This window comes from Struthio camelus, chromosome 3, assembly GCF_040807025.1.
Source record: "Struthio camelus isolate bStrCam1 chromosome 3, bStrCam1.hap1, whole genome shotgun sequence".
Lineage (NCBI taxonomy): Eukaryota > Metazoa > Chordata > Aves > Struthioniformes > Struthionidae > Struthio > Struthio camelus.
The window spans coordinates 106,601,947-106,746,125 of record NC_090944.1 but is presented as its reverse complement, the minus strand read 5'-3'; positions in this window follow the sequence as shown (position 1 = coordinate 106,746,125).

The following is a 144,179-nucleotide window of genomic DNA, read 5'->3' as shown; positions in this document are numbered from 1 at the left end:
TATATGACCAGATGAAATAGCAGTATTCAGATTCCACATGCTTTTGACATTTTTGAGGTAGTATTTCTTATTGGAAGATTACTCAGTTTTGAACTGGGAAGGTTCAATTTGAACCCAAAGGAACAGCCAATAATGGAGTAGAAACAACACTCTAACAATAAGGTACTTGACCAATCACATAATGTGTGAGTCAAAAAAACAGTCAACAAACGCACCACCTGTGGGCTACAAATGGTTCATTCGGATTAGATAATGCAAAGTTGCAAATTAAAATCATGATGGAAAAAATGTACATTAGCTCATGAATGATGTATCAACCCAGACACTAGCACAATTCATATCAAATAGTTTGGCAAGTACTACTCTTCACTTTCAGAGACTGCATGATCTCAAATAGACGATGAACCTGTGCTGAAAACTCAGGTGCAGAACATTGCAGGGATCAAATGGCATTATTATGCTACCAAGAATGGAAAAGAAAAGGGAGGGGAAGGAACCTGGAAAAACTGTTTAAAAAAACAACAAATAACAGGATTTCTTAACTGCAATTCAATAAAACTAATTTTATAGCAAAGACAAAGTAATGACCACGTTTCTGAGATTTGTAATACATTACAGGAGCCTGGCCCAAGGGCAGTGCATACTTATTACCGGCAGTGTGTATACTCCTTCAATACACATAGAATATTACGAAACTTGATCTGACACAGTCTGCAGACAGTCTGCACATTATGTTCTTACAATGAGTCTAATTTCAGGTACAGCTCAGAGCCAGAAGTAAATAAATAAAATGAGGAAATAAATGAAATAGGAAATAAATAAAACAACTAGCTTTGCACAAAAAAGGAGGGAAAAGCCAGTGTGGCTGTCTACAAAGCCAGCTGTATTTCTTCAATACATCTCCATCTCTGAAGATCATCCCACCTGGCAGTTCTCAACTGTTGTAAACCATCAAAATTAGGAAATAAACAAGGTGGGGAGATATTGAAATGTCTGTGGTCATCAGCAGCCATGGAAAAGAGTAACTGAAATGTGGTACTCTTCTGCAAAGGTCATCGGGGTAGGGGCTAACAACTGCTAACAATTTAGGAGGGCAGGCTCTTGAGCTTTATATATAATAGGGCACAAGCTACTGTTAATAACATTGATACTCTGCAGAACATCCTGAAATGAGCTCCTACAGCTATCCTCAGCCATCCTTGGTCTAAAACAAACCTATTTCTCATATAGATTAATAAAGGTCAGTTTTGATAGGGATACTACGCTTCTGTGAGGTGCACTGGAGTGCACATTGCTTCTTAATTAGCTCTTTATCGGCTGTGAGACAATGGCAAGGGATCAAGAACCTGTTTTTTTAGAGAGATTGAAGGCAGCTCAGTCTTCCATGCATCTGTAATCTTCTGAGTATCAGTGAGAGGGACTGTGATTTGCTGGGTCCTGCCACATTAAGAGGAAGGGCTTATCATCTGGTCACCCTGAAAAACTCATGGCACTTCAGTTTTCCCCTGAGATTACTAGGCAAAGGAATGAGATGACTGATCTCCTATTTAAAATGATTTTGGCTCTTACAAGAGGCACAACCTTCCTTTCTAAACCATGCCAGAATCACATTGGAACTGGAAGGAAAGAAGCAGAGCTGCCTAATTTGGGGGTCTTCTGAAATGTTGGCAACTGAGAAAAATTTAGAAATTAGATTTAGATTATTCTATAGTGTGCATGGCCTAGCCTCCAAGTCAATTAGAATTTTATAAAAGGGGTAAGATTGGGCTAAGAAGTATAGCTTGTGCCTCCAAAGCCTGAATTCTGAAGCCTTCTATCTTTGCCCATCTAATTTTAAATGATCGTGTTGGGACAGATGCCTGGAGTTGATAACGAGCAAAGGTATGAAATAGTCGCTATAGGATTCGACTTATGAAGAACAGAGGAAGACAATCTAATCAATACCAATCTCAACACTGTTTTATGGAAAAAATATAATTAGGTACTCTCTTTATATGTTTGTAATAGATCTGATTTGATATCATGCAACATTTTGGTTAAGAAACTAGACTGAGAGTAGAAACATCAATGTGCATCTTAAGAACACTGGCAGTTGCTGAAATGTAACTTTAAGTTAGGAATTACCATCACATGAGTTAATTTCACTGCAAGATTCTGCAGGAAACCATTTTTTTGACTTACACTAGATACCAGTTTTACTTGTGACCTGGAAGAACACAGCAATCATTAAATGAGGAAGTTTGCAGATAACACAAATATTAATTACTGAAAAATAATAAAGAGGATACAGTGCAGTTCACCATGTAAATCCCCAGTAAACTGGCACAGGTAGGCACAGAGCTAGGAGCACAGCTTTCTTCACTGATTGGATGGGTGCATTATCCCAGAAACAAATGAAGAGAACTTAGAGGCCGCATCACATAATTCATCACAAGTAGTTTTTAACATGATGTCACAGAAAAAAGTGCCTTAGGTTCAGGAATATTAAAAACTGCAGTAGGATCAAAGAGTAATATTATCCTTGTATTTGATGCCGGTCAGACTGATTTTAGAACATTGATGTCCTAGTGTCCAAACTTCAAGAAAAAATTATTATTAGGAAAAAGGAGGCAGGAATTCACAGAGGACCTGCAGGCATGCCTGAAGACCAGGAATCCATGGCTGGCAGCAAGACACCCAGAACTCAATTTATTTAGCTCATTAAAGAGAATATACTGGATGATTTGATCACAGACACTTTGCAACTAACTAATAAGTAGAAATTTTATATGCAATCTTCCACCTGGCCAGCAAGATTGCAAGTAGAATTGATGGCTGAATACTGATGTTAATTAAATACAACTCAATTTAAAAATTAATGCCCAGTTTTTGCCACGAGAATATTTAACCTTTCGAATCATTTCACAAAATCACAGAATCACTAAACAGGTGAGGTGGGAAGGGACCTCTGGAGATCTTCTAGTCTGACCCCCCTGCTCAGGCAGGGTCATCTAGAGCATATTTCCCAGGATCACATCCAGGTGGGTTTTGAATATCTCTAGCGAAGGAGACTCCATAACCTCTCTGGGCAACCTGTTCCAATGCTCTGTCACCCTCACAGTCAAGAAGTTTTTGCTCAGGTTCAGACAGAACGTCCTGTGTATCAGGAAGTGCCCGTTGCCTCTTGTCCTATGGCTGGGCACCACTAAGAAGAGTCTGACGCCCTCCTCTTGACACCCTCCCTTCACATACTTGTACGCAATGATAAGATCCCCCCCTCAGTCTGGGGTGGATTCTCTATCAAGGGATACATCTAAATCAATTTTTCTGGGGGAGTGCCTTGTTTGGGCTTGGTCTTGTTGGAAATGTCTGCTCTAGTTCAAAGAATACTTATTTTAGTGAATTTTTATATCTCTTTTGCACAAAAAGGCAAAGTAGATGATCGAGATAGTTTATTCACACTTTATAATTTAGGTAATACTGACAAGCAAGTCCAGCTGTCTCCTCACAGAGTGACACTCTAAAGCCTTTCACACTACGCTGTTCTGGCCATTTTTAGCAGTATCACAAATGCCTTAAACAAGAAAAAGCAAAACCAGTAGTATTTCACTCCTGAATATATATCTTCAGTTTTAGAGAATGTTTCTGAAAATTTGGATGTCAGACAAGCTGATTGAAGCAATTGTAGTAGGGTACCCAAAAGTCCTGAAGAAATATCCAGACCCTCTTTTACTATCCAGACAAAATGTGGCCATCAGAGAAAATCTCGACATGTTAGATTTTCTGAAGGAATTGAAATATATGAAACCAAAATGAGTTAGAATTTTCTGAGGTCCAATTATACTTGTTAGGCTGCCTCGAGTACCTCCCCTAAAACTTAAGGCTGAATTGACTTCCTCAGACCTAAAGAGTCTGTGGAGTGTGCTGTTCATGCTTAGGCTCTTCTTGCACCTTTGGACAAGTTTCACACATTTAGAGGTTCCACGGGAGCCAAGCACATTCTTGTGGTCTCTGGACAGGAAGGGAGTTTGAGTTTCTTAATTCAGTCATTCTTTGGAGAAACTGAACCCTTTTAAACCAAAATGCAGACTTTACCGAAACTAAACTTAGTTTGGAATTGTCATTTAATCATAAAGGAGTGCAAGCAAAATGTAGATCAGAAACAAAAGACTAAGAGAAAAATACATGAATAGAGGTGGATGAAAAAACTTCTTCCAAAACCAGCTGGGCTGGTACTAACCGAAGTGGCAGAAGCTGGATGAATGATCCAATGGAGAATTTGTAATTGACCTTAGTGACAACAAATATTAACTTCCCTGCTGTTCAACTTAACCACTTTTTAGGTAAGTACTCTACTGGGAAAAAATATTCAGAGGCTACAAAGAGACATTGATTTCTCTCAGCTCATTCAGTCTGCCTTGGGAAATACAAATGGCAAAGGTGTTGAATGGACAAATGTAAAAGGAGCACACAGACTAATGCATAGAGCTACAACGGCTCCCCACAAGAGGATATTCTTTTTCAGTTTTATCAGTGGCCAAGATGAAGGATGTAAGCTGAAATTCAGAAATTACCCACCTATCAGTCACATGGTTTTAGGACTTGGAAAAGACCGACACAGCAGGCAGAAGAAAATTACTGAGGCGTTTTCAAAGTCTAAGTCTAAGGCAGTTTTAATGTAGGCTGCAAAGTGCTCAAATTCCCCACTGTCCCAGTAAATATGAAGAGGTAGGATGTTTATAGACAGTGAGTGCTGGCTGGGGATAAGACAAGCAATTGTTCCTCACCTTGTATCTTGCCCTCCAAAACCTATCATCTCATAGTACTACAAGGCTCTGAGCTCCATCATGCCTAAATTGCTGTATACTGCTACATCCTAGCACTGTTTGAGGTGGTTTGCTACAGTTATACTCCTGCCTGGCAGGTATAAGGAAATAAATGATACATTTTGATACAAGGCTATTTTGCTGAACCGGATGGCTTAAGGATTTGGTAATAAATTTCTTTTTTCACTTCTAGGTGACTAGTGCAAATGCAGTCTGGCTCAATAGTGACCAGAAGTTATTGCCACCTGGCAACAAACGTCAACCTATGTGAAACTGATTGGCAGTTCTTAGCCCAGCTCCTAATGACTTGATCATAACATTATCAGCACTACTGACACAGATTGGCCCTGATGAAGCCGTATTAGCCTAGCACTCAAGGACAGAACGGACAAGTAAGGTGAAACATTCTCTCTGCTTTTTATGTGCCAAGAAGAATTCAGTCACATTTTTCATTTTAAAAGCTTTCTTCATACAAAAGGCAGTGTTGTCAAGACCGAGACTTTTTGAAGGGAAACATGAAATTCAGCACAAAAATTGATCTTTCTATGAAAAATGTCAAGCTAAATTATTTTTCGTTTTATCTTAGAATGTTATTGTGCTTTGGATTTTCTGTTTTTTAAAAAAAGGGGGGGAAAAAATGACATGTTGCAATGAGTGTTTAAGATGACAGCTAGGGTGGGATTCATTTTACCTAACTTTAGACACCCATAGCGTAGGCGTCAACGGTAGAGCTAGTCACCCCGGGATTCCTTTATAGTCAATGGAGAGAAATAGGCACATTTTAGGTGTGATTCATCTGACCTATTTCAAATATCTACTTTAAGCAAAGATGAATAACGATCCTGAAATGACTGTTTCTCTTCGCTGACTTCAGTGTGAGTCTACAGAGACTACCTCAGAAGGAGATCTAGCTGGGACATCTACTGCTGGTCAGATGAATCCTTTCCCTGATGTCTAGTTCTTTCTATAGATACCATTTTCTTTTAGCTTTTAACATTCAAAACCTGAAATAATATGATATTTTCATTTGAAATAAACTGAAAGCTCTATTTTGTTTCAGAATTTTCATTTGGAGAATAAACTCCTTTTTTAAGCCACTTCAAACTTTTCAGTGGAAACACCTCTTGCTCCAGTATTTTCAAATGATTTTTCCTAATGAAGACCTAAATACGTAGGAATAGCTGCTCTGGATCATACCAATGGCCAATCACATATTTTACCTTTAAAATCAAATGTCTAGAGAAAGTTTGAAAAATGGAGCATGCTTATGATAACAATTCTCTGGAAAAGAAGGAATCTTCCAGATTTCTGTAGTTTGTAACCCAAAGACATCATAATTCAAAAGTATTTAATGAGCCCGGCTGGACTTTTCTCCCATTAAATGTATCCACTTGCCTTTTAGAACCAATTCAAGCGTCAGCAGCCACAACGTCTGATGGCAAGGGGTTCATGGTCTACCAATACAGCCTGATGAATGCTTGTGTCTGTCCTGAGCCTACCACCTTCTAATTTAATTTGGTCACTGGCCACAGCAAGAAGAGCTATGATTGCTCCTTCCCTGTCCATCCTCATGATTCATCCTACGGCAATGCCCAGTTTCAGTGTCCTTCAGTTGCTTGTCTACAAGAGCCACGCTGCCGTGAAACTGAAGGTGTAAAAAGGAACATTTTAGTAGCTAAAAAGGTTGAAAAGTCATCAGTTCTGTGAATCCTACACCTAGCACCTCATCAAATTGCTTTCACTTTCTGTTACTGAAGTCAACAGAAAAACTCCAAGGAATTGTTGAGGGATGGGGAATTCAGCAATTTTACTCACCTCTCAAAGCTGCAGTGGAGGAAAGGGAAAGGCAAAAGAGAGCTAGGACAACAATGGGGAGAGATGGGGCAGAGGGGAGAGGTCAGGGGAAACAGGCAGTGGTTAGAGAGTACATGAAAAGAAGGATGATGTAAAGTGCTGCTGAAAGGGAGAAGGAGCATCTGTGAAGGCAGGGACAGTGTCTGAAAGGAAAGCATATATAAGAAAGGACAGGGAATAGGCAGCAAAATAAAAGGAGGTGTATAAATAAAAAGGAAAGTAGAATATTAGCATTTTGCTTAAAGATAAAGAAATCCAAAATATGGATCCATATTTTCTCACAGTTCAGATCATTAAGTTTCTGCCAAGCCTACATCATACACAGAAAAGAACTGTGGTTCCCGCACTTTGCTCTATATTTGGCATATCCTCATTCAGCTTCAGAGCTGTTTGCTGCCCTCCTTCCTCCCTCTCAGGTGATACCTCCATAGATCCAAACCTTTATGTTGCAGACCTTCGGTTGTATTGCTCTCAGTCCAACAGCCACACTGCTGGGAATATAGCTCATTTTCTTCAGTAGAGCCAAGGATATTGATAAAAACAAATTTACATTGATTGCCTCTGTGCCTAATGCATAGACTTTCTCCACCCCTCTGCCTAACAAAGCTGTGAAGGAGATTTTTTGACTTGCCAATAAGCTCACAAACAAATTAGCTTGATTTTAACTCCATTACTCTGGCTAATCTCTCTTGGATTTCATAGCATTTACACAGGAAATGGCTCATTCATTATAAATGGTGTGTACACTTAGCTTTTGTAATTCAAGGAGTGTGTTAGGTGGTTTGTGATGACATTTCTCTTAATCATGTGGGCAGCACTGGAATGTCTTTCTCTGACTGCAGTTTGCTTGGTGGATGCATGTTATTTAGATTTAGAGCTAGAGACTCTCATGGGAGGTTTGTAGGTACAAGAGAAAGTGTCTGCTGGAAAGGTTAAAAATAAAATTGAACTGTGCCTTTGTCTAGAACGGAATCCCAGACTGATAGCAGGGTTTCGTGAAATTGCCTTTTAGCATTTATCAGTTGCCTTAATTCACTCCCCCCTCCCCTTTATTGCAGCTAGGAGGAGAAATGAAAATATTGGAGGCTGTTTGGTGTTTTGAAGTCAGGTTGGGAACACGTAGGAACTTTAGGCTTGACTTTAACACTGACTCACCCTGCTGTTTCATCCTAATACGTATCCTTTCTGCTTCTGTGGAACAAGTCTCCTAGGGAATGTCAAATTAAGTGCACTTCTGATTCTGCACTCAAAACTAGATACTGCTACCATCACATTATAACCATGCAAATCTGCTCTACAAGGAGCCTCAGCCCAGAGTCCTAGCCTTGGAAATGAGCTAAAGCTCCTTTGTTCACACAGTCAAAGCACTTCAGCTACTGGCAAATCAGGCAGACTTCAGGCATCCCAGGCAGCCTCCTTCCTACGTGTTTACCCCACTGACCTTCAAAGAGGCTATGCGGATAAAAAGTGTTCGCATCCTGAGCCACAGTGTCGTTTTGAACTCTATCACTCCTTCCCTTGCCCTGCAGATGCACTTGTCTCCCAGATCCACAGAGGGGTGATATTAATATTTAAGTACAATAGTCAGTATTTACGATGTTGTAGCTTTTATGACTTGGCCATTACTTCCTTTTCTGAACACAGAGGATAACAGTAAGATCTCTGGCACTAACTGCCTTTCTCTTCACTTCTGTCATTCCCACGCCAGAGTTTTTCAACTCTTTGTTGTCCACTCAGGAATTTAGCTGCACATTGCACAGGAAGGATAAGGCACACGCTAAAGTTCACCTAGGAAAGAAGCATGTTTAACTCTAGTGATGAAATAAAAACAGATCAGATCCTTGAACTGGAAGCTGTGATAGGTAACGTGACAAGAAGAACGTTCTGGGACATAAATGACCTTTCCCATAAATCTATCAGCTTTTTGTAAAGTGCGGTTTGTGCTCTTTAGTGAGGAAAAAGGTAAAAGCTTGAGGAGCATTGTGTTAGCAGAGAGGTCTAAGCAAAGATAGCTTGATGATATAAGAAAGTTTTGCTAATCACTCCCTTCTGTTCTAAAGTGCCAAGAGAGAATATTTTCCAATCCTACATGTTTCCCAAAATAAGCCATAAATAAGGTTTTATCACTCCAGTACAGAATCATATCACTTATGAAAACATTTAGATGTCTGTGCTGTGAAAGATGGCTCATACTTATGTGATTTGCCACATAGATCTGCTGAGCAGGAGATAACCATATTGCAAAGGTTCTTTGTTCAGTTTAAAAACCAAGGATAAAGGAATGCAGGAGCATCAGGAAGACAGTACCTGGGGTAGCTTACTTGCATGTAATTTTATTCTCTCAGCAACTCAGAAGGTCTTATGTTCGGTGCACCCAAATTCCTAGTAAGGCATACTTTTTCTTTATTTATTTAGGTATGTGCTTCTCATCATGACGTCTGAGCTTTCTCCATTCTTTTTCTCTGTGTCTCTAATCTTACTTCCATCTTCTCTCTTCTCCCCTCTCCCATCTCATATTTGGTAAAAAGACCAGCTCCAGAAAAATAGACAAACTTAAGAGTTTTTGAAGAGCTTCAGCTCCATCGCTTGCTAAAATACCATCCATTTCCCTCAGGCTAAAACTATGTCCAGAACTGCAAGCTCCAATTGGAAGCACTGTTAGTGCTCAGAAAAGCACAGCTGCTAACTGATTTTCAGCAGAACCTCATATTGTTGCACTAATAGTGTAATCTCCTCATTCCTGACCAGGTCATTCTCCTCCAGCTCTTTCTACCCCCACTTTTTTCCTGACTGATAACTGTGCATATACTCCCTTATTTCCCCGGGTTGCTAGTTGCAGGAGTGGTAGTTTCACCGGTAATAGCCATATTATTGTTACATTTCCTCAGAAAAGCTTTGAACAGAGATTTCAAAATAGGCTTAAGTATGCATCTCTTTTCTGAATTTAAGAGCTACCTCATGTGACTTGCATGCCCATTGGATGTTACTAGCATGTACTAGGCATTACCCCAGCTATAGGTGGTGCCCTACTACCACCCTGAGGCCTTAATATTTCTGATCTGTTACTAGGCACCATTTCAATTCTTGCTGGCCTGGCAAGAACGCTCTTCCTGCTCACTTTTATCTCATAGCAAGCATATTCTCATAAAAAGCCTTGCATGTTCAAGGCAGTGTTCCCATCTCTGTGAAATCAGAGCTCAGCACAACTGACTTTTAACTGCAAACGGCTGCAGGGACCCTCAATAAGCACCAAGCATAGCTCTACAGAAACAAGATATGTCTGACCAAGTATTCACAAACATATACTGACCACAACTAAAGGCTCAAAATTCAACATTCAGCATGGACAAACCTAAATAAAATGCCATGTTCTAGGACCAACACCAAATTAACAGACCGTTGTGTGTTTTTGCAAAAGAAAAGGTGGGGGAGAAGAGAAAGAAGTTTCTAGTTACTGCAAAACCTACTAGGAGAGAAATTCCTTTTCAAAATCTTATGACAGCCTTCTTTCAAAGCCTCAATAGATAATATAGAGGTTCAACATGAATTAGGTTTAACGTGTAAAGAGATGATGGCACTAATGTCAACGAAGATTACAGGAGGGAAGTGCTGAGAGCGCGTCCCAAAGAACCCTGACAACGCTCCCCATTTCTGAGCTGTGGCGTTCATTACCACGCAGCTTCTGGCCTGTTTTCCACGATAACTTTGTCTTGATTTGTCTCTGTTGCCACTGTTAAAAATTCAGGTAAACACAGAAATTTAGATTAAAAAAATAACCCCCTGTTTGTAGTGATCCTACCTAGAAGACCATTGTACATCCAGGAGTGAGTGATCCGCATAACAGCTAGCCTGAGTGGGAACAGGCCTGCACTGTGCTGTGCTATGCTGTGCTATCCTGCACGTATATCTTTGCCTTCAGTCATGTGCTGTGCTGCACATTTTGCTTGGCCACACAATAAACTTAGCCAACTAACCGTAAAGAAGGGGGCCTGTAGGCACCTCCCACTTGGCAGTAGCAATTACTCTACCTGCATGTCCTTGTCTTTTTCTAAAAGTGCAGCAACAACTTCTCATGTGAATGTCCTCTTTGTTTGACGTTAGAAATGATGAATAGAACTGTTTTCTTCCAAGAAAATCCTATGAGAGCTCAAGAGACCAAAAAGTAGTGTAGCCTGTCCACAGACATCTCCACAGCATGCAATGGAAGCTCATTCAGATGCTGCACAGTTCCAGGTTCCCAGCACCAGAAGGGATGCAAGATTATCTATATTAAACCTTTTTTCCTTACAATGTTAGCTCCAATAAATGGCATTTTAAGTGATACTTTACAGACTGTGAGTACATTTCTTACCGGGATCATAATGAACCTGCACCTCCTGGTGCAAAACACCACAGAAAAAAAAAAAAAAAGGAAAAAAGAAAAAGAAAAGCCAGCAACAAAAGCAACACAAAAGCAACAGATAGGAAACTGTTTCAGAGAACCCCAGACCTGCTCAAATTCAGTTTAAGATCTGGTCAGAACTTTACCCCAGCCAGGTATCTTTACCCCAGTTTCCTTATCTTTACACAAAACAGTCTCTCCAAAGAGACAGTTTAGGTGGGAATCATCTGACTAAATGCAGGAGTTTCCCATGCAGGTATCTATATATATGTAAGCTATCTATATATATATCTATATATAAGCTAGTCAGCTATGCTCTTCTTGTAGTCAGCACAAAGAAACCTGGCACATTTGCTACGAATTCCTTCCTGAATTCTTCATCTAAAGTAGGTCAGATTAACCACTCAGAGTATTCTCACAAGTGGACTTCTACTTTTTCAGATGTTTAAAACTAGAAAAATCCAGCTCTGCATGTTTGCTCCAGAATCCAGTGGGGCAGATTCATAGTAGCTTATAATAACACACCTGTTTAAAATTACTTTAGCTGCCTTAAGTAATAGTAGTCAGGAAGATAAATCTGCACAAGTTATAACACAGACTGTAACCAGAAGCCACCCCCAGAGCATTCAAATGATGCATGTTGACACATGCTGAAGCCCATATTGCTGGATCTTTGCAGATATCTTTACTTATTTTGCTAAATCACAACATCAGAGATGCATTATTAGGTTTATACTACCCTCTTTTTTGCTGGGCAGATATATCTCCCATGTCATTCTCAGAGGAAAACAAGATTTTTTTTTCTTCAATAGGTTCAGAGGGCAGCCTATGTTCTCTTTTAGCTGGTATAGCTAGCAGTGACTTATTTTGCATGAAAATGCAAAGAGAAAATAAGCAGGAAATTTTGTGGTTTCCGTCTCCACAGTCAGGCTTTGAAAGCCACTAGAGTGCTCCTGTCCCTTTATCAGCCAACATGGATTCTGACCACTTCCCAAAACAACGAGCATCACCTTCGTTCCCGGGAAACCTATCGAGGTTCCAAACCTTCAATCGCAGCATCAGGGAAAAAAGCAAAACAAAACAAAGCAAAAAACTTCCAATAGAACTAATTAGGAGTTTGGAACACAATCTCCACTTGAGAATCAAGTAAAGGATCCAGTCACACATCACTGTGAAAATCCATTGTCCTCTGTTTCCCTCTCCTGGAAACAGAACTGCCCTACCATATGCCACATCTCCTACAGTTAACACCACTCACCTCTTCTGCAGCCATGGCCATAAAAAGAATATGTATAGGATACTAAACAGCCCTGATGAGTTACCTGATGGGTCTAGAAACTGGGACTGTGAATGTAGCTATTTATTCAGCTTAATGTTTGTCATTTCTATAACCTCTTCTTGTTTTCTCTCTCCTTTCACTCTTTTTCCACATTAATTTTTTTCTGGAAGACATGCAGATTTGCTTAAATATAATCGTTCGATGCAAAGCGCGCCATTGTGAGAAACATTCTGAAACAGAAGAAAATGGAAATGTTCGTTTTATCTGAATTGTTCGTTTTATCTGAATTGCAATTTTACTTCCAAAGGTCATTCATTCATTTACAAATCCATTCTAACTGCCCAGCAGATTTCACTTCCTTTCACAATCATGCTAAATCAAACATTACTCAGAGTTAAATAAAATTACTTCATTGTGAATTTTTAATAAAAAACGCACTTCTCTGCTCTTTCTATTTCCGTTGTCTGTCTTCTGCATAGCCCACCAAAAATAGGAGCTGAGTGCCTTCTAACCCAAGACATCAATTGGCTTTTCTTTGGTTGTGTGATACTATGCCTTTGCACTGCCTTAGGTATTCACCACCACAAAATGATAACATGTATTCATGAGAAATTATACCTCAAATCAGCCTAGGTTCTGCAATACAGAGAGCGGTAACATACCATCAAGAGAGGCAGCACTCCTCACTGGGTAGAGCATTGGAATTTAAAGGCATGAGTTGTGCCACAAACTCATAATGCTGTTTTAGGCAAGGTACTTATCTACCTCTCAGTTTCCTCATCTGTGAATTGGATTTGCTGGTATTTTATTTTCTTCTTAAAATATTTTGTGTTTTTACAATTCAAAGTGCCAAACATAGCAAAAAAAACCCAGTAATCCTAATAAGGACAATAATACTTTCCTATTGCCATGAGTTTTACTGCTGCTGGACATTTCAAACAAACAGGATGGTCACCTATAGAAGAAATACCAATACAGACTTTAAAGAAAGGTAGTGTCAATAGACCAAGGGTAGGTAATATTGGAAATTAGGTAGTATGTTAAATTCGAGGAATGAGTAAAATTAATTATGTTTCTGAGCTTGAGAGATGGTGCATAGAGAAGTATCCCAATGGCCAATATTGGAGTTAGTGTTTTTTAATGCATTCCTAAGCCAGCAAAAGAAGAAAACAGGAAGTTATGCAATCTGATAGAAGGCTAAGTTATTTCAGCTAATAATAGCCTGTGGGGGATTGTGAAATCCTTTATCTGTATTTAAAATCATTGAAAAGCTGATGGGAGATTAAATTAATCTTGGATAAGCAGGAAATATGTACATTGACACAATACAAAAATCAAAGTCACTGATCGTCTCTAAACCCAGCAGCCAGCTTCTCTCATGGAGAAAGAACTGGAGGAGCCAGCATAAGTGGTTCAGAGGCTATATGAGGAGCACAGTAAAAATTATCTAGATTAGAGATGGCAGAGTAAACAGTGTGTTGGCATCTTAAACCAGGGAGAGAGAGCAACCAAGAACATGCTTTTGGTTTGCTTAGTATAATATAATACATAGCTCACTCCAGCATTTTAACAAAACTGATGGTTCAACTCTAAGGAATGTTTAACAGAGATGAGGCTTCACAAATGAAAGGAGGGATTAGGGCCTCACTAGGTTCACTGGTGATGAAGATTATTTATGCTAGAAGGGAGTTGCTTAGGGTATTTGACTTAAAAGGAACATTTAAAATTTTGAACGGTTCACTGAAGAATAAATTACTTCCTCCTTAATATGAGCAGCTAAGAGAATGAAGAAAATGTTAAATATGAGCAAGCACAAAGTTTGCAGCATGAGGAAGAAGTGTGGAAATACCACTGAAGCTAAAGTAATTAATGAGATTTGTTTCAGATAGGAACCTAACAAATTGCTAACCAATAACTACAGTTGTAGTTAGGTAGTAAATATAATTGATTCCTACTTTTCACAATGTCAGATAAACCAACCAATTTCCTATTCAATGAGTATTCAGCGAGAAAGAGGCAAATTTGGTACTTTCTGTGCATTCTGATTTTATTCCCTCCCATAGGCCTTGCAGACTGTTCTCTGAAAGTTTGGCCAATTTGCTCTAAAAAAATCTTAGCAAAAAACTTTGCTGCTTTCCCCTCTCTGTATCTATGGAAGTCTGACATCTCTCAGCTAGGAGTGGTTTCTGATATGCAATCTGTATATTTCTTTCCATAGTAGCTGCCTTTCATGCATCATTCTACTCTTCTGTATGATTCAACTGAAAAAGTTACCTCCTTCTAGAGGGTTCAGTTCTTCTTCTTTGATTCCCATGGTGTATTATTTTATTCCATAAGTTGCTCAATGAAATCAATGGCAATCATCACAGAAAGTTATTCTGTAAGGAAATAGAAGTGACAGGAGTGAATATGAAGAAATTATCACAGCTTTTACCCTTCAGAGGACAAAAAAAAAAATAGTTCTGATATAAAAGCACACTAAAATCTACCCACATCAGAAATACATAGAAGAATTTGCTTTACTGTTCCTTTTGTCTTAGGATAGCGATGGTTATCCCATTTTTATATTTCTCCGGGAGATCTGTAAAATAAAACCAGTACTGGGCTCCAGAATTTCTGCTCAGAACATCATTTACTCCTAGAAGAGAAGCCAATAGCACAACAGAGTTTAAGCTTTGGTGTTTTTCTGAATGGAGGGGGCCTGCTGAGTCTTGGCCTTGTATTAGGCATTTAACCATTTGGCTAGTACAAAAAAATACAAAAAATACAACAACAACAACAACAAATCAGATAACTGCTGGTAAAACAAGTTCCTTGAATCATTTAAGGAAAAGCAGCAGTAGCATTCCCTATTGTGCTTCACAACAGGAGCTTCTCTTATCTAGTTTTGCTTTATTTAATTCTTCAGATCAGAAAGAGAAGGGAAAAAAAACAGCTTACTTTTTTTCTCAAGTTGACTGAGCTTCTGAGAATATCAGGTCTGGTCTCTCTTACTTTCCTTACCATTGCCCAGATGGCTCCTTTGAAATGGATGTGTCTAATTTTAGAGACAGAAAGAGAAGAAAAAACTACAGAATCTTAGGCAAGGTAACTTTTTTCATAGGCTTTGATGTGGTAAAATTCTATGGCAACATTTTTCTCTGTCTCCTTTTGCTTCATTCTCACTCTCTTTTTCCCACAGAGATACACGTGCCTTAACTTAAAATTAATGATTGAAATTCCCTGATGAATGGAGAACGTGCTGTGGTTGGTTCAGCTGGAATGCTTTTAGCATGTAAAGAACACGTTTGCTTTATTGGTTTTCTGTGGCCAGGCTAGGAAAAAAGATATGTTAGAACTGCTGTAATATCTTATTAAAATGGAGTCATGGGGCAACGTGGGGCATGAATTTCAGGCCACTGAGGAGGCAGCCCACGGAAGTATGATGAAATATATGGGGTTTTTTTTCATTAGAGTTAGGTGAATTTTTTCAGGTGAATTGTGTACTTGCTAAATACACGTTCATTTTATAAATACTGAAGATTATGATGTGTCCAAATGATTCTCCAACTCACATCGACTTCAATGAATTGTCTGGACAGAGAAAAGTTTTCTGAAGCCCAAATATCTTAATGTTTTTGTTAAAATGTCATTCTTATTTTGTGATTTTTCCAAACAAATTGTATGTTTCCTTTCGACAGATTTAAAAGTTTTGTTCAAGTTAAAACTGAGAGAGATGGACAAGCAGACATATTGACAGACAGGTAGATAAATAGACCCATGTAAGTAGGCTGAGAAACAGGATTTTATTCTCATTGAATGAATAAGTATTTCTAGATTAAAACTAATCACTGTAGTTTTACTATGTAACTCAGCCTTCCTCTGTTTAATACAACACAAAGTGGTATATGCAAAGAAAATAATGAAGCACTTTAAAAGTAAGAAGCCACATAGTTAGGGTTAAAGAGCTGAAATTACTGCAGACAAAGGATATAGACTTCAAGTGAGCTTGAGATGAATCTTTAACATCTTTGACCTTCTTAGCTTGCCATAGAATAGCTGGCAATGGTGCTTTGCAGTTGCACACACAGTGCTTTAGATAATTTATTGTTCAGTTTGTGCAGTCCTTTGTAATAAAACTTTAGCCTTCAAAAGCAGGACCTATTGTGTTGGATAGGCAAGAGCCTTATAGAAAAATAGGAGATTGGGTACATGATGGGAAAGTAAATCAGTTGTTTTATATTTATCTATCATGTCTGTCATCCAAAGAGTAAGATCTTCACAAGATCTTCTAAGGTCTTCTAAATTTTTAGATGATGAAATATTTAGCAAAATTATTCAAGTAAGAAACAAAACAATAGTTTTATTGGAAAAATTGCTTAGATTGTGTCCATTCCTATAGACTGGCCCATTGGAGAAGTTCTACAAGGACTGAAAGGAGCTCAGGCAGCATCTCATTCACTGAGATAAGTTAGAGGACCAGAAGTTTATTCTGTTAAATGAAAGAAAACTTAGTACCACCTAAAATTTCTCTATACTGTCTTCCGTCCTCTGGCAAGTTAATAGTCTGAAGTCTTCTCCATTTGAGCAAAGGTATGTTAGGAACATTTTTCTCCATGTTGCTTTGAAAGATAAGGTACAATAGGTCTGGTGGAATAGTCTACTAGAATTTGCTGAGTCTTACTAGCTCTGGCCTTACTGTTATAAAAGGGGAGCTGAAGCCTGGGCTTGAGGCCAGATTCATTATCACTTCATCCCTGCCTTCAAGAACATCCTTTCATTGCATTCTTGTGCTCTTTCTTTCCTGGAGCTGGAAATAAGGGTCCATGTTCTTTTCAAGGCATGGTTGCAAAGATCTTTCGCAAAAGTTTTTGAACCACGACGATATATATTTTAAAGCAGCTTTTGACAAAAGTATATTTCAGAAACATTTCTTTGCTATGTATTTGCCATATATTCTGTTGAATGGATGATCCATTTAGAATAACAAGAGATGGAGAGATGTACTCTTCACTGTTAATGATTGTGACCTTGGACAGGGAGAGCAAGTGAAGGCCCTGCTCTCAATCTCTAATTTCAGTGGTAAAGACAAACACTTTGCTTTCTGCTACTTCCATTAGGGAATTCAGTAAGTGCTTCTTTTGTCTAATTGTCTCTGTATAGAAGATATATGTCCTGGAATAAAGATTTACACAGAACTATTATCTAGTTATGCTTCTGGAGAGCAAGCTATTTTCAATAAACTGAAGCTGCGATGACACTTGGGAAAATATTACAGAGAGGCTCCCTTACAAGAATGACCGGAATGACATGTCCCTGGCTTTTTAATGTATTCTTGAAGATAATTGCAGCTGCAGTACAACTGCTGTTAAATAAAGTGAGTATGGAATTTTCATTTTCCGTTTTTTCTAGTTTCTCCATGAGAGGTTCTTTCTATTTCACATGCTAGCTATGATTGTCCCAGACCTCTCTACTATACACCTATTGCAAACTGAATTTCCCCATCCCAGGTCTCATATTTAGAAGGCACATAAAATAAACTGAAGAAAGCTTCCTATTGGGGAAGGTGGAAAAATAGGCAAATAAAGAGTGATTGTCACAGCAGGAGACATTAATGAACACAGAAGCTAGCACAAAAGAGCCTAGAAGCTGAGCTGAGGCTACAATGCAACAGCGTTGTGAGGAAGTCTTCTCTATATCCATCTCCTAAACAAAACAAGGCTCTGAATTCAGCCAGCTTCCCTGTAAGAAGCAAAACAAGAGACAGAGTTCCCAAGTTCTCAGAACTCCTCAGTTTCTATTTTTGTGTTGAGGAATAGTTTTTCCAAGGAATAGTGTAGCCTTTAGCAGTATAGCCTTTGGTATCTGGACTGAAATGTAGCAGGGCAAATGACTATTCTCACCTCTGCCATCTCTTCTCTTCCATCTTCCTAGCCCAGGACTAGAAGCCCCCAGCCTACAGTCCTAAGGCAATTATCAGCCTGCACATTCGCCTGGGACATCCCTCTCTGAAGCCTTCAGTCCCTAACAGACCCGCAGAGCTTCTGACAATCTAGGTGCCAAAGACCTGTGCAGAGCCCATTTAAAAAGTCTGGCCCTTCTGTTCTTACTGGTGAAGGCCAATATGTTAGGACACTTCTGTAAGAAGGTACGAATCTGCCAGAATATTTTCTTCTTATACCAGATGTTATCTGTACAGTGTTTTTCTACTAATAATGTATACATGTGAACATGAAAGAGAATAACTGGGGAAATAGCTTTTGAAGAACAGATTTTATTGAAACAACTCAGACTTTGGACAGTACACTTTATTTGATGGCAGCTTGTCATTTATTTGCATTCCTCTGAGCACTAATAGTGTTGCATCTCTCCTCCAGTCTGAAACTGAGTTCTACTCTCATTCACACCAGTAAAATCCCACAAAACTCAGTGGAACTGCACCAGCAAAAGACCTTGGACTTGAGTGATTTATTTTTATGAAGAACTGCATGAGAGATAAAATGCAGAAAATACAGCCCTCCAAGATTAAGAATAACAGCACTGCGGTGTTACATGTTAGTGTCTTGTCTTGGAGATTATGGGCTGCTAGTGGTCTGTGAGACACAGTCGTTTGAAAGTGGTCCATGAGATGACCACAGAGGAGAAATTAAAAAACAGAGACATTTTCATCCACAGTCACATAAGTGAGTTTAAAAAAAAATTGAGGGAAATAAATGGAATAAAAGAGTAAAGTTCAGCCTAGATTGTATTCAGCTGTAAACGAAAACCACTGTGTCGCGTGGCAAAATGACACAAAATGGTCCACAGATCTTCCTCAGACAGGAAAGCATCTACAGAATTTTTTTAAGGGCTGAATAGCCTTTTGACTAAAAAAAAGAGAGAAATATTATTATAGATAAATCGGGATCAATCAGCCGCATCTGCGTTTTTTGTGATTAAGGCCATAATTATTGCAGTTCAGAATGAAGACGTACTGCAAAGATTGATGCAGGACAAGTATAAGGAGACAGAGAGGTTATGTTCACAGAGGCAGTTCCTCATCTATTTGTGACAGGAACAATCCTAGCAAGTTCTGCTTTAGAAATCAGGGACTAGATTTGCAGCTGACATTAATCACTATTGCTTCACTGATAGAAACGGAATTACATTGATTTACTGATCGAGATCCTGCCTCTTACTTTGGAAGTGACTGCTGTGCTTTGGATTTGCACAAGTGTGAAAGTCTTCCATTCAAAAAACATATACTTTTAGCTTCTCCTGCATTGTAGTATGTTAATCAGACATTTCTTGCTTGCTAGAAAAGGTCAGTTCTGAAGAGTTTTAATTTTTTTTAAAAATAGTGAAAATACAACTGTGAAATTACGTGAAATTTTGTGAAGTACGCCACTGAATGTTCCTTTATGCTTTAACATTTAGATAAATTCCTTGTGACAAGTAGGTAAAACAAACGAATACAAGAGTTTGTCCTGATTTCCAGTTCACATATATTTACCTTAATTCAGGACAGGAAAAAATGAAAATGTCTTGAAAATTGCCTTGGAACAGATAATCTATAATCAGATTCCTCTCAGCTTCAAATTTATCCACTGTTACCCCATCACAAACACACTACCTCCCACTCCTCTATTGCCACACAAGGTGGCAATATAGAAGAATTAATTGTATCAGCCCCTCCCCTTTCCATCACTCCATTAATTGCTCTGTGTTCATCACAAGGGTTAAGAAAGAAACATTATCACGAACTTGTCAAAGGACTTTTCTGAAAACTTAATTTGCAGCAAGCTATTTAAAGACAAAGTCTGTTCATCAGAGGATAAGCTCAGAAATGTGTGGGTTTGCAAAGTGGCAGGTAACCAGCTCTCCCTTAGCTGAAAACTGCAGAGAATTACTTTCATGCATACCTCCCACATGCAGGAGCTTTTGCCTGGATTTATCTGTGCAGCTTCTCATGGCAAGGCATTTCAGGCCATTTGAACTTCATTGAAAGTTTCTTTCAAACATACACTTAAAGAGGAATGCCGAGCCAAGTATGCAGGCTTTCAGTAGAACTGAGAAATGGCTTTGTGCTGTCGAAGGTGACAAGGGGTTTTTCTGGGGGCTTGTACTCACTCTTTCCAGGCTCAAGAGTGTTAGAGGTTTCTGGTAGGGGAGCCATGACATCCCTGCAATCATTCCTGTTGTCCTTCTTCAAACGTTTCCTAGATTTACTGCTTATCCTTTCAAGACGGGAGGACCAGAACTGAATACAGTTTTTCATGATCCTGGAGTACAAGGGATTTACACGTCTGACTTAATTTATAATTTAATAAATAAATAATAAGGTGGATTAATGGTGGTACATGAATATATTTTTACTCTGGGATGAAATTCTGAGATTAGCTCCTCTGTTTTTACCCAAACGTAAACTGAGGGCATGATTCTACTGTTATTAACACCAGATTTTTGCACCTCTGGATCACTAAGGGTACAGATTAGAGGCGGTTCAAGTAGGGGGAGATTTTCTCACTTTGCATGGGCACTGCCAAATTAATCTGACTATGCGGGAAGAATTTTCTCCACACGTGCCAATGGTACGCTGGCTTCCATTTCAGATTACATTGCAGTTTTCCAGCCATTTGCTTTGGAAGCCACCTTGTTGAACTGTGGGAGCATTTTGAAAAGCTTCCCAGGAAGGAGAGGGAAAAGGGAGCAGAGGAAACCTTATTTCCAAGGCCAGTCAGAACCTGAGAAAACTACCCCTCTGAGGGAGTTGTGAGCAACTGAGAGTCACAACTCTTCCACTATTTACCCTTGTCTTTTTTATTTTCACGAAGGACAGTCCTTGTAGCAGAAGCAGCAGCCACATGGGTTTAGGCTTGCCCAAGCCCTACAAAAGCTCTACTGAGATTACCTGCAGAAGCAATGAGCTTTCTTATTCACTGTGAACCACACAGCTGGAAGCAGTACATTTGAAGATGGAGTCTGACCCACGTCTCTCCTTTTTTCTTCTTTTTCGGTGCAACCAGTAATAGCTTTCTTTTTCATGTGAGGAAGGAGCAGTTGCTAGGACTGATCCCCCCCCCCCCCACACACCTTCCTGTGAGCCTAATATTTCTATTTGCACCTTTTTTGCTTGCAATGAATAAAAATTATGAAGGATGTTAGTGGAAATTCTGATGAGGTGGTACTTTGCAATCACCCATATCCTGAGAAGTGTTCAGGACCAGCTAACCAGAGGATGAGGACAGCATAACTTTGTGTTCTCCCTGTCTCAGCTTTGAGCTGCGTTAGCCTTGTCCTTTCTCATTGAAAATTATTCCTGATCTTCACAATGTCAGGATGAGGTTGGCAGCCCACAGGAAAAACACTCTGCACAACAGTTATGTTTGATTCCTTGCTTCATAGTTTTCCCTCGGTAAGCTTGGCTAGAATCTCTGCTTCCTAAAGCAGCAACAGACAGATCTGATCATTGAATTGAGGACAGATGAATAATAACTAATAATAAGCTCTGCAACACAGCAAGGGGCCTGAAAGAGGAAAGCTCTACATCAGCGGAACTGGAAAGGCAAACTTTGTTAATGAAAAAGTGGTTTGGAATTTATGTTTGTCTGTGGAAACAGCTAGGCTTGCTGGAAGCAAAGAGGATGCAGCTACTTTATTAGTTAGACCTTTTCCACTCCTCTCTTATTTTAATTAAATGAAGACATTGGATATTAAAACCTTTCGACATCTCTCCTAATCACCCGTAGATATGGGTAGGATGCTCATCCTGTACTTAGTGCTGGCAGTTACTCGGGGCTGGTTTTTCCTCCAGTCAGCAGCAATATGTGTCATAAATTCAAGCAGTATTTTGTTCTGATAACTGTATTCACAACCACAAGAAACTGCACAGAAATTAGAGAGCATGGCAATGAATTTGCTTCTTTCTGACCCAGTCTCCACTCTCAGAACATGCCAATACATTAGAGTAGGTGAGCAAGGTATAATATGCTAGAGGAAAAAGAACACAAACAAAATATGTACTTATACAACATTTGCATTACGTATAGATGAGTGTATGTATAAATGCATTGCATACAAACATAGACAAAATGCACAAAAGAAGTATATATACATACATACACATATATACAGAGAGGACTTCTGTTGGCCTTTACCTTCAAGTACCTGTTCAATATACACTTTTACAAATCTTTGCAGTATTGATCCCAGAATTCTTGCACTTCTCGTTCACTCCAGTGCAGTAAGTAGAATTTTTGTTTGGTAGCAAATCTGGCGAAGACTCATGAGCCTGGCTGCTTTTTACTTCTACGTACTAAATTAACTCCTAGGTCTTCAATACAGTACTTCTACTTTTACTGTGTTTAGTCAGAGACTAAAATCAGAGTGATTTGCCTAATTGTCTCTAGAACACAGAACTGGCATGTGATAATAATGTTCTTTTGAGTTTTTAAGTGTTTGTGTGACATCCTAGCTCTGCCAGAGTGTCTAATAGGAAATAATAGGCTCAATTGAGCTCTGTGTAGCTGCTCTGAATTTAAATTGAGCAACCCCAAGGATAAATTAGGTTGTTAATTACGATTATTACTGTGTCTTATTATTTTCTCTTCATAATATCATGGTGATTTTCAAACATAATCAATAGACGCTTGTCTGGAATCCTCAAGCAGTACAACACAACTAATGGCAAGTACAAAAGGGATAGGAATTCCATTCGTACAGCAAGGCACCAATCCAGCAAAGCACATAAATCTACACTGAATTCGAAGCATGTGTTTATATTCTATTACTTGTGTTGGGACTTAGAGGATGTGTCCGGGTGCTTTTTACTCAAGTTCTAATAAACTGAATCAGCATTGTCAGCACTGTCATAGACAATGAGGTATGGAAACATCCTATCACCCCCAACCTGTGAGGGCTTCTGGTTTCTACTCTAAACTAGGAAAAGCACAATTGCTATAAGAAGGATTCTACCATTGGTTGACTTAGAAACTAAATGGGAAAAATTGGGTCTTATTGAACATTCAGTTCAGGGCTTTTTCAGATATGGCATTTTCAGATAAGTGTTATGTACCTGGTACTCGTGCAATATACAGCAGAGCACCTTAAGATAGGGTAAGTGAAATGAGAACATGACATTCTTACTCTAGGTAAATAATTGGGATCTCCACATACAAATTTCTCTTCATATTATTGAAATGACTCTTTATTTTATGCTAGGTTTATGAAAGTGTAGAATCAGACCTCGCAAATGCAGGGTATTTATCCAGAAGTAAATCTGAGCTTATTCTGTGGTGATTCTATTCTTATCCATGTACCTATTGATATGATACTGGTATTAGATCATGCTAAGTTACAAAGCACCAGCCATTAAAGTTCTGAAGTTGTGCAGCCCCATCTGTGTCACTGATATGGTTCATTACCTGCTCTGGGCCACACCTTGGTAGGGGGTCATACGTGTTTTTCACAAAACCAGTTCAATTCACTGGCAACTGAGATTACTTTTGTAACAGCTGGGAGCATTTTTCATTTAGCAGAAAATGTCAGCATTTCATGCAGATAATGAAACAGTTGAGGAAATAGGTCATAAATAATCAGGTGGTCATCTAATTATGACATTGCATAGGCAGCCTAAGAGAGCAGCCGGTAAGCATTTTTCAGGAAAGTACTTCTTGAACCATGTTCCACAGGCCAATGGTTATATGTAAAACAGTACTTAGTTAATTGTTTGGCTTCTCTGCATATTAAGAGAAAATCTTCTTCATTCTAGATGCATATTCTAGCAGTGGAGAGTTAGTGGTGAAAAGATCCATAAGCTTAGGAGCTTCTAACAGAACTTGAACACTGTGTTGCTAGTGGTGATCTGATATCTGAATAATGTAAAATATGAGACTATTTTACCACTGATTCACAAATTAAAAATGGGAGTGTGGGCTAAATGCATTAGATGGAAGTATTCATAATGCATAATTCAAGGACTTGAAAGACAATATTTCTGCCACTTTCAAAAGATTGGTCACCTGTATCTCAGTTGCCCTTGTCGCGCACGCTCGCTTTCTCGCTCTCTCTCACACCCTCTCTCGTGTTCTCTCTTTGCCTTCTGTTATGAACCCTGCTCTCATCTCTCAGCCTTGGAGATATAATAGCTTCCAGTTCTGAAGAAATAACAATACATTGTATATTAACAACCTTTGGTCAACAGATTGATTTAACATTTAATGGTATCCACACCCTTAATTTCTGACTGCAGGGAAACTGAGCTAGAATACCTTAAAAATCCTCTGATACAGTTTCTGTGTGCAGAACCTTCTTTTTATTAGCACTTCTCTTCTTCAGTGGGAAAATTATTTTATGATATTTTATGAGCGCTGATACGGACAATCCCCATATTCTCTGTGGGGCATTTCATACTGTTTCTTCTCATAGTGCTAAGAAAAATGACTGCAAAAACTCAGCTGACTGCTCCATTTTATCTAGACCTCCTACGAACCAGACTTCTAGCTTTCAACTATGCCAGCAACAAACATGAACAGCCTACTATTAGCTATGCACAGAGAACGCATGTGAAAAATGAAGATGCGTGTCAGCAAGGCTTGTGCACATGGAAATAACTCCTTTGTGCTTCATATATGAGCATGTAGATCACGCCTAATTTCTTACTCAGTGATTTGTCCAGTCATTGCCATAATTAAGAAGATGAGAAGTACCAAATCAGACTCAAATCTTCTGCCTAACAGGATTCTGTGGAAGCTATGCAAGAAATTCTCCATACGCCAATGTGCGATACCTCTTCTATTAAGCCTCAGTTTACTCTCCACTGGTTACAGACAAACTTAAAGTTTAATATCATTTTCAAAGGGTGTTAGCATTTGGAACACAATTGTTACAGCTGTGGCTGCAGGTCAAGGTATTATTTACGAACCTGCATCATAGCCATGCTTCACCATGTCCTGAAACAATATGAAATTTAGATGAGAAATATTTCCAAGGTAGCGATGTCATTTTCTTAAAATCAACCACTTTCAAGGCTACCTTTTAATTTTCAAGGATTTCTTCCCACAATTAAATAAATGTCTTTCAGTGTATCGTTTCCTTTTCCTTTCTCTCCACCCTCCTCCCTCCCCCAGCACTCAAAAGGATATCCAAAGAATAAATATTTGTGTTAAAAATGTTCCACTGCAGCCAACAGAATGAAAATGACTTTGATTTTTGTGAGAACTTGTGACTCATGGTCCTGTGTGCTCAGCTGGAGAGATGGGGAGAAAGGAAAATATTGCTCATCCCTCTCTCTGATTTTTCAACAAAACACAGTTTTAGGATTTGGGAGGGTCTACCCAGGCAGTGAAGCTTCTCCAGAAATGTCCACCTCCTGTTCATATATTTGTCAGGTGGGGATGGTTCTCTAAACAGCTCAAAATCTCTTACTTGCATTGTTAGCAATGGCCAGTCTAGTAAATATTCATTCAAATTTTCTGTATTTCTTTGTTAGAGCCTCTTACCAATAAGAAGAGCAAACATCTTTTGATCACATACAGAGATTACAGCTGTAACTGAGTTCCTTCCTCTGTCACTCTTCCTCTATCAGTCGTTCTCATATCTCTGTCACTGATGTAGGGAGTGTGGTGGGGACTATCATCACGTTCAAGTTGGGGCTAAGGCCACTAGCGCTGAGGAGCTGATTAGAGCACTGAACTGCAAGATCCCAAAATCTGGAGCAGAGACTGAAGACCCACTTGTGCAGGCTGCCAGTGCAGTCACCAAAGGCAAGTTTCAGTAGCCAGTCAGAAAATCACTACAAGAGCAGAACAATTGGTGCTTTTAGGTACCCACATCTACAGTTAGGGAATTGCCCGGAGCCCTCTGCTGAAGCAGAGACTCTCATTACAGCAGGGCCCAGCCACATTTGTCCCTGGCTAGGCTCCGTGGCAACCCTGCAGTGACAGCAGACAGCTGGGCTGTGTAATTGGTCCCAGGAGAACATTAATCCTCTCTGTTCAAACAGCTGGATGTGCGGTACAGGCTCCATACTCAGAATACAGAGGAAAAAGAGGAAAGGGCCTCATCTGCTTTGACACAGCTGAGTCCTTCTAAGTCCAGGAGGCAACCTATTGATCAAGAGAGATACTACATCGTGACAAATTCTCACTCCCTTAATTTTACCTGTAATCTATGAATAATGTGTGATTTCAAGACATTAAAGAACAGCATTGCTAATCTAAGAAAAGCACATTGGTTTCCACAGTGTCATCTGACCTCTCAGGCCAAATGATAGTAATCTAACACACATCCAATACACTATATTGTACCAGTAATACATATCAAATAATGCCTGCAGTTGTACATGCTAAGGCAGCCCAAATTTATGCTTCAAGGTAAACTCTCTTCACTAAAGAAGAACACTTGTTTCTCGTTTTCTCCAGTATACAGCATTGCAAATCTGTATCAGTTCATTATAGATAAAAAAGTCACTTTCTTCTGAAGCATCACAGACGTGCAACAGTGAGAGAAAGTGTTGATCATAATAGACCAATGATATCTAAAAGGAAACGAAAAAAAGGTTTGGCTTAATTGGAAAGCTTAGGAGCCAACAGATCTGGCATTTCTACTGAGATGTATCATGTTCTCACTCAACCTTTCATTCTCTGTGACTGTAAAAAAGGGAATTTTGCTATAAACTTCCATGGCAACAGAAGCAGGCTTCTGATATCTTTTGACTCAGTTTCCCGGTCAATAAAATGGAAAGACCTGCACCTCTTTCACTGGCATATAAACACATTAATGTTGCCCCAGCATGCTAAAATCCATGTATTCGATTCCAGATTGTTATTGAAATGGATTGATGCAGCTCATCACTGCGCTGTAGCCCAGTGCAAGCTAACAACAGCATTTAAATCCTTTCCATGGCAGCAGATTTTCCATGGCAGCAAATAAACACAGCCATGCCTATAAGCAGATCTGTCCTAAACACAACATATCTGTGATCACAAAGGCTAAAGTTCATAGAACAAAGTAGAAGGAGCAGGGAGGTGGAGAGGACCTTTGTTCTGGTTAGTGGTCAGCCCTGATCAGTAGGGCACGTGCTGTCATCCCATGCAAGGGTAGACCTCTCTGTATTTCATTTCCTGCTGTCAAACTGGTGCTGTGTCCACCCCTGAAACATCTAAGCAGGATCATGCATGTCTGAGCTTGCATGAGAGAGAAATCTGTGTGTGGACTGTAGAGGTGCTTAAGGGGAGGCAAGTACGCAGATCACATTGTAGTATAAATTCTCCATATGCACTTTAGTTAATGATCATTTCTTCTTTTGGGGGATTATTTACATATTCCACTCAGTTAAAAAAAAAAAAAAACAGCAGCAGCCTTTCAAACACAAACCCTTTCAAAATTTAAATAAGCTTGAAATAAATCAGATCAGGATAAAACTTATGTTCAAAGATATTTGCAGGAGATTCATGTGGGGGAAATGATTGTGTTGGTTCATCCTGCCTCCCTTTCCAAAACACTTTTATTACTGCGTTACTTTTCCTATTTTCCATATCTTCACTCTTGCATAATGTAGTTTAAACTGTGGAATCTGGTTTATTCCAGCCCTAAGGTCCCACCCAGTCATGTTCCGTTACATCAGATTTTATAAAGATGATGTGTATTTTTCACTCTAATCTTGCACAAACTATTCTCTCTTGCTATTAGCGTTTTAATATGCTCTGTAGCTTCTGCAAGTTTCTTTCAATTTTCTATTGTCTGTGTTTACATAGGACCTACAAATATTGCTGATCTGCCACTGAAAATTCAGTAACATAAGAACATTGCTATGACCTTGTCCCAGAGCTGACACAGTAAGAAAATCTGACCTTCATTTATGCTGCCGCAGAGGGGCTCCCTAGTGATGGAGCTTTAGCAGTTCTCAGCAGAAGGAATAGCTGAGTTTCCCTACTTCTACATGACCCAGACCTTAGTTATAAAAATGTGCCATCTGCTGAAAGGTCATGCTCTGCTATAATATCCCTGAGGACTACTTTTTTCTATACAAGCTATGCCTACGTCACTAAAGACATCTGTCACAGGGAGCTATCCTGAGCAGTTAGGCATAGTACTGCAGAGTGGCTCACATCCAGCTTGCACAGCGCTACCTCTGTTTGGGGAAACACTAGAGCCACCTTTTCAATTAGGTTTCCAGAAGAGTAGTAGAAATAACGATGATTATTAAAAAAGAACCTTTTGTAATCATTTGTAAGTACATAACTCAGTGCAGGAGGCTAAAATGCTACTCTAAAAATTTGAATATGACACAAAATATGCAAGTTAGCAAGTTTTCAGGGGAATTCACAAGTCTTTACAAAACTGGTATTTTTCATCTGTGGTCCCAGCATGCCTGGGCTAAAATTAGGACTGATTTTTCTTCATCCCAGAAATAATAAAACATATGTCATTAAAGTAAAAGTTGAAAACCTTACTGAAGGAGAGAGATGACTCCACACTTACAGAAAAAAATATATTTTATAAACATGGCATAAAATACTGTCTTCATTTTGTGGGGAAAGATGGATCACATTGAAACAAAGCCGATAATCAATTTAGCCTCTTGCAAGGGGGAAAGAAAAGAACAGGAAGATGATACTGCAAATAAAATGCTCAAACGCACAACCACCTAGCACTGACTGTGCTAGTAAGACCTTTTTTCTGAGATGCTCAGTACTTGTCAGCATCCTCTTTAAACACAAAACATGAGAAGAGAAATGCATTTTTTAAATGCTAAAACTACATTTTATTTTTTCTTTCTGCAGAGGTGCAAAGTTTGCTGGCAATTGCTCTCTACCTACAGCTTGTTGGATTCATGCCAAAGCCTTCCTGCACATGGGGAAGTGTTTCATCTGCTTTTACTGAAATCAGCATGTTTTCTTTAAAGCTGCTGTGGCATGTAATTGAGATATTACCTTTTCTTATTTTGTTTTTGTTGTTTAAACTGAAACAAAATGCAGAAGTTCATATCGTTGTATGAGAAAATTCTGCATTTTTCCTAAGAAAGTTATGTAGTCATCACTTTTTTCAGTATGTGCAGCATTATATATTCCTCTATCTGTTCATCCACCTGTCCATACCATTCTCTTAGTTATCCATCCATCCACCTGATACACATTTATCTATGCATGCATCTGTTCACCTATTCATTCATATAGTTAAATAGGCACCCATTATAAGAAATCAAAGTGCCTTTTAGTGCTAAAAAATTTACAGATATTTTCTTTCTTATATCCACTACCACAGAATGCTGTAAATATTGGGGCAATTTGACTGAGGTCTGCAGGGCAAGATTTCCTGAACCAATAAATTCAAACCTTGACAGAAACTCCACAGCACAAGAACTGGTCCTAGGCTGCCATCTCCTCTATTTCCATCGGGAAGGCTCACTAATGTTAAACACCTTCTTATCATTACTTTTACATAAGGGATGCCACAGGGCTATTAGAAAGGAGACAGGAAAGGAGATGGAAACCAAGATGTGAGACACACAACTAAAAAGCACACAAAGTTGTGTTTTAAAGGCAACAAGACAGGATTCTAGAGCAACCGCTGTTGTAAGGAAAATTGACAGTGATGGTCAACCGGCTAACGTCAAACCCATAGAGAAAGGATGGGCAAAAGAAATCTACAAGGCAAAGAGCTCTTTAAGAGGATGAGGATCACCGGACCAGTGCAGAATCTGAAGGTGTTTGGAAGTGAAGACTGGAAGCGAAGGACTCAAAATGAAGACGTAGGAGTGAACACTCACAGATGTAAGGTCTAACCCTAAAAGCAGTTAAAATTTGATGTTGCTCCGAAAACCCTTTTCATGAAAACGCTGTAGAATGATTTCCTTTAATTTGGATCAGTCTTTTTTAATATCAAGAACAAACAACGAAATTTCCAGAGCTGTTCTTTATCAATCTCTGTTGCCCAGTGTCTACCTAATAGTTTCTGCAGCCCTCCACTGTCAATTTCCCTTGACACATATAAAGAAATTATATACTAATATTCATAAAATTCAGTATTTAATCAAATGTATGTGGTGAGAGGGAAGAGATTTCAAATGTAAAATCAGGAGTAGTGCATACTTTTTGCAGCAACAATCTGAGATCTAAATTTAAATCTAGCTCTCAGTCGTGATAGTCATTGCTGTAATATAATAGCATAAACTGTATCATCAAAGCTGAATGCCCTTACCAGTGGAAAGAATTTGAAATGCAAACCTGCATCTGAAATCCAAATACAGATGCAGGCATGTAGCTTGGACCTCTCTTGTCTTCTGACTGGCAAAGAAGCAAGAACAAGTCAACTGGGAAGAATAAAAGAAGAAACAAGAATGGTGGTCCAGCACGGAAACTACTCCTTTTGCGTCTTCATGTCTTTGGTATGTCTATCATTAATTCCTACTACACTTTCCATAACCAGTCCTCTCCACTGCTTCTCAGAGCTGTTCCTACAGCGCTTCCTCCTTACCTCTTTCTTTTACAGCTGGTGTCCCACCCTCAGACCCATGGTTCTTTAACTTAGGAAATCTTCACATCAAAATGAGCTTTGAAGTCCAGGCACGTTTCTTCTGAGCTTTTTGTTGAAGAATGAAGGATCCTCTGATTTTTCAGCTAATCTTTTGTATTTCTGGAAACAACAGAAATGCCTGGAAATGAGGATAATTATGGAAGATAAATTGGCCAAGAGGGGAAAAGGCACCTACTGAGTAGTAATTTTGACAGTGCTAGGAAAGGACAAGTGAAGAAATAAACAACCAGTAAAAGCTGGTGCCTGAGAATGCAGTCAAATACAGGGACACAAGTGTTTTCTCTATTGCCTGAGACTGTTATTCAAATGACTTTATTTCTACTTCTCTCCCAAGCTTTGCTTATCAAGAGGAGGAACAGTATTCCATGTTGACATCTATTGAGGCAATCTCAAAAAAATTTTGTTCAGAGAATAGTCAAAATTCCTCCAAGGAAGGATTTTGTTGCAACAGTTCCAATATTTCTCATTTTTCAGATAAGACAAATATTTCAATAGCATAGGCTCTACTGGGGGACTAGGGCCCCTTTCCTTTTTCTGTTTATAGATGCATATGCTCTGTAGCTAGAAAGGCCCACTGTGATCATTTAGTTTGAAAACTTTTCCTCAGAGGCCACAGCACATTTTTTCTAGAAACAGGATCAGAGTGTGTCCTTTAGAAAGAGTACCAGTTTTACCTGAAATATTTCAGGCAATAGCAAATCTATCACCTCTTCCATGGAAATTCTTCCAACGTTTAATTACCCTTACTGTTCAGAAAACGTGTTTTATTTCAAGGTTGAATTTGTCTGACTTCCAGTAAATTGGATTTCCTTATATCTCTGTCTGCAAGACTGCAAATCTTCTCATTATCATATCTTCCCATGTCTAAGGACCTCTACAAAATGATCAGTTAATCTCGCAGTCTTCTCTTTGATAAACTGAATAGATTAAACTCTTGAAACTTGGATAAGAAGATTTGTTTTTCAGTCCCATTTGGTTCTTCTTTGAATTCCCTATAATAGTTCCACACCTTTTTTGAAATGCAGACTCCAGACTGAGAGGCAATATTTTAATAGCAGTCTTATGAGTTTTGAGCATGGGGGCAAGACTGTTTTCCTATTCAATATTTCTCTTTTTCATCCAAGGAATGCATCAGCCATTTTATGCACAGCATTATATTAAAAGTTTACACGCTGTGACTTACTGATGACTCCTGTACCATTTTTCTGTTCCAATATTTTCCAAAAATAATCTTCAATCCTCTGGCTATAGCCCACGTTCTTTGTTCACAGCTGTATTATTTTAGGTTTGGTCTTGTTATAACTCTTTTTTTTTAGATTATGCTCTTTGAGCAGCTCAGATCTGTGAGAAATTCAGTCTTCAGCACACCACTATCACAGTATTCCCGGTACAAGAAATCTGTTTTTAGACATCACTCCCTCCAACAAAATAGCTATTTGCAAGGGGACAAGGCAAAGGAAAGGCAGAAGAGCCCAAGGATGGGGCTTGTATAAAGTATTAATTCTCGGCTAAATATAATGTGTTAAGAGTTGGCATGTCTGGAGAGACTGTAGGCAGAAAAAGTAGGAATCACTTTCTAGATTTCTAGAAAGTAGAAGGGTAACCTTCTTCTAAAAGGCATATCACTGTCCTCATATCTCCATTCTCTCAAATGCAGCAACTCATTCCTTAGGTTGTGCATTTCAAAAAATTAAATTCATTTTATTTTAACTTAAAATTTGTGTAGCTGAGAGTGATTTAAAAGGAACGGGCAAACATTGGGTATTCTGCTTACCAGCTAGTATAAATCTTAACACAGAGCACACCAAAAATTTCAAGTGCCCAACACAAGGCCAGGCATCCACAGGTGTTGGTGATCTCCTCTCTGTTAGACCAGAAGTGCTTCATCAAGAGCTGTAAGCAGGAGCTGTTGTTTGGGAGAGTAACCTCCAGCTCATAAGTGTAGGTCGCAGTGGGGTTTGCTTGCCTAAACACAGGTATCTAGTGCTGTTAGGACTGCCCAGAGCCATCCCACATGGCCCTCAGCTGCTCTTCTGGAAGGTTTGCATTTCCTGTAGGTTCCATGTCATAGTTACCTGTTCCATGCAGCTGTTTTCAGTTCTTTAGATTACTTAAAATAGCACCTGTTCTTTTTTTTTTTTTTTTAATTAATTGAAACTCACCTTCTGTGCCACGTTAGAGTAATACAGAGAATATGAGAAATTCAAGGGCATCCTCAGAATTTTGACACTCTCCTGGCTCTACCTCACTAGCAAGTTTTCCAGGAAGACGCAATCAACCTAAAGGAATAGTGTTGCACCTAGGAACGATCTTGCTTGCAAAGTCTCTGCTTGTTAATAATCCTTATTTACTACTACATTTTCAGCTCTGCTAGTGAGAGAGTTTTAATCCATTTAAAGTGTGTGCTGTTCATTCAATTTTTTTTAATCAAGACGTCATGTGGTCATAAATCAAATGCCTAGGAGAAATCCAACAAATCCACTGTGTCAACAAAGTTGCTTTTATCAACCACACTTGTAACCTTGTCAAAAAAGATTAAAGGTTTGTTTGACAAGGCCTACTTTCCACAAAACCAAGTTACCTAGTATTAATCATATTTTCACATTCTAATGCCTCATTAATAAAATCCTGAATTAATTGATCCATTATCTTACCTAGCATTGCCATCAGCCTAACTGGTCTACTGTTCCCTGCTTTATTTTCTTTCTCTCTCTGAATATATAGAAAGTGTATTTGCAGCCCTCTAGCTATTTTTTTTTTCAAGAGGTATTCGATATTAATATAAGCTGTTTACAGAACTCCTTAGTTTCTTTACAGTTCTCACAGAAATTATCTTAGCCTGTTGATTTGAAAAGGTTTATTTTCAACGCATTCTGCTTACCACTTACATCTACTGTAGAGGATGAGCTTTATTGTTTATCTGCATCACCACATAAACCAGGTGAACGTCCGTGATTCAGTCTAGACCTTCCCACACAAGAGCAAAACAGTTTCTGAATGTGCAAGCTGGATGTAATTCTGTAGCTTCTTACGGGTAGCCACAGAGCATTCTTGGTTTTCCTCTGTTGTCTTTCAAGTCATCATTGCTTCTGAAAACTTTCACAAGAGCGACAGTACCATGAGCAAGCAGTGGGCCTCACCAAAATATATTGTGCTGTCTCATACCTAAGACATAGGACCAGGAATTTAAAATCCTGGGTTCAGGTCATGTTCCATTCAGTGACATGGAAAATATCATTACGTCAGGCCATTTCATCTCTTTGTGCTTATTTTTCTCATCTTTTTTTCCAGATGTGTATTCAAATTGTAAACTCTTTGGAACAAGGTTTGTCTCATGTGCAATCAGTAGCACCTACTGAGCTCCTATTAAAATGTGGTACCACTATACAAATAATTGATAATACCATGACAGACTGATAGGAAAGGCTGATGGTGGTATAACTCAGATGAACTCTCTTAGATCCTCACAGCTTTAATCTTATCGGGTAGCCCTTGAAACATCACAGTCAGCTGGTTAAAGCAAACACAAGTTTCAGCTGCTTGTTTGAAATTCTAATTATAATCTAAAACAGATACGACCCTTATTACCTGCCATTGGTTATGGGCAATGATTTCTGCCTTCTGATAGCAACCTAAATATGCAGAATTTTACAAAGCCCAACCACGTTATTTTAATTTTCTTTTCCCCTCTTTCTCACCCCATCTCATGTATAGCTTTTTTTCCTCCTCTTTTTTCAGTGACTAAACCTGTTATTTTATGTATAAATTATATATATATATCAGAAATAAAAATTGTGTATAAATTTCTGGTTAACAACTCATGCTACCACAAATCCTTCTTCTCCAGCATCCCAGCAGCACATTTCCCATCTCCCTTGGTGCTGGAACACACACTTCACCCAGAACATCTATTAATAAGCCTTTGCACCTGAACACATGGCTCAGCAATAAATCTTTGTAACCAAAGGCAGCAAGACTGGCAAGAGCAGGTGAAAATCACAACAGGCAGAGATGAATAGGTTTGTAAGATAAGCATGAAGGCCCAAGGCGGAGATGATGGGAGAGGCACTGTAGAGCCACAAACTCAATCCACAGGACAGGCACAATGCACTAGATGGCTACAAGGGAACTCTGGACCTCAAACCCTCTGAAAAAAGTGGGACACCTTAAGTTAGCTCCAGAGGTAGAGCTAACCTCCATCAATGTCTTGAAAAGCTTTTCTTCTCAGTCTTCTCTCTTCTAGCTCCTTGGCTTCAGCTATATCTGCTTCAACTCATTACCTTGAAGTACCCAGCAAACCACATGCAAAGTGATGTTTTAAGTGCAGAGAATGTAAGTTACATGCTAGGAAGCTGTTACGAGTCTGAGAACTGCTCTGTGCAAAATTATTCATTTTGAGGAACTACTGACATCAGTGTGATTACTTCTGCAGTTCAAATATTCACCATTGTTATGGCTGCACAATCCAGACCCTGACAGAGACATCATCCTGCACTCTTATTCAAGCTACGGGTTGATTTAATATATAAATGGTGACATACAGTAAAAACGTTTGTCTAGATAAATAGAAGTGTCAGGCTTCATATCCCTGCAGCATCTAGCCAGCCCAGTCACTTCTATGAGTTCACTCAGTAGCTGATTCTTAGGATCCTTGATTATATCAACCCTAAATTTCTGGAAACTTGTTAGTGCCTTCAATCTTAATATGTAAAAGTAATATCCTCTACCTTGTACAAAGTCTGTCTAGAATATTAACTGCCAGCCATTGCAACTCTAGCAGTGTTTTTGCAATGCGAACAGAGATACACTAGGTATAAGGGCCCAAACTGATCAAATTAGAATGCATTTTAATTATAAAATCATTTGCTATTATAATTAGGCATTTTTTCCCCAGGAATTTTTAAAACATATGAATTACAGGCAGAGACAAGCCAAAATTCAGAAGCTATAGCTATGGGGAAAATAGCGGTGTTTAGGATTCAGCTGTGAGGCAGCAACAGTAAGCTCTTAGAGAATTCCCACAAACGAGACCAAAAGAAAGCCAAAGACAAGGCACTACTTGGATGGATAGAACCCAAAACAGTGGCACGTTGGTAAGAATGGTTGAAAACAGAGTAAAAAGGAAAAGAAAGGTCCCTCCACTCAACAAAACATGATATAACATTGATATGGACTGTCCTCACGGACCTTTGAGGCTCTCTTTTTATGGATAATATGATACTTGCACATAGCTTGAATTAACCATTGCAGCCTACCAGCAGAACCAAATACACAAATGGAAGTAGGCTGTCTTAGGCAATTCCCATGCTGAACAAGTTGCAGAACCCTAACATTTAGGTTGTATGGGGTAAGATAGGGGTATTGGACGGGCTGGGCCACTGGACAGGGCATGGTGGGAGCTAGAAGGAAACTAAGACTATCATCTATCCTGGCCTCAGAGCCCACTTAGCCTAGTATTCTGTCTTCAGCAGTGGTCACTAGTGGACTGCTACAAAGAGTGAGAAGAGGACAATCAAGTACAGCACTACCCAAATACTTCTTCAAGCATTTCTTGACCATTTTGTAGTTTAATTTACTAACCTCCAGTGAATCTCTTTACCAAGTTCCACTCCCATCTTCCAGTGAGCTCATATATATTGCTTGCACCCAAAACATCCTTTGGCAAGCAGTCCCACAGGTTTGTTGCATGGAGAAGCACTAATTATGGAGAAGGACTTATTTATGGCATTGTACCAGCAATATCTGCTGGCATATGTCTTCAGAAGACCATTTCTCAAGGAAGAGGTGGTTTAATCCTTCACAGCCATGCAGAAATTCATAAGAGTGGTATTAAATTTCTGATTGTAAGAGATACATATTGATTGTGATAAGAGTATTCAGCATGAGTGATAAATGTGTACCTGCATCAGCCTCACTAAAGTACACAACAGTAGCAAGGATAACAACTCCAGTAACTACATGCTTTGGAGACTAAAACAGATTTATTCCTCACTTTTCTTTGACATTTGAAAAATTCATCAAGCTACAAGGCTTGAAGCAAATTATCTTGCAATTGGGCTGGGGCATCCCCATCTGGTCTGTAGTTATCACAGCCTCGGTAATCAGGAATGGCTGTCAGCAAACTCATTTGTCCCCTGCTCAGTGAATAGCACTGTTCCATTTCTAAGGTCAGTGATTTCAGCCAGGGAAAGGCTAATTGCTAGTAGCTACCACCTGAGATAAGACATGTACACCAACAAGTAACCCAGTATGTAACAAACAGGGAAAGAAAGAGAGAATCCAGGCAGCATCCAGTCATCAAATCCTATGGATCCTGCATATCTGCAAAATACCAAATTATGCATTGCCCTCCCTTAGACAGCAGAGTCTTACATAAGTCAAACGTTGTGTGGCCATAACATGGTGAGAATGACTGCACAACTTTTTATCTAAGTTGATAAATTCAATTAGCTATAAGGCTAATGTAAGCATTTCTGGCAATACCAGCACAGTCTGAAAACAGGACAAAAGATTTTCAGTTAGTTCCTTGCAAATGGTCTTAGTTTCAGCTGGCACCATAACCATAAGAAGATGTCAATTTATTCCAGCTAAAGGAGTGTTGGCCTAAAGAAATGTTGTCCTGTAACAGTTTGACTTCCACTTAACCCCTTCCTAAAACCAGCAGTTTGGCACCAGTTAGTGAAAGTAAAATCACATATAAGAATAGCATTTCTCCTATCCAAAAATTCAAATGTGTTTTCCCACACAATAGAGCACAAGAAACCACTTTATATATAGAAACTGATGAGAAGATAATGGTCATTTATAGATGAGGCAAAGGAATAAACAAAAGAGAGAGAAGCCCCTGCCGAGCTGAATCCAGACTGAAAGGAAACCTCAAATACACAGTGACTCCTCGTACTAGGAGCTTAGTCTGTTCAAATTCATTCTGCAATGAGAATATGGGCTTGAACAAAAAAAGGCCAAAAACTGTATCAGGGTAGGATGATGACTACACTGCCCCAAGATGGTGCATCAATAAAATACCAGAATATTAGGGTCTCCTTGTATGTGAAAGGCACATACAAGGCCATTACCCTTAAAGTATATTCAAATCTCAATCATCTATCCATCAATATGAAATACTTACAAAATAAATTGCTATTCACAATAGCAGCCAGCCAATAACAGTTATTTCTCAGGCCATGCTAGGCCTGAGGAGTGGGAAGCTCGGTCAGAGTCCAAGTGGGCAGGAGGAACAAGTAGCTCTGCTGAACCAAGCATGGATGTTGCAGCAGCCCTGGAAACATTTTTCATGTAGCGGTAAGTTCTAGTCAACCACACCAAACTACCTACCACAGGCCCAGTGCCTCAGATTCAAGATTAGCTTCTTTCTCACAATCGGTTTTCCAGCAGTTAGATTATAACAAAACTTTCAGGGAGCTGAATTGCTTAATTTGATAACAGTATTTAACTTAAACCTACCAGTTTCCAGCTTTTTCTGTTTGATTCAAAAAGCTTTCAATCTTTCCTTTCAAGAAATCTTCACCACAAAAGCAAAAGCAAGGTACGCCAGGGCATCTTGTTGAAGAGGTTACAAGTAACTTCATGGGACTTGATCCCACGTGTGAGCAGAGGCTGGAGCACTCTTGAATCCCATTGAAATGATTCAGGGCTCAGCACTTCAAAACAACCAACTCATATGCATCACAGGTTAGCATGCAAGGATCATGACATGCAGGATTAGGGATATGATAAGGTCTTCTGGTGATTCTGCAGCAGGGAAGAGTAACTGGGCCTCATCTGTGCCCATTGGAAATACAAAAAATACTGCAATCAAAAATAGGGGGTATCTCTAAGTAAGTTAGCTTACATCTTCTTTCTATTATTTTTCTCAGGTGTTGAAGGGGATAAAGCTGTGAAACTTCTGAAATTTTGGAGAACCCTTTGCAAACCTCAAATAAAAAGTACTGCATAAGGAAAAAAGATAGTTTATGCTTGTTGCTTATACCGCTGGAGCAAGCTTGAGCAAGATTGCCTACAAGTCTGAGACAGTTCAGAGCTTAATAAAGGAGCAATTTTAAAAAAAGGTACCTCATAGACTCTGAATCCCATTCTTCTATTACTGGCATCACTACCAGTGCAGGATAACTCGACCAGCCTTTTCTTAAGTCAAGAAAATAAGTATAAGTCAGAGAATGATTTTCTCCCTGAACGTATCAAAATATCAGCTTAGATTTCAAAATTTCATAACCCCAATTATTTTATTCATCATAATTGGAAAGGAGAGCAATATTGTCAGGTTAAGTATGACTTCTTAAAACCAGCTTCAGTCATGCTCACTAATAGAAACTTCTTCCTGGAGGGCCCCGCTGCTTCTGACAGACTACAGCTCTGCCAGGAGGCATGCAGGAGTCAGCCCCTACAGCAATTCCGGGAATAGCGGCTTACTTTTCTCATGTTTATTAACTTTATGCAATTTCTTCAACCTTTCTAAGATACAAACAAATAGATTATTCTTATTACAGAATCATAGAACGGTCGAGGTTGGAAGGGACCTCTGGAGATCATCTAGTCCAATCTCCCTGCTCAAGCAGGGACCTCTAGGACACACTGCCCAGGATCACATCCAAGTGGTTTTTGAACCACAACCTCTCTGCTCAACCTGTTCCAGTGCTCTGTCACCCTCACAGTCAAGAAGTTTTTCCTCATGGTCAGATGGAACTTCCTGTGTTTCAGTTTAGGCTTGTTGCCTCTTGTCCTGTCACTGCGCACCACGGAGAGTTTGAGACTGGCCCCATCCTCTCGACACCCTCCTTTCACATACTTGTACACATTGATCAGATCCCCCCTCAGTCTTCTCTTCTCCAGGCTCAACAGGCCCAGCTCCCTCAGCCTGTCTTCATAGCAGCCACACTCCAGTCCCCTCAGCATCTTTGGAGCCCTCCGCTGGACTCTCTCCACTAGTGCCATGTCCCTCTTGTACTGGGCAGCCCAAAACTGGACACAGCACTCCAGGTGAGGCCTCCCCAGGGCAGAGGAGAGGGGCAGGATCACCTCCCTCGACCTGCTGGCAACACTCCGCCTCATGCAGCCCAGCATACCACTGGCCTTCTTGGCCACAAGGCCACATCGCTGCCTCACGCTTAACTTCTTGTCCACTAGGACACCCAATTCCTTCTCGGCAGAGCTACTTTACAGCACATCAACCCCCAGCCTGTACTGGTGCATGGCGTTATTCCTCCCCACGTGCAGGACCCTGCACTTGCCTTCGTGGAACTTCAGGAGGTTCCTCTCTGCCCACCTCTCCAGCCTGCCCAGGTCCCTCGGAATGGCAGCACAGTCTTCTGGTGTGTCAGCCACTCCCCCCAGTTTTATATCATCAGCAAACTTGCTGAGGGTGCACTCTGTCCCTTCCTCCACTTCATCGCTGAATACATTGAACTGGAGCCAGGACTGACCCCTGGGGGACACCGCTAGCTACAGGCCTCCAACTAGATTCCGTGCCACTAACCACAACCCTCTGAGCTCGGCCATCCAGCCCGTTCTCAATCCACCTCATCATTCACTCATCTAGCCCGCACTTCCTGAGCTTGCCTAGGAGGATGTGATTCGAGACAGAGTCAAAAGCCTTGCTGAAGTCCAGGTAGACAACATCCACTGCTCTGCCCTCATCTACCCAGCCAGTCCTTCCATCAGAGAAGGCTCTCAGGTTGGTCAAGCATGATTTCCCTTTGGTGAATACATACTTCAACTATATATTCACTAATGAAGCTAGAGAAAGCGCAGCTGTCAGAAAACCCTTTCTTTCTTCTTTTCTTTCTCTCGAACAATTTTTTCTTTATGGATGTTCTCCATTTTATGTTAGCGGTGCCACCTGCCTAGCCAATTACTGGAGTAGAAATTATATTTACTCATACTATTCCAGAGTTTCTCATCCCTTCCAGTTAAGGCTATCCACGTATACCCATATTTTTGCTTTCTGGAGCTAGTCTTGCAAAGACTGATGCATCTGAATAAACTTGTTTCCTATAATAGCCTCATTGACTTTAGTAGTATCACATGAGGAATGTGATCTTATTCATGTGCTCATGTCTCAAGAAAAAATTGCCCTAGTTACTGGAGCTACAGTGTGCTTTATTTTTATATTGTTGCTCAGGTGATAGGAGGGGATGAGGAGGGAATCAAAGTGTCACATTTTACTCTTTCCCACTTATCCTACCTTTGACATAGTATGGCTACATGAAGGTAGTCTAAATTGCTGCCATAGTATTTGACAGAGCTGTGGGTGGCATGCCAAACCATCTTAGGGGTAGGGGAAACATGAGCAGATAGATTAACACTTTGGTTTTCTCCATACATAGGACACCTGCTTACACAGAGGGAGGGAAGAGAATATTCTGCATCCTCCAGATGGTGCTAAACATTGCCTGCTTTGCCCCCAGTGCAACCAGGAACCTCAATGAGAACAAACTACTGTACAAGATGTAATCACAGTGTGTCTCTAAACCATGATGCCTCCCAGTATTCTCTAAGGGAAGTTCTTCTGTCCCCTTAGCATGGAGAACAGACCATGTGCAAGGGCATCTTCTAGCCCTTCACTACTAAAGAGATCTATGTGTACCTCCTTCAAAATGCTATTCTCCTATCAAAAACAGTGTGAATTGAAGGTTTAGTTAAACTTGAGGTCCTTCGAAAATCTAATTCTGAACCTACAAATATATCAAATCCTTCAGTTTGCACAGCTACTGGCTTTTCTTCTCATAATACATAGTTGTCCCTTTTACCTGTTGGCTTCCCAATTGGTTAGAAGAATGTTTGGCTACCTCAGCCTTTGGAACCCAGTTTCCTTTTTTTCAGAAAAGTGAAGTTCTTCTTCTTTTAGTAAAGAAACACTTCATAATTCTTCATTATCTAATAGACAGTGTCTCTAACTTTCTCCATATTTTCTACCTTCTTTTGATTAATCCTGACATCTCCATTAAATTATATGGAATCATTCACGTAATGACATTGCTTCCATTTTGTCTTTTCTCTTTCTACATCTGTCTCTCACTCATAGGACAAACTCTTCTGTCACAGAAGGATCAAAAGACCTTCAGCTAACAAAAAAAGAGTTTAAATCTCAGTGACTCAATACACTTTTCAGGGCTCAAGGCAAAGGCACTTATGAATTTAAATCTCTATTTTCTAGCAAAGCATTCAATCACTTTGTTCCTCTGCATTGATACTGATTCTTAGTAACAGTAAATCCTTCCAGTTACACTTTTTCAAGAAAGAGAAAGGGATTTCCTGTTGTTTACTTTAGTATGAATGCAGCTTTGCAAGCTTGTAAAAGACTGCTGGTCTGCTATGAACAGAGCTAAACTGAGGCAAAAATAGTTCAGGTTCAGAAACTCAGAAACCCTCAATATTTAGATTCTTTTCCTGAAGATCATATTTGTTGGCAATTGAGCTGGAAAGAGTGGCATGTTATTGCATATTTCTTTACCTTGGTGGTCTCCACACATCACAGAGCAGTTCCTATTTATAAAAGCCTCCAATAGTTATACGTTCAGGCAATTGTATCACCTAGAAATAGAACCCAGTGCTAAAGGCAAACAGGGATACATAAGGATGTTAGTTGGTGATGCTCTTTGGGACACCGATCACACTAGCCATAACCTCATTACCGTGAAGATTTTTTTAGCTTTTGTTTGTTTGTTTGCTTATTTTTTCTTTAGTGGCCAGCTAGGAAAAAATAAAATTTTGCTTTCAATCAATCTGCAAACTACTTATTTTCTTTTTTTTCCTTTTTTTAATCAAAAAACCAAAAACTTGAAACACTTAGCTAAGTTGTGCCATCTTTGTATCTCAACCCATTTTACAATCAATTTATTTTTAAAATAAAAGAATCACTAAATGTAATACACAATAATAGATTATATATTATAATTAACAATTATTTTATGTATTGCTATATAATTATAAACATACATTAAACAATAATATTTTTATAATCTTATTTTTGTTATAGGTGTCATACTTTTGTTGATGATCCTTAGGATTCATTCACTTTTTCCACTGCTGTGTTTTATGCCAGCAGGATCTGTGGCCAACGTTAAGCATAAGGGAAGAATCCCTTCTATGCAAAGACCACGTGTTACCAAGTCCCACATTGTCTTGCACATCTTGTAGAGGAATACTATATTATTCTGTGAAGCTCCCTGAGAATTGTACTGGGATGCTGGGAACTGCAGGAGTATCCCAGGGTCCCCAGTTTCTGAACTACCACACCCAAAGGGGAGGATGCCTGGTTGGTTGTGAGTAACCTTGAAGTTACCTTTAGCACAAGCCAGATGGTGGGGGTGGGGGACTGATGGACAGATGAAGTTTATTGCTTCATTTTATATCCCAAGCTTTCTGTGGACTTCCACTTAGATTAAACTCCCTCCTTTGTCGCTGAATGTCCTTGATTTGAAACTTAATCAGGACATATTTTATACTATGGTTATTCAGATGCTTTTGACAACCACCAGTCCAGACTCTTGCTGAAAGGGATGATGTGACTGCTATCCACCTGATCCAACCTCCTCCCTTCACTCAGCCACATGGAAAACTACAACAAGTAGAGGATTCAGGCAAAAGCCAAACCCACAAATTAAAAATAGAGATCACTTTTCAGCTAGAGCTGTTGCCTGCTCTGGTCTCTGCACAAAGCTGGCTGAGGTGTGCGAGAGAAGGAGACAGTGACAGCTCGCACTGGGGATGAGCATGGGCATGGGGCTGAGGTTCAGCCTACCCCTTTGGGAGTTGTGCTAGATTAACGTGGTCATGTAACCACTGCTTTAGCTTCCATCTAACTACAGATTGAGTTCATCTAAGGTATCAAAAAACTGTTAGGCCCTTCTGAGGTTATTTTTATTTCCACCTGCTAGAAGGGTTATATAAATCTGAGGGTAACACCTTTCTCATACTCTGAATTTACAGAGGTAAGGTATTCATTGCACAAAGTGTGCGCATTTCATATACATTTATAATCAATATAAACATACAACTGATGCAGTTTTGAACCATCAACAAGTCAGACAATGTTAATGTTAAAATGAAAAATGCTATTTCAAATTGAAAAGTCAAAGCACGTTTCTGCAAAATGTTGAAATAAAACAAGTTGGCATTTACAAGAGAAAATAATTCGTATGTGAAAAGGACTAAGGGAAATGTTCTTGACTTTCAAGTTGACTTGTCCTCTTTAATTTTTTAATGATGCCTGAATCTTGCCAGTTAGAGTCAAAAACACACAGCTTCAATCTCTCCAAATGATTTTTGCAAAGTTGATCTTTATCAAAAAAAAAAAAAAAGAAAATATGTCCAGTCTTACTATGTAGTTCATCTTCCAGGCTGATATCGCATCCTTTTCTCTGTCACAACAGCAGGTAAGAGGTGAGTTATTAAAGACCCTAGCCTGCTTCATACTGTTCTGTCCCAGATAATTGCTGTTACCGCAGCTACAGCTTTTGTCCAGCTCTCTCCAAGCTGCTCCAGGGGTGCTTAATTAAGGCTTACAATAACTCTGTAATACTACTGTTCATTCATTTTAAAATGAAGTAAGTCAAGCCACAAAAGAAGTCAAGGAGGTGCCTTAACATTAAAAAAGGAAGAAGTATGAGAGCTGGGAGTAGAACTGAAAGAATCAGACTCATGAGCTCCAGCTATTAGCACTGGAAGAAGCTGACAGTCCACATGAAAATCCTGGTCCTCCTTAGCTTAATCACCTATAAAAAGCCTTTTCTAGTCACTTCTTTCTCTGATCATTCCAGTTTTCTCTTTGCCTGGTATATTGTATAACAGGTTTCAAGGTGCAATTAGCAGTTTGGCCTATCTGTACAAAATGTACAATAAGTTATGGAAAACATCTTTTATTAACTTATTCAGATGATACAAAGCCACATACCTTATTTCTCTTTACCAGGAAGCTGATATGCAAACATTAAAAGGCTGCTATTTACAGCAAGTCTGGTGCTTTCTGCATTGCTCTAAAGAAGCACCTGAGTCATCCTGCTTCTGAAAGACTTAGGGCTATTGGCAGACACTAAGCTCTACTTAGGCCAATTTCAGCCAAAGGAAAAGCGGTCTGGGAAGTTTAAGATCTTTTTCTCTGTACACATAGTTTTCCCTTCCAGGGCCTTTCAATTTTTTATACTGTATGTTTTGCAGGGGAACATAATTCATATTCAGAAAATGTCTGACAGATATTGGAAGCTACAGACATATAAATAAGGAATAATCCTCCGAAAAAGTTAGATTAATAAATGAATAGTGATTAGTGTGATATATGTTCAAAATCAACAGTTGGGCTGATAAGAGCTGGGTGCTTAGCTATCTGGAGTTTTATATCTCCAAATACATTGTTCTTCCCACCCAAACACTGATTTATAGCTCTTTACAATGAGTATATACAAAGGCAGTAAGCATTGTCTAAGGGTTCGTTACCGTTTTGATTCACTAGCTTGTCTCAGCCACCAAGGTTCACAGTAACTGTAGGCTCACAGGAGAAGCAAGGCCCACATGGAGTAAATAATATTTCTCTGATACTCTGCTGATTACAAAGATAGGCCTGAATGAATGCTTGGCCATGAACACACCTGAACACCTTATTGGAGTAAGTTGGGCTCAGAATCCAGATCCAAATCATGTTGCTGAAGCACAAAATGCTTTGTATCTGCCTTCAGTTATCATATCTGTCATTCATTGCACAGGATGACTAAACTGCTTTATCGACATTAACAAAATAAACCTGCAGAATCTCTAGCTTCTAAATGTTATTAGTGGCCTTTCAAGGGAGGTGTAGGAAAACAATTCTGGGCTTTGACTAGCTGTGGAAATCATGTAATTGATTTTTTCATTTCTTTTATTCTTTTTGCAGGAGACAAAAGTGGGAAGTTCTCGGAATTGAAAACCAGCAGTGATGGACCAATAACAGAATTCACTGCATATGCCCGTTAGAAAAGTAAGATGTGAGGCCATCTTTTTGGGACAGGATTAGAAGAACACACTTCCCTTAGATCTCGGCAGATCCACTAAGAACAAGCAAAGGTAGGGCCACTACAAATCTCAGGGAATTCACTAGTCCGAGCCCTTGCAACGGTGCAGGAGCAAGAGTTCTTTGCACCAACTAGGAGAGAGAGAAAACTCCCTAAAAGTGTGTATCCGCATACAGATATTCATCTGGTTTGCCCACTACTAAAGTTATATTCCACTCACTCACAGCATTCAGATGCCACTCACACACTACCCATATGTTTATACTTTCATTCCTTTCACGAAGGTCTTCTGTAATTACTGAAGAACAAACTAAATGCACACAGCTGAGAAACTACACTTGGGAGACCAACCAGGATATAAAAGCACATAAAGAATAAACTCCGTCAGTTAAAATGAATGGTAAAATCCTAAAAATAGTTATTGCAAAAGTAATTAGATGAAACAAACAAGGCTCAAAAGAGAACAGCGCTAAATGAGCTGTAGCCATAATAGACCATGCAGAGTTAGAATTGCTGAAACGTGCTGAAGACTTGTGTGAGTAAAGATAGCAGTAAGAGGACAAAACTCATTGTGCTTAGTTAATAAATCAAAGGGAAACACAATTCCCAGCCACACGAATAAACCTCTGTATCTGTGGGGGAAATAATACCATATGAGAAATGTGCAGCTGAATATATTAAGCAGGGGAGAGATAATTCTGTAGACAAACAAATGGCAACTATCCAGTCAGCTCCCAATTAGAGATATTGACTTTGGCCAAATATACGCTAGAAAATGGAAAGAAGTAAACAAAACGGCACAGCTCTAGGAAACGAAAACAATTGCATTACCATCCAGTGATGATCAGGGAATAGGTGGTGGCAAGAGACTGCTCTAGTTTGGGAAGTCTACATATTAGATCTATAACCATAGACCCTGCTGACTGATGATAAGGTCTCACATAAAGCAGGCACATTATTCTTTGATTGTTATGAGGAGGTCTGAAGGGAGAAGTTTAGGCACTGGGAAGATTTCCTTGATCTGCAGATGAACAGCATACATTTGAATACACTGTGTGTTCAGACAAATTGGAGTGAGAGTTCAGCCCAGCGGAGCTGAACTTGCAGGCTGATGGTGGGGAACAGTTCAAGCAGGGGAGATGGAGCTTCGGGGGACAGCAGTGGAATAGGGCACCAGGTGGCAGCCAGAGGCCGAAATGCATGATTTCTTTGTTTCCAGGGGAACAGCGTCCAGCCTGAAACTGAATTATTTCCTTACTGTCACCTCTGTTGAAAATTCATTGCTGCCAAGTTCTGACTGGTGCACACAGGTCTCTGTAGGCACTTGCAACCCTGGTTAACACTATAGTGAAGCGCCATAAAAACCGGTAATTAATCTTGCATGATAGAAAGTGAGGTAATAGTACATTAGCATTGTTCCTGGGTCTCCAGTAAGGACATCTCAAATAATTCCACTACTGAACAACATACTCTCTTCACGGTGGAAAGCCTCCTTCAGTTTCCAAAGAGCAATAAAATCCAGAAGAGTTGTTCCAAATCATATTTATCAAGTCAAAGGCACTAATTAAAAAAGAGCGGGGGGGAACAGCAATGTAACAAAAAATATGCCAGCAGAAGTGACCAAAATACCTAGATTTTTCACTTCTCTAGAATTGCTGACTCTATGTTTTCCAAAACTCTCCCTTCGTAATGAGTATTTATCTCTCTTTGCTTTTCTTTCTTCCTGTCCTCATTTTTGACACATTTCTTCCCTCTAGAATCTCCACCATGAGATCCAGATATTTAATTATCTCATCAACAATCTAAAGGAAAAGTAAATAACGACAGCACCCATAGTGAAAAACATCCCATTGCTGGTTTATTTTGATTTGCTTATTTAGTTAGCTTGGCCACCCGAATGCAATGGCTTGGTGGCATTTTCCTACTTTTTCTTGCTTCTTCATGTCTGTCTCTACTTTCTTTTGTTTGTTCAAATTTCTTCCCTTTTCTCACTTATATTGCAGCCTGACTTTGTGTCTGACTTCTGCAGAAAATCCTGCATCAGGTATAATCTCTCTGCAAAGAGCAAATGACAGTGGAAAAGATGGCAACCATATCAGGAGGATAAGTGGTTTCAGAACCACTGAACTTGTTCCTCACCCTTGCAAGTTTTCAAGGCTCAGAAGAGAAATTAATTGGCTCAGGTGTTTATTAAAGGGGTCTTCCAGCCCAGCTGGTCCATTGGATTTTCATCCTCTGAGGTCAAAGACATACACTTATGTGTAGGAAAGGACATAGCTAACATATCTAGGCAATAAAAGTTAAATGAAATATTTTGCTAGCTGAAAAGAGCTTCCAGATAAACACAAATATTTCGGAATCCATAATTTATGCAAAATAACTGTTTTTTTAATCTAAAATATATAACACCTATGATATTCAGTAGCCAAATAATGATATGCAAAATCAAAATATTCCATCCCCTCTATATAACGAAAAATGCAGATTTTTAAAATAGGGAAATATATTTTCTAATTAACTATAAAAACTAATTCCAGACAAGATTCTGCAGGTAAAAATAGTACCAATTTCAAAAATCCAAATATATAGTGGTTCTTTTCAGAAAAGCAGATTTTAGCCTGTTCTGACACCTGCTTGGAAGAATCCCATGAGATATGGTCTGGGAGAGCTGGGTGATTTTCAAGGATCACCTCTTCTAAGTTCAAGCACTGTCCATCCCAGCAAGCAGACATCAAGCTTGAGTGGCAAAAGGCCTGCATGGATGAACAAGTTGCTCCGGTCTGAACTCAAGCATAAAAAAGAAGTGTATAGGGGGTAGAAGCAGGGTCAGGTGACCTGGGACAAATATATGGACACTATCTGAGCATGCAGGGAGGGGTTAGGAAAACTAAAGCCCACATGGAGTTGCATCTGCTGAGGGATGCAAAGGGCAACATGAAAGACTTCTAAGGAGATAGCAGCAGCGAAGGGAAGAAGATGGAAAATAGGGGACAGTGCTGAATGAGGGAGAGGACCTGGTCACAAAGGACATAGAAAAAGCCAAGGTACCTAACGCTTTCTTTACCACAATCTTTACTGTTAAGAGCAGTCTTTAGCAATTCGAGGTCCCCGACGCCAGTGGGAAAGCCCATCTGCGAAGGTGAAGGAGCAGATAATCCAGAAAACCATTTCTGAATATATGAAGGGCAAGAAAGTGATTGGTAGTGGTTAGCATGGAGTTACAAAGCGGAAATGGTGCTTGAACATCCTGATAGCCTTCTACGATGAGATGACTCGCTTGGTGGATGCAGGGGGAGCAGGGGATGTTGTTTATCTCAACTGTAGTATAGCTTTTTGACCTTCTCTCTCATAATATCCTCATTAACAAACTGATGAAGCACAAACTAGACAAGGGGACAGCAAAGTAGATTGAAAAGTGGCTAAACTGCCAGAGTCAGAGGGTTGTAATCAGCCACATGAAGTCTAGTGGGATGCCAGTCACTAGCAGTGTAGTTGCAACTGGGGTCCAATACGATTTTTCTCCATTAATGACCTGTACACTGGGACAGAGTGCACCCTCAGCAAGTCTACAAACAATACAAAACCGGGAGGAATGGTTAATACATCAGTAGGTTACGCTGCCGTTCAGAGGGACCTTGACAGGCTGAATAAATGGGCAGAGAGGAACCTCATGAAGTTCAACAAAGGGAAATGCCACATCCTGCCCCTGGGGAAGAATAATGCCATGCAGAAGTACATGCGGGGGCCAACAGGCAGTACAGCAGCTTTGCAGAGAAAAACCTGGCTGTCGTAGTGGTCAATGAGCCGGCACTGTGGCCTTGCGGCAAAGGCAGCCAACGGCTTTCTGGGTTGCATTAGCCAGAGGTCACCAGCAGGCTGAGGGAGTTGATCCTTCTGTTCTGCTCAGCCCTGCTGAGGCCGGACCTGGAGTGCTGGGTCCAGTTCTGGGCTCCCCAATACAAGAGAGACACAGACGTACTGCAGCGAGCCCAGCAAAGGGCCATAACAATGATTAAGGAACTGGAGCATCTCTCATACGAGGAGAGGCTGAGAGAGCTGGAATCATTTAGCCTGGAGGAGAGAAAGCTCAAGGGGGATCTTACCAATGTGTATAAATAGCTAATGGGGGTAGTAAAGACAACAAAGTCAAACTCTTCTCAGTGGTACTCAGTAATAGGACAAGAGGCAATGGGCACAAACTGAAACACAGGAAATTCCATTTAAACATAAGAAAACACTTTTTTACTGTAAGGGTGATCAAACACTGGAATAAGTTTCCCAAAAGAGAGAGGTTGTAGAGTCTCCATCCTTGGAGATATTCAAAACCCGATTGGACATGGTCCTGGGCAATCTGCTCTAGCTGACCCTGCTGGAAATCAGGGTTGGATTAGACAATCTCCAGAGGTCCTTTCCAACCTCTGTAATTCTGCAATTCTGTTCCTGAGTGGTATCGTTTTTTTTTTTTTTCTTGGATTCTGATAGTTATGTAACCCAAGATTAAAATACGATGATCATCAAGTTTTTTGTGAAAGATTATTCTTGTGAGAAACTTCTCTGGATTAAATTGGAATATACAAGGTATGTCTTAAGGAAGAGATTTTGACATTTTCATCCTTGTTCCCAACACTAACTTCTCTATACTAGTCAAAGATGACTACAGGAGGGTCACATCTCACTCAAACTAAGCATTGCTCAGAGGATTTTCCTGAGCACTGGAAAAAATTCCATATCCACAAAGAAATATTATGTTTGTGAAGAGAACAGAAAGAGTTCTCATCAACATGAAAAGCACTATTTTACTGTAATTATTATATTCTGCAAAAATCATGAACCATAGCATTATAGTCTTACCAATATCTCTCCTTAGTCAATCATATGCTATACCTCTAGTATATCATAAATCACTGCACAGGAATACATAGGCCACCATTATCACTGAAACTTGCTACTGTAAGGTACTATCATCCCTTCTTCTAAAAAACCCATATAGAGAAGAGAGTTTATAACAAGCATGCGATACTGCTGTGGGCACAGGAAAGCTAGCCCACAGCTTCCTAGGAGAGATGGATCAGTAACAAGGGACATGGAAATATATCGTATAAAAGCTAATGATAAAGTGGAAATGCATGTTATCAAAATGAAGCATTTCAATAAGGTCATTTGGAGATCTCTGAAATAAAATCTTTTTACAATTTGCTTTTTCTTTAAACTTTAGAATAGGAGCACTTATCTGCAGTTGGATATGAAAGAGAATATAAAAATTTAATAATTCCCCAGGGAATAAATGTCCAGGTTTTGGCCAATAATTTTTTGCTTTGACTTCAGGCTGAACTTCTCTGTGTTGAGCATAGACTGCAGGTTGATTATTCTAGAGAATTTCTGTCAAAAATGCTCCCAAAACCCAAGTTAAAATATGTTGCTAATTTCTCACGAGCTTTCACGAGTTCCTTCTTTACCCCTTACTTTGGCACAGTACTTCACATTTTCAGATTTGAAGTATTCAAGATTTCAAATGCAAAGTACTGCAAAATGCCAGGAAAACTCAGTGGGCATTGGACAAGTTATAAGCCTTTAGAAAATCTTGGTGCGAGCGTGGTCAGGAGAGACTCACTGGAGCATGGCAACAAGAGGTAATTAACTGAGGGTGAGCCAGGCTTTTCCTGCACGCAGCTCTAGGCTGTTGCAGGCTGGCATTAGGCACGGTAAGCAAGATTTGTGTCCTCAGGGATGCCCCAGTCAGCGCTACCATGTCGGAGAGGGCAAAGCAGCCTGGCACAAAGGCAGAGGTGAGGGACCTGGGTACTGTGAGAGTTCACGCTGGCACAGAGAGCTGAGGATATGGATCTGGGAATGGAGGGTTCTGGCAGAGTGGGGAAGCTGTGGCTCATGTTTGTACAATGAAAAAGATTGGAACTAGGATCCAAAGCATGAGTTTCAGCCTGGAAGTTTGAGGTGGAAGATGTACTGAACCAGAGATGTGAGAGCAAAAAGTCTGGCAGATAAAGATAATTCAAGGGATAGCTACTAAGAATGCAGAGGCAACTTAAATTTTACGACTTCCTAGCTGTCGAATGGCTGATCTAGCAGCAACCTGTCTTTCTCAAAAATTTTATCTTTTTTTCCTCCACAATGTAGCTCTTGTGAGCACTGTGCCATCATATTTTAGAAAAAAACATTCTAAATTATTTCCAAATTAAGGGCTCAGTACTGATAACTCAAACAGATGACCATAGTATAAATTAAGGTTTAAGTGCTGAAAGAGTGATAAAAATTTCCTCTCTCCATTAGTGCAAGGCAAGCCCAGCTTGTACAGCTGTAAAGTTGACTCCTGAACTGTTCCATTTACAGATGTAATTACAGATGCACACATGCAGAATGTTAAGCTTTGTCATTTTAAAATAAGATTTCTCTCTCTCTCTCTCGCCCAAAGTCAGTTTTGTTCATGAAGCGGGTTTAAAGCTTCATATCTGTTGTTGCTGTATGCGCATGTAGCGTCTTCAGCCACATGCACACACAAACATACAGTCTCAGATGCAGTATTACCCACATTCATTCTAATTTCTTAAAGGATAAAAAATGGTTTATTAGAATAAGACAGCTCCTCAGCAATAAAGAGGAAGGTATAATCATAAATGCAGAAATCATATTAATCTGCTAGAGACCAAGATAGGAAACAAAGAGCAGCCAATTACAAAATAACTACTGGGATCATGATAAGACATTTTCATCTGTAGCATTCAATGTGTTTTACAAAGACAGATAGTATCTTTATGCCCATTTAAAAGTGGCTAAACAGAAGGGCATATGGAGGTGAAATGGGGAAGACCACAGTAGACATGATAGCCTGGGAAGAGAACCCAGGGTGCAAATCAATAAGTAATGCCACCTCTTTCATTTTGCTCTTAGAGGCGTCAACTGTGTGTTGCTACTGTCCACAGCAGAACAGCTCCCAGACACAGTGTTAGGTAAGGGACAGGCCTTGAGAATATCAGCTTCTCCTCTGAGATTAGACAGGGAGACAAGAAAGGGTAGTCCACACAACTCATAATCTACAGGACCATCTCTTGGTATTTTTAAGCAAACTTAGTAACATCTGTGCCTGACAGCACTTTCGAGATGTGATTGAGCAGGTCAGGCTGCTCTTTACTGAGAATCAAATTGACCTGTAGAATTTCAACATTATTTAACCAGCATCACTGTTTTAGTAAAGAACCTTTCTCAGTCAAGGATGAGAACAGGAAAACCTTCTCAGCTTCATGCAGAGTTTATTGATTGTAAATAACATACGTGCTACCTTTTGTATGCAACAAACTCCACAAATCATCCCAAGAACATTAACAATACATATATATGCATATGCACACAGTAGGATTTGCATAAATATTTTTCTATGTGAAACTGAGGAAGATTTTTCATTCTAATCCGTTATTTGTGGATCTTAATATCATTAATAATAGAAGTAGTAGTATTTATTTGTCCTGACAATGTGCTTAATAATGTGCAAGAAACAGTCCTTGCCTTAAAGAACACAGAAAGACAAGATCCATAGCAGAAGAGGTTATTTTCCTTTTCCCTTCATCTTGGTCCACTATATTTAGATGCTGTTGCCTTAGGACTCATCAGAAGTATATGGCTAGAGGAGAGCTTTCATAGGCAAGAGCTGAAGTCCCAGCATCTAAGCAGAGATAGATTTATTTCACTAAATATTGTACTGGCTTAATTCATTGAGGGCCTGGTTTCTCATTCCACGTCTGGACAAGCACCTCAAACATTCTTCTCATTTCAAAAATCCCCAATGCTGCAGCTTGGCAGCCGGATAAACCCCTGATCTATTCCTGCAGACAGCTATCTCCAAGAGCCATCTTGCTGTCAATGATGACCTCATCTCTTGCTGGAAAAAACATAAAATACCCTCCACAATTTTTCCTTTGTTCCCTAAGACTGTTTTTCTTTTATTAATGTTTCTGTGGCCCGCCTGCAAGTAAATCAGCTCGGCTTCCAAAGCTGAATACTGGGCATGAAATTTCTAACAATGCAGCAGCCTTCAGAAACTGAAAACAGACAGTGATTAACACACCTTTATCCAAACAAGTCATGACACGTGTCAGTTTTTCTTTTAAAATCAAGTAATGGCAAGGAGGATAACTCTCCAAAACCAGTAAGACAAGGAAGCACAGACTCTCCGTGGCTCACTGTGAGACTTGAATCTATAGTAGATTAGAGGCTAGATTGCTAGAAGAAGATTGCTAGAAGTCTTACTATGTCATTGCTTGTGTCTGCAAATCATTATTAACTCCAACTATCTGCCTAATTAGATAGGCCCTCCTCACAGAAAGAGCTGAAAGGCTCATGCTCAGTGGTGCATTTTATGTTTACAGCGTCCCAGGAAGGTAGTGAACCTTTGGCAATACAGTTGCCTTTTGCAGAAGGGTAGCAGTGGGCAGAGTAAGTAAGGAAATCTATTGCTAAGCCAAGAGATAAACCCAGGTCACTTAGATATTACTATGGTACTCTGCAGATTGTCCAAGTAATTGATTTTTTTTCCAATTATGTTCAATATATTTATGTAACTGGCATTTCACAGTGCACTAAGTACATGACTCTCCAGGTGAAGAATGAGTTTTCTGGTATGGAAATTAGGTGAGATTTAAAATTAGATGCCAGCTGGAAGATGTTGAATTAAAAAAAAAAAAAAAGTAGAAAACATTTTCCATATTTTCATGTTGCAGGCTTAAAAGCTAGTCTGAGCAGGAAAAGTAGTATTTGGCTGGACAGTGTGAGAAGAGAAGAAAGAACAAAATGGAGGACAAATTCAGCAGATGTGAGGTGAGATTTAAGAAGATGAACTGAGACTGACATAGCATAATACATTATGAGGAAAAACTCACCCTTCACAGTGATAAGGACATCACGTGAACAGAGCAAAGATTTTATAGCCATATTTGCAAATAAGCACTAAATTGTGGGAACAGAGGTGAAATAAAGCTACTAGACCTGTAAGTCAGGTCCCATTCTGAACCAGTAACTTAGGAAAGAAAAATTATAGCTTGACTTTTATCCCAAACTGGATATGTTACCAAGTGCTCACTTGGCATGTGGATTACTATGTGCTGACACTTGCCATCTTAAATAAAGTGTATTTCTCTAAACACATGCATGTGAATTTTTTTCATATGCAAACAGACTGAACCATCAAACCCTCAAGACTTTAGACAACTGTGACTTGTTCTTTCTCTGTACATATTAAAGCTTCTTTTTCTTTCCCTTTTTGAAGCACTGTGGAAAATAATTTTGTGATTTCTATTTCAAAGTTCACCTTGTTAAAAGTCTGCATTGATTCCCCCCCCCCCCCCCCCCCCCCCCCAGAGAGAAAGAGAACAAGAGGATGCAGAAGAGAGAAAATTCAATATAAAACCATTCCCTAACACTGCTTGGAGACATGCAAACTGCTTCTGACATACTTGTGAGGGCATTTAACTTTTTCTTATTTCACAAGTCGTCATCATAGCAAAATACTTTTAGCTTTTATTAAACTCTCAGTGTCCCATTCTCTCCCTGAGGTCAATGAAAGTTAGCCTCATCCTGCAGAAAGAGTGGGACCGTTCTTTCCTTATGGCTCTACAGTAGTGGGGACAGAGCCGTTCACTGCCACCGCTGTTGTATCCCAAAATACTTCCTGCAATTACGCAGTATATATTTAAAAAGGAATTGTGAAGAGGGCCAAGAATGAGAGAGATTTTAAAGTTGTTAAGCTGTTGAGGCAGAAGAAGTTTTTGACTATCATGTAAACGATGCCAAGCAGTTCATTCACACATGTTAATGTAGTAATTGATCCTGGTGACATTGGAATAATTTCAATGTCAAGGTGTAATCTAATATTTCCTCTTCTACCTGTGCAGGATTTTATTCCACCTAAACATAAACAGGTCAGTATTGAGGTAAAAGGATCTGCAGTAATTTGAATTTGTAGCTCTCTCCCTGCGGCAAACTACTGTCAAAGTTTGGCTTTGACGTTCATTAGCTGGAAGTTCCTCATCTTTTCTTGAGCTTTCACATTCTGCTATAAAGCAATACCTTCCCTTCCTGGACACTTGCTTTTAGTCAGACACTGGATGTTTGTGTGCTTCTTTGAGCAAGATCCTGACTGTCAGAGAACAGGGCTGCTGCAGAAACAAACCTTATCTCAGCTTTGCACTAGTCACCCTGCAGTCCAGCTGGGAGATGCACAGAGCTCTTCCAATCATTGTCATAGACTTGCACTTCACAGAAGCTCTCTTTTATTGCTTTTTTTTCTCTCTTTCTTCTCCCAGAGGTAAACTGTACCACTAGCAAATAAGGATTACCAAACCTCTGATCTATATTTTTTTTAAACAGGTGGCTTTTGTATTAACTACAGAAGTTATTGCGTGTTGACCTCAGCCAGGTGACAGCATTTTTAATTAACCTTCACCACACTGACTATGCTAGGAGATCAGGGACGGCAAATTCAGTTCGTTCTCACCCCAGTCCTTTGTGTCACACCTTTAGCAAGTAGGATTTGTGGTGAAGAGCAAGTCCTCTGCCAAGCACATAAATTCTCTGTTCAAGACTTAGAGATAACGCGAGTTTTGTTTAGCAGAATCTCTCACTACCAGTAGATGCAACTGTGGAGATATATTTCCATTTTATTTCCAAGGTCTGGGATTACTGGGATTAAAAAAGCAGGTAGAGCTCTGCCCTGTAATTCGGTTGTTAAAACTGGCAATGAATATTGCTACTTTACAGCTGCTATTCAGAGGACCATGTAAGAAACAGGACTCTGCTTCTTAAACCAGTCACCAAGGCACAGCTGTTTGCAGAGAGGCAGGATAATCTGGGATAAGGATGCTGGATTTAGCTATTTACTCTATCACAAATTTCATTACGCATCCTTGGTCAAATCTCTTAGCCTTCGTATGCCTCAGATCAGTTAAACCAGGAAAGATAAGAATTTCTTATGGCGGGGGTGGGGGGGAATGATAAATGAAGACAAATATCTGGAGTGCCATGAGGTGCACAGGGACAGCTGGGGTGTATTTCCTTCAAAGAAAAATAAAAAGATAAAAGCAGTCCAAAAAAAAATCCCGACTCGCAAAAAAATCCCGACTCGCAAGCAGTTCTGGCTCTTCCTTTTCTGCGGGCAGCAACAGCAAAGGTACGAGTGACTAACATCGAACATCCTCCTCCCATCCTTTGGGCTCTTGCCTTCAATTCTTCACTGACACGTGTGCATATAAAGATGCAGAGCTTCTAAAAAACCAGTACAAAGAAAAAGCATTTCTGCTATCTGTGCTGTGGATAAAGAGAGAATATGGCACTCAAGGGTTCAATCCTGCTACCTTTCTTCAAGGCACCCCATTTTAGTGTCTGCTGGCACACTATATTTTAGTTGGGGATTTCCCCTACCAAGAAATATACATGTGGAAAGAACATAAACTATGCTGACTGCCCATCCTCTGACTGGACCTATGCACTGCGTACTCCTTCAGTGCTCACTCTGCAAGAGTAACAGTGTCCAGAAGACCCCAAAATTACAGCATCTCCTAAGGCAATCTGTGCAGCCGTACACTTGGACAATGCAGAAATCCGACTCTCTGTCAGAGCTACTACTTTTTTAAGTAAGTGCCACACTTCCAGAAATCCCAAAGTCAAAATCCTCGTATTTTGTCCAGTTAGTATCAGAGCAAAGAAAGGATCTGTCTGGGAGTATCCAGTTACATAGTTGTTCTGTTGCAGGCACATTAGGCTCTGTTATTCCTCTTATTTACTTAATCCTTATGTTTCCTGGGATGAGGACCACTAACTCTTGTCTGAAAGAGAAGTCTCTTTCTTGGGTCCCTTCCATTTTCGGAGGACAAAAAAAATTGAATAAATTTAGCACCACTGACTTCCTTGATTTACTTTCAGGACTGAGAATATTTTGTGAAATACTCAGATCAGCTGCATTCATCCTGAGGAGGCTTTAATGATATGTCATATCTCATATCTACACTTTTCTTTTATCCCTGCAAATGAGTTAATCTTACTTTCTTTAGGTCCCTTCCAAAATAAAAGTTTATCTGACAAACCACAAATGTAATATGCTATTTAGATTGCTTTTCTTAGAAAAACAAAATCATATGGAACAAAACACATTTTCTTTCATGATCAGATAATGAACTAAAGTCTTTCTTTTTCAATTCATGTTCCATCAACTCTTTGAGACTTCATTTCAGATTGGAGAAACTGAACTTGAAACATTTCGCAAAGTAAATCATATTTCATTTTTCACTGCCACCTGCTATTTCCCCATGGTGCACAAACAGTTAAGTATTAAAAATTGTAGCTAACCTTGTCTAGAGAAGATAAAATGTCATCAGATTATAAGGTTAAGGGCCTGATTCTGTAATAAGTTTTCCCTGTTCCACATCAAAATAATATATAAGTAAATATATTTTTGCAGTTATTTCTAATCTCAAAAAAATATCATTAATTCTCCCTGGGCTGGATTAACTTTCAAAACTAAAGTAAAAAATAAACTTTTCAGTGGATCATAAAGAGAACTTCTGAACAAGGCCAAAGAGTTTGGAGATGTTTGGCCTCCTCCTTTTGACTAGTGAAACTCTGCAACTACAGTCAAATCGTTACATTTCCAGCAGAATGATGTAGATTCAAGTCTCCACAGGAATTTCAGATGTTTTTTGAATAGTGGAATCACAAAGCCCTCATAGCTGAAATAGCAGCTTACAATTTTGTGGCAAACAGTAGACCTAATTTAGTAATGTATATACCTCTATGCTTATTTATATCTGTTTTAGACATACGCACAATCTGTCTCAATCAATGAGATTGTGACTATGCTTAAAGTTTGATGCATACTCAGATACCTTGCTGAATCAGGATCTGTGTGAAAATGGACCAGGACTGCTGAGGTTTTCTTGGTTTAAAAAAAAAAAAAAAAAGAGGAGAAATCAGAGGAGAAATCAGCAGGGAAAGTTCTGCTCAGTTGCTGCAGCCACCACGCAGGAACTTGTTCAGTAACACAGTAGAGTTGGTGCATTAACCTTCTGGGAAAGACTGGGAACAATTTTAATCCCAGAAATTCTCCAAATATATTTTTGAAACAATGCATTTTTCTTTCATTCACCAGAGAGAAAAAGAGGAATAATAGCTATTTTCATATCTTAATTTTAGACAAATTTATGTTTCAGTATTTTTAAAATGCATGTATGTAATCAAAGTAACACAAAACCTTCTTCCTTTATCCTCTGAGTTTATCTTCATAAAAAAACAGGGGATCTCTGAAATTGGCTTACTGCTACTATTTAATATCCCAAGACATAGTGTAAGTCTGCTTATGACTGGTTTGCTACTACCTTGTCAAAAGATAACTGTAAAGAGAAAAGCAATAAACTGCTCTCTGAGGATACTGTGGATGAAAAATAATATTAAAATTATAGGAATTATAGGAGTATTGCATATTTGTAGAATAAAATCAACAGATATTCTTTCAATTCTCTTCCATACTAATGACCAGATAAGTTTTCTAGCAAAGCCAAAACCTTAGTTGTCTTTATACTATGGTAGATAGAGAGAAAAGGACAGATATTAGTAACTATTTCTTAGAAAGACAACGTTACACGTATCCGATAATTTTCATGTGTTTTTCTAAGCTGTTTCGCACCACCCACCTTACAGTTCACCCGCTCAATATCTCCTCAATATGGCTAGCAGGATACTGTGAAGTACTGAGGATAGAGTCATGACATACACTTGCAAAGGACATACATTTCTCTCACCTCACCCACAACATCAGTTATTTAATCATAGAAGGCAATTAGGTAGGTCAAGCATAATTTGCCCTTGGAGGATATTCCCAGTCCTGGAAATAGCTTTCATCAGGACACCACCTATAACTTTTTGGGGTGCTGAAAATAGGCTGACTAGCTCATAGTTTTCCAGATCATCCCCATTAACTTTTTTTTTAAAGATGGGCATGATGTCAGCAACATACTTTACAAGCATTTCAAACTCACGCACCAGTATATTACAAAGTTAGCTCTTATTTTGCCATTAACACAAAAGATTTGATGTTCTTATGCTACAAGTTAGTCATTGAATATTGATATTCTTATGTCTGCTATAGAAATTAACACAACTTTTAGCTAGATCTCTCAAAAACAAAAGGGGTTCTGGCTGTAAGCCTAGTGGTAACAAGAAGCAGTTGAATATGGATCAGGGCTCTGCAGGAAGCCTGATACTTCCCCAAAACATGGGATTTCTAAAGTATGCTTTGAACAAATAAAGCTCAAAATAAAGTGAGCTGCTTTGTGCAGCTCGTACACATCAGGTCTGGGGCATTCTGCAGGCGTGAGATTCATTGATGTCTGCCACACAGGTCGTACACGTTGTGTCAGGAAATTATAGAAGGTAGTACCTTAGGGAAATATGATTTAGTCATCGTAATACTTTGTAAGAGTATTGTCATGTAGGACTGTGGAATCTCCATCTCTCGATGGATTTTAATAGACGGGAATGGTAGTTACATTTCGGTCAAATGCAATTGACCCTGAATTAATGTTCAGAATTAGATGACCTACTGAGTTTGCCTCCAAACAGGTATGAGCTAATTGTCAGGACTGGTTCTTGAGATGGATGAACTGAAAGAAAATACATCAGAATTTCAAGAAATGATCCACTTCCATTACAGTTAGCTCAGCAATACCCTAGCTTAGTCTAGATAAATGACATATTTCAGATAAGATAGAAAGCCTAGATCCCAAATTCATAAAATTATAAATTACCACAGAGAAGTATTTTTATTTTCCAAAAGACTGAATCAACTCCTCTTCTGTCACTTGCACTTTACTTGTGTTACACAGCCACAGCTGGACACAACATCCTTCTTCCTTTTCAGTCATAAACTCTTGGCTCCGTTAAACATCTCCTGCCTTTCAGAGTCACAAATTAAACACTTGACTGATTTCATTTCAGAGGGGATGAAGGGACTCCGGTATACTGCTGGTAGAGCTCCTCAGGAGGAAAGGAGCTATAAGAAGACAAGACAATATCAAAGGTGGGATATACACTCTGCCCATCATACACTAAAACATGCCTTCAAGGTACAAATACAGACATATTAACACTAAAACAGATGGTGTTAACTTATAGTTTTCTGGATGCTACAAATCTTCAGTTAGGTCTCAGAAGAAGACATTTTATTTATATGTTCACCATGGACCAGTCAACATGCACCCATTGTATTAGGTGCAAGGTTTTGTAAGTGAAATGTACTCCTGAATCTCTTTGGGTTTTAATGATCATTGGCTTAGACAGATAATCAATTGCTGCCTCTCCAAAGACCCACAGATATTGACTTGGTCTCCAAAAGACTTTATAAAGAGTCATTTGGGGGATACTTTCACTTCAAATTGAATTGTGGACTATTAAATCTCCTTAGTAAAATATTGGAACAAATACTGGATGTCAATGCCCCTTTCGCACTTTTAAATAGAATACAAACACTCGTGGCTAAAGATGAGGTTCCTAGGAGGATCTCACATTGTTCTATTTTTAGCAGATTTTTTTAATTGTTATAGATTTTTTCTCTCCTGCAGACAGAATGCATTAGCTTTACAATATTCACTCTACTTCTCCCTCAAGACAATAAGGTGCCTCCTTAGCATGAGGTATGGATCAGCTGTTCAGGTTCTAGAAAGAAGGGAGGAGAAGAGATGATATGGCAATCAGTCAGTTTGATATTTATCTCTTAGTTTCTTGCCTACATATTTGATCAAGGTGGAGGACTGGGGGAGGAAAGGAGATGGGAAAATCTTTATTTGGAATAGTGGCTTTTGTTACATGTTACCTCCTATGCAACTGTATAGAAAATTAGATTTTACTTCACATTGGTGAAAAATTAATACTACTGAATCTACAGGATTAATAAAGACAGGTAAATCAACTTGCTTGTCAGTAACCTGTACAGTGGAATTCCTGTCATTTTGTTAGATCACTCCTACGAACTATCGGAGTGCGGATGTCCCTTTACTGCCCCAGTGCCAGCCCTGGAAGTGTTTCCAGATCATTCCAGCTATATCCACAATGTACCAAAGATATGTGATCTTTGGCAATATCAGCCACTTCACAAGCTTTGGTGCATGTTCAGCAAAGGTTTTTAATATTTGACCTATGAGATGGGCTTTTGGCAAGATGTCTACAAAAATAAGCCAAAACCCCTCTAGGTTGCAAACACAAATAAAAAACACTTTTTACTCAAAAAAGTGGTAGTACGTGTTTTACAAAAAGAATGTAGTAATGCTGCAGAAGTAGACTATAGTAAACAAACGGAGCTTTGCAATCCTTATTAATAGTTCTTAGGATGTTCTATTTAAATACAGGTTAGGCATTATAACCTGTACAATACCAGAATGTTATGTAACTATTTTAGTTTAAGTATGACACCTATGTGTTTCTTGTATGCAATATATTTACTGTAACCTATTTATCATTTCCAAGAATTTATACCCCAAAAAATAATTTCACTTCAGTCAGGAAACTATGTGCCTTGAACTCCTCTAGATATCCAGTTCATGCCTGTGAGTCAGTATCTTCTACGTGTCCTTAGCCCTCCCATGACTTGACGCTGCCCTTCAGCTTCCAAGCTGCTCTCCTAGTGCCAAAATCCTGCAGCAAAACAACATTTGTGAGGCTCAGGACACAATACTTTACACTGTGAACCAGGCAGGGTGAAAAAGGCTGTCTATGCCACAGTGACAGGCAGTTGATAGCGTAGTACTGGTTCACCAGCCAGTTCTTGATTCCACCTAGCCCTCCTGGCTTCTCTAACCCCAATTACACGTATAAATGCTCCACATCACATTTTCCAGTCCTATCCTTTCCAGGTGCTTACCTCTATCCCATGAAAGGCTGAGCCGGCCTCAGAATGTGGAAGGTTGCCCTCCTCCAAAGTCAGCAAGGTGGCACTTGTGCCACGGGTAGACATTAACTCAGGGAAAGGGACAAGGGAAGGCGTAATAGGTTTCACAAAGGGCACTGAGATCTTTATACGTTGCAAAGTAGAAAAATTAGGCCTTATTATCAGATATAAAACTCATTTCCCCTACTGAAGTTATACTGACATCATATAGGTGGGTTGTTTGCAAGGGCTCATTCCTGAAAAGAAGTCTCCTTTCAGCAGAAGAGGCAATCTGTAACAGTGGGAAACGAAAAAGTTAGGTAGGTAGGTAGATTAGACAGGCAAGCAGACAAAGACAGAGGGATAGCCTGGCCAGCCTGTCTATCAGTACTATCAGTCATAGTACTTAGACCTCACAGTTAGAACATTTCCGTAGAAGTTAACCCTTACTTTTTTTTTAAGTTAGGCACACTCATGTTCAAAATAGGCTAGTCTTCATTACCGGATGCCCTCAAAAATCTACTCAGATCAAATGCACATGGTAGTCATCCTCTTGTTTAGGACCTGGAGCAGATTTTTCAGAGAAAAATGGAAATATAAACATCAGCTATGTTCTGTCCTGGACCAGAAAGGTACATAGGAGACAAAGAACACTCCCACAGCAATGGTATATGTATGTCCCTAGACATATATGGGATATAGACAAGTATGGGATCAGTAGCCACCTCTGCCTGCAATCCCCATCTGACACTAGACTTTAGCCTCTGGGTCTGTCAAGTCACTAGTAAATATCCATCGTCATAGATTGTGAGGGAGGCCCATGGGGCTTCCTGCTGTACATGTGAGAGAAAACAAAAAGACAAAACCTCCCAGAAGAGAGTCCTCTGATCCTCATTTCTCTGTGAAGAAAAGCTTTGTCTCCTCACCTGCATCTCCTTTACTCCATTGAACCTCTGCTCTCAGGCTACTCTGACCGCCTTGGCCTCAGGAAGCAACATAGCTTTTAGAGGGATTCGGAAGAACACCATAAGCCAGCCCCATGATCATCATGGGCTGCATAACTCCAGTAAAGAAAAGGCCTTTTGCAGGGAACGGTGAAGAGCGTAGGGGTCATTTTTGTCCCATGAATAAGGTCTGTAATGCTGCATGGAGGATAGACACTGAAAATGCCCCGATTTTAGATGTTAAACTACACAAAAAAAAAACACATTAAGGATTTTCACATGTGCTGAATAATACATGTATTCCTCTCAACAAGAAGAGTAGCTAGTGTTTAAAGCTATCATCACCCAAATCACCATGTTATTTGTCTCTCTGGTGTTTTTCTCTGATAGTAACTGATTCCTTTCATCAGCGCCTCTCTAACTCTACTTCACAGGTATTTTTAATCTTAGATGTTACACTGGTTTTGGTTAGCTGTTCTGCATACTAATTTCCTTGTATGGTCAAAGGCAATTTGCAGTCTCAGTGTCTGAAATCCTTTCTTTTTCTGTCTTTGTCTTGTTTCAGAGCCTATGCCCCTCTTCTCTCTGTTTGTACTCTTCAACTTCCTCCCCTTCCATGTTCGGGGCACTTTCTCTTTTCTCCAGCAGCCCCCATAACTTTCTTCATAGTTCTGACTCCTGAGCTCTGCTAAAAATTTTGCTGCATGAATGCCTGCCACTTCAGGTTTCCAACCTCTTCCCCGGAATTGGAGAGCTGAAGTAGTTCAAAGCACAGCTGAGGGAAGGATAACATGTAGTTCAGCTCCCCTCACCAGATCTGCGAGAAACAAGACTCGCACCGTGCTGCCAAACGGTGATGGGCAAACGAGTCTGGATACAAGAAATGGCAACAGAGAAATCTTTGAATGCACCTTTACCGGGGCTACAGCAAAGCCTTTGTACTACACTCATCTTTTTCCTTCCTTCCACACCCTCAGCGCTGCTTACATGCGTCTGTCTATTCATTAACATCTAATTAAGGCATACATCTGCTGCATCTTTACATCAGCATTACATTCCTCCACATTATGACTGCCTGGAGCTTTGTCTTTTCCTCATATTAGTTTCCGGTGCACTAAGAGCAAAAGAAGCTTTTTTTCATGCTAACTGACAAACAGAGGGGAAACAAATGCTAGGACTGAGGAGGATGAAAGAGCAGAATGTGCTTCTCATTGAAAAACAATCTGTCCTCAGGGCTGTGGCCCAGAGAGGCAGGGAGCTTTTTTGTTGTTGTTGTTGTTGTTTTAATTAAAGGAGCAATGTATAGAAAAGAGTGCTACAGCTGGGTAGATACCATAGTCAAGATCTAAACCAGGTAAATGCAGAACCTTTGTCTAAAATTTTGGGTTTTTTGCCAGGTGAAGTAGCGGCACCGTATCACTTTGCCTCACTGATTCACCTGCTTGTTTCTAGACCATTTCTACATGCCCAAGAGGTAAGTCAATGCCAGAGATTAATGGCCAAACCTGAGAGGATTTCCTAACTAGTTTCCATACCATCACTCACGGTTTTACTCAGAGGTGACCAGTGACATGCACAAACATGCTCCAGAAAGCCTTGCTGATTGGTAACCCACTTTTTTTCTTAAAGAGAATATTCACAGCTGTTTCCGACAGGCCTGGAAAATGGAGATGGAGCAAGCACTCCCACTGTCTGCTGGCAAATCTAATCTTGCTCCATGGACAGATTTTTCCGCTGAGATGCAAAATACAGAGCTAGAGGAATTATTCTGGGTATCTTCCAGTCATCCCTAAGCAATATCATTGCTTGGCCACAGCACTCCCTCTTGCTTTCCACAAACCATTGCAATAAAACCATAGGGAACAAGCACTTTCGGAGACATGCAAAAAAGCTAAACTTCAAACCAAGTGCAAAACCTATAAATCAAAAGAGTTTTTGATAAAGCAGTATGGAGTATTTAGACATTATTTTGGGCAGAACTGACTACGGTTGCTTGCCAATACAAAAAATACCCTGCTGTGGCATTTCAGCATAGAAATATCCACCACAAACACAGACTGCATTTAGGGAGGCAATGCTGCTTGCCTCACTGTCAGCAAGAAAAGAAATCCACATGGTCCACAAATGCCAGACAAATTCTGGGTATACTGATAAAATTATTTAGATTGTAGTTATCATTACTCAGGTTCTTTGACTTGTTCATACTCCAGAAAGACTTCCTGCTTAATTGCTTAATGTGAGGTTGTGGCGGTAAAACAAAGAGACACATGACCACGTCTGTAACTTGTTGAGTTATCTTTTCCATATTTTGTCTGTATCTACTTAAAATAGAAATATAGCTTTGGTTCCAGTGCAAAAAACAGTTTTAGCATACCTAGAATTGAGTAGTTTTGTTTTACGTTTATTTACCAGTTTATTTATAATTATATTTATTTTACTCTCAGATTCATTTTGAATTTCTTTTGATAGGACATACAGCGTCTTTTGTACATACATCTCCAAATGATCTGAATAGACTTAAACATTGATAGCACATGAAAACCATAAAGATGTTTCACAGAGTGGAGGGCTTCTCTCCTTTCCTCCATTACACCATGGGCCAAAAATCTCACACAAATAATTTTTTCTTAAGGGTTTTATCTTATCCCAAGCATTAGAATATATTTTAAAAAATACTGAAACTTGATTTAAAAGCTGTCAGTGATAGAGAATCCATCACAACTGGAGGCAAATTGTTCCCCTGATTAATTACTTTCTTTGAATTTACCTTAGTCTAGCTTCCAGCTCCTGAATCTCATAGATCCATCTTTCTGACAGAAATACCACCTACAATAAGCCATCTCTTCCCACTAGCACATCTTAATTTTCTCTTTGATACACTAAATAGATCAAATTTTCTTAGTTTCTCCCTAGAAAAAAATGTTTTCCTATTATCCTTTTCTGAATCCTTTTCAATTTTTCATCTGTTTTTCTGAAGAATCAGAGCTCAATGCAAAAGCACATCATTAGTGCCAGAGGTTCACAATTCAGAGCAAGAGCTATTTCTGTTAGTTAAGCAATTGAAATAGCTAGAAAGAAACATGCAAGTCCATGTCATGGCAACTGCAGAAGCAATAGTACTTGCTCATAAATGATTTTTCTCCACCAATTCTTTGGAAGTTAAAATATCTAGCCTTAGCTACAACATCGCCTTGTCTGCTCCCGTGCACTGCTGTTTCACTGCTCTGGTGCTCTTCATCCAGTGATTTCAAGGAAGGTCCAGCTTTCTAAGATTCACCCACTTTCTGTGCGCCTGGAAGAATGACCCTACTGGGTGGCTGTGCCAAAACATGCATGTGCTGAAGTATATGCAAATTTACTTCCATAAGCGGTCCAGAACAGCCTCTGCAACCAATCTGCCCTTTATCATTATTATTCATTCACTAATTTTACGTCATCTGAAATTTTACAGATGTGATACTTACAAGCATGGTCCTCTTGTATAGAACTGGCCCAAGAATGAACGGCAACAGCATCTGCCTAAGAAGAGGTTCCACAGGACACTGGCTGATCCTTTACAGTGACTTTCTCACACTATCACTTATCTGGCTTCTGTGGGCTCTGTTGATCTTGTTTAGTGGTAATTTTCTCATCAGAACATTGTGCTAGTACATCAGCTGCCTCACAAAGGCCTTGAGTATATTCTATCACAAAGATACCTTCACTGAACACGTTTAAGATCTCAGAAACGACACTGTTTGCTTGACAGAACCTATTTTCTATAAAAGCACACTGATGGCATTAATTATCCTGCAATGCTTTTTGCTTTTCCGTGTGTGTCCCATCAGTGCCTTTACGTTATTTTGCCATGAACGATCACTTTATAGATTCCTAAAGAAATTTACTGAACTCTCTAATTAATTAATACTCTGATGTATATGCTTAAATGCTGTACTGTTCCCATTTTTCCAAGATTTGTTGAAAATAAAAAAAATAAAATCCATGTCTATGGGAGCTCTGCTACCTATCCTTTCCTTTTTTAAAAAAGTACTCAATTGATTTTTTTTATCCTTTTTCTCATGTGTTTTTGCAGTTTTGAAACTGAGAAAAAGAAAGAACATAATATAAAAATGAAAATGTAAAGGCTTTTTAATCACAATAAATGAACATTTCATAGAAAATAGCAAGAAAACAGAACTGAACTTTTTTCAAGACTTTCCATGAATCATATTTGCCTGTTTTCAATTGACTCTAGTTGTAGTAGCCAGAGCAGGAGCAGAAACACTTGCCATATGATACAATAGGACATAGTTTGAACAGCAATTCACTGGGATGAAACACTCAAATTTATATTAGCTACATGAGTGAAATGGGCTGGAACAAACTATTCATCAAACAATTTCAAATAATAAACTAATTAATGCAAATTGTGATGTGTTCATGGAGAAATAACAAACGCAAAAAGGGCAAATTTCATTGTCAGATGAGTTGTTCTCAGGGAATAATTCATCTAGCTGCAGAAGACGGAGAAAAGAGTTGAATGCTAAAGGGTAGGAATGAGGAGAACAGTAATATGAAAGAAGGGCTAATTCATAGATGGTAATAAGTCTGCTGAATATCTGAAAAACAAGGGACTAGATACTGCTGAGTCTCTTGAAAAGTAGGACATACTTTGTTTTTAAGCCCATGTGGTAGCTCTTGCTAGATCGGTATTTCGGACTGTAGGCTCTTTGAGAAAGTTATCTTAAAATGGATGTGCAGCGTGTAATAGAAAGAAGCTCTGCTCTCAGCCAAAATAACTAGTTACCTTGAAGGAAATGGCAAGTTATTAATAATACACAGTTTTAGAACTACTTATTTCATTCTGCTAAATCTTGTAGAATCCCCAATAACATAAAGCACGCATTACATTGCAATCACATAAAGCAAATCCTGCAGAGTCACAGTATATTCATGTTAGATACAATATGTGATAATCAGTTTTACTTATTCAGTACTCTCACACCTGCTCTGGACACTACAGCCCTGTAAAGCCTGCTTGTATTTCAGTAGTGCATAGCTGTCAGGAAGGTTTGAGTCATCTGTGCTGTAAGCATCTTCTCAAGGTTTGTTGTTTCATTGTGGCAGACAGTAACGTACACACAAAGGCATGCCCACAAAGACCTGAATGCACAGTTCGTTTATTTCTGGATTAGACTATTTAGCTTTGGGGGGGGGGGTTAAAGAGAGGGAACTACACTGTAAATTGTCAGTGATTTCCGAGATAATTGAGGAACTGACCAGCAGGTTCCTGCCCAACCAAAAGGTAATAACACTTAAATACATTCTAGGCAGTAAGCATAGGATTAGCTTCGCTGAAATATCAGAAGTGCTGATATTAGAGAACATCAAATTCAAATAGGTGAATTCAGGTGCTATTTGAAGGCCAGGAAGGCTGAATGTTTTTGTTTTTTTCAGTTTCATCCCCACACGATTAGTTAAATCCCTGGTGGCCATTATAGGATGCCCAACTGCTTACTACAGCATAAGTTTCGGTATTAAAAATACCTAATTCTGTTCTGCCTTTCTCATCAAGCCCAGTTTAACAACAGAATAATTATATGCAAGTTCTTCAGCTGTCAAATATACGTTAAATGAGGAAACATTTACTCAATGTGAGCGTTAATGCCAGGAGAACCAGTTACAGCGACATTTCTTAAAAAAGAACAGAAGAAGCTGTTCAACACCTGCATACTCTGTTTTGCACCAAACTGCTCTAATTAGCACATTTTGAGATATGATTAGAGCACTAGAGGAAGCTTTCCAAATGCCATCAATTATGGATGTGATCATAAATTATTCACTTTGAATATCTTTTTCTTGCTATGCCCCTTTTATCTTCTGCTAACTTTTTGTTGCATCCTGGAACAGATCCAATTAAACCTCAAATGGAAATTTGTTATGCTAAAGAAAAGGTAAACTGAAAATTAATCGCTTTCTTTTTTAGAGTGCTTGTCCTAAAAAGGGAGAAGGTAGGTAAGAGTCAATTTTTTCCTTTTAAACATTCATCGTTCTCCACCTCAGCCTCTACCAGTAAAGGAAGGAAGGTAGTCATGCAATCATTAGGCATGAAAACTTTCACCTCTTATTAAAGCAGTATCATTGAATACAGCAAAATATCTGCATATTCTCTGATTCTTACTGTTTTTAAAGGTTGTTATGGCAATCACATAATTTATCCCAACCTCTAGTGTATCACAGATAGTATCATATGTGGAGTCTAATAGCATATGCTTAATAGGAGAACCTTTTCCAGTCTCACATGCAACCAGACCTGTCTGAAATAGCTCTGTGCAGAGAAAGGAAGATGACAGTAGGAAGGAAGGAGAGAGGAAGTTACAATGCAAGAGAAAGGAAAGAGAGATACAGAAAACAAGGTTGGATATGGTTTAAGGTAAGAAATACACTAGGGAGGAAAGAAAGAAGGAAGGAAGTGGGGGCCTTTCTCTTAAAGGGTAAAGCGGCAAAAGTGGCTGTTTCCAAGTTGCTGGAGGCACAGGGTACTCTGAGGTCCAGCAGGGATGCACAGCACCACGATTGAGCACAGCCCTGAGGGTGCCGGTCATTGCATGGATGTTGATCTAGGAAAGGGCATCTGGACACCAGCCTTTTGTAGCCTAACATAGGCATTGGCTGGCACTTTTAAACCCATTCCGGTATTCAAGTGACTTAAGTGCCAAACTGCACACTTCCTCTATACCTTACTAACGGTAAGCACATGGAGAGCACAGTAAGCAAATCGCTTTCTCTCCCTCCTTTCTTTCTTTCTTTCTTTCTTTCTTTCTTTCCCCCTTCCACACACAAATCTGATTCTCTGGTGCCCTTAGCAGGAGACTTGTTTTGGTAGAGACAGAGAATCCATATCTGTCTGTTTAAAAATAAAACTCGCGTTTACACATAATATACGAAAAGATGATAATAGCCTTCCATGTATGTCCTCCGGACTAGGCAAAATAGTCAAACAATCCTATTGCATGCATTAGGATTAGGACTGAGCATTGCCTGGATTTTATCTTTTTTCTAGATCTACGTTCCTGCTTTAAAGTTTCCTCTGGGACCTGTTAGAAGCTACTAGCACATACCTGTGTTGATAAAGACTGCTGATAAAATCCAGTAAAAAAGAACAAGAATCCCCTTAAAAGATGTTGAAAATATATGCGGCTGTAGAAAGACAGAAGACAAGCTGTACTCTAAACTGGAGTGCTAGCTCTTTACACAATAGCCATATCCTTTCTAAACCTAAACAGAACTGAAGACGGTCTCTGGATTGGAAACCTCCAGGGAAAACACACCAAGGAGCAATGATTTGAAAGTTTGTCCTTTCACTGAGTTGATGATGTTTGGGTGGTGTCACGTGAGAGCTGTCATCTTCCTGATAAGACTTAGGGGAACTTCTTTCGCATTTGGAGTCATCAAAGCACTTTAGTGGGAGCATTTCGGACATTCTAAATCAATCCCTTGTGTGATTATCACCCACAGTCTAATAAAGCACTTCTGATGTTTAGCATTTTACATTGCCTTATTCTTTATTTTTATTCTGTTCAAAGTACTACTATGACCTAGTAAATAATTCCTATGATCTAGGTGTCAGGTGCTGCATTACTGGACACTACTGATCATTCACTCACAGGCTTGAGTGGGCTAGGGATCAGGTTCAAAACGTGTAGAGAATCTGTTCCTAATCCTCACTAAATCAATCAAGTTTGTCATCTTCTCACACAGGGGCATCACAGTATCAGGGCCATATTGGACCATGCACAGTCAGAAACCCTACAGAACTGCAAGTGAAAATACAAGTATAATTCTCTGTTCATGACTAAGGGAAAGAGACTGCTATTAGGAGCATGAAATACATTTAAATGGTTTTTGTTGCCCTTTGCAACCTCATAGCTTTACTCTTTTTCATTTCTCTATGTCCATCCCTTTTCTCCACAATCACTTGAGATTTTAAGCTACCATGAATAAAGAGATTATGACTTTCCTTGAGCTAATCCTTCCTTGCAGTAAAGGGCTTAGTACTGTACAGGAATGACAGAGTGTGTGTGTGCACACGTGTGTGTGAACAAGATGCTTTCTGCCACCTAGAACCTGTTCACAGTCATCATCAAGTTGCAAACATCTATAAAAAAGATAAAATCTCTAACACTTCTAGCGAACCTTGAGCATTTGAATGAAAGCACTTGCAATTTTGTAAGTTCACGTTGCTTTGCAATATTACCAGTTGCTTGCAAAGATGTTACTGAGAAAAAGAGGGAAAATCAAACCAAAGACAGGGAATTATAGCATAACCTGAGTCTCCTGTGTATTATTTTCTCTATTGATAGCTATAGGTGCACAAGTACATAACTCTAGAGTATATAACTCCAAAGATATAACTCTAACTCAGAGCAACTTCATTGACTTTCTCACTGAAAGAGAGATCAACAGAAGCAGTCTACACTTGAGAATCACTACAAGAAATATCTCACATACAAGCTTTCTTTGGTACCTACACATTACTTGCCATTACTAATATTTTTATAAAATGTGGCCAGGAGTGTACGTGATAAAAACATCCCAGCAGGGGACTCAGTTTCAAATGCTGTCAAGTATCATCATACACTGTATTTCACAGACAAAAATTAACATGCAGTATTTATATTCATCATACTCAATATTCAATACATGTCTTCCTGGTAACTTATTAGGGCTGACGTTAGGGCAGAAAGAAGAGAATTCCAGAGTCACCCTGCACACGACACTCCTAATTGATTGTAAAATTAATAACAACTAGTTCTATTTGAAGTGAACTTTGTTCAATCTTATTTTACTTTAATTTTGCTGAAAACTTTGCAATACATTTGAATTTTTTGTTTCTAAACCTTGTATGGCCATGGCCCTAGATAACACCGAGTGGTCCAAATCTAGTGCTATACAAGGTGCATCCTAAACGAAATGAGTTGTAACTGGTCCTAAATGGAAGATGACCATATCATTTAAACACTATTCTCCAGCTGGCCCAGTTTGAAATATAAGCGGACGGATTAAGGTACAAATGGATTAGAAAAACTGAATAACACCTTCATATTTGACAGGTATCCCTGAAGGTCTAGAGTAGGGCATCCTAGAAGGGAACAGTTCATGCCCATTGAACCTTATGTGGATGAAGGAATTTTTTTTCACCTGAGTGTTGAATCAGCATCATCTTCCAGAATCAAATACTTAGGAGAAATTCTCAAAAATAAATCAGCCCTACATCATCCATTTTCAGCTGCATTAGATGTTCAGTATGTTTTTACTTGCATTAGGAGAGAACGTGAGTGGGAAGGAAAAGAAGATGAATCCCAGTAAGTTCTGTAAAACTAGACCTGCCGATGCAAAAATGATGCTTTTGGCAAATCTTAAGTTACTCAGTAAAGAGACTTGCTGTACTCATATATCCTCCCTAGTATAGGTGTATTTGTAGTCACATAAAAGTTTTTCAAGTAACTTATGATTTTCTGTCTCACCCTGGAAAAAAGAGACAGGTTTATTTCATCCTCCCTCTCACTCCCTTCTGAACTTCCAGGAGAAATCGGTGTCCAGCATGAAGAAAACAAAAATAAAATACCAATAAAAAAAAAAAAGAAAGATGCCTGTCCTTGCACTGTTGACCAGGCAAATCCTGGCAGTCCATCATGCTGGACTAAATCCCCAAGAACATACCAAGAGATAGGTTAGGAGATTCCAATCAGGGTCCTTCACTCATATCCAGGCCAGACAGGTAATAATCACAGGAAATAAAGCAGCTTTGATTAGGCTAAGAAGTAGATTAAATGGGCTTTTTCAGCAGGCTGTTTCCTGGTAGTCTACCTAACCACACTTTTTCGGTCACCAGCAGAGAGGCTACAACAACAGCCCTTGGCCTAATTGGTGCGAGGTCAGTAGTACTAAACAAGGAACATGCTACAAGAAATACTCTATTTTCTCCTTCATTTCCTCAGTTTTCATCTTCTAATGATGATGTTCCCAGCGCATCCATAGTATCCCATTAAAATAGCGCAGCTCAGAGAGAGTGAAAGAGTCAGATTAGGAATGAACAGGTCACAGCTGTAACCAATCAGCTCTGTCCTCATCACTTATTAGTGCCACAGTCAGACAGAGCATATGGATCACAATTTGTGAATGCGTTAAGGCAAAGTACGGATACACTTAAAAAGCTGAAGAGACAGGGGTAGCCAAAAGGCAGTTGCAGAAAACAATACTTTAATCACCTCCGATGTGGGTGTTATTTATCTAATTTTCTGTCATGACACATAAGACTCTCAACTGATTACCAAACTACTGCTAGCTACTGATACTTCAAGACAAGCACACATAGCGGTTGCAGGGATTTATACACAGCATATTAGCTACGAACTAGTCTGGCATACCCTGGGTTAAGGAATCAAAGGCTAGCAGATATTCAGCCAACTGTGCCTAGGGGTAATGAACCAGACTACAACACGCTGCCAGTAACTCGCTCCTTCCCCATTTGAGCAACAGGCTCGAGAGCTCGCACTCAGGCTCTTCTTTCGGTCACCTCATCTGTACTTCAGCTCTCTGTCTCGACATTGAGAGTTCTAGGTTTGGTGGCTCACTCCTTGTCTAAAAAGCGGGACAGTTGTTTGTTGCTTTCAGAGTTTTTCTCCATCGAGCCAGGCTTGTAGTTATCACCTGTGCTACATTGAAGCTGCTGCTCCAAATATAGGAAAACGCTCAGATTACATTATCCTAATTGGGACCCATCGTGGTCCACTGGAATTTACTTTCTCCAAGTCATTTAATACGGGAGATAAAAGCTCTCCAGGGGGAATAGCAGCATCACCATCTTCTTCATGTTTCACAGTCGTTTTAATTGTGTAGTAGGTAACCTTCTTTTCCCTCCCACTGAGGAAGCACAGAAGCAATTCAGGGGTATGGTGGAGAGGAGTGCTGTTTTACTAGAAACATTTTTCTAGATGCTTACTTTCACCTCAGTTACAAATTATCCCTCATATCTTTTGCAAACAGTAAAGCTCACCTGATGAGGTTTTTTTTTTATCTGTTCAGACTCATTCTGAACATGCTGTAGTCATCATTATTATTATTTTCACTTACAGGAGTGAGAGGTGTACCTGATTAATCTGTAATAAATCTAGAACAGCAGTTACAACATTAGCTTTTCTGCCCCTCAGTACAGGGATAAGGGAGTTTGTAACATCTTATATGAATGCTTTGCCAGACGCACTAACCTCCAGTAAGCAAATTGATTCACACCTCATCAATAATAAATGTAGTGCTTATCTCTGTATATGCTGCTATCACCTTCCAGACTATACATACTGAAGAATTTCTTCCTTTCCAGCACTGAAATTCACCTCACTCATCATAGCAAAGTTACAAAAACATTTAGCTCAGGAAGCGACAAAGGCTGCCAGACACACACGGAGGGAAGGTTGCTGGTAGATTGAAGGCAATGGTCTCTTTGATCTGGCCCAAGCTGTTCAGGTTACTATATCTGCTCTTGCAAGAAAATGCAATGCAGTTTTCTAACAATCAAAACTGTGAGAAATCTGGTTTTATATATCACCTTTCACTCGGACTCAATCTCTGAAGTAACTCAGTGCCCCCTGTCCTAGCTTGCATCTTAGAAATGGCATTGGGTGCCAGGAATAGGAAGCTAAGACAATTTTAAGACACACTGATGACACGTGAAGTGGTAAAAGTTTTTAAATCACAAAAGCACATTATTGTTGGAAACCTACTCTTCACTCCAAGGGAAGCCAGGATTTATCTAGTAGTTTAAAGCAACTAAAGATAAGCATTTTTAAAAAGTTTATTCCCCCTTTCAGTCTCACAGTGGGCATAAAGGCGCTGACACAGCTGTTGCTGAAGATGAGGAGACACTATCCACCAATTCCAGAGACATAAATTCAGATCCTTATATCTTCAGATCCTTTTCACCTTTATAGGTGAAAATAAAAGAGCTGCCTTTCATTTACGCTCAGGACTCGTTACTCATTCTTGAACACATAAAGGGAACTTAAATGGTATAACTGCAACTTGTGCTTAATTTTAGCTCCCTCTGCACCAATCAGAATAGGTGAAAAAGGATTCATATGGAAGTATGCATCAAGCTTAACATCTTCAGAGATTAGTGATTCATTTAATGGCTAACCAGAATGATAAAAGCTTAGATATTTTAGGAAAAAATACCTGTTTCTCACGAGGGTCTGATGGCAGTGTTAAATGTGCAGCTTTAATGAACTGTGACAATAACCATCAATTTAATTTCAGTACTGATTCAGACATGGATTTCTGCCAATATTCCTAGAGACATCTAAGGGATGATGATACGTGCAAGTAAGACTACGCACATCAGGAAGTGGAGTCAGTGGAAAAGCAGAACCACAAAGTGAAGCAGAATCCCTGCCCAGTTTTTCCCTCTGTAAATTCATTTTCTCTGGCAATGCACTTTACAAAGGCTGATCAAACCCCGTGCTGCTCTGAGTAACAGCAGCAATTGTACCTCTGTACCCAAGTGTAAAATTCAGGGCATGTTATGGAAACTCAGATAGATAGCATCAAGATCCACATTGACACAGCTTCTGGACTTGTTTAACCTTTGAAACATGTTTTATTTGTCTGTAACGTTTGAACTGTTATCTCCATTTCAAGATGGGAAACTAAAGCAAGGAGCCTGAAAGACAGGATTTTAAATAAGTTCTAGTTCATTTTCCTGGGCATGACAGATTTCTATAATGAAAAGGTAAGAGAGGGGAAGATAACTTTTACAAGATAATATAAAATATCAGCGGCAGAGTTAAATGAGCCAGAGCTCATGTTCTGACTACTTTTCCTCCAGCCGTCAGTATATCCTGTACTTCAGGAGACAAGACTTTTGCACTCAACACAAGTTGGCTCTTGTGCTCAGCTTGCAAACACAGCATACACCCACGGGAAAGATGGGGGAATAATTCCCTTTTCATCTTCTATGCTTTGTAATTAACGTATAACATGCCAGAGTTACCTAAATACACCAGTTATAAATGATAATGGGGAAGTAGGGACAACTTTATTTTTTTCCTCTCCCTCGATTAAGACAATTCACAGCTATCACAATTATGCAGCATGCTGTATTTATTAACCCAGCAGACACTGCCAAATGCTCATCAGCCACTTGCATTTAATCTAGTGAAGCAGTATCTTGAGTAGAAAAATTGCTTTCAATGGTAAACTTATGACATCCAGCAGCGATAGCCAATTTTATTGCATTGCAAAGCCACCCTGAATGACGGGAGTTCAAAAAAGCCTCCCGAGAACTGAGCACAAACTGATTGGAGGGGCAGGTATGTCTTTCAATTAATTTAATATCAACGAAAATGCCATTACCATCCATGCTGTCATTCATTTTCAGTTCCACTGCAGTTTCTCCATGACATCAATCGCAGAAAGCCTAGGAGAGGTTTTATTTCTGACCCAACCAGAATCAGGGAAGTACCTATAATTTAGGTGACAGCCTGCTGCTATGAAACTTCCCATCTACTTGGTCTTCATTTCTTTAAAAATAGAAAGTTGTCTCCTGACATGACATGTTCATTTATTTGCTCATTTATTCAAAGGTGAGCTATACTAAACCAACATGTTTGTCTTAAGATTTGCACACCCTTGAAAATACATCTGTTGAAATAAGCAGTCCCCAAAAATTGCTTGCAGATAGCAGAAGAGATGTATATCCTCAATCTGGTATAAATCAGAATAGCTCTATTGATTTCAGGAAGTTATATTCATATGTATCTGCTACAGTTCCAAGTTACAGAAAATGCTATGAAGCAAAATCTCTGGTGTGCACAGATTAATGCTTCATCGGAAAAAATTACACAATGCAAAAGTCTGCACTGATTCTTCTAATTCTTCTTTTTGGCAAGGACATCTTTATCGTACTACATACTGCAGCAAGCATATACATAAGTGCCTACATAAAGCCATTAGTCCACGGAAAAGTCCCTGTTAAGTGAAGGTAACATTTATGTCTAAAGATATCAAATGTCTTCTATGTCTCAGAGGCCTTTGCACACACTACTTCCATGCTACTGACTCTGATGTCTTTTCATCATGAGCTTTTCTAGCACTACTCCAGAGCAGATCAGCACCTTTGATTACAACGAGAGTATGATCTACAGGGAATGTTTGGGGGGGGGGGGGAGTTGAATTTGGAACTTTCCTGCAAAACACACTCAGTAAAGAGATCAGAATGAAGAATGACCCAAATTCCAATAACATCAATGATTTAAGATCAAGTCTTTCGGAATAATCTTCACAGAAGAACAACACAAACCAAATTTTCATTTTATTATAGCTTTGTGAGAGGCAGAACATTTCCATCTTAATGAATTATAGGCTTGAAAGCAAAAGAATAAAACTAGTTGTTGCTGTATGAGACTTAAAGCCCCCGTATTCCACTGGTACATTTAAGGAACGTGTGTAGCTTGTATAAGAATGGGCACATTACAGTTTTCTGCCACGTTGCATCATGCAGTAGCACAGTATTGCACTGCTCGGCCTATCTGGAAGTCGCATACAGCTAGGCAGGTCTGATTGTATAATAGTGGCATGTTTTACGTTGAAAGGGACTTAGTAGGGGGTTAAGAGGAATATTGTCTCTCCAGTAGCCCCTATGACAGCTGAGAAGCCTTATAAGACTTTTTAACCAGAAGATAGCCTGGGATTGTTGCCCAGAAATTAGAGTCTGACTGCTCCTTCTAGGAGTTGCTCCAAGGGAAAACAAAAATAAAGACACACACACACAAAACACCAACACTCATACAACACACTATTCTCTATTCAGCGGGCTTTTTTGGTTTTGCTCTTCTTTTCCCGCATGGGATTACTTACATTCTCAATACTCCCCCTTCTGTTTACAGCCCTGATCAGAATGTGGCTCTTGATGCAGAAGAGTGGACTGCTATGCAGTGCTAAAGGGAAATGTTGCAACATCCACATAAATAATTCAGAATTTGTTATAGGCTTATCTTGAATTTTATATAGTTGCCCTACTGTTTTTCGAATGAAGCCAATGTCAGAATAACAACAAAAAAAGAAAAAATCAGATAAAACTAAAACAATACAAGATTTTAATTGCTCCTTTTCCTTTTAGCTAAGAATATTTTTTAGCAAAAAAAAAAAAAAAAGTGCTAAGATGAAATTTCCCATCTGATAGGAAGTGCCGTGCTACATTCCTAGGCAGGGGCCTGTCTTCAATTCAAGCAAGTAGTGTTTCTAATCATTGTATGCTAATGAGCATATTAGCCTGCACTTCTGTCTGCATTTTAATTTCTTTCAGCATTTCAGGGTAGTCAGCTGCTGTATTACTGAAGAGCATTATTGATACAATAATATTTATGAATTCAGACTTATTACATTGATAGAGATAAAAGGCAGCTGTTTATTTTAATTAATATCTAATTAGAAGATAAGGAATGAAAATCTGTCATAGATCACAGGAAAAGCCATCACAAAAAGGATTCATGAATTCTCTGTTGTTATAGACAATTCATAGAAGTAATACATTACTTCTTCAAACAACAGCACAAGCATTAAGGGGTTAATCAGCCAATCTCAACAACATGAAAAATATGAAACAGAAGGCGGCTAAGTGATGTTTTAAACAAATCCCAGAAAATCCAGGCAGAGTTAGGATGAGAACATGGATGTTTCAGGGCCCAGCACTCCCAGTACTGTGTGCAGCGCTGTCTGCCTGAACAACTAGCCCTGGACATATGGCCACTGGCATCAGTGAGGGTCTTATTTCACAAGGCCCCTCTGTAAGGAGGCCAATTTGCCAGTTTAGCTTTTTTCTGTTCAGCACTTTGAAGGATATATTTCCAAATCTCCAGCTGCAAGGAGAGAGTCAAAAGCTTGAGCAAAGAAAGGTCACTTTCTGCAATAAAAATTCCCCAAATCTCTGGTTTCTCAGGAAAAGCAGTGTTAAGGGAGGAAAGATGAGACCTGGTGCAGGAGTGGGACCGACGCTCAGTGATTTCCTGGCTTGTTCAGAGACACTCGGAGGCAGGAGAAAGGCAGGAGGTAGTTAAGGAGCAATACCATTGCCTTAGCAGGCTCCACACAGATACAGAAAGATGTGGCTTCACCTCTGCGGCCAAGAAGGAAGTTTGTCACTACAGCTGACTTCAGTGCAGAAATGAAGCCAATAGTAATTTTGGCATACAATCTAACCTAAAAAGCCAGAGGTTTACTGTGATGGCACAGAGACCAAAGAAAAATCTAAGTTTTCTGTTGTGGCCAGCTTGTACCAAACACTTGGTTAACACATTTTGTCGCTCCTCCTCCACTCCTCTTATCCCTTCAGATCCTCTCCTTAGTCTTCATTTTCATTTGCATTTTTTTGCTTGCTCTATAGCCTGCCGTTTTTTTCTCTCCTCCAAAGCCATAGCAACATAAAGAGGATAACATATTCCCTGGCACCAAATAGGCCACTCAGAAAATCAGTTTGCACGGGTGGAGAACATATCACTGCTAAGAAGCATCAAGGCCCCAAGCACATCCCTCCTGCCCTGGCAGTTTGGATGCCCGGGCGCAGGGCCAACTCAGCAGTGGTGGTGATGCTGGCAGCCTTGGAGAGAGGCTCCTGCAGGCAGCACTCAGTGGGACTGCCCCTTTTCTGAAAGCTGCTTTTTGGCTAAAGCTCTCCCTGAGGCCCCTGCCTGAGCTATGCTGCAGTGGCATTGCAGCCCTGCCCTGACCTGTGCTCATGGAGGTGCTCGATGCCTGCCCAGGGCTGGGGCTGCCCTGGGGCCCTGCTCCCTTGAGGCAGGAGGATAGTTACTGGCAGCCGTCAGGAGACCCTGACACCAGCCCCTGGGAGCAGCTCACTCCCTGGGTGCACCGCCCTGACACCGTGATCAAACTAGACTTTTCCTCAGCAAATCCAAGCTTCTCCATTTCTACTTGAGCATATTATTTGCATACGCGTGCTCCTATGCACTGTGAAACCCCACTGTGTTGGTGGGGTTTTTTTTAATTCCTCTTCTGAATAATGCATTGAACTTTGGAAAGTGCTTAGAAAAGCTTTTTTTCCTGCCTAATCAGTTATTTCCTCCTTATATTTTTAGAATACGGGCTCTTCTTCCTCCAAGTAAAAAAAAAATAAAAATTTTTAAAGCATATATTTGATATGAAAAGTAGTTTTTGGTTCAGAATAAGAGAAGGAAGTTTATTCCAAAGACATTTTTGTTACTCAAGATAACTTAAACAGAAAATCCAGCATATTGCCACTGATTTTCAAGGAATAATCATGGTCTGCCCTCAGTCTGTGCATCTCAAGGAAGAACTTTTTACCAGTTGGGCAGGATGCAAAAGGAGAATGAATGTCCACTGTGTGGTGACAGCTATAAGATGAGAATGGTTCCCCTTCCTCTTAAATCCTTCTTTCAAAATGTTTACAATAATCAAAATTTGGTAGAAATCTTACTGCAAATACAGGGCTTCCTGTCTAAATTCAGACAGCATTGGCTTTTTTTTTTCATTATTATCTTATTGGGAATACAGTTGAACAGAGGAATTAATGGCTCACTGAACTGTTACGAGCATATATAGCTATTTCCTTCTGCATTAGCAGCAGAGATCAGAACCACCTTAGCTGTTACCAATAGTTATTTTCACAGGTATTCCTTTGGCTGTTTGGTATCTGTGGAGAATTTACTAAAAGGTCTAAATTGGTGTGCAATTAACATTTCCTACCACGAGTTTTGATTCCATATAGACAAGCAGCAACCTTAGGCTGCACCCACAGTAATACCAACACTATGTTTCCAGGCAGTCTGTTTTTGGAGTGATCGTCTTAATGTACCCATTCACCATGCACAGATTGCATTTGAAGAACTTCTTTGATGCACACAGACTTAATTCTTTCCGAAGACACTGAGCCACAAGCTCTAGTCCAGATCAGATGCACTCCAAATCTAATAGAGACATAAGCAAGGAACCTCAACAGCTTCAAACCCCGCACATGGCAAGGATGACTGGTCTAGGGTGGTCAGACTAAACTTCGTCTGACACGCACCCCAAACTTCACCTTTTGTAAGTGCAAGGTCTTCAGCACTAGCTGCGCTAATCCACTCAGCTAGTCCTATTGCACTGTATTTCTTGTTAATGCAGACAGTCATGATTAGCAACAGGTTATTAGGAAGTTACAGCGTATTAAATGCAAAGAGAAAAAGTTTAAAAAAAGAAAAAATTGTCTTGATTTTCTTATATCTATGCATAGCATTTAAAGATAGATATATAGACAACTACTTAAGACAAGGCACTCATACTTACTTCTTTGCAATGTAAAGTTAGGGTAAATATATAATAATCATCCTCATGCCCCTTAAGTTTGTATTATTATAGTTTTTGTCATGCTCTGGTATTTCATTTGCAGCTCTGAGTCTGGACACTTTGTACCATGAGACTCTTCTATAATGTCTATACATATTTGCAAGTACTAGTAGCATCAAGCACTTATGCCCAGGTTCTAATACACAATATCAACACAGAGCATAAACAGGATCCATTGATCCCTACTGACAAGATTAATGCCACTGAAGCCAACTGTAATTCTGCCAGTGAATTCAGTGGGACAAGATTTGAGTCACAGTACCCAATAGTATGTGGCATCCCATGCCAAGAAGAGCAGACATTCTTGAAGAAATCACTGCCCCCACTGTCATGTACATAGCTGCACCTGAAATCAAAAAGACTGGACACTTGCAAAAATAGAATTTTGTTCCTAGTTTGCAGCTAGCCTTGGCTGTGAGACATCCCATTTGTAAGTTTTCTATGAATTAAAACGAAAACCTCTGTTATCCACCATTGTTAACCAGAGTTTAACAAAGTTTATTATTTAATTGTTATGAGATTAAAAAAAATCAGAAGATAAATAAGCAACAGATGAAAACTGGGGTGAGCTAGGGGATTATTTTTCTGCAGTTGTGCATCAGTATAGGAATACTGAAGATCTCAATTAATCCTTAAAACCATTCGTCAATAAAAATCTATTAAAGCTTATCTAGTCTGTTGCTCTTACCAAAGCACAATCGCTTTCTGAAGTATATTACTGCAAGCTCTATTTCAGTAGAATAGAATTTTATCCCCATATTACTTTCATTTAAAATAATAATGTCCTTTAGCTCAGGTTTCAAAATAGAGCATTTACAATCTAATTCTGACTTTTCATCACTTCTGCTCTTTGTTATCCTAAAGAAGTAAAAGGCAGAATAGTAACTAAAATGGCATGATTTGATTCTCACCATTCCTGTATAATGAAAATATTGGTTTGTGCTCCTTACACCTTTAGACAAGAAATCTTAACATTACTACAATAATACCTAATAAAGTTTCTGTTTCAAACACCACAAAAGAAGATTTAAGTGGCACACAACCTCTCTACTAAAAGAAAAAGATGAAAAACATTGATGTCTATAGTAGAATCGGTAAAACCTAAAGCAAAACAAAACTTCTAATTTTATTTAATTAGAAGCCAAAAAATAGCTAACGACATCCTTTTCTTCCCCCTCAGGTTTTACATCAATCTTCAGAAAACGTGTTTTTAGTAAACCAATACTTTAATAATCACAATCTAAAAGGCCCTTTTAACCCCACGTTAAAGGTCTTCATTGTATTTTTTAGTAAGTGCCTCTGTCCTATCCACTTTACATACTTAAAAGAGAAGTTACCGGGGGGGGGGGGGGGGGGGGAAGGAGCATTGATGACCTCTGCAGTTTGGGATACATTGAATGTATTCAGATTTCACTGAAACTTTTTTGTTACAGACCTTCTACCTGATTATATCTTCAGCTATCTACTTGCCCATATATTTTGATGCACTCTTCCAGAACTAGAACATGCCATCTCCTCCCGCCTCCAGAGACAAAAGTACCATTTTCTGATCTTGTCAACAGTTTTACAAAAGTCCTCAGTTTTACAGCATGCCTGAAACACCAGACACCACTGGCTCTGACACTCAGCTTCTGGAGATGAAGAGTAGGTTTCTTCTCAAGGGGAAACCCAAACAAATGCAGTGTCTTGGCAGAAAAAGCTGTTGGTCCAGATACTCCAGATTTCAAAGCCTAAACAAATCAGAAAGAACATCCTACCCAACTACACCTGATGGACCGAAGTGGGGGAGGAAGCTATTTCCAAAGCAGCCAGGCCTCATTTTCTCACAGATAACAGTCAAGCCCCAGAAGCACATTTAAAAACTTGTTGGGATGTAATGCAATATATGGACTTGATTTATATGTTCCCCATGGGATGGGGAAGTGAACAGACGTTTACAGCTATTCCCTGCACTAGCTAATATTTCTGTGTGGTAGCTTTGTGAGCATCCCACAGCAGGGGTGTTATAAAAGAACAGTATATTATTAAACCTAGAAACCCTAACTGAATAAAGCACTTCACCTATTTTGCCAAAATATCCTTTACTGGAGACCACCTACACTGTGGTGTGTACCCTACAGCACAGCTCACATTTCTAGGAGTACAAGGCATGTGAAAGAGTGATTTTCAAACACCTTCTTTCTGCAAAAGAAACACAGCGAACACAGCTCTGAGATAGAAATATGTCATCTTCAGAGTTTGACAGTTTTATCTGGAATGCTTTCATCTAAATCAGTGAAAAGGTAAAAAATATCATGGATGTCCACAGAAAAATCTTTGCTGTATACATATATAGATAAGCTTCTTTCCCCAGCATCAGGTGCCTACTTAGTGTGAGGCAGAGGAGAGGTGCTGAGGAACTGACATCAGGCAATTGTAGCTCTGTTCATGGGCTGCCTAGCCAGAGAAGGAATTAGAGAAACTAAGGTTATAAAATCCCTTGAGTAGGTTTGAACTAAATTTTTCTCAGCCAAAAGTATGGGGTGGGATCCTAAACAGTGCAGATTTCAACAATGAATTGTTTCGTGGATTTGTGCCATTTTACCTTACAGGTTTCAATTCAGAACAGCTGAAAGAAAAGTTGTAAAAATGCTGAAGTGTTTCATCACTTTTTAAAATTTAGATGTACTATCACATTTTTTATTCAGAATAATAGTATATCTAAAATTAACTGTTTTAAGACCATGAACAATTTAAAAACAGTAACAATTTTTTTAAAGAAAAAAATCACTCAGTCCCAAGTAACTGTGTGCACTCTTCAAGTTTTCAGTAAAAATTAGAATAACTAAAGAAATATTTTGCTTCAATTCTACTTACTTTGATGGGAATTACGTGCAAACTTGCAAATGACTAAGGTTCATAAGTAAGTGGACAAAAGTAGTTGGAGGCTGCTGCGTAATGACAGAGTAGCACTTTCCTACTAACGACAAACTGTCACCTCGCACAGCGCTCAGATATTCTGAATTGTCATCTCTGACATTCTCCCATAACAGGGTAATTCTCACTAGCCAAGTGCTGTCAGAGACAACCTGGCCACTTTGTGCTATCTAATCTCTGCAAAGCAGATATTAAAATCTGGGTATTATCTCAGCCACACTAAAACAAAACAGATCCCTTTCATAAGGGTACTACAGATTTACATAAATGTAAGAAAGAGCAGAATTAGGCACACCATTTTCCAAAGAGCACTTGGAAATATCCACCAGGGTCCCAATGACACAGTCGCTGTGCATAGCTGCTATACAGATGCAAAGTATTGCTGTAGGGCTGATGTCCCTCAGCCCTTCACTAAAAAGTCCAGACTTATGAATGATGTAGTTAGATACATAAAACAAATCTCTGCTTTTCAGTGAGTCACAGAAAGGAGATACTTCTGAAGTTACTTTCAGTTAGTTTTATTATTTAGATGTTTTATATGGGGTTGCTGCTCAGGGCTTAATACAGCTGCATTGCTACTGTCTGAAAACATGTCAAGCTGTCAGGAAGGCAGCTTCCTAATAGCCCTTAGAGCATCAACTTCAGAGCACATTACAAACACTGCTGATCCTCTCTAAATCCTTCTGAGGTATGCAATTCAATATTGTTATCACCTTCTTTTTCTACAGTTGCTGAAGTAGTAGTAGAGAAATTTCAATGGGCTTTGTCAGCATTATGACGTGGAGGGTAGATCCTTATGTGGTACCTGGTAACACCATTGAAATCAAAACAGCAATGAAAGTAGTGTATCATGCAAGAGGCTGCACTTTTGAGATGAAAATCTCCTAACTTATCACAGGTAACTTTATTACAAGATGGGGAATTACAGAAAGCATGAATTGCGGGTTAAAATCTTTCTTATCTACAGCTACTAAATTACATTTAAAAACAAATAATATTTAAATGTTTTCCAACAGAAGGAATTACATAAAATCATAGAATGGTTGAGGTTGGAAGGGACCTCTGGAGATCATCTAGTCCAACCTCCCTGCTCAAGCACAGTCTTCTAGGACACACTGCCAGGTCCAGGTCGTTTTGGAATATGCCAAGGCAAGGAGATCCCACAACCTCTCTGGGCAACCTCTTCCAGCGCTCTGTCAAGAAGTTTTTCCTCATGGTCAGATGGAACTTCCTGTGTTTCAGCTTGTGCCCGTTGCCTCTTGTCCTGTCACTGGGCACCACGGAGAAGAGACTGGCCCCATCCTCTTGACAGTGCCCCTTCACATACTTGTACACATTGATCAGATCCCCCCTCAGTCTTCTCTTCTCCAGGCTCAACAGGCCCAGCTCCCTCAGCCTGTCTTCATAGCAGCCACGCTCCAGTCCCCTCAGCATCTTTGGAGCCCTCCGCTGGACTCTCTCCAGGAGTGCCATGTCTCTCTTGTACTGGGCAGCCCAAAACTGGACACAGCACTCCAGGTGAGGCCTCCCCAGGGCGGAGGAGAGGGGCAGGATCACCTCCCCCGACCTGCTGGCAACACTCCGCCTCATGCAGCCCAGCATACCACTGGCCTTCTTGGCCACAAGGCCACATCGCTGCCTCACGCTTAACTTCTTGTCCGCTAGGACACCTAATTCCTTCTCGGCAGAGCTGCTTTCCAGCACATCAACCCCCAGCCTGTACTGGTGCATGGCGTTATTCCTCCCCACGTGCAGGACCCTGCACTTGCCTTTGTGGAACTTCAGGAGGTTCCTCTCTGCCCAACTCTCCAGCCTGCCCAGGTCCCTCTGAACGGCAGCACAGTCTTCTGGTGCGTCAGCCACTCCCCCCAGTTTTATATCATCAGCAAACTTACTGAGGGTGCACTCTGTCCCTTCCTCCACTTCATCGCTGAATACATTGAACTGGACCCAGGACTGACCCGTGGGTCTGCGCCACTGACCACAACCCTCTGAGCTCGGCCATCCAGCCCGTTCTCAGTCCACCTCACCGTTCACTCATCCAGCCCGCACTTCCTGAGCTTGCCTAGGAGGATGTGATGGGAGACAGTGTCCAAAGCCTTGCTGAAGTCCAGGCAGACAACATCCACTGCTCTGCCCTCATCTTCCCAGCCAGTCCTTCCATCAGAGAAGGCTCTCAGGTTGGTCAAGCGTGATTTCCCTTTGGTGAATCCGTGCTGACTACTCCTGATCACCTTCTTGTCCTCCACATGCTTAGAGATGGTCCCCAGAAAGAGCTGTTCCAGGATGACCTTTCCAGGGATGGAGGTGAGGCTGACAGGCCTGTAGTTCCCTGGCTCCTCCTTCTTGCCCTTTTGGAAGAATGGCGTGACATTGGCTTTCTTCCAGTCCTCAGGCACCTCTCCTGATTGCCATGACCTTTCCAAGATGATGGAGAGTGGCCTAGCGATAACATCCGCCAACTCCCTCAGCACTCGTGGGTGCATCCCATCGGGGCCCATGGATTTATGGATGTCAAGTTTGGACAAAAGATCTCTAACCCGATCCTCCTTGACCAAGGGAGAGTCTTCCTTTCTCCAGACTTCCTCTCTTGTCCCCAGGGTCTGGAATTCCTGAGGACTGGCCTTAGCAGTGAAGACTGCTGCAAAGAAGACATTCAGTAACTCTGCCTTCTCTGTATCCTTCGTCACCAGGGCACCCGCCCCATTCAGCAGTGGGCCCGCGTTTTCCCTAGTCTTCCTTTTGCTACTGATGTATTTGAAGAAGCCCTTCTTGTTGTCCTTGACATCTCTTGCCAGATTTAATTCCAACTGGGCCTTAGCCTTCCTTGTCGCATCCCTGCATACGCTGACGACATCCCTGTATTCCTCCCAAGTGGCCTGTCCCCTTTTCCACATTCTGTAGACTTCCTTCTTCTGTTGGAGTATTGCCAGGAGTTCCTTCTCACCCATGCAGGTCTCCTGCCTACTTTGCTGGACTTCTTGCTCAGAAGGATACTTCTTGCTCATCTTGAGCCTGGAGGAGGTGATGCTTGAATATTAACTAGCTCTCCTGGACCCCCCCCCCCCTTCCTTCTACGGCCCTACCCCATGAGATTCCCTTAAGTAGCATCCCTCAAGAGGCCAAAGTTAGCTCTCCTGAAATCCAGGGTTGTGATCTTTTTTGTTGCCCTGCTCCCTCCTTGCAGAATCCTGAACTCCACCATCTCATGGTCACTGCAGCCAAGGCTGCCCCCAACCTTCACCTCTCCAACCAGACCTTCTTTGTTGGTTAGTACAAGGTCTAGCAGCACACCTTTCCTTGTTAGCGTCTCCACCATCTGTGTCAAGAAGTTATCCTCAATGCTCTGCAGCAGCCTCCTGGACTGTTTGTGCCTAGAATTGCTACAGTTGCCTCAGAGATTATGCATAAACTGGCTGCAGCTCTGATATGCTGGAGGCCTGCACTCTGCTACATCCTCCACCTCATTTTTCTCAGATAGGGCATCTAGCATACTGCTTGATTTCTGAGGAAGTTTACAATCACACAGTTAATTCACTCCTTTGTATTTTAATAGAGCTGGGAAAATAACTGGACAAGTACCGAACCTGACAGAGGTGTCTGCGAGAATGGGCCTATGAAAAAATGGTTTCCAATGAGAATACGACCACTCCTTTAAGCTTTCCTTCCTTGCTTCATTCAGTTATGATTTGTCCTTCCTTCTACTTGAGGCATTTTTTCAATACATTGCTTTCACTCTTCCTTATAATTAGATATAACTAGTTTGTCTATTCTATTACACTACAGTTTTCTTGTATGGCAACTGAGTCTTAAGTATGATCATTCTTCCTCTTGGCCGTTCTGGACATGACACTTCCATTCAACACAGCTTGAACAAAATCACTCATATCTATTGCAAAGGCAGCAATGTGTAAGGTAAGATTAAGCATATTAAGGGACACAGGAAGGCTAAGGTAGGCTCTAGGCAGCTCACCACTGTTAATTTCATTCCTAAATCCAAACTGAGCCTGGACAGCTCCTCCAGTTTTTATCTACTTCATGAGCTTCAATCTCTAAAACAAAACGAATGGGGTATTGACCTGTGATGAATGAAGCTTCAAATGCACTAAAGACAAGGCTCAGATAAGCAGTTTAATGACAGGGACTACAAAAGAAAATTCTTTGCTAAGGAAGTGAACAGAAATCAGCTATTGGCTTCTATTTTCCCATCACTGAAAAATCAGATGAAGACTTTGAGGCCTAGTGCTGTCATTCAGCTTTTCCGTAATTCCTGGTTTGGATAACATTGGCAGGACACGTCCTGTTGCCTGAGCACCCTTTCACTGGTCTTCAGACCTCATTTTCAGAAATATGCAGCTGGAAGTTACTAAAGAACAGAATACTCATATGAGGGTTTTGATGTTTGCTCATTCTGGTCATGCAAAGGCAATAAGATTTGTCTATTCAAAAATAGCATCAAAGGATTGATATTTAAAAAAAAAAAGAAGTAGTGATCTCAAGTTACAGGTATGAACTGCATTCAACTCCTGTTGTCACCCAGGACCTCCAAGAGGTGAAGAGTTGCATGTGCTCAGACTGCATCTAACAAGAATCCCAGAGACAGAATAGCAGCCACTCAGCATTATAGCCCCCACACCTCCTTTGTATTTGTGGCAAGCCAAGCAACTCACCAAATTCAGCTAATTCCCACAGAGTCATCTTTGAGCTCTTATCTTTTACGAGATCAAAAGACTATCAGCTTCCCTTTGCTAATACACATGGACTATAACAGGCTTTGCAACTAGTATCCCCAAAGCCACAGCACTAACATAGCTTAGACACAACCCCTAATTTGGAGCTAAGTTATACAGAAATCAGTTGAGATGCTCTAAATTTATTCTACTATACTGAAGGTGGGCTATGGCTTCTTACTTTTTTAGACATCCCTTCTCTTCTTTCTTTCTGCATAGCACTATGATACACCTTGTAAAAAATATCTTTGATTATTTACATAACCAATGCCAATGATGTAACAATAGTAGTATGTGGATGGGTGTTTTTATAACCCTAAACTAGTTTTTGTGATGATTTAGTAGATCCTCCTTCAAGAAGATGGAGGACAGTGGCAGCAGGTTTGGAAATATAATTGTTAATATCTATTGAAGTAAGTGTACCACAACACAGGCAAGCGCAGTGCTTTGAAGAGATCCTCTCCTCACACTCTGCAGGTCTTAGATGTCTTTCTCCAGAGATATTTGTGCCTGTCTAGTTGACAGAGATGGGTCACAGGTGGATATCAGGCCTCTCCTTGCAGTGAGGAGCAGAACAGCAGGACAAGGGCCAAGGCAAAATCTGTCAGGTATGCATTTTACCCTTCCTTCCATTAATACAGCGCACAAGGAGGGATAAAGCAGAGTTGAAGCAAGTGAGAATCAACAACAGATGGAGCTAGATGAAAGTAGGAAAGCAGCAACAGCCAAGGTGGGCTGTCTGCTTTGCATTTCCAAGCTTCCATCATGATTACAGGGACGGTGAACTGGGGTAACTTCAACCTGAATTAGAAGCCACTCCAGTCTAAGAATGTTGGAATAGAAGGGGAAGAGAACTGATGTGCCCCCATCTCTACACCCTAAAGAACTCAGCTTTTCCGCCAAATGAAGGTCATGCTCTGAGAGGTCTATTCAGTTTCCTAAGAGAAGAGTCATTCTGAATGGTCACAATAAACCTACTTTAAAAAAATATTTTTATATTAATGCCTCTAAATAACTAGAAACGCAAGAAGAACCCAGCACAAATAAATTTACAGGCCTGTCACTATGCATAACTCAGCTGATTTACTTTGGGTAACATCAAGTGATAGACTTAAAACCATCACACTTAGTAATGATGATAAAGGGATACATATGGAGATAAATTACTCCCTGCTCCTTGCTGGGCTGCCGGACCTACTAGTGCAAGAGAGGATTTACTGAAATAAGCAGTTCCTATCACTAGGGTGAGGATTTTGTATACTAACAGACAGACAAGCTTCTGGTCTAAAAAGGCTGGGAAACCATTCACACCTACATTTAACATTCACCTTAAAGTCTGTGAAATTATAATTTTGTTTTACGAGAACGTGTCTAAACGTGGAAGCGCAAGCATCTGCTTACTGTGCTGGGCCAACCTGGCCACTTTGGGATAAGAAGAGAGGTAAATCTCTGAAAATCCTCTGACCCTAGGCAGGTCTGCTGAGGCAGTGCACAGATCCCAGACACAGCAGTGTCCCAGGACTGAGGCAAAGCCACTGCTCCTTCTTACATGAGTCACTGGCCAGCCTTTCCACAGCAGAAACTGGAGCACTACCAAAGGCGAGGCTCAAACCTCATACAATCTAGAGGCAAAAGCGCCCCCCAATCTGCCACTGTCCTTGTTCTACCCTGCACCTGGGCTCAGGGTTCCCATCCCCTCCTTGTCCCCCACCCACCCCCCGAAAAGAAAGCTTTATCAGCTCAGTTGTCTTTGAAAAAAGAACCTGGTATTTCTTGGATCAACTTGCATTTATAAACTTGCAGATGCAACACACTCATAAGAACAAATTTATAGGATTCAAAAAGACAACTTCATCCTTCCTAAGTTGATTGTGATCAGAAAAGTCAGAGTTATTACACATCAGTGTCCCATGACTTTGTAAAGATCACTCCCTCCCCAAATAAAGCCTGGCAAGCATCAAATGCTAAGTCAAACTAAATGCTATAATAATCCCTCCCTAAGTTCTCCTTAGCAGAAGTGAAGCTTTACACTGTCCTCAATACAAGCAAGTGCTTTAAGGGCATAGTTCAACTCTGTCAAAGCAGTGCCCATCAGAAATAACATTTAAACATATTTTCTGCCGTAGGATTTTGGAGCAACAACACTTGCAACCTCTACAGCAACTTCAGAACGTTTTATAACATAGGGAGGTAGGATACGGCAGTTTCCACATCAGGAGAGTTAGACATAGATCCCTGAGGTATCACACCCAGGGCTGCACACTGAGCAAGCAACAGAGCTGGAAACTGGATCACTGGAGCCTCCATTCTCAGTACCCTGCATCAAGTATAACATATCATCCTTCCCAGCCTTACCTGCACTTTTTTTGAATGCTCTGTAAATCCTCATTATAATGAGGAGAACACTATGTCTTAGTGTTGTAAGTACTGTACATATTTACAGTAAACATGCATTATCATCTCTAGCTTGTTTTGTTTTACTTTTTTTTTTCTCTTTAAAGTGAACTCTCATTTCTTATTATTAAGGAGCCAGCAAAGTAGAGAGAGATACCAAGGGCTGACTACGTTACTCTTCAATGTCTTTTCAGTGTATTAAAGTGTTTTCAATCACCTCCTAATATACCTCCAGGGAGCCTGGGAGAATGGAAGGATTAGTAGAATAATGAGTTTAAAATCATTTGGTTCCCCTCCCCCCCTTTTATAATGGGGCTATGTTGGGTTGAATCCTAGACCAGAGATACTTGACAGTACAAGACAGGTTATACCTAATAAATGATCTTGATCTCGAAGGGCTGCAAGAAAAGAATATTAAAATGCAGATTTCCCCTTTTTCAAGGGGATATAGCAAAAAGCAGGGAAGGCTGGGAAGTGATGGTTTTATTTTGCACTGATTGAAACAAACTGGTTGAAACACTTACTGAAATTGACTGATAAACAGTCATGAATTTACCAGTCAAAAGACAGCAGTGGAAAATAAAGCTGGGGGTGGAGGGCAGGAGTGATCTACTATTTTGGCTTATTGCATTATGACCCAATAAAGTTCCAAAAACTCAGCCAGCTGAATTAAATTTCAGGAAGGGTGAACTGAGATAGCTAAGCCTCTGTCTAGATACTCACAAGGCTATCTCGACCCAAGCCCTTGAGCATCTCAAAGCTATTAATGTATTTTATCTTCACAACATCCTGAGGAGGTAGAATTATATCAATTTAATTGCACTCAGGAAAAGAGTTAAGAAATTAATTGCTAAAGGTCACAGTGAAAGCTCAGAGAAAGCCAAGAATGCGACCAGTGTCTCTTGAGCCCTGTCCCAGAGGCAGAGCAAGAATCTTGAGTGTGGGATTCTTTATGGTCAGCTAAGTCTTTAGCCACAAGTGAGTAGCTTTTGATTGACTATGTATCAGTAAATACATGCTTGTTTCCTTCCTTCCTTCCCCCCACCTCTCCAGTTTATTGTTTATGCACATTCTCTACACCTTCTTCTCTCCTCCCCCAGACCTCCTCCCAAAAAAAACCACAACCACACCGCTGGAGCAGTTTTAGTCTACCCCTCTGAAGAGGGAAGTCTGTGGACAGGCAGAAGCATTTTTGTCTCTGCTCTAGTCATAAATACCTAACTTATTTTGTTCTTAATTCATAACTGTTTATAAAGGATCGTCTATTCCTGCAAACAGATATAATTACTTGCTAGAAAAACAGTCTTTTGAGGTTAAGTAGTGCTTTCATAAGACCGAGTAATCGTAAATGAATAAGTACATGTGAGGTACAATTTGAAATTACAATTTGAAGTATGTCAGACATAAGATGATTAAAATAGGATACACTGAATTATCATAGAAAGAGAGAGATTAGCAACAACAAGACCCAGCCTTCATAGAACTGATGAAAACACTGCATAATTTTAAGCTAGAAATTGAACGCAAACTTCTATCACCAGGACAGGTCCAGAAATCAGAGCTGAATCAGAGATTAGTCTCATACTGTACCCAGATGATACATTTTCCATTACCTTTGCTGTTACTTGTGATCTCTTGCAACAGACTCAGCCTTCAGGTGTCAATACCTTATGATTAAGGTTATGGAAAGGGACCAGTGGCTTTTCAAAGGAGCCTTCTCTATCTTCATCCATCTCTAGGAAACCACTATTCAGCACACTCAGAAGCTTATGTTCTGCTTGGTCAAAAGACAACTGGCTGATGTTAAAAAGGTCTGACAGATCAGACACCTTGCCTTCATCTCAAGAAGAGTGACTTTAATATGATACATGAAGACAGTAGCATCCACAACCAAGCTGTTTAATTTGTAATATTAATAGAAGCTTCTTCAAAGAGACAAACAAGACGTAGCCACAAGGCAAAATGAACTCGAACACTCTAAAAAAGCCTCACAGATTAAAGCTACAAATGAGGGCTGTAGGTAGAGAGACCCCGGCTATGTTAATTGTCTTGGTAAAAACATGCCTGTGTTCACACACAACCCAGAATTTAAGAGAACTCATGCTGTAGCGGAATCCTACCTGGGAACCCCAAAGCAGCAGCTGATGCTTTGGGTGTACTTTGAATATTCCCTTACATCCCCAGGACGGTCTGCCAGCTCAGAGCTGCTGCTACCCAGGGGCACAGCAACCCAGGGTCATGGAAAGGATGCATCATCTGGATGTTCTTCCCCTGTCCTTTTGTAAAAATGTGTTAATGTGCATAGACAGAAAGCTTAACCTGAAGTAAATTAAGTACATTATGTATAATGACAAATTATGTAGATTTATACCAGATAATCAGTTAGTGTGTTTGCCATTGGAGACAGCTGATGTCCAAATAGAATAGTATAAACTTGAATAAGTAAGTTCAGACTGTTCTCATTGGGTATGTCGCTTCACAGACTCCTAGCAGACTACCTTGCTATCATCTTTAAAAATACTGCTCACAATTACCTTGACAATTCACTTTGTTGTTCTTCATATTCCATGGATACACTCACCCCCACCCTTCTTCTGCTCCCTTCATTTTGGGCAGAAAGCTTATTATTGCACAGTTTATTAACCTAAGATAAATATGTTTGCCAGAGAACACCACAGATCCCTCCTGACAATAACATACAGAGATCTGTTAAAACCTTTGTAACACTTAACAGGGTGTCCAACTTGTTGACTTGTCAAATTGGACTTGACCTGGACAGTCTGATCTTCCGTTCAGATATGCAGATCAGAGAGAAATCGCAATCTAAAGAACCAAGAGAGGAAGGAAGTAGAGTCCCAGCTTATTCCCTGAAATGAGGGAATTTTAACCCCCTCAGACCAGCAAGCCCTTGACACTCTGGCCCCTAAGCCCATCTCCCAAAACAGGCAGCCCAGCAGAAGTGTCCCAGCTGGACCCCACAAGGGCAGTTGCTCCAAAGCTTTGAGGAGGAAGGATTGTGGACAGAGTGATCAAACTAGCATCCAGCTAAATATGGCACCTTTATTGCCCCAAATTGCCAGACACAGCTAGGCAGCAAACGTGATGGACTAAAATGACATATTGCAGCCTTTCTGTTTGTGGAAACGCTCCCCTGGGAGCACTTTTTTTTTTGGAGCAACTGCTAAGTACAGGAAATCCAGAATTCTTTTCCTGTTCTTTTAATATCACCATTAAGCTCATGTCTGTTGTATGGGTGTATTGATTTCTGTCTCATGCAAGGATACTGCAGCTTGTAGGGATAGTCCAGTGGGAGATCTCTATATTTGAATCACTTTTTTTTTTTTAATCCTTATAGCACTTCAGGTGCTGGGATCAGTGTATTAATTGCTCATTGCTTGACCTTAATGCTTACACAAGAGTCCATACAAAATAGCAGAAACTCACCAGCCAGGATTTTCTGACATCCAGAAAATGCACCGCCTTATCAGTTGTGCCATGCCACTTCAGAGGTTGTTCAAGGAGCTGATGCACAGTTTGACCATGTCTGTCCGCAGTAAGTGTACATTACATCAGCCAGCTAAATTTTATTTTCCAATTTCCTTTCACATCGATACCCAAATTGCATCCCATCCTTCCTGAGGGAGATGTATTTTTATTTGATCTTGAGATTCACAATAAAGAGATATTATATTTATGAACAATCAGCCAACTCCTATTGTTCATGAATTAGCTGTCCTGTGGTTCGCACTTGTACCTCAGTTACCACAGAACGGTACTAACACTAATGTCCTCTGCTGCGTAACTAACACGACAGAGCAACTACAGCCAGATTCACAGCTGCATTGTGACCCTGCATTTCAGTAAGCCCCCACCATTACCCTGCCTCAACCCCAGCACAGCAAGGAGATCAGGGGGATGAAAGATCCCTGAGAGCTCAAAAATACTGCTGTCTGAGATGCAATGAAAAAGCACCATGAAAAAGGTAGGAGCATTCCAAAACTAAGTTATGAATACATGTACACAGGGAGAGGTTTAGGGACTGTTGCTTCATTCACGAAGATCCAGGGGAGCAAGCTAGTTGCTGTCAGCATGATGCCACAGGGGAAGACTGGCCTTCTAGATAAGACAAGGGACCAGAGACAAAGTAGTATTTGCTTCTCAATATTTCCACAGGGTTGTTTTATGATCACAGGCAATTCAGTTAGGCTCTCTATACTTCTATTTCCTTATCAGTAACGGGGTAGAGATATCTATCTCACAGGGCTGCCATGAAGTCAGATTCATCCCTATGTAGTCAAGGTATTTTGCAGTCACTAGTGCTCATCCTAAGCACACTGAAGGCGATAAGCGTATCCCCAAGGAGTTCAGTGGACTTTGGGGGTTAACACAGTAGCAAATCCCTGTTAGGGCATGTCATAGCATGAAACCCATTAAGCAGCAGAATACCTTTTGCTTTTCAAATGAAAGTCACAGAAGAAATCTCCACCTTTATTTAAACAGCTGATTGAAGCACCTAAAGCAAAGAGCTATGGAAAAATCTCAGCAAGACAGGAGATTGCAGCAGTGAGTTTGGCTGTAGCAGCCCTTCAGAGAAGGCTGCAAAACTCACGATCAGAAAGTCTGCTTAAAGCAGGCAGTTGTGATAATGGGGAAAGTAGACTGTTGGCTGGCTGCCTAACACATTTAAGTTTAAAGTAAAGTGAGGACTGCATTACCTTGCAGAGTAAGAGAACATATTGCTAGAACTGGCTCACATTTTGCATTAATTCAAAAATTCTCACAACTACAGCTAGGTTAAAAATACCTTAAAACAAATTATAAAACCATCAGCTTCAACAATTTGAAACTGTTTGCTATATCAAACACAAATAGGAAAGACATCTGAATAGAACCATTAATCAGCCTCCCTTGCTCTGGCAATGAAATAGAAGTAGGCTGGGAATCATTTTCTGGACCTATAGGTAGCTGAACTGCCACAGCTTGCACCATATAGCTAAGCTCTCTTTTCACCAGTTAAGCAGTACAGATGATAAGCCTGTACATGGAACAGGAGGTCTGTTCAAGTACTTTACAGCTTCTGTCCCTCAATTTCTGTATGATATGGGTAATAATCACTTTTTTTTTTAAATCAAAACTTTAAGAAAATAAGGGTGGCTTTTCAATCTCACTGCCCTTTTTGACTGAAGAACTCTAAAACCAAGAAGTTTAGTCAAAATGAAGATATTCAGAGGACCAGAAAAATAAATTTGGGGGGGGGGGTAAATTTCAGAGACAAATCCAGAAAATTTTAAATATTACCAAAAAAGAACACTTACAAAAATTTTTGTAATACTTCAAATGAAAAAGATCCTTTTTGACCTCTCCTATTAATATTATTTTCCTATGTTGTCACTGTGCTGTATACTAGTGCTTTCAGTTGACGTAAAGTCCATTGAGAGTTCAGACAGAAAGCACTGTAGGAGACATAAATGACATTACATATGGAATTCCCACAAGGTTCCTCATTCCCAGGGGATATACTTTGCTATCTCTTCTCAGTTTTACATGCTCAATCAATACTAGTATTGGTGTGTCAGGAACATACAACACCAATTATCTAAAAGGATCCAGTTGCAAGATACTGGTTTCTCAGGAAGGTGTTTGCCCATGGCTAAGTTCTATCTACCATGCTTTATAATTAGTAACTTGACATTCTCTGATCTTAACAGTTTCTGTCTAAAATTTTCCCTAGTGTGGGTAACACCACAGGAGTGCTCTGAGATTTACTATTTCACCTAATTCAAATGTGGAAAAATTGTTCAATACTGCAGTAGTCTCATCCTGAGTAAGGATGGCAGTCCTGATTACCCTTAATAACTTTATTATGTTATGTGCACAAATCAAGCACAAAGAGCAATCAGGTGGAGAATTAGATTGTTTTAAAACTAATCTTTACTCTGGCTACATGCCCACTGGACCTTGAACACAGTAATAGGATGGCCTTTAAATTCCTACTGCTTTGATAAGAAATGAGAGGTGAAGACAAATACATTCCCTCCAGTTTGGTAGCTATAGCTAACAGGCACTGCTCAGCACCTACAGGTTACATACAGTAGAAATTATGAAATAACTTGAATTGCATATGCAGTTGATACAAATATCCAAGCATTTTAACTCAATAATCACAATTTTTATGCGGATGTACCTGTACATGGCTGCACTTTGAGCTCAAAAATACCTGCAATGATTAAACTTTGAAAAGAAAGGAAAGCAAAGGAAATCCCACATCAGTGGCCAAACTGGCTGTAGACTAATGAGTGTCAATCTCATACCAGCTCAAAAAAACTATTCCAGAAATCAGAGGATTTTGTTTCACTTGCCTACAGTTCTCCTCACACCCCTCAATAATTAGTTGCCCACAAAGTGATTCTCCATATAGCCTTGCAGAGCTGCAAGTGATGTTATTCTGCCTTCTCTCTGGCTCCTCATTATGCCCCAGTGTCTTAATGATACCACCTAAACTAAAAATATAGCCCATAAACAGATTCTGACCTTTTTCAAGGGATCAAGACCTTTTTAGAAGATACCTCACACACACAGATTCTTTTCACATGCCTGAAGCCTTGAATATAGGCGGCTCATTTTAGCCATGCTATGTTTTCTTTTGGCCAATATTGCCAAAGGGCTCAAGTCAAGGAGCCTAGGTCTCTTCCTAGCAAGGTATCTAAATAGTTCCTTCAGTTTAATCAGGGGATGTTCTAAAGTCCTGACACTAGAAAGCAGTTAACCTATCTTAAGTTGCTAAACCAAGAGGCAGCTCCCTGAAAAAAAAAAAGTTATCCTTGCAAGTAGAGCCTTGTCAGACTGAACATGTCCCATAACAATGTCTTTTGTGCCTTTCCTTTTTCAGTTTTGTTCATGAAGTGCCTGGGTAATGGATATGCCGCCAAATGTGAGCAGTCTCTTCAGGACTGATTTTACTCTCCCTGTCTCATTCACCTAGCCAAGGCTTCTATATAATGTCCCTTTCCTTACCTTTTTCCTCTTCCAAATCCCTTTCAGCCACAGTAAAGGAGCTTTGTGCAACACACTGACAAATTGCACAAAGAACATAAGTATTGGATCTAGTAAACCAATTAAAGAAAACTTCTGATGGTTGCCACTGGATCCACAAAAGGCAAAATTTTAAGTGAATCAGATAGGAACTGTGAATTCTAACAAAGAGAAATTGGGCAAAAATAGAATATGATTTTCCAGGAATGCTCCCTAACATTGCTCACAGCAATATCCTCAGGGAATTTGACTTTCCAGTGTACTAAACCACGTGGTCATCATACCAGGAAGTCATAAGATCACCATCACCACTACCATCATCATCATCATGCTGTGCATGGCCTTCTGAGAGATGAAGTTTCTCTACTATGTGCCTTTCCAGCATTTCAAATGTTTATATAAACTTTCAACACTTACAAGCTCATTTACTGCAATAGGGGCTGCTGTTGCCAGGTTTCCATATGCACATGGTAAATGCCTTCCATCCACTCATGCAATCACAGAGACTAGGCGCAAAGGCATACATGGGTATCACACCCATATCTTACTTGTTTCAAACTTTGCCTACAAACTTCTGCAAAAATCTTCAACTGGCAGAACTCAAAGTAGCACCATTACGTTCAGCAAAGCCAAGCAAACTACTACTTAGAATAGCCTAAATTACGCTAAGGATACATCCAATACTGTGAACTACACCGACTAGGTGGTTTTACATCAGTATAGTCTCAGATCATTATGGTCTTAGGCTGAAAAACTGATCTATGATGGCATTAACATTTAACAGTGGGTACAGATATGCAGATAGCAGTTAGACCTGACAGCGTCACACCCTTAACGCCAAGGGCTTGGGTTTGATGCGGAGAGCGTCATTTTCCCTGCCTCCCATTGCCATAAATGACAGATTTTGCTGCTGCTGAGTCCATCTCTGCAGCCTCCCACACACCTGCCCAGTCATTTGAACATACACAGAATAAACTACGCCAAGTAGCCACCACTACTTCAAAAGAAGAGGAAAAAAAGTTAAGCTTTTCACCAACCGACTTTCATACAAGACACATCTATAGTCACTTTTCTGGGAGTAAATGAGCCACAGCTCCTTTGCTACTTGTCTGGTCTGGCAGGCAGTCCTGGAGTGCCCTTGCAGCTGCAGCAACATGCAAAGTCAGAGACACCAGATGCTGGATATGGGAGAACTGAGGAGATGAATCAGAAGGAACCTCAGTAATTGCTCAAGTCTGCTCTTGGATCTGCTGCCAGCTGGCAGAGAGTGTAGCAGCCTCATTAAGTTTCACTAGCTGTGCTGCTCACTTCTAGTTCAGGAAGGGTGGTAGGGGGCAGCTTTTTCCTCCTCTCAATCTGAATCAAAAAAATTATAGAGGTATTTCCACCCACCTCACTGATGTTGCCTGGCAAGAATTAGAGATGCCTCTCTAAGCCTAACACCATTCAAACAGATTTCAAGTTCTCCTCTTCAAATTATGTCTAAGGGCACATGGTGAAATTCACCTTTCTGGCTAGAATACCAAATAACAAAGGTGAAGAATCGTTATGAATTCAAACAGTAGTGCCAGAGCTTCTTTCTTCCTTCAGCAAGCACAGACTTACCATTTCATAGTTTAAATTAAAAGGCTGATTATTTTGCCTCAATTCATTATCTAAACACAGAAAGCTAAGCAGCACCTGAACTTCCTCTCGGGATAAGTTGCAGAGAATTAAGTTTGCTTGTTTGTTTGTTTTTGGGGGGTGGGGGGGAGGAGGAAGAAGGGATGGTTAAACCCAAGGCTGATGGAAAATAGATCCCCTGAAGCCCCTGTTGGAAGACAGGAATGGGAGACATGAATGAAGCCTGTATTCTGTGTTTTATGCTTTTTCTTTTTCATCCTTAAAGACCAGCAGCTGTCTGCAACCTAGGAGAAAGTCATCTGTTTGACCCCAATCCTGACTGCTTTCCAGATCTCTAGTCTCCCTAAGCACCACTATAGTAGCCTTACTCAGAAAGTCACCCTTCAAAATATTGCTTCATAAGAGGTTGCAAGTGTTTTCAGCTAGGAGATTCCGATTCCCGTAACTCTTCTTTGCTTTGAAAAAAATATAGATCTGATGGATTCCAGTTTCCCCATTTCCTTTCCATACTTTCTCCTAATAAAGGTAAATCCCGTGCGTTATGAATGAGCTGAAGCAAAAGAGAGATTTTTGCATCCTGAGACAACAGAAACGTGCTTATGTGCCTATTAATTATCTTCAGGTTTTTTTGTTTTGTTTTGTTTTAAAAAGAGATCAAAGTCTATGTTACTTAGGTGCTGAAATTCAAAATCTCAGTTTAGACTGGGAATGGAGTGTTCTGTGGCAAGTGTGGAGATGCTGATGGGTGTAGGTTGTTTAAAGTCTATACCTTGCTCCCTGGTTTCCACATCTGCCTGACTGCAGATTCACACAGGTATGCAATTCATAATTGGAAATCTTCTTCTAGATTTAATCACCTATATCATTCTAGAAAAAAATTTCTTATGATATTATGGGTGATGAAGCTATTCATCTTCTAAAGATTAGCCATAGTTGGAGCACTTATTAAGGAAGCAGAGGAGATGTTAAACCTTGTCTGCTATACAAACCATCACAATTCAACTCGGCACAGTTTATCAGCCTTGCCCCTCTGTGCATCTGGGCACAGTCTCTTAAGTCTTGATGTCTAAAGAGGGAATCACCAGCAATTTTTGTTTCTTTGCCATAGCCAGAAGCTTTTCTGGCCTCTAACATCACCTTTTCTTTCTTTCCATTTAAGGCAGAGGAAACCTATGCAACAGCCACACAATATCAAGGATAGGGGCACAGCATGCGTAAGTGCTCTACACTTAATAAATCAATTTTCTCATTTTATTTAGCAATCTGGCATCTCACATTTTCTGCTTGCCAATCAGTAAGGTGACTTAAAAGCTCTCTAGAATGTTTATAAATATTCACCAACTAGACGGGGGAAAAAGGTACAGAGAGAACAGAAGTGATTTGTCCCAAGTTATTCAAGGTAATGAGAAGAAAGTCACAGAAATAAGGAACCCTGACTCCCACCCCCCTCTCTTCATCATCCAAGAAGAAAGCTGTTCCTGTCTGCAAAGCTTCTGCAAAACAGATGGCTGCATTTGGGCAATTTTATAACGAACTAAGTAGGGGTCTTGACTGCCTCCAGCGCCACCCAGCCTTTTTACATTCTTCTCATTGCTTCCTTCAGTGCAAAATCCCACAAACCTGCTTGTAACTGAAAACTCAGGATCCTCAGTGTCAGCTCACTTCTACATAGCTTAGAAGTCACATATGGATCTGAAGGTGCTGCCTTCCAAACCAGTACTTGTATCTTTTTGATTATGGAAATGCATGCAGAGGTATCATCAGGGGAAAAAAATCCTAACCTGCTTAGCATATTAATGGAATAACCCATCTGCCCTGGGAGGAAAGCGTTCGGTAAAGGACTGCTCAGTAGACCTTCCACAGTTGTATCCCTCAGCAGTGATGCTGAAGTCAAATCTATGTATTTGGTGTATGCTTCAAACCATCCCAGCTATTCTCATGCGAAACAGTCAGACAGGCAGATAAGCACCAACAGCATGCAACAAAAAAAAAGTGCATGAGACAAAGACCAAGAAATCAAACCAGATCCTAAGTCTACTAAAACCATATCACAACTTTTCTTCAGACTCTAAGCCCTTAGAGAAAGGATTACCTGGAGGAATATAGCACAAGATTAGGAGTGACATGGAGAAGGTGGATCAAGAGTGATTGCTCATTGTCTTTTCCAATGCAAGTAGTAACAGGTAAACAAGTGTCCTAGGAGATAAGTTCAAAGAAGAACACAAAGAGAAGTTTCTTCATGCTACAGGTAGATCTGTGGAATTCCTTGCCAAAGAAGCATAGACTTCTGTACGAGAGAAATAGCAGACTGGAGCTGTCCAGAAGAGAAATCACTGGGATTATGAAATCCACAAAACACTCCTCCAGCTCAAGGAGTCATATTCTAGAAGTAACCAGATCAGAGGATTGGAAAGCAGTACCTGTAAAAAACATCAAATACATTCACCATGTTGTTGCTCATTGCTAAACATTTTTTTACGGCCATAGCTAGAAATAGAATACCCACTATATGAACCTTTGTTTCAACCAATACGGCCATTCTGTTTTGTTCTTATCACAAAGTTTTCCTTACCAGGTTTGCCATGAACTGTTTGCAAATAGTTAGTTTTGCTGTGGTAGCATGAAACCTGCTGGCCTGGCCTGAAATTGGAGATCAAGTTTTGTCCATGCACTTTACAACCCAAGTCTATAGGCAAACTAGAAAGAGTATGCATGTGTGCATGTAATAGCATATGTACTTAAGATCATTATATTTTGCCAGAAAGAATCTACCAACTTATGGATTCTCCCTCCCCCCCTCTTTTTTAAATTCTTTTAATATTAAAATAAATTGGATTAGCAGAGCTTTCAGGAGTTGAAGGCCAGCACAGAGGCCTAACGTTCAGTTAACTATATATTTGTTTTCATGCTATCTTCTCATCTACATTGAGCACAAGACTCCAGGATTTGTTCTACTCCTGGACACATGGAGTGGCACATATCATTTATGCTTAGTCTTGACTGATCACCTTGGAACTTTTTGCATTAAAAGGATATCTCTCTTGCACAGGTTCTGTACTGTCTTCCAATTCCAGAAGTCCATGAAATCTCTTCAGCTTAAGTTCAGAGAGATTTTGCAGCCCATGAACTTTTCATATTAGACTGAGTCATACCATTACTTTTTTGGATACAAGCCTCTCCAGAACAACACAACTATCTGGCCAATTTTCCCTCCCAGGACTAGAACCAAGGAGCAAGTATATTAATGGCATTAGCCGTGCTAGCTGACACAAGAGCTTCTGAAGCTATTTAACTACAAGCAACTTATTTGAAAGCTCCCCTCTGATCTTAAACTGATTCATTTTAAGTATTTGTGTACGTGGACCCAGTTCTAGAGGCAGATCGTTTGCATCGCATCACCTTCTCCACTGGTCTTGTGTAGCTCAAGAGCAGCAAGACAGAACAACAGTAGTTCTCTGTAACCAGACAAAACTGAGCTTCCTAAAACATCCTCTTGGGTTTAGGGTCATGGGTTTCTACCTTTACTTACCCTGAAAAATACTTTACCTTAGCAACAGTCTCATTGAAACCACACAGTGATTCAATTTCACCACCCTCCCATATTAAAGCAAATTCGTTGAATGAGGATAGCATAATTTTAAATTCAACAAGCTCATGCAGAGAGCAGACATTTTGTTCATGAACCTGACAATCCATATCTGTATATAAACTAAAGAAAGTATGCATATATGTATGCAATAAACACAATATAATTATATGCTGCCAAACGATTTACCAGCTCAGGGATTTTCCCCTCCCTCTTTTTTTAATTCTTCTAATATTAAATTAAATTGACCTGTGAGCGACTGGCACATTTCTCCCAGTCTTCCCATTAACTAATTCTCTTCCATACAAAAGAAATATAAATATATTTAACATAGTACTCCTAGAGGAAAACTAGTCTGACAACTCAGGAGACCGATATTGACTGCTGATGTAAAGTAAATGATGGTGCATCTTCCTCTTTACTATGTACACCTACTTTCCTACTAACATGTCGTAATGGGATTGTTACTAGGAAGGGAGAGTAATTCATTTTTCATAGTCTCCCTCACCTTTTGGCCTCTCTGCCAAGTTTGACAACCAAGGGAGACAATTAGCAGCTATGGTTAGCTGGATGAATATTTTATGAGCTAGCTGGCAGAGAGGATATACTCATTTTATTTAATGTGTTTAGACAGTGAGCTGGAGTGGACTTAAACTGCTGACCTTCTGCAATAAAATACCATGTGGTATTACCACCTTCCTGAGCCAGCTATTGCCTTAGCAAACTTTTTTTTTTTTTTTTTTTTTTTAAATGTGACCAAACTGTGTAGCAGTTCTACAAGGGAGGGGAAAAAAAGAGTTATTATTATCACAACACTTGTAGTGGAGAAGTCACACATCCAAGGGCCTTAAGACCATATTTACTGCTATATCATAACACTATCAACAGAATCTGAACAACAAGGCAAGTTGCATAGTATTAAAAATACAGTAATGTCAGTAGATGGAGTTCAAATGGCATATACAGTAGTAGTGCAATGGATTTTCCCCCTCACAGGGCTGTAGAGATGACAGCAACAGCTGGCAAGACAGCAGCATTTCTAGGCTATACCTAGGTGAAAGAATCCAGGATATGGCTGGAAGAGACGTAGAAAATCAGGCTACGTTCCACTGTGCTGAAGCAGTACAAAGCCTAGAAGTGACAGGATATTTTCTTTCAGTAATACAATTGCATTTTATACTGCAAATTTATTCTTTCTTACCAAAGAAACCATTTATCTGATCAGACCAAGAGTACACACACTAATCAGCATTGAATGCATGTGAAGAAAAGATTAATGTTATAGAAGAAGCAACTTTTATTGATCAGTTAGAAAAGAAAATATTCTAATGACATGATTCAAGTAACTATTGATATTTTGAAAACTACTACCCTCCAAATAGTTCAAATGAGGAAGTTTAGATCCTTGATCCAATCTGTGATGTATGTATGTTTGGACGCATACAAATACTTGCCTGGTAAACTGTAGGAGAGGCAATTAAATGCATCATGTCTAAGTGTCAGGGTTATTCTGAGAGATTAGGACCTTCAGGTTTCTTTGAAGAAAAGAGAATCAAACTCAATTTTAAATATGGGCCTGAAACAACACCATGGGCACAAACAGGTCTCATCTTTGAGAAAGTTCAGATCTTGAAATAAGCTTCATACTCAGCTGTTCTGTTTCTCCTCTTCCTTGTCCTGCTCTCCCATCTCCATTTCCCTTTGATTTTTCATGTCTGCCTTGGGACAGGTCTAGTAAAGCATTCATTCGTTCAGGAAGCCTCACTGAAATGAGCTAGCTAACATCCTGACAATTTCCAGCAGCAAGGCAACCTTTCTGCAGAAGACTGCCCCATAGGTGATTGGCTGGTTCATGCATTCCCCTTGACAGCAAAGGAGCCACAGACTGAACGAGGCCTTGATTATCCGTACTAAAGGGATGACATTGGGTATTTCTTTGTTTTGTTTAAACAGTCATGACAGGTTCCTCATCTAAAAGGACTGGCAATCTAACTTAGACAAACTTGTGAATAAGGCTTTGCACATAGCAAGTGTTATAATTAGTGAAATGTATAGCTGTGCTTCAGTTTTGTGAGACCAAGTCCTTCCACACAAGACTGGACAGGATTTGAGAAGATAATGCAGGAAATAAACTGGGCCCTAGGGATATCCTGGATGACTTACATGATAATTTCCATCTCTAACATCTACAAAAATAGAAGAGTTAAGCAAAACAGTATGTAGAGAGTGCCTTGGGATCGGAAGAATTGACCTAACATTCATCTTTAATGCTGTTTTATTTACAGCAGTTACTGTTTTTCCCTTAATCTAGCAATATCTGATTAGTGTTACATCCTTGCAGCAGCAGGAACTACTCATGGCCAGTAAGCCTCTTCCAAGTATGCATGAAAGAACTGTTGATAGGTAAAGTATTGGAGGTAAATTCATTGCTGACAAATTTCTAATTAGTCCTGCCAACCTGTTCCAAAGTCTAAGCACTGAACAAGATGAAAGGAAACAAGTGGCAAAAGGGAGGAGGTGAGAGAAGAAGAGACATTAATGACAAATAACCTGGTTTTGAAAATGATTCCAAATGGCTAAAAGCCTAAGAACAACTGTGCCAAGATGCTTTACTTCAATCTTATCTCCACTGTGATGTGCCTATGTCTTACTAAACTAATTGTTTTACAATGGGGAATTTATTTATTAATAAAGTCTCACTCAAAGCCCACGGATTTAGTGGGAACTTAATATTTGAATTTGGGTAAGCAAATAACTATTTCACTAAACATAAATAGTTGTTTGACAGCCTCAGTTTATAACACATAAGGTGCACCTATACCAAAAGAGTTCCATAATCCCTCCTGGGCCAGGGAATACAGATATCTTCATCAGTAATTTGTGGGAAACGGTCCTAACGTGCAGCTGGCCCAGGCCAACAAGCTTCCTCACAGATGAGGCCCAAGCCCTGCTCAGCCTGTGTAACACCTGAGGGCTCACTCACTCCCAATAGTGTCTGCACTATCCCCCTGCACCATCCCCCTGCACCAGGGGTTTAAGAGAGCTTTCTAGCATGAGGCAGGGTCATTTCTTGCCAGCTGAACTCACTACCTGCAGACATTACAATGCACACTTAATCTGTTACTGCCAAACAGTCCTATTAAATTCCCATGGCAATAGCCAATCATTGCAGAAGTGACTACAGCTAGACTATGTAACATTCCCTTCCCCACCACATCTAGAAATTATCAGCCAGCAGTTTAGCCAGTAAAGTGAACTATGTGAGGACAGCTCATCTTCAGCTGGGTTTGCTCCAGATGCAAGTGAGGACTGACTTGACCTAGCTGTCTTTGCACAGGTGTAGTTGAGGAGAGCTCCCACTATCTGAACTAGGGAAGCAGAAACAGAAAACCTAGGGGATCTGGAAGAGGATAGTCTCTTGAATTGCTCCATCAGCTTTTGCAGTGAATACTTGACCACAACTCAAGATTATTTGCCTGCTAAAAATTAGGCACAGACTGTTCAGGTGGGTCAAGGTGCTAAAATTGACCGTGTATTATCTGCTCTTCCACCATGGTCAGAAATTGTAGCTTGCACCAAAAGCCATCAGCCCCACTCCCACATTCTGCTTAAGATCCCACAACGTATTCAAATATCAGCTTTGTCATTAAATCCAGATACTGCTATGAGACATGAGCACAGATCCAGAGTACTTCTGAAGTCAAAGGACCTCTTTGTCTTCTTTCCACTGATGTGATCCCCAGTGGACTTCCAGCCCTGTTTTTGTCTCAGATCTACACAAACTATCTTTATTTCCACTTGCAGTGTGCAGAAACTCACTCACTCTTCCTGACCTATGAAGTCAGAGACCTTTGATTTCAGCATCCCTAGTATGGGGACATTGGACTACCCATCAAGACCCAAGCTCACTGTCGAAACTTCAGCGATGATCCCACTGTTTAAAAGATAGTATTGTACTGTGACTATACATAAACATTCAGTGGATTCTTAGCTCAAAGGTATAAATAGGTTTGACCTCTGTATACTTGCCACTCAAGGCCTAAGGGAGTTACAGCTAAGGCTATCATTTAAGTACTTTAGAAAAATTATGACTGAAACTGATCAATTGCTCAGTGCCTTAGTGAAATCTGACTATCATCATCCTGCCAACTCTTCAAGAAAACCACCAGCCAGTGACAGGACCCTTAACAAAACATCATTCCAAGTCTATACTTCCCGCATTTCCTCCAATTTAAAACTGCCTGTCTTATCTACTCTCAAGATCTCTATTTTATTTTCTTCTCTTTTAACAGTTTTCAGTATAAAAATAAAGGCAACCCTAGAGAGCTGAAGTACTTTTATTTTCATTCACTCCTCATCTTTGTTTTCTTGACATAGCTGACAGTAGATGTGGGCTAACAGCTGCATACTTGTAGATTATTCTCAGCTGCACAGAAAGGAGGAACACCCAGAAAAGCAGGGAGGTAAAAATGCCAATCTACACAGCCACAAAGAAACTGAACCTTCAGAACTGTGCATACCTCTATATTTTCTTCTGAACTTAGAAAAAAAAGCAGAAAGAAATAAGAAACAAGAAATAAGAGCAAAAAATGCCAATGGAAAGAAATAAGACCAAAAATAACCATGAAGTGATATAAAGACAAGCGTATAACCCTCATAAGAAGCAAGTGAAAGAGTTAAAAAGTAAACCGACAGGGAACAAGATCAGAGTCCAATACCATAAAAGTAATCTAAAATAAAATGAAGGAATGAAATTAATTCATAGCCTCAAAAGACAGCAGGACAGAGAGAAATAGCCAGAGATGAAGGAAGGTAGAGATCAGTCCACGTATCAAGTAAAGGGTCTTAACAATCAGAACAGAGGGCAGCAGATTACATTCTCAACGGAAACGTCTGAGACATACTCATTATAGACATCCAAGAGATTAAAAACGTGACACTAATGAGAATGTGGCAAACAAAAGCTGTGACACAGAGAAGGCTCAAGAACAGATGACCTGTATGGGCTGCTCTTGTTTGTTATACCCGTGTCAGCTTTTCTTTGGAGATGGCATGCCTGGTGTGCATTGAGCCACAGCATGGGCCGCCCTGGACTAGTAGAAAGTAAAATTATCAAGTCTTTCCAAAGATTCATTCTGAAGAGTCATACACACAGGTGGTTGTCCTACGTGTCCTAGACTAATCTCATTCTAACCTCTTTTCCTGAAATGCTCTACCAGCAGAGAGTGTTAGCCTAAGCCCTACCATTCTGACTAGTAGCTCTACGGAGCAGTGTCATTTGAAAGCAAAGCAAACAAGCTCAGGCGAGACTGGTCAGTTAGCTGCAGACAGGCTTTCCTAGCCTTAAAGCTGCCGCGTGCATTCCTCAGAATTCAGACAACTGACCCTTTCCAGAGGGTTTTGATTCAGTTGAAGTAGATCCAAAGACAGCAGCCAGAGTTTATTGTTTCTTCAGTTTTGCCTGGAGGGGGGACAGAGTGAGTTTGTGTTGGCAGAAGGATGTTAGTGATTGGGCCTTATATTTATACAGATAATTCCTGTCTCCCAAAACACTAGATGGGCTTGTTTAACTGTTAAGCAGGTGTAATTATGCAAAAAGCATAGTTAGCAAGTCCTGAACTCAGAACCAAGCAGTAAGGATCAACTGATTAGGTGAGATAAGGGGAATAAAAACAGCATAAAAGAGTCTCTGCTATGAAGCAAACATTTTATTTTATTTTAACACTCTGGATTTATTCATTTATCTTTGGGGTTTAAGCTTGCTTTTATTTTATTTTCACTATTATCAATACCCCAGCCCTTAGAAGGCCCATGACTTCCCTTCACCTTCCTTGAAATCATGATGCTAACTTAAAGATTATGAGATCTTAAAGGTAAGTCAGGAAGCATTTATTTTTGACCTCAGCTTTCTGTTCCTTGAGGCAAAACACTAGTCTCATCTTCAAGTTTTCCACTTCTATAGCCACAGCTAGCAACTGCATTTCATTTTTGTGTTTTCAAAGTAAAGGAAATCACATTTAATGCTTCCAGGTGCCAAATCTTTAAGTAATATAGGAAAAAATATGAGCAGTGACATCATGGCATACTTTTAGTACCCAGCCTCTGTTGTTGCTTCCCCTATCCAATGCTTAATGAATAATTGCTACAACTATTTTAGCTCAGCAACTTCCTGCAGTACAAACATACTCCCTAAACAGTATAAACTCAGAGCAGAGAGAGAAGTTCTTCTATCCTTATTTTAAAGCTGAGGAACAGAGAGGAACATAGAAACTAACTCACATGCAGAAAATTGGATGAGACCTGGAACTGGGCAAGATTTCTACACATGATTAAATGCTTTGTTAGCCAGTGTCATAAGCGATACGCAAAAAAAAAAAAAAAAAGTCTGTGGTTTTTCAGAAGCTGACTCCTGGCTTCCTACATCTCTGTCCAGAGTCTTAGGCTCCTGACTAGGTAGCTTCTCAGGAATAATTATGGACCTAATTAAAGTCTCATGTCAAACATTAGATCCGTGAAAAGAGGAAAGAGATGTGTTAACTCTAGTGATCTGGTAAAACATCTACTTAGAGAATTAAAGTTACAGTCCTGACAAGATGTATGGTTCAAGGAAGGATATAGCATCTAAAGTTAGAGACTGTTCTCAGGAGAAGGCCACTTCCATCACAAAGCAAGAATTCACACTGTCAGCTCATTTTGTATCTCATTTTGGCAGACACACAGCTTACTCATGGTAATTACTTATGTTGAGTATCAATACTTAGCCATCTCATTAAAGCCTCAGCTATATTGCACATGTAGATTATTTAAAGGAAAAGCAGGATTTTGTGGCTCAGGCAATTTACTCAAATATTTTTTGAAAGTATAAAGCACTCTCAGACTCTCATCGTTGATACTTCCCCTCCACCCCTTATGGAAGCTGTATCCATCTCTTGCTTTTGATGCTTATAAATTGAGATGGTCCAGAGCTGACCTAACCTTCTGGATCTCAGTTCCTCAAGAGGTTAACCAGCATCACATATCTCACAGCCTGCTGTTGTGCCTGGACACACAACACGCTTCTTGCTCACTGCTGTCTTTCACAGCAAGCTTCTATCAATATGCCACAGGGGCAAAATAAAATGTAGCTAATGAATATGAAGTTACACCCAGTTAAAAATCAGCATGTGCGTTGTTCTTGCTGAGGCTTGTCTGTCATGGTAGAACTATAGCACAAAAGCAGAATTAGGGAGTTCTTCATACAACTCCCAAAGCTGCATGCATGAGTAAAGATACTGCTTTCTGCAGTCTCCAGTTTCCTCAAGGAAATGAAAAGATACAGCAGATGGACAAAGGTTTAGCTCTTGAAGGGGCTCTTTTCCACTTAGGGAGGAAAAGGCATTGGTACAGCAGCTCTGACCATATCAGCAAAAACTGATACATATAATTACTTCTCTTGTTATTCTGTGAGGTACATAAACCTATTCTAGCTGCCTAGATGCCAAAACTTTAAACAGTCCCTCAGATGTATTCACTATGAACTAAATGCAGATAAAGAATGGGGGTAGGAGGAGAGAAATGGACAGTGAAACTCATCGTTTTGAAGCAAAGCTGAATGCTGTGAGCCTCAGGCTGCTGAAGGCAGCTCAGGAAGGATCCTCTGTCCAGGGGAAGCTGGAGTCAGCCACCACCTGAGTACCTATGGATCAGCCTGGAATAATATACACAACATAACAGCTCAGTATAAGCCTTTCAGATACACAGTCCTCCCCACCTGAAGGGGGCGTTTCAGCTACTATTCTTTGGCTGGCTCAAGTTGGGTATTGCACTGCAAAGTCTTGCAGCCCTGGTGCACCTCTGCTCCTAGTCTCTCCACCCACCCTCTATCAGGAAGGACACTGAGCAAACAGAAGTGGAAGGTGTAGTAGAGAGAACATCCCCCATAGCTCTATTGTCACCATTCTCAGGTATAAGCTAATGATTTTCTTCCTAATGTCTTACATTTAATATAAAAAAAGAATAAAAATAAGTAAGAGCAATATGCCTGGCTGAAGCATCTACTATCACATTTCACCTCACATACTTGGAAATTTGTGATTATCCTAAATTTCGTGCTGGATATTTTCTTTGCTATAACATAACAATGCTTTCAGTGCTGCCTAATTGCCCATCAATTACCTATTTGCAAAGCCACAGTCCACAAGCTAAGATGTAGTTCTCCCATCAGAAACAGAGAAAGGCTGTTCCCCCTCCCCCCCCCCATCCTTCTCCAGTTAAGGGCAGATTAGACAAAGAATTCTTAAAGGCAGGGGGGAAAAAAAAAAAAAAAACAATGCTAAACCACAGGATGGAATAAGACAATTTAATGAGTCTTCACCATCCTCGCTCCTGACAGCTGACCCAGCAGATGAGATCCATGGAAGTGTGTGTATACCTTGGTGCTTGGATGCTAATGCTTCATGGCAGAAACGTCACTCCATATAATTAGAATTCAGGCTAATGTGAGCTTGGAAACTGCCAATGGACTAATTAACTGTGGCAGGAAGCACATGCCTCTCCATTTCATAGTAATTAACTGGCACTAAATGATTTTTTTTAAAATCTGCTTTTTAAATTGGAAAAAAAAGAAAAAGATGTTTGGAAAAATGCCACAAATCAACACAAGAAAACCTCCAGAAGGAGAGGATGCTTTCAGAGGTTCAGGCAAGTTTGCCCAAGTCAAAATATAATATAAGTAAGCAACTCCTCTCATTTTCCAGTTCCCTTACAGATATAACAAGGAATCTGGCATTTTACAGACTCCAGGCGAAGAAGAGAGAATGGCCCGAGAGTTTGGATTCAAAAGCATTTATGAATTAAAGAAGTTTTATATTGTTCAGAAACAGAGTTAGCTATAATGAGGAACAGTTACCAGACTAATTTTCAGACCACATGCTTCCTATATCTGGAATGTAGGTACACCACGTGCTGCATTAAAAATTGCTGTTCAACTCAAAACTTTCATTATAAAGAGGCTTGCTCATAAACATTTGTAACAAAGAAAATCATGACCTCATAATAATGGTAGACAGACAACCGTTAAGAACAGCCACTAGGAAGCCACATTCTAAATCACTTTTTCTGCAAGACAGAAGTATTGAAAACAAAGACCTTAACATGTAAAGGGAAGAAGCACCTTAGCTACAATAGGGCTATTCCTTTATCAGAGGGAGAGATTTTCCTCTCTGTTGAAATTCAGCCCTGTTTACCAACTGTCTCTTTAAAAAGCATGAATCACCGTTCCACTTGCTGAGATGTGACATAACAGCTTCCTGGTTTCTATAGCTACCTGGACTCTGGAAAGGATGGCTAGGAAGAGAAGGCAGCTTAGAGCTGCTTTTCTTCCTTTCAGCAATCTTCCAGAGCATAGACTCCAGAGGGACCTGTTGATCCAACCAAGAGGTTTATACATTCACTTGTTGCAGCTGTCAAGAAAGAAGTCCCTAAGGCTAAACTCAAGTCTTTGAAAGCTTTGCATTTGCTTTAAAATGAATTAAGAAAAGGCCACAGCTGAAACCCACAAGGTGGGTCTTGAGTTTGTTGTGGCACATCAGCCTCCCTCTGTAAAATTTGGTTAACCTCAGCTACAAGGTGCATCCACAAAGACATGTTCAAGATGCAGGCAGAATGAATACTCAGAGATTGCTTTAAACCCTTGGGCAGGAGTTACTGACATTGCATTTTGCTTGTTACTATTTAGGTTAATTTAAGGCCATTTATCTTGCTTCACAGTCACCTAGGTTATGCCTTTACTGAAGTTGTTCACCCTTTCTCGTGTCTTCTTTAACCCTAACATTTACATTGGGGAAAGTTTCTCTGCACTGACATAGGTGCTATACACAGACCCTTCCCAGTGACTATCAAGCTATCTCAAACCTAGAAACACCATCACCCTAGCACTCAAGAGAATTTAGGTTGGGTGCTACATACATGCTGCTAGCTCCTTCCAGACTTGAGCAAGACTTGGTGCTGCACTAGGTTTTCACAACAAATTACTGTTTCATCTCAGCTTGCCTGGGGATGCCAAACTGAGTGGTATAAAACAGGTCTGTAGGTTTTCCAAGTTATTTCTGCAAGCCCATTAGATGTATATTTTCAGGAAAGGACCCAAACACTTTACTATGGTAGTCTATTTGAGTAAAGCTTTTAGTATAGTCATCTATTTCTATTTTCATACAAGAAGGGAAGAGTCCTGTGTCTAGTCTACAGAGACCATGCCTAAGACTGGAGCAATCCGTTCTGGTGAGCCTGTGTAGAAGTTTAGCTGCTTTTTCCGAATTGCATCTCTCTGACTGGAGATCAGAAGCCATGTAGACAAATCTGTGTCCCTTCCCTTCATTCCCCTTTGCTTCTGAGCCACCCACAACTGCTCCAGACACTGGACCAGGAGACATCAAAGGGATTTCTCAGGCCATAGAAGAAGCATCCCCAGCTCTGCCAGCCAGATTGATGTAATATAGTGAGAAGTACCTGAGCAGGTGAGCATGTCAGACTTTACTGCAAAGGCAGATTTAAGAAAGGTGAGAAGCATCAAGAGCAGGACAAGGAAGGCAAGTCCTGCGGTTTTCAAACTTGAATGACCTTCAGTTAAACTTCCTCTCCTGAGTTTGAAGAGCCAAATGTTTTGGGAACAACTGTCAGCATTACAGTGGGTTCCCTTTTGATCCTCAGTAGTTTGCCATTGTGGAAGTAAACTGACATATGTGCATGTGAAAGCTCTCCATTATCATCCCTGGGCTCAGGATGGATCAAGAGCCAATAGGTCTGGAAGAAGAAAAAGAATAAATTGCCTTTCAATACCAGAAAACAGTTCCTCTCTTCCTATCTCCTGCTGCCACACAAGAAAAACACCCCATCCTTCCCAGAAATCATCAAGCACCAGAAGGGAAAGCTTTTCCCCTTCCTGTCTCTCTAACAGTGACTCCCAGTGGTTTTCTGTGCTTGTGCAAGCTTCGAGAAGAAAGCTGAAATAACAACGGTTCCAATTCTGCAGACAGACCTGGCTTTGTATTTTGCACACTGCTTGAGCAGGGCTAAGCTCAAGACAAAGTCACTGTTTCTACATTGCACATGCTTGCAAGGATGTATGTATATCAAGCTCATACACCATGTTGGAATACTCTCTTTACTCTTGAGTACAGGTCCAAGGGAACACAGAGCACACTTCCTTTCTTCCCATCCCACACACACAGAGGTCAACCTGATATCAAAAGCAATTTGCATAAAGACCAAGGCAAAAACTAAGGCCTTTATTGAACAAGGAAACTATCCTCTCTCCTTGAGAGGATCCAGGACTTACTCTAAGCAGAAAGCATGGATGATACTAACACCTCTTCTCCCCTCCCCCAAACTGGGGAATCTTAGATGAAAAGCAGACCTGTACACCAAAGACAGAGAGAAGCTGCATACTGTACCAACAGCAGTGAAGGCTTCCCTCAGCTCAAGTCTTCTCACTGCTAATTTACCAAAAAAAGTTTCTGGCATGGGCTGGAGGGGAGGGGAAAATCACATAGGACTGTTTTAAAGAATGTTATGAAGCTTAGCAGTTAGAGAACAGTAACTCCCTCTCAAGAAAGCAACTGGATCTTTTAAATTAACTTGACTGACCAGGAGATCTTTTAGCAATAAGCATAGATCCCAAAACAAACCCCACCAAAATAAATTTTAATAAAAATGTTAAAATCTGTACACCATCCCACAGAACAGACCAGAACTACTCACCATATTACAATAAGCTACCACTAAACATTCTGATCTTTTCAGCTGGGCAGGTGCTTCAGGCTATAAACAGAGCAACAGATAAAAGCAACCCACTAAGAAATCCAAATGACAACTCAGTTCACATTAGGCTGTCTCTTAAACCATTTTTCTCCCCTACAAGGCCTAAGAGAAAGTGGAAACTTAACTATCCCTTCCCATTTACTGGCTTCTTAATTACTCCCTTTTCACCTTTCAGGTGTGCAGGTGGTAATAAACATCCACTTTCCAGGTGAGTTTGGATTATAAACCAGCATAACCCTTCTAGAAGCTCCTAGTATAACAATAACATAAACAAACTCAGGCAAAGGTTACTGTCACAAGCACAATAGATTGCTGATGGAAATAGATAACCCTTGTAATGACTTTGTGTTCTGTTATTTCAAAAAATTATTCATTAAAATGTGGTGTTTATTGCTCCAGATCCTGTATCATCACCGTTTATTATCTAAGTCAAGCTGTGTACCATCAGCTAAAAGCACTATCTTCCACACGTTTTATTCCTGCCGGCAGCTAGTCATGGGGAACTATATATGCATACAATATTTACTGGGGGGCTTGGAGATTTATTTTGCTTTTGCCAAAAGTGCTGTGCCTTGCACTGCATGTTTCTGCCCAGAGTGCTCAGCTCCTGCTCTGCTGCAGCCACAGTGCACTTCAACCCAACTGTTCTAATTGAGTGTGGCTAATGCTGCTCATCTTGGGGGGGAGGGGGGCTTGAATCAAACACTGAAAAGACACCACGTCACAGAGGTTAGTTGGTGCTGCTTCTTCCTCTTATCAGGCAGATCTCGGACTGTCTTGGCAGTGCCTAGCTGGCAGATTCAGGTGAAATATGTCAAAACAAAGTGAATAGAGTAGTAATAGGATGCTTTTTTAATCCTACACGATCTTTGGATTTATAACCAAGCCCATACAAGCATTTTCTAATGCTTTATAATAAGTAAGGTTGGCCCAAATTTTCACTGCCTTACCTTTAACCTATTGGACAGTAAAAATCTAAGGAAAGGTGTGGTCTGTGCCTTTTCCTGTCAAATTTTTAAGGTTATGGTGACAGAACCTGGTTTGGCCATGTGCACAGCACCAGTTCTTCAAATGATTCAGACACCAGGCATGCACTATAGGCAGCCCTGACTTCAAAGAACTGAGGAAAGCACATTCATAACTAGAAGCCTCTTTCTCTCTTGATGGATGAAAATATTCAGATAAAAATCCACTCCACCATCAGACCAGTTGCCTTCTGAAGACGTCCATCTTTCCACTAACTACAAAGAACAGGGCAACTTATCTCAACTGATGACCGTGGAGATACTGTCATCCATCAGTGGATGACTGATTTTCAGTACCCTGAAGAATATTATTTATATAACATGAGATCTGTAGCCTGGCCAGGAAAGTGATGTATTTCAAAACAGAGTAGCCAGCATTCTACCAAGAGATGAAAAGGCTCTCTGAGGTTTCTTTATGATCCAAAGACAAATTTTCAATATTTTTGAGGCTCACTTCTTGTATCAAATGGAAGTAGCGTCCAGTCCACCTAACTTAGGGGCCAAAGCACCTAACTTAATTCTGCATTTCAGGTGCCTTGGGAAACTGCTCTTCTAGGAGAGTGTCCAACTTTTCTCCTTTGAGATAGGAAGCATTAGTGTGCCAAAGTTTAAATATTTAATTTCAACAGAAGCTCTCTGGTGATCTTCATAGATATCAGTCCCTTGCCCCTAAATACCTAGACGGCTTCAGGAGCCATCCTTGCTTCAGGAGGACTACTTCATTAGCTAGCTAAAATGCATACAGATTTATGCATCCATATTAAGCACATTGGAGCCCATCTGAAGTTATCCAAATGAAATAGTTGGAGCTGACCAAAGGGTTTCAATCTTATCTCACTCATTCCAAGCTTTTTTGAAAGGTTTGAAATAAACATCTTTCCCTTCCCAATCGTTACACTTTTATGTTCCTTATTCTTTCAATTCATCTGAAATTAGTCTTTCACATGGAACTGCTGCTTTTATACAAGGAAAAGATAACCTTGTGCAAAGGGTACTTTAAGAGTTTTGTGGTGTGTACTTTCCTTATTAAGACAACACTGGAGAAGGAAGCTATTTTCTTGTATTTCATTCAACCATAAATGATCTGTTTATACAATGAAGCACAAGGATTGATAGCTTGCAATTTTACCCTAGCCTATGGTAATAACTTCCATTCTTCATAAATTAACAGCAAGATCACACTACTCTTGCAGTCTGGCCTGTGTCTTTTTGAAATACGTGTTTTCATTTCAGTAATACCACGAAGAAATGAATTCCTTGCATTTCTCACCTCATCAAAGAATATTTCTTCTCCTCCGTGCTATTTTTTGTATTTCAAGTGCTTACTTGTCCTTGGGTTAGGGAATTGAATACAAGGAGCGCCCACTCAGACTTCCTTATTGCCTTTCTCACATTAGCATTCTACTGGAGAAACCAGTGTCTTTTGTTTGATGAGGGAGCCTAACATGAGATATATGAAGTTTGGATGTATATGACAGACTGAACTTGTGATCTGCATTTGTGACATTCTTCCCAGCCTGAGGGTGAACAGCTCTCTGTTTCATGCTTGTTCATGTTCACTCATGTGCGAGCTGTTCAATTTCACCCCAAAAGTCAAGCCTTTTAGTCAAAGACACAGGTTTTTTTTTTCTCCGTGGGCCAGACAATTCAGAAGAGTTAATCTGATAACTAGTGTTCTGCATTGCAACGTGGTTGTTTTCCTCAAGTTTGACTACATCGAAAAAGAAACAAATTTTGAAAGCTCGTTTGAGTCCTGGTCCTTGGGTCCTATGCAGAACTGCAAGTCTAGTACAGGGGAAGGGTTTCATGAGGAGAAGCAAGTGTTTCTGTCAGTCAGTTTGAAACTATAGCAGGGCTTCTATGTACTAAAAATGAAACAGAAAAAAGCCAAAGCAGCAAAGTGACATTTGCTTCAGTACCATTTGTTTTAAAAAGGAGATCTGCTTGCACAAGGACTGAGGCTGCCTTCCCTACAAACATGCATTAGTAAGCATTTCATTCAGACCATTAATAAACACTGGAACACTAGGCCCTGAATATCCCGCAAAAGAGGCACCTGATAAGTTGTCCAGCAAAGAGCCTGAAGTGAAAGAAAGAACAAAATAGCAGTAACAGTTTAAGTCCATCTTCTAATAAGTACAACTACAGGCAAAAATTAAAGAAAAACAACAACAACAAAAAAGATAGAAAACCCTCAGCTGAATCTAGCCCATGTAGATAAGGAATAATGATGGATGGTATTGACCCTATCCTGGGTCAGCTGCAAGATGTTAAGTGTAAAATACTTGTAGGATTAAACCTACCAAGAAACTGAAATAGTGAGTGAAGATTTTTGCCTTCTTTATTCCTTCATTAGTTAGTATATATCTCCAGATAGAAACATAAATTAAAAATCAACACCAAATAAATTATCAGCTAGGCCTATCTACATAGAAAAGGAAAGGTCAAAGCATAACGTATGCTGTTATGTCCAGTAAAGATGCTCCTACTGATTATTATCCCTATCACCCAATGAGCATGGACGAGGACCCCTCATATTCAGCTCACTGAGAAGAGCATGGCTGCATGAAGTTGCATAGTTCAGCTGCCTGCCCTGCTCTGTCTCTGCAGCATAACAGTTTAACTGAGCAACTGAGCTGGAACAAGACTTCAAAATTATACCAGCGTAAATGTGTTTGTAATTGAATTGTCAAAACAGAAGGTAGCGTATTTCCACAGCTACATGACACATACAACATGTTTGATGAGATGGCCCTTGCACAGAGCAGGAAATAAGGTGAGATGTATGTATGCTTTAGGGAGTGAGTTTGTAGGCTTAATGGCTTTGTAGGAGATTGCTTTTTTATTAACTATTGCATCTCTATTTTAGACTGTCACTTTGGCATACTCACAAACTACGTGAAATGCAAACTTTTGCCACAAAGCCTTGAATCAAGATGCCTAATTCCTGCTCTGAAAAGAGCAATACTAGGGTTAAGAGGTTATTTTGGTCTTGATATATAGTAAATCTTGTGCTTCTCTGATGAAATCGTCAGTGGTAAACCAGAGCAGATAGTTTCTGGTAATGCAGTGGCTAGAGAAGGACGTCACGCTGCTAACACTATAGCTGGCAACTAACAGGACTACTCTAGTAAAGCACTGTTCGGTAGTGGTGACTCACAGTGGCAGGTCTCACGGTCAAATCCTTCTGGAAACAATTGTAGGATTGTAACAAATATTTTCCAGACATTGGAAGAGGGATTTTCAATTCACGTCACCAAATAGTCCTCAGATGCTGATGACAATGCTTTTTGCAGACATTGTCTTGATCTGAAACACTGATCTAGAGACCCAGCACCACATGCTGAGTCTTCTTCTCCCTCTGGCTTATGCATTTGCTCAATGGCAGTTTTTAGGAGTCATCAGAGACAGGGAACCAAAACAGAACTAGCTTCAGGCAGATTAGACCTACCACATTTACCTTTTTCTGTTCTAATTACTCTCCATGTGTCCAATTCTATAGGGAAATATAAGGACAAAAGTTACTGATCCCCCCAGAGAGCTAGAAAGAACTTAGCTGGCACACACAATGGTCACTGTATTAAATATTAGGAGCAAATAAGGATTAACACAGCTAGGAGAAGGACCCAAGGAAAATAATGGGACAAAAAAGACTGTAAGAAATAAAAGAAGTGAGGATGGCTCCTAGGAAGGTTCCTGAGAACCTGGAAAAGATTTATTGTATAAATATAAAATAGGAGATTGTCTGTGTAGTTTTAGAAATACTTTTCCTTCAGTGAGGCACTGGGAGAACAGAAGGCTCTCGTTCCTTTCTACCCTTGAACACATTATCACTTACACCTCAGCTTCACAGGCTGCCAGCTTCAGCATGTTCCTTAACAGAGAAGTAGGAAGGAAAAGAGGGACAGTGAGAAGAGAAGGGACTTGCACCGGGGCATGCAGCTCATCAGCAGCACAAAAATTATCCAGGTTTCCTGGTGTCTTCACCACTAAGTGGTGCCGCCTCCTGATCTGGGACTATCTTTGATTTAATGATTAGGTGCTTGTAATTCCTCAAAACGCCTTAATGTTTTGAGTTGTCACAAGATAGTCATAACACTGGAACAATTCTGAGCACATTCTTATTTCCTGCACATCAGTTCTTTTATCGCTGTGCTCCACAGCTGTTTTCTGAGGCGCTCCCTCAGCCACCTGGCTAGAGAAAGGGCAGGATGGGGTAATCCTTTGTTCTCAGCAAGCCTTCTAGTAAGAGAGACTGTGAAGGTAAAAGCAGCTGCCATCAGCATATTTTCTCCCGTATCAGCACTCCGATGCTGAATTCACCGTGGTTCACTGAGAGCTGGGCCTGGATTGCTTTTCAGGGATGCAATGAACGGTGCCTAATGCGCTCATTATGGTAGCTGTTATCAGACATATTTCTGCATCTAAGCACATCATGCAATTACGGGCAGTTTTATGTCTGCATGCACATGAAGCAGATCAGCTGCCAAGCAAACATCTTTAACATATGTGCATCTTCCTGTAGGTTAAAAGGGCTCACACTGATCCCCTCTCTACTCCATCAGCTTCAACAGACTCAAAGTCTTTTGCTTGCTGCATCTCTGTCCCCATGAGACCCTCATTAAGGCATACATCTGCAGGGGCTTTGGGTCAACCTTCTACTCAGCAGTCATTAGCTCATTCCAGCGCACTGTGATTGCACAGGTACACAGCAGATGCCATTATCATAGTTGGCATTTACCAGCAATTAAAACACAATAGCTGTAGAGCTTATCAAGGGTTTTTTTTTTTTTTGAGGATTACTTGGTTTATTTCCATATTCAGAAGTGTAAATAGCTCCAATCCCCATTGACAAACATCGACACTGCACCTAAAGCATTGGTTATTTTGCCTCTTTTTTTTTTTTTTTTTTGCATTTTCCAAAGTGTCTTGGCACTTGAGTTATCAAATCATCAGCTTCACAATATTTCAGCCGTGTCTCTTCTTGTCAGAAATTAGTCATATGCCATTTATTTGCCCTACGTCTGTCATCTCCACTACAAGCAAAGAGTGGCTAGGTATTGCTGTTGTAAATCCAGTCTCCTGGGATTTACATAGCTAGGTGTGAGCGTATGTGTCCAGGATTGTCTTGGCTTTTTGGTATCCCATCACAGACGTTATTTAACACAATATGTATCTTCCTCCCTCTGCTCAGTAATAAGCACAGCTGAGAGAGGTCTACTTTATTCTTATTTAGAACATCCTCCAAGGCAGATTTTGCTTTTCCCATAGCCTTACAGACACTGGCTCAGCCTTCAATGAAAAATTGTGATTTTTTTCAGATAAGTCAGAGTTCTTCTAACACAATGCACAAAAATCACGCTTACTGTTCCTCTCAGAAAGGTTTCGCATCTGAAACCCACCACTAGAATTCACCCTACACTCTCTGGCAGAGAACTAATTCTAATTACACAGAGGCAAGAACTCAAGCAACATATTCCATTTTTTTTGTTTATTTGCTGATGCCATTAAGACTGCAGGACATGAATTGCTTTTATTGTTGTATTTTTACTAGTGCATCTAAGAAAGAATGAATAAGAACCACACTGGACTTTCAGAGCAGAGAATCCCACTCAGCAGTTCTGAGATAACTGGGAGTGAAAGCAAGAATCTCATTCAGATCCACTGGACTCTATATCTGCACCAGGAAAGAAGACAAGGCTAAGAATAATGTCAAAAAGATTCCTCACTGCTTTTAATTAAAACCTTAAAGGCTCCCCACAGTCCAGCTGGCTCTACTGAATCGTCATCTTCTGTTTTTCAACACAGCGTCAGTGCTGCATCATTTATGGAGATGTATTTGCTTAAGAGCTTTCCTCGTTAAAATTCAATTACATTGAAACCGTATAATCCCTCATTGTAATAACCTGATAAAAAGCCCTTAAAGGCCACACCACGTGCCCATTTAGCAAGGAAATTAGCTCAGGAAAGAACACAGTCCTAATTTAACAATTAAGGTGCAGTTTGTTTCAGGCTATTTCATTAAGATTGTAAGGCACTTTATAAGGGAGTTTTGCTTATTGCAAACTACTAAAAGCACATGAATAGTGAACATGTCTGAGAAAGGAATAATGTCTTCCTGCACTTCCAAAAGCCAAAAAGATATCAGGAATAGGATCTTTTGTTTGCAGTCTTATGTACAAACCAATACATTTTATTTTCCTTTTATGTTAAATAGTAAATAGGATTTATATTACAGAACATACTGTAAGATAAACTATAGAAAGAAAGGAATGGTCCTTGATTTTGAACTCCTTGAATTTTGAGGAAGTTGAGATTTGAATTTGTGGGCCATATTCTCCTAATACTATCTTGGAAACTTCCAGTGGCATATCAGCTTTCTTAGTAGTTTCCAAAAGCCAGAGACCTGGACTGGATTCAGCTGTGTGCAAACCTGAGATATACCATTCCACCTGTCTGCTGCTCTGGATGACTTTCCTAGATTTACTAACCACAAGGAGAAGATCACACTCTGTAGAGCCTTTCCACACTTTGACTCAGTGATAAAACTAAGTCTTGCCCATGCAGCAAGATTATTTGTCAGAGGGTGATACTGTGACCCTGAACTCCATTCATGAGCTCCTAGACAGTCAGTGTGATGTTTCCTGCCTCCTCTCTTGAGCTTTTACTGTCTGACCCGGTGATTAAAAGAGCACTTCTATGCAGCCTGCTCTTAGTATCCATTACTATCAGCTATAGTAGCTTTTAATTACTGTGACGTATTGCAAGCAGTGAGTCACTGAAAATCAAAACCAAATGTTTCCCTGCAAATAAAGTTAATGATGTGATCCCAAAAGTTTTCAACAGATAGACACCTACTAGTACCCTTTGCTAATGCAGTCGAGAAAAATGTTTCAAAGACCATGGTTTAAGAAAGCACCTGTATTATTGCCATAAATTGGAGAAGTTTCAATTCAGGATTGGTAAGCAAAAGTCTAAGGAAAAGCAATGCTATCCTGACGTTAGGCTCTAACCTGCAGTACAGTCAACGTCTGTTTGGAGTGGGATCCGCTGTGATCATGATAAACCGGTTTTATACCATCTTTTCACTATGTCCGTTTTTTCACTATGTCCATTATTAGGCTATGCAGCAGTTGGACTGGTCCTTGTTTTTTCCTTTTTTTTTTTTAACGTTTCATTACAATTTACAGAACTGATTTTACAGCAGTCAGAGTCAACAGAACATAATTCATTCTCATGATAGCTGCTTCTAGCCCCAGCATGCTTCAGCCTCACAACACTATGGGTAAGCTGTCATGAGAATGCTTCAGGGATGAGGATATAAGTCTGAGCTCATTCAGAGTGTCTTTTCTTCATAGTCCTCCTAGCTATCTTTCAGTTTATATTTAGTCCTTCATTTTGGTCTGTTGCTGTTCCTTTTGTTATTAAGCATTAATGGTTCCTCTAGGAAGTACGTATCTCTTGCTTGTAAGAGTGGTTGTTATCTCATCCTAAGCTCTGTTTACCTCTGCCGTGCTGCACAGTGTACAGAGGCATAAGGAATTAATAGCTTTTATGGCAAAATTTTTCAACAGAATTGAAATTCCATTCATTATTTATAAGTATAGATCTGTGTGTAAACACAGCTAGACTGCTAAATGTGTTGTCTTAATGCGTAATGACCAGAACAAGACAAAGGTTCTGTGTAAGAAACTAGCAGTACAGTAATAAATAGGCAATTACGTTACAAGGTGTTTACACTTAGCTACTCACACGTTTTTATGCGTAGAAATATTATTACATTCATAGGTACTCTTTTTGCATAGGCAAGATTTTTATGTGCAAAAATCTCATGCCTGTAGTTTCCTGGCTGTTCATAAGCTTCCAGAGGAAGTTCTCCTAGGTGAACTAGTATTTTTTCTGCTGTTGGGAGGAAATGTGCATATATTAACTTAGAAAATGTTAGCTGCTTTGCAGAGATATAGCTGATATAGCAGAAAGTGCATCAAGCAGCAATTGACTTTGGGAGTCCAGTATTATTCACAGAATTGAAGCAACTAACAAAAACAAAACAATACAAAATCTTCCCTTAGTCTTTACAATGCAAAAAACTTGTCAGAATTTCACTATGGTTTTGCTCGTTTTCCCATCTGATATAGAGAAAATATGAAAAAAAAAGAAAATATGGAAAAGAAAATATAAGGCGCATCTACACAATTATCAAAGTTTTGATAGCTTTGAATTGCGTCATTGTGGTTATATAGTTCACTTGGAAGAGATACCTCTCAAAGTACAGAAGGACAGAGGTCTTCAGGTGGCCAGACTTGCTTTGACACAGGAGAAGTCATGTAGGAATGGCTCAGTGAATTTCTGTAGACACAGCTCCAGGGATCCCAGCTCTCTCGGAACTCTGCTGAGCTCCTGTGATAAGGATCTGTGACTGTGCATTTTGAGTCTTTTCTCATAAGTGACATGCCTGGAAGTTTGCAAGTGAAGATAAGAAAGATATAAAACGGACCTGAAAATAGCTTATCAGAAAACACATAATTCACGACTTGTATCCACTCCACAGGGTTTTCCCTATTACAAATTCTCTACTCCATTACCTCTCTATCTTCAGTGGTCTAAGGCAGGTTGCTTATATTGCATCCATTTAATGATTGGCAAGAACTGACTCATAAGGTGATCTCTGTCATGGAGCGGAAAGAGCACGCTGCCCCATAAGGGAGGGGGAGCCGAGGGTGACAAGAAAGCTGGCAGGGCAGTGTCCTCATTGCCCAGGGTACTGTCCCACAGTACCTGAAAAAGAAAAGCAGAGCAGGGCCAGTGATGGTGGCCTCGAACACAGGCAACCAGGCCACTAGGAAAGAGGGAGAAGAGGTTACAGTGCCTATTGGTGCACCCAGCCTCTGCCCCCAGCTGGTATGAAGGGCCAGAAAAGAGCACTGGCCTGCCTCAGAGGACGCTCTAAAATGTATCAAGTGCATTTTGTGTCCTCTTGCATGCTGCTGTGAAATGTTGTCTGTGAGCTAGTTTTGCTTCACCAGCCTCTGGGCACTAGGAAACCTAATATAATGAGTAGGCAACAAACTACAAGGTGAACTAGAAAGAAATACTAGGTTGATTCTGCTACAGCTCTGTGATAATCAGTATATGAAGCAACTGTATCGTAGTCAAGTCTGTACAAGCGATAGGTACAGTGTTGACTGTACCAGGATCCTGAGTTTGGGCAAATTGTTTCCTGAATTATGCGTATCCTAACTCCTCTACCTACAGAATGAGGCAGGCAGAAGGGTTTAGTGCCTAAATTCCTGAACATTTGTAAAAGGCTTTGAAGTCCATGGGTGAAAGATACTACTGAAGGGCTCAGTTGTCCACTTAATGGAAGCTAGCACTTGAAGCTAGCAGAAAGCGCAGCCAACAGAGGCAGCGAACAGACGTAGCAGTTTGCGCAGCAGTTCGCGCAGAAGGGCGCCAGAAGGCAAAGAAGGCACCTCTGCATTTTGCACAGTGGTGTGTCCTTCCCCAGGGCATGGTCGTGACACGCCGCAGAGCACGTTCCCCAGTGGCTGCTGGAGGTGCTGCATCGGCTGTGTCTGAGGCTTCAACCCAGACAGACCCTCAGACAGCAGATGCAGCTCTGCAGGTGTCAGGCTGCAGGGAGTGCCTGGGGCCTCTCCGTGAGGCCTGGGCTGACAGTCAGCTCTCCTGTGTGAGGTGTGCTGTGGTTGACCAGTTGCGTCACCAGATAAAGGAGTTACGGGAGGAGGTTAGTAGGCTGCGTAGCATCCGAGCATTGACAGGGCATTCTCGGAGACTGTTCAGCTCCAGGAGTCCCCAGCCCCCACTGCAGCAGAGTTGTCAGAGGGCTCAGCACCGTGTGTAAAGGTGCATCATAACACTGCTGAAGAGGGCTGGAAGCTGGTGACCTCTCGTAGAAGGAGAAAGGCTCTTGCTCCTCCTCAAGAGTTGCCTGTGAAGAACAAGTTTAGCGCCCTCCAAGCTGAGGAGAGGCTGGGCATGGCTCCAAGGGAGGCAACTGGCCTGGCAGACCCTGTGCCGTGCAGGAACCCCCAGAAGAAGCGGCGAGTGATTGTTGTGGGTGTCTCCCTGCTGCAGGGGACAGAGGCACCTATCTGCCGACCTGACCTCTTGCCCAGAGAGGTTTGCTGCCTGACAGGGGCTCAAATAAGAGATGTCGTGGAAAGACTGCCAAGGCTTGTCCATGCATCGGACTACTACCCTCTGCTGATCTTCCATGTGGGTGCTAACGACACAAAAGGCAAACTGGAAACCATCAAACAGGACTTCAGAGCTCTGGGAATGGTGGTCAAGGGTCTGGGAGCCCAGGTCGTTTTCTCCTCAATCTTGCCTGTGAGGGGAAAGGATGGGAGGAGGAGTAGACGAGTTTTCCAAGTTAACAACTGGCTGCGCCGCTGGTGTTGGCAACAGGGCTTGGTTTCTATGACCATGGGACCCTGTTTCAAGATCAACAGCTGATGGGGAGCGATGGGATCCACCTTACCAAGCGGGGCACGTGCATCTTTGCCAACAGATTGGCCAGCCTGGTAAGGAGGGCTTTAAACTAGGCAAGATGGGGGAAGGGGAGTGGTATAGTGGCAGGGGAGTCAGTAAAACACTGCTCAAGTCAGGATACCTCCAGTGGGTGCATACAGCCAGGGGAGACAGCATGGAACATGGCTATGGAGGATCCTCTTGCACCTCTCCTGGGAAGCTTGCATGCTTGACTGGCTCTCTGAAATGCCTGTATACCAATGCATGCAGCATGGGGAATAAGCAGGAAGAGTTAGAGATCTGTGTGCGGTCGCAGGGCCATGATCTCATTGCAGTGACAGAGACATGGTGGGATAGTTCACATGACTGGAATGCTGTCATGGATGGCTATGTGCTTTTTAGGAAAGACAGGCCAGGAAGGTGAGGTGGTGGAGTTGCCCTTTATGTGAGGGAGCAACTGGAATGTGTGGAGCTCTGCCTCGGGGTGGATGAAGAGCAAGTTGAGAGCCTATGGGTAAGGATTAAAGGGCAGGGTAACATGGGTGACACTGTTGTGGGGGTTTACTACAGGCCACCTGATCAGGAGGAAGTTGTCGATGAGGCCTTCTACAGACAGCTGGAAGTAGCCTCACAATCACAGGCCCTGATTCTCATGGGAGACTTCAACCACCCTGACATCTGTTGGGAAGACACCACAGCTAGGCACAAACAGTCAAAGAGGTTCCTGCAGAGGGTTGATGATAATTTCTTGACCCAGGTGGTGGAGATGCCAACAAGGAGAGGTGCGCTGCTAGACCTTGTTCTAACAAACAAAGAAGGTCTAGTTGGAGAGGTGAAGGTTGGGGGCAGCCTTGGCTGCAGTGACCATGAGATGGTGGAGTTCAGGATTCTGCAAGGAGGGAGCAGGGCAACAAAAAAGATCACAACCCTGGATTTCAGGAGAGCTAACTTTGGCCTCTTGAGGGATGCTACTTAGGGGAATCTCATGGGGTAGGGCCGTAGAAGGAAGGGGGGGGGGGGTCCAGGAGAGCTAGTTAATATTCAAGCATCACCTCCTCCAGGCTCAAGATGGGTGTATCCTTCTGAGCAAGAAGTCCAGCAAAGTAGGCAGGAGACCTGCATGGGTGAGAAGGAACTCCTGGCAATACTCCAACAGAAGAAGGAAGTCTACAGAATGTGGAAAAGGGGACAGGCCACTTGGGAGGAATACAGGGACGTCGTCAGAGTGTGCAGGGATGCGACAAGGAAGGCTAAGGCCCAGTTGGAATTAAATCTGGCAAGGGATGTCAAGGACAACAAGAAGGGCTTCTTCAAATACATCAGTAGCAAAAGGAAGACTAGGGAAAACGCGGGCCCGCTGCTGAATGGGGCGGGTGCCCTGGTGACGAAGGATACAGAGAAGGCAGAGTTACTGAATGTCTTCTTTGCAGCAGTCTTCACTGCTAAGGCTGGCTCTCAGGAATTCCAGACCCTGGGGACAAGAGAGGAAGTCTGGAGAAAGGAAGACTCTCCCTTGGTCGAGGAGGATCGGGTTAGAGATCATTTGTCCGAATCTGACATCCACGACTGCATGGGCCTCGATGGGATGCACCCACGAGTGCTGAGGGAGTTGGCGGATGTTATTGCTAGGCCACTCTCCATCATCTTGGAAAGGTTCTGGAGAACAGGAGAGGTGCCTGAGGACTGGAAGAAAGCCAATGTCCCGCCAGTCTTCCAAAAGGGCAAGAAGGAGGAGCCAGGGAACTACAGGCCTGTCAGCCTCCCCTCCATCCCTGGAAAGGTGATGGAAAACTCATCCTGGAGGCCATCTCTAAGCATGTGAAAGATTAAGAAAGTGATCAGGAGTAGTCAGCACGGATTCACAAAGGAGAAATCATGCTTGACCAACCTGAGAGCCTTCTCTGATGGAAGGACTGGCTGGGAAGATGAGGGCAGAGCAGTGGATGTTGTCTGCCTGGACTTCAGCAAGGCTTTGGACACTGTCTCCCATCACATCCTCCTAGGCAAGCTCAGGAAGTGTGGGCTGGATGAGTGGAGAGTGAGGTGGATTGAGAACGGGCTGGATGGCCGAGCTCAGAGGGTTGTGGTCAGTGGCACAGAGTCTAGATGGAGGCCTGTAGCTAGCGGTGTCCCCCAGGGGTCAGTCCTGGCTCCAGTCTTGTTCAATATATTCAGTGATGAAGTGGAGGAAGGGACAGAGTGCACCCTCAGTAAGTTTGCGGATGATATAAAACTGGGGGGAGTGGCTGACACACCAGAAGACTGTGCTGCCGTTCAGAGGGACCTGGGCAGGCTGGAGAGGTGGGCAGAGAGGAACCTCCTGAAGTTCAACAAAGGCAAGTGCAGGGTCCTGCACGTGGGGAGGAATAACGCCATGCACCAGTACAGGCTGGTGGCTGATCTGCTGGAAAGCAGCTCTGCCGAGAAGGAATTGGGTGTCCTAGTGGACAAGAAGTTAAGCGTGAGGCAGCGATGTGGCCTTGTGGCCAAGAAGGCCAGTGGTATGCTGGGCTGCATGAGGCGGAGTGTTGCCAGCAGGTCGAGGGAGGTGATCCTGCCCCTCTCCTCTGCCCTGGGGAGGCCTCACCTGGAGTGCTGTGTCCAGTTTTGGGCTGCCCAGTACAAGGGGGACATGGCACTAGTGGAGAGAGTCCAGCGGAGGGCTCCAAAGATGCTGAGGGGACTGGAGCGTGGCTGCTATGAAGACAGGCTGAGGGAGCTGGGCCTGTTGAGCCTGGAGAAGAGAAGACTGAGGGGGGATCTGATCAATGTGTACAAGTATGTGAAGGGGCACTGTCGAGAGGATGGGGCCAGTCTCTTCTCCGTGGTGCCCAGTGACAGGGCAAGAGGCAACGGGCAGAAACTGAACCACAGGACGTTCTGTCTGAGCATGAGGAAAGACTTGTTGACTGTGAGGGTGACAGAGCATTGGAACAGGTTGCCCAGAGAGGTTGTGGAGTCTCCTTCCCTGGAGATATTCAAAACCCGTCTGGATGTGATCCTGGGCAATATGCTCTAGGTGGCCTGCTTGAGCAGGGAGGTTGGACTAGATGATCTCCAGAGGTCCCTTCCAACCTAAACGATTCTGTGATTCTGTGATTCTGTGAAGGCAAGATATGAAATGGAAAATCCTGGTAGCTGGGGTAGCGTCAAGGAGATGTATAATTTGGGGGGGTGGGGAGGATGAGAGAAAACATGCAGCTGTGGCTGTTCCCTTTGATGCAATTCATCAAAAAAGGAAAAAAGAAAAAACGTGGGAGGCTGCCAAAATCGGCCGTTCTAAGTGATTACATCAAACAAAAGACCTTCCCACAGTGATTTATGGGCTAATATCTCACCAAGGGTGCAACTTATCAGTAAGTAACCAGTACAATTAGTGCTGCTCCATGAATCACTTGCAGTGCTGGCTCCTCTGGAGGATTTTCACACACAGGTGTTAGTACAGCACATGAAATGTTCACCTGGCTCTCCTTTCACCTGACCCAGGAATTGCTGCTAAAGACTGAAGATCACATTAGCAGGTTTCTGCAGCCTAAGCAGGACTCTGCTTAATTGCCAAGTCTCAGCCAAAGGGATATATCAAAAGGACATAAGCTGAGGATGGAGCTTGAAACTCAGTGGGTAGGAAGACATGGGATGTACCCAGAAATGGGTAACTATATTTGACTGAGGTGTAGTGCTAAGAAGGGACATGGAGATCTACTGAAAATTTATCTGTGTTCAGTTTCTGTGTTGTCCCATCTTAATGAACTGAGATTTCAAAAAGAGACAGTCTCATGTTTTTGAACTAGAAGTGGGTGTCTGTATTTCTTTTAGCCAAGTTAATGGAGAATTAATCCTCTATGATACATAAATATGGATTCTTAAAATGCTTGAGATACTGTGAATGGTAACACAGATAGCTGTAGATCTGTATAGAATTCAGTCTTGGGCTTTAAGGCATAAGAAAATCACTGCAACAGCAGGAAAACAGTTCTGTCTCCTCCAGTCTCACTATTACACATCCTCACAGAATTGACTGTAATTTGAAATACCAGGAAAACACCTAGTTTACATTCCCTGAGAGAAGAGATGCTTTCACAGCTTACAGGCTAGTGGTTACAAAGTTTACTATCCATTATGGTTCCTGAAGAGACATTTTCAACCATATCCCTTTCATGGAACAGATTTACTTTCATTCTAGGATGCTCTGAGCTCATAATAACGTCATTAGCAAATCAGGAACTAAGTCTTTATAGGGAGCCTTTGAATGACAGTTTTACCTTATGGAAATAAATACTAGCCTTAAAAAACAGCAAAGCTTCTTCTTTTCACTTTATTTCAGCTTCCATTAGTGCCTAAATCAGCCACTCTGGAACAGATTCCTTTGCCCAAGAAGGAGAGCTGAAAAGGATAATTCAGCTTTGTGCTGAATGTGAAGTAGCGCAGAGGAGCAGCACTGATGGAGGAATCAATACAAGGGCATCGATACCAGGATGAGAGGGAAGTCGTTCAAACTTTGCCAGTTTCCCTTCAGAAATGTGCTGTTCCTGCTGTTGAAATGAGCGTTCATGCAACGGTGTTCATTGTAAACATGAGAAGCTATTCACAAAGCTCTCGATGGCTATTCTGATCCTTTTTTATAGCTGCATGGTTCTATATGGTCTGCAGAGCGGATATAGTAGCCTCCAAGCACATAATGGACTGTTATCAAGAATAAGGGCCTTCAGCCCAGCTCTTCTTGCACAAGTGGAAAGAGCAATTTAGAAGTAAGCAGGATAAGGTTTTGGTCTTTCACAGGAACTATCAGCTAAGAGGTAACACAGTCAAGATCTGGAAACAAGGGTACTGGCAAGACACATAGAGAATGCTTACTGGAAAGCTCCTGTACAGGGTTAGCTGAGGGAGTCCTCAGAGGGGAGGAAATAATATTCATTTTTGTTGTAAGTTCCTCCGAGTCACCGACTTTCTGCCTGGATCAAAGAAGTGAGCAATACTGATAATAAAGTTTTTTCCTATTAATATAGAATTGTAGAAACAAACTGTCTCTAGACAAAGAGTACATCGGACAGGGATCCAACATCCTCTTTGCAGTTAGCCAGAAACATGGACTTCTATTTTCTTCTTCATATAGCACCACATCACTTGATATTCTGAAGTGGCATGATATCCAATCACATCAGAGCTTGGTTCCACATTTCTATCATCTGATTGTTTCTTGCCATTAAGTAGTAGAAGGTTCCTGGGCTGGGTGTGATATTTCAGACAGCTCTGAATCCCTAGCACACTCTGCAAAGGACACAAAGCCCAATCTTAAGAGGTGTTGTACGCTCTCTGTCCCCAGTATCATCCCATAATGCAACCACTCCTGCTTTAATTCAACATGATTGCAAGGGATGCTGCATGAAGTGTGGCCTTGAGTACACATAATAAGCGATAACAGAAAAGTTGGCACTAAAATTACTGAGCCAACGTAAAAGAGCACCCTTGTAAACACCCCAAGATTGAACTAATCCCTCAATGACCTTCTTGTAGCTTCCACAACTGCCTGGGAACTTTTCAGCTGCAACTGTATTTGCCATGTGGATCCTCCACATGGAGAACTCCAGGCTTCTTTATGTGCCTTTAACTTTTCAGGTTTGGAATGTTTTTGATGAGTACCTTCTGTCTTTAAATCAGTAATCAAGATAAAAGACAGCAGATCTGTTCTATGGCTGTCATAGTATGGGGAAGGTAATATGAAGGAGGCACCTGCCCATAGCTTGAAAGTGTAAATGCATTGTTTGTGCATAATTTCTATTGTCAATTGACATCTGTGTTCCAGCTCTAATTATACCCTTTAGATGATGGGGCATCACCAATTTTTCAGCAGTTTTGTGGGTGCTTTTCAATGACTACCTTGGAGAAGGGGAAAACAAAAAACAGCTTGGAGCAACTTCAGGGAAGCAGAAAGAGTTGACATTCAAAAGCAAAGCTATACTGTTTGTTCTTGAAGAAAATGAGTCATGTTAATCCCCTCTCTAAATGCCTAACTAGCATGAGGTTCTTCCAAGCCGAACGCCAGTGTTTTTGTGTTTGTTTCGTACATACGTGCATTGCTGCGCAGGAAGGTGAACAGGAGCCACTGAGAGCAGAATCTGGCCTTGTCGTCCTTGAGATATGCAAATGCAGGTATCTGTAAATGCCCTCACTAGTAAATCTGTAACAGATGATTAAAGATTAATTATTCAACAAATTCTTTAGCCAAGGGAATAGGGTTCACCCAAGAAAATACCCAAACAGCATGTTTAATTCAAACCAAAGAAACATCTTTGCACACACTTCAAAATAAAGCTACAGAATATAGTGCTGCAAGATCTTGTAGAGGACCAAAAAAAAGGGGGGTTCAAAAAGCAATGGGACGAAGTTATTGAATTAGGTCAGTTGGCAGCTGTTAACCATCATGGTCTAGATAGACACTCCTACTCAGCAAGTCCTTAGGTTAATCACTGTTTGCACTAGGAAGAGTGTAGTCCAGGAAGAAGTAAGCCATACTGATGTTATTTTCATAGCCATAGGCTGCTGGAGATGGGAGTGTGACTTACAAAGGGTTTAGGTCTGACCCAATACAGTTATACTTGAGTACAGTAGTTTCTAGATTGATTATCTACTAAACTTCCTTGCCCCAGGCAAGCCTGAAAATGGGGTATTCCTGTTTTCTCTTTCTATTGTTAGACAGCTGCTCAATTATTTCATAGCAATGAATTTTAATATTGCTTGATGCCATATTTTGGGCTGCTTTAAGGACTTATATCCTAAGAATAAAAGGAATTATTCACTGTGTGCTCCAAAGCCCAGCATTTGCCAGCTGTTTTCTGTTGTTTTTCCTCCACTGGGTTAGCAGAAGATCTCTTCTGGCCACTGGCATTTCAAATGCAAATCATTGAAAATAATCCACGTCCTAAAGGAAAAAAAATCTCACTAATTAAACATGTGGTCCTGTAATCTTCCTGTATCCACAGTCATATCCATAATCAGCCCACTAAACAGCTATGGAAAGTCATAATCTGTGCTGAAAGGTGTGGAATGTGGCATGGTGGACAACACCAAACCAAAATCAAGTGAATTTTCTCTTATTATTTAGATAATAGTTGTTTCTAGATTAGAGACTTATTTTGTAGGCACCACACATATGCAAAACCATAAGCTCATATTATCATGCTATTTGTCTCTGATGTTATTCCTTTATTGCCTCTGTAGATCACGGTGGGAGGAGGTAACAAATACGCCCATCTCAAGGGGAGTTAAAAAATGCCTTGCTTTGATTACTTTTTTCCTTGCGCAGAGTGGCACTAAGCACAGGACTAAGTGAGCGTTAAAGTGTGAAATTAATTTTTGATTGTCAAATAAAGAGGAGGATTGGACTGTATTCACAGCGAAGAAAGTGCTTTAAAATAACTCATATTGTTCTCCGCCGTCAGCACCATTGCACCTATGGGACCCCGGACTTCACCTACAAACCCGAACTACTTCTAGGCATCAGCTCAGACTACAAGACCTGGTCATGGTGGCAGTCAGACCTCACTGCAGCTCCAACTTCAAAACTCGCATGTGGACACATGATTCAGTTATCAGCGACTATAGTAATTATTAAATATTCATGTAGTAGATGGCCTAGATCAAACTATCCTCAAACGTATTGTATGAAAGATCTCAACAGTGATGCACAGCTGATCTTATAAAGGAAGAAGAGCTGGAGCATTTGTGGCAGAGAAGAGGACAGTGGAAGGCAGAGAAAACTGTGGGATTCCTGCACCATTCAGGAAGGGATTAAGGAACAATGCAGGAGGTCCTGCTCACTTCTGCAGAATGCAGAACAACAGAAGAGGAGAATTAAATGATACTGGGGCATGATTAGGAACGATCTCCAATTTTCAGGCAAAGTTTAGATCTAATCTCACCTCATTCTGTTACTCCTCAATCAAGATTTGGACTTGTGCTTTCAAATTCTCGTTGCCTTTCCATAGGGACAGGATGTGACCCTGTATCCAACCTGGATTCAGCCAGGATTGTGGGAATTTCTGCAAGACTTCCCACTCCACTGCAGTGCCAAGGAAGAGACACAGCATTCTGCTCAAAATGATAAACCCATCCTTGCTAATATCTAAGAAGTCCAACTTTTGGTATACCAGAAATCTTACATGTGACTGAGGCTGTAAGGTGTGTATCTACCACTATCCTAATATGTGTCAAGTTCATCTTACCCTAAAGCTTTCATGTAGTAATAAAGAAAGAGTCAATGAGGGAACTGCACTGAGCATCCCTGGATTTTTGTAGTTTCTCTTTGAAAATGCTATCTGTGAGCTCAGCCTTCCAAAAGCAGTGACACATTCTGAAAACAACATTTGTCCTTTTCCATCTGGATCTGAATGGAGTGGATAGAAGGATAGAAAATAAGCCCACTGCAGCTGTGTCAAAACAAATTGTTTGGCCTCCAGGAAATCAACCACACTTTTTCAGAAAATGTCATTTAACAACTTCCCTGATCATCCCTGCCCATGATCTCACTTAGAAAATGTGCACCAGAGCAGTCACCCCCAGACTAGTCACCCCCCTCACTTTGCTGGTAGGGTGGCTGAAGCAGTTACTGCTGCCACTTTCATATCATCCAGAGGCCTTGGCTACGCTTTCTTCTGTTCTGCTGATAGAGCCATGATTCGGCAGACCTGGCCTGGGTTTTTGCTTCATTTCAGAGGAAATATCATCTATCTCTGAGTAAAAATCAGCACAAATAATCTGCTTACAGAAACCCCAAAGCTGCTTTTCCTTTCCTTTTGAAGCTGCTGCACTTATGTACAGACATTGAGAACCTGTAAAGCTAGAGGACTATTACTTCCATAGACCATTGCTGTGCTGCCCGCACTGTCTGTATCGGAAGAATCAGTATTCTGACACACTAATACCACTTAAGGGTTTCAGCTGGTCTGCCCAATGTCTGCGCACACGATTTGTTGTTTCCTCTGAAATTTAGGGCTCAGAGCTCCCTGCATAGCTCTGGCACAGGCATGCATAGGCATGGCATGCAGTTTCCTGCACTCTGGGAGGCTGTACACAGAGCCCCCCTTGGGGTAAACATACTGAGGTCCACTTAGGCACTCATCTGGCTGAACTTGACTCAGCTGAGACTTTGTTTCTTCTGGCTATATGACAATTTTCATTCACGGTAAGCAAGAAACTGTAGCCAATTTGAATACATACTCATAGAGCCACTTTGCATACTAGTTATTACTCCAGTTTATGCTTGCTCTTGAACAAAAGAGGCTGCAGTACAGCAGAGCACCTCCGAAGACTGCCTGAGATGAACCAAATCATAAGAAAACCCAGCTAGGAAGAAATCTTTCCAGAAATTTGCAAGACACAAGAACATATTTCTGGATTCTGAAGAGTAAAGCTGCCAATTCACAGTAGGCACAGGGCAATATTAAGCCCTTTCCTAGAAGACAGTTTTCAGTGACAACCCATACAGTGAACTCTGTTTTACACAAGAAACCTAAGGAAATCATTGCTATCAAACATCAGTTCCTTCTTGCATAGCATGGCAAATGGTCTCCCCATGAGGAGACTGTAACCCTCATTTTAAATCTAGCCAGCAACCACTCCTATGAGTGATCAGAGACAGACAGACATCATATATGCAGAACATGTAGTGAGCAAATTATTAAGTTCCTCCTTTTTGGAGCAAGTGCAAAAGCAATTAACAAATGTAGCACGAATTTCCTTCTGAAAAGTCATTTCTTGCATACATAAAGCACATGAACTCCATCTCCCTTAAGGGTTTTATTGGAAAAGGGCCAGTGATTTCTCATTATTAACTACAATTGCCTTGGCTATATGGACATTATCAATAAAGAGCCACATTACTCCCGTAAGCCATACCGATGCCAGAGAGCACACTGTGTTTTAGAAGATATGTGATATTATTAACTTTATTATTATTTGGGGGCTTCCTTCTTTGATTTTGTGCTTAATCAGAAATTATTTTTAGCAGGTTGCTTTTGAGATCTCTTCCTTATAAATTGTGTTTTGTGAAAAGTTTCTCTAATAGTAAACATGTCACCTTTGAAAATATTATTGTCAAGGTTATTAAAGCCATGTGTGTGATTTGCTGCTATTCCTTCAGCTTCAGCTCTGAGCCAGTGCCTCTGACCATTTATACTGCATGGATGCAGTGTTCCACACAGGGCTGGCAGCATTTTAATGCTATGTAATGCAAATTTCCTCTGAAGTGGCTTCATTATGGAAGTTAGCATTTCATGCAGCTACAGCATTAACTATCCACATACTTTTCCAATATCAATAGTATCTTGTGGCTCAACAGCTGATCAAACTTACTCTGTTACAGTTAAATTTATTCACGGATCTACATCATTCCTATCTCTGTCCCTGAAGAATTTCCTCACTTCTATCCATCTTATTTTTATACAGGACTTTGCTGATCCCATCACTCCCTATAGCCAGATAACTTAAGCTTTAGCTATACCACATGGCTGAATAGGAGGACACTGTAGAGGTTTCAATGCTCTCTAAAGCTCCTTTTTACTTGCAGAAGAATAAGACAGCATAGTTACAGGCTCTTGTTCAGGAAGCGAGTTATAATTAGGATTAGTAGTGTTGCTGGAGAGAAGGCTATGATGAATGTGTCAGGGATATTCAGCGATTCTCTTTGGCTTCTGAATAGCCTCCTTTCAAGTTTTCTTCTCTGTTTGTGTTATTTGTTTTACTGCTGTACTTACTAGTAAATTTTCAGTCTTATGTTTTACAGTTTATAAGCAGACTGATATAGCACCAAACTGAGCACCAAGCAATTTTAGGTTGATGTAACTACACAAAATTGTATAACCTAACGGCCATTGTATTTTGCAAAAGGGTATATTTTCACAAGAACAAGTAAACGCCCTTCTGCAGCAACGCTATGCATGTTGGAACCAAGCTTCCCCTCATGTTTTATCATGAGCTGACAAAGAAAAGCAGTCATGTCTTGCTATCAAGAAAACATTTCTTTCAGAAATCTAGGAGTTAAATATTCAGAATACGCTTCAAAGCACATAAGGTAAAACCTTAAAAGAGCTATGTATGGAAAGAGAAAACTGTTATGTGAATTTTTGAGATGTGGAAAGAACCTACAACAATTGTTCCCAGCCCCAAACATTACTTTACATAACATTTTTTGCAAAATGATTAGGTTTTTTTTGTCACATATTCCATTTTCAAAATGTATCATCAAAAGATGCAGCTGAGACTGCTTATAGACAGCCTTCCTGGCACCACCACCTCATCCTCTGCTCCCCCTTCTCCCCCAAAATACCTAGAAAGTCACAGTTTATTGGTGATATTGAATGTATTTTAGAACAGCTGGAAAAAAAGCCTAAAATATTTTCATTTTTATGTCTTCTCACATTTTCTCTGACTCTTTGTCACCTTCCAGATTGAGGGGACCATTACTGTCAGCAAAGTTAGATGCAAGGTTTTCCCAAAACTAGGTGAGTCAAGATAAAAATTACTTCTGGGGTCTATTTAGGCAGTTTGTTTCCTGGCTGCCACTGCCAAGATGTTTAATAAAGCTCTGCACTTAAAGAGAGTGGAGAAGTAAAAGTGAATACACCTCAGCAAAGACCTGAAACTAAATTGGAACACAAACAGATCTCCTTACTGCTCATTAAAAAGCCTGTCTGTAATCAGTCTCAGTCCACGGCCCTCTTATGCCACTGGAGATGCCCTGCTCTTACTTTTGTGCTTTACTTAATGTGCTTTGTTATTTTGAGATTTTGTATGTAGTAACTCTCCTCCAACACCAGACTTCTCTCCTCCAACACTCAGGCATCTGAGTTTTACAAAGACTCAAATTAGGCACCTAGGGCAGTACTCATCTCACCTCATGTCCAACATCTGCAATATAGACAGCTGCACTGAAGATGGTAACCTTACGCTCTCCTGACAGTCACTGGGCACAAATGGCGTTGGAGATTAACTACAATGACTAGCTCAGATGTAAATGTCCACACTGCAAATGTTAAGGTTTGTCTGGATTAGACCTGTTTTCAGCCTCAAGGGCTGACTGAAAAATCCTCCCTTGATTCTGTTCTTCTGCAGCTATCTGCTCCATACTCTCTTACCTTGTGTGAATATATACAACCATTATGTTCCGTACGAGCATCTCAGAGCTCTCCTGGAGTAGAGGTCAACGACACATTTTCATGAGGAACCTTTTCACAGAGAAAAAGACTCCACATCTTGCAGACAGGACATCAAAGTACAAAATGACTGAAAGGTTTGACCACTTATGTACATGAGCTCAGAGTCCTGGGCTGGAGTTATAGCTAGCTGACTATTCCTCTTCTTCTGTTGTAGCATTGTATTCAGGAGCAGAGACAAAAAATTCAGAGGATTTTGGTGTAATTTTGTGCTTCCTCAAATGTCATGTCTTTCAAAATGTCTAATGTGACATCAAAATCGCACAATTTAATGTTTAGCTGGTACAAGCCTCCTACTATCTTGGCAAAATGTGTATTACAAGGAATGTTTTCTACCCAGAAACCTTATGATGGAGATTTTCAAAACTATCTACAGGACACAGACCTTTTAAAATTCCATTACAAATTATTTCTGTAGGGCATTTGCTGCGCTGCAGGATTAATTCTTTTGAATAATATTAAGTCCCCTCCAAGGCCTCCACTGAGCTCCTTCAGGACAGGTGGAATGTTAAAATTATAGGGTCATTCTATATAACTATTGCTCCAGGGATAAATAGGCAAAGCTTATGTCTGCATAGGAATAAATGTATTAACAATACAAAACACTGCTTAGGAGGAAAAAAATTAATCTCAGTTTCCAAGATCATATACCACCTGTTTGAATTCCCCTGCTGGGAAGAGCGGATTCCCAAAACCTGCTGCTTCTTCTGCCTGTTCTGATTTGCTCTGCAGTATGTAAACAAAGCTTCCTCCCATGTGGGAAAGAGATTTTTCCTCCTTTTCCTTTCCTTTGTATTTTCAAGTAGTACATATGCCTCACAGCTCATTCTCTTGATCCTGGAATGAATAAAAATTTATCTTCTGCCTCCCCCCCAAAATGTATACATACACGTACAATTTAATATATCTGGGAATTATTTTCTTACAGTAGCACTAAAAGAGAAATATATTTTCTATTAAGAAGAAAATACAAAATTGTTGTTCTCCAATAACAAATTGTTATATATATTGTTATTTTCCAAGTCTGTAATTCACTTTTGTGTGGTGGGCCCCTGGACATCCTCCGCATACCTTCACTCCTAAAGGTCAACCTGAAGATCCTTACCATAATGCCTGATTTTTAGTCTTCTCCTGAAGGTCATTTCTATACTTTAGCTCTGAACTCTTTATTATGAGTGCCAACTAGGTGACTAGTTGTAAGTACACGCTCCAAGGCAAGAACTAGCCTATGATTCTCCAGCTTATTTCCCACAGCTTACCGACCTTCCAGAGGAGAGTAGCTTGCAAAGATTTGGTAGATAATTTTGAGAAATCTGAACAATCTGCTATCCTTGGAAGTGAGAAAGTTTTCTGATCCAAGAGCATCATTTAGATTCTTTATGCATTAACGGTGATGCATAAAAAATATGAAAGAAAAATCACTTGGACACAGGATGAGAAATGTCCAGCTGAGTTAGGGCATGTTGCATATGGATTAATAATTTGGACGGACTTCAGAAAGTTCCCTTCTGCTAAGAATTCTCAGACTCGTCCAAAATCTACATAACGTCTTGATCTAGGACACTCTCCAATGCTATTCATTAAAAATGCTTTTTACAAACTGTAGGATTTCTGGTGCTCTGCCTGTTTGCAGTGAGAAGATGCCCTTCATCTATTGCATATTTCCAGTCTCTGGCCATGAAAAAACAAGTTTCTTAGTGTAGGAGATAGTGGACCTGTGTTTGTGAAGCTTCCTTCAGAGAGATGCATAAATAAATCTAACATACAGAGAATGCATAGAGAAGATACATAAATATATCTGAATAATTGTCCTTGCCTGTTGATATGGAGTCGTGATCATGGAGGGAGCAAATAAACCATCATTTCACATAAGATATGAAGCAGGTGATGACTGACTGCTAGGAAGAACAGATGCTACTCAGATGAAAAACAATCATCAAACAAAATGGCTCTGATTTTTAACTTAAATTAAAATTACATTGTCTTAAAAGTGGTGAATGGGAAGAATAAAATACAATATTCAAGGAGAATTCAGACTTCAATAATAAGAAGTGGTATGGAGTCCATTCATGTAAAGGAAAACCAGCGTGTCTCATCACGCACACATATATGAAGGGGCTGGAGCCTGAAGATGAACTGAAGGGGTTTCGGTGTGCAACTGAGGATAGTTAAGCACTGGGTGAAACTCTCTAAAGACACGATAGAGTTTTCCATCATGTGAAGGATTTAAATCAAGAGCAGCTACTTTTTTCTCACTGATAAGAGCTCAGAGAGCATGCCATTGCTTGACCAGGACCTAGTGGATATCAGATGACTCTACCAGTTGTTCAATCAGAACCTAAAATCTACAAATCCATGTAATTATTAAGCGCATGAAAAATGTGAGAGGATAGGGAGAGGAGTAAGCAAAACTTCCAGAATCTCAGGAAACATTTGAATTTCAAATTTGTTTTAAGGTTTGAACAAAATAGTAACTTGGTTTTGTTTTACAGCTTCACTCCAGTCTAATATTTAAAAGTTTGCACTCCACATTACAGGTTCTAGCTTGCATTTATTTTACTTTAGAAATAGGACTTAAAGTAATGTATCTCATCTTCTCCCTAGTGCCCTCTTAACTATTACCACTTCTGCTAAAAGTTCTGCCATCCTAGCGTCTGAGATAAAGCTTCTTCAGCAACCACTAATAATAATAATAATACCAACACAGTGCTTGTATCACAATTTATGCTTTCAGAGCTTTTCAAAAACATCCACTAATTTGATCAATTAAAACAATTAATATGTAGAAACACTGTGCACTCAAGTCACCCATGCAGAAAGCATTTCCCTTCTAACTTTTCAAAACTAAAAATATAAGTATATTGAATTCACTTAATAGCTGTCATTCTTCCTCTGTGCCAGTTAAGAGCTCACATGTTCCTACCTAACAATTTGAAATGAATAGAATGAAAGAGAGAGGGGAAGATTGTTTTAAGTATTAAAAGAAATGTAATTAAGTATTTGTTCTGAGGTAATTGTGCATAAATGACATGACAATTAATTTTTATATCATTAGTACATCTTAATAAGTATCTTTTTATGATTAATGTTTAATTTACTCATAACTGTTTTGCTTTATTTTGCATTAAGTACTTCCTTTTAGGCCTTTTACCTAAATCCGTTACCCATGACTTTAACACTTGGTATTGAAACTGATGTTTTTGATGTTAAGAAGTGTCTGCCATTCCCCACTATGATCCCACTGAGTCATAACATCTCAACTTATTTCTCATACCCAAAGAAACTCATTATATTATTTCTTGGCTTAGCTTATGGCACATTTTTATATATCTAGATGAGATTTTAAAAATCCATGGGCAAAGTAGGCTTGTGCACTTAGCTGGGAGCAGTAGCCTTCTCCTTAACTTTCGAGATGAAAGGTTAATTACTTCATGGTGCTAAAGGGAAGGTAGTATTAAATAATAGACCAGGAAGACGTGAATGAGATCAGAGCATCTTTTGATTTGTATGATGGAGAACTGCTAGAACAGGTGCATCAGAGCTGTCTTGGCTACTGGAGGTCATGCGGTTAAGTACTGCTGAATTACGCAGCAACAGGCAATTTTACGGATAATAAAAAGACTGAAAGAGTTTTGCATAAGCATATTGCTTCCAAGGAGGATGGATGACTAAGTTTTACTGTCTCCAGACACATTAGGTTTTTGGCAGCTCCTTGTAGTGATCCTAACCAGAAGACCATTGTATATCGAGGAGTTAATGATCCATGTAGCGGTTAACTTGAGGGGGCGCAGGCCTGTGCTGTGCTGCATGTATAGCTCGGCCTTCAGGCCCGTGTTGCGCTGCACATATTGCTTGGCTGCAGGAAAAACTCAGCCAGCTATTTGTAATGGAGGAACCTGCAGGCAGTCCCATTTAGTAACAGCAATTGTCTTTATCTTAAAATCCTTGTCTATTATCCTTGTCTTTATCTTAACGTGAAGCAGCAAGTTTTCATGGGAATATCTTTTTGTTTAATAGCAGAAATGATGGATAGAATGGTTTTCTTCTAAGAAAATCCTATAAGAGCTCAAAAGACCAAAATGTCAGAGCACCTCTCCACAGGTGGGATCTGCACTGCATGCCATTGGAGGTTCGCCCGACACTGCACAACCTGGGGTCCCCAGCATCTGAAGAAATGTACGATTATCTATACTATCCTTTTTTCTGATAGTATTAGCTTCGACAAAGGGTGTTTTAAGCAGTACCTCATGGAATTTGAGTGCCTTTCTTACTGGAATCATAATGACACTAATGCGCTGTATTA